This window comes from Blennius ocellaris (assembly GCF_963422515.1).
Source record: "Blennius ocellaris genome assembly, chromosome: 6".
Classification (NCBI taxonomy): domain Eukaryota; kingdom Metazoa; phylum Chordata; class Actinopteri; order Blenniiformes; family Blenniidae; genus Blennius; species Blennius ocellaris.
Window position 1 is genome coordinate 13,854,142 of NC_137655.1, and position 144,179 is coordinate 13,998,320.

Genomic DNA, 144,179 nt, shown 5'->3' on the forward strand with positions numbered 1-144,179 from the left:
TATTTTAATTCCTGAATCCTACCACCCTTCAATACCTTTACTTTTATATAAACCATAAGCCTCCCCTCGCCCTGATCAAATCGTTTATTCCCATTGGACTACTCCTATTTATCCTTTGCAATCTTCCCTGAAATCTCCTTGATACCGTGCTGCTTTATAGTCTTATTCCCTGATCCATTTAATTTAAGAAGTCCTTCTAATACCCACAAGGTGAAATATCTTGTATACCCTTTGACTCCTTAAAACCTAACCCTTGTCCTCCAGCCTGAGGACAGTGGTGACCAGGAGGAAAACACCCAGCCCGACTATGACCCAGTGGCTTCTGCTAAAGAGGGCTGGGGGGATGATGGAGCCCAACCCATCCACTATGACCCCATAGCAGCTGCCACAGAGGGCTGGGGGGATGATGGAACCCAACCAGTTCGCTATGACCCCGTGGCTGCAGCGCAGGAGGAATGGGGAGATGATGGCGACCAGCCGGTCCATGACACCCCAGTGGCTGAAGACCATGAAGGTTGGGGTGATGAGACAAGCCAACCAGGCACAGAAATGCCTGCTGTTACAGATGAGGAAACACGTGCAGACGAGGCTCCGGCCGATGCAGCTGAGGAGGAAGATACTGCAGCTGCTGCAGTGTTGGATAATGAAGAGGGTCAGGTAACATGGCAGAGAAAAAGAAATGGAGAGATGCATCTAGACAAGAATTGGGGGATGCATCAACTCCTGAGGAGGTTTGAGCATGGTGGAATGGACAGAAACAGATAATACAAATTGTGAATAAAGTATGGAAAAGTGAAGAATTCTTGACATGAAGAGATTTAGGATGCATCTGGACCAGAGACGAGGATGCATCAACTGTGATGAAGAGTGCAAGTAAATTGATGAGGGAAAGAAAATAATAGCTACATCTGCTTCTCACTACGCACAGTTAAGCCCTGCCACTGCCCATCATGATTCATGCTGTGCAAAAGATTGGGCAATAGCATTTAATCTTGCTGTCTATTCAACATGCTTATATTAACTAAGAATGGCTCTTTTAACATACAGGTTTGTGTGTTTGTTGCTGTTGTCTTGTCTTCCTGTCTATTGCTGCTTTAATTCTTTGCCCCTTTTCACTTCAGCCTTTGATCCAACCCATTCTTTAACCTGTCTGTGTCATTTTCCGTTTGTCTCTGCTCCCAGGGTGAGTCTGCAGCTGCAGCTGCAGCTGCAGCAGCACCAGAAGCTGAAGAAGAACAAGAAGTTGCAGCAATAGAGGAGGTTAATAAAAAAAAACAAACACCAAAGAGATGTTCTCTCTATCTGTATATATATATATATATATATATATATATATAACCATTTTGTGATCCATGTCTAATCTAATCCTGTCGTCACTTATGTTATTGTCATTTATTTCCACCTAGCCACCTGCAGAAGCAGCAGAATCCACAGAAGTAGTCCCAGAACCTGCAGAAATGCCCCCTGGGTTCCTGTTTAAGGTAAAAGATGAAACTGATGAATTTTAAATAACCTGGACAGTTCTAAATGTAATGTAATCTAAATGTTCTAATGTGTACATCTATATGAACTGTACAGGTTTCCCCAGACATCACTACACACATATAAACAGTGGGTTTTTACATTTAGATTTTAAACTTTTTAACAAACAGGACACAGAGACTCAGATAAACTGTTCTCCTCCACGTGCTCACAACAAAGGTGTGTACTCTCACCAGTGTTTTTTATTCTTTACATTAATATGTGTCAGAGCACCTTTAAAGACCCATTTATTTTAAAATATGCTGATGACTTGGTAATTGTGAGCTTGCTACAGGGAAATGAAAACTTTAAAGAAAACTGTGAGGTAGTGAACAAGCAGGAACTGCGATGGTTGTCCCGTTTCAATGTGGACAAATCCCAGATTACACTTTTTTATCGTGCTTTTATTGAATCCGTTTTATCTTTTTCACTGGTGTCTTGGTTTGGAAACATTAATTTAAAAGAGAGGAACTCACTCAGTCAGTTATATTAAAATGGGCTCGTCAGCTGATTGGAGAGTCACAGCTGAGCTGACAGTCGCTGTACAAGAGGCAGCGACAGCGACTGGCCAGCTCCATTTCTGGAGATGAATCCCATCCCCTGGCCAGAGAGTTCCAACTATTTTCCTTTTAGATCATTCTTGAAAGCACTTTACTCTCGTGTCATGTTATGTAATGAATTTCGACCTGATTTGAATCTATTTATTGTCCCTTCTTTATCAACAAGTTTTCATGGTGGTATTTTAGTGGTTCCTTCTATTTATTCATTATTTATTCACTTTTTGAGCTGTCACTAAGCCTGTGAGTGCCTGTCTATGTCTGTGTCCCTACTGTTTTTTACTGTCCTGCATTTTAATATATCTGTATGTACTGTCAGATGCCCTCTCCTGCTGCACAGAAATCTACCTACGTGTATCAATAACTTCACCTTCGAACCACATTTGAACCTTTGAACCTCAACATTATGTTGCACATTTATTGCTTGCTTGGTATGAACCAGTGAATTATAATCAGGAATTGTTCATTGTCCTTACAAAGTCAACAGGTGTACAATAGAGGAAATATTTTTGGGACATCCCGTATCATAATTGTTTACATTCAGTTCAAGTACCTTGTTATTGTGCAAATGAGCTCATATCTTCTGACAAACTAATCCATAAAACTGCAAAGAATTGTCCTGCTACTCCATTTATTAAAGTAATCATACTTGCATTCATGTGAAATAGGTCCAGGTGATGCATGATTATGCTGCAAATGACACTGATGAACTGGAGATGAAGACTAGTGACGTGGTGCTAGTAATCACCTTTGACAACCCAGATGAACAGGTACACACACACACACACACACACACACACACACACACACACACACACACACACACACACACACACACACACACACACACACACGCACATAAATGAGTCCGTGACTTGCCTGTTGGTGTCTTCAGGATGATGGCTGGCTGATGGGAATGAAGCAGGACGACTGGCAGCAAAACAAAGAGAATGCCGCCAAAGGGGTATTTCCAGAAAACTTCACTCAGAGGCTGTGAAAGAGAAAGACAGGACATCATTCCAGCTTCCTTCTTCATGTCTCTCTTCCTCTTGCCTATATCCTTCTGTCCCCTTTTGCCCCGATACTGTATCTTTACTAGGACTTTGGCCATAGAAGCAGGGCTGCCTCAGCCCGGGGACGAAATCATTCATGCATTTCTGAGGTCTGCTACACTGCTAAAAGTGGATCTTGGTATTTTTTTTGGATTTCTGACAACATTTATAAATTACAGATGTAGCCATTTCATCGGTCTCAATTTTTGCTGTCTTTCTGTGTGACTGTTGGCACTCTTGAGTGTTTTTCATGCAGGATAGACACCAGAATGTTTACCTATGCAATGGTTACATGTGGACTATAATGTTTTATTTGTGATTATGTCTCAGCATATAAGAGAACACGTTGACTGAGATGTGTTCTGCTGGTACTGAGATAATTATGGAAGTTTAGAGATCTGCGGACAAATACCAGGTGTAGCACAGTATCCCTTACACACATGTAAAGCCTGAAGGACGAGATGGTGTACGCCCTGAAACCAGACTCACCAAAAAAAGTAGAAACATACACTGTTTAGTCTTCACTGTAGTAAAATACATATTCACAGCACAGTAAAACACTGATAAATTACAACCAACTCTAAGATTGCAGTTTACATAGTTAAGCTTAATCATCCGAACAGCACATATTCAACTAGTGCTGTTCATCCTTTCATGGCTCAAAGCCTTTTGGACACATCCTATCCTTTATCCCTACTTTCATTGTTTAGGTGTTGAAAATGGGCCCTTGGTTGTTGTATTAGTTCAGAGTCTTTAATGGTAGAATAAATCCGTTAAATTCCAAATAAATCCATGCACATCTGAGTGATCACACAGCAGTCTGTAAAAGTGACAACAGGGGTTTTGAGAATAAATCCTGATCTTAGATTACTGTAGACTAGAAATATGTGTCTGCTTGGAAAATGTCAGACAGTTTTGTCATTGTTTCAATTGGAAATTTTATAGAGCCGTGTGGAATGGTCTTTTCTGACAAGTGACTCCAAATATGCATCAGCCAGGCTTTCGAAAGGACTAGCCAATCAACTACATCAATGAGAAGCTGCTACTGGTAGTATAATAGTTATATTCATAGATATGGTTCCACTCTAATACCAATTCAAATATACGGTAATAACTGAGCCAGCCTCGTTCATTGTTGGAAAAACGTGCCGAAAGCAGTTCCCTCCATTTGCATGGAGACCACTTTACTCCAATGCAGATGATTCAGAATATGCACCAGAGCAACTTCTTTTATTTTTGTATGCTGCCAAGCAATGATTACATATAGCCTAATGTAAGTATGTCAACTTATTGCCAACTGAGGATGTTATGGAGTTTTTTGTACTTCCGTGAGGTTTACTGCTCTCACCATAGCTGTCGGTAGTTGAAACTAACCAACTTTCATTCATTCATTCATTCATTCTAACGCTGACATAAAAATGATTCACCAGTCTAATGATGTTATTAACGTGTAATAAGTGCGAGGGAACGCGCGTGTGTGTGTGTGTGTGTGTGTGTGTGTGTGTGTGTGTGTGTGTGTGTGTGTGTGTGTGTGTGTGTGTGTGTGTGTGTGTGTGTGTGTGTGTGTGTGTGTGTGTGTAAACATAAATCTTTATCTATAGGCTATTGTTATTGGACGACACCACCAACACCAACACCTACCCGGGGATAAGGCCGTCCATTTTACAGGAACTTTTCTGCCTGGACAGAAGCAACTCATACACATTGGGTCTTTTTCCACTGGCTGGTATTATGGTTCCAGGTGTTATTGTGCATTTGTTGTGTATAAGTGTAATTTTGCCAAGCTGTGATGACAGATACATATTCTATAAAGACATTCATATCTGTATGTGAGTTACTGTGAGCATGCTGACTTCCCATGTGTTGTTGTGTGAACACCCTTAATTTATGACAGTGATACTTGGGTTACATTTGAGGCAGATGAATCAAGCAATTTTTTTTATTATTTATGTATTTATTTGTTTGTTTTGTTGATGACAGAAAGAGGGTTGGTGGAGGGCTATTACACTGTGTGCGTGTTTCCACCAGTTTCTCTCCAATCAGTCCTGATTATAATTGCTGGTTGTCCATCAGCCTTGCCTCAAAATGTTTGCTAGGTATCGTGGTCTAAACAAAGTTAATTATATAGAGACAGGAAACATAGAGATACATGAGCCACCAGACTTGGATGAACAAATTAAAAAAAAATAATAATTTTCAGTATTTAAAAAAGCAAAATTCTGCAGTGTGAATGTTTTTGTTTTTGTTTTGTTTTTTTATTGTATTTTGAAAGCCTTTTTATGTGAGAGCAACAGCTTCACGTTTAGATACAACAATCACTCTCACAGTTTATTTGCTGATTTTGCATATGGACAGGTTGGTGTTTTGCCTGGGTCTGGTTCTCGATCTGTCTCTATGGATCAGTCTCCTGTGATGAGAGATGCGATATGACAAAAAGGTTTTTCCTGTACCCAACTGACCAATAATAATAAAGATTACATAGAATCTGCTTTTTGTGCCTTTTCTTTGACGTCAGCTCACACGCTTAAAGTTCTGCATTCTTCACACGTTTCGTCTACTTTTTTTCTAGTGTTTTGATAATCCAGCAGGGTGCGCTGTGTTCAAGGACTAATTCTCAATCACAATGGGCGGCAAAAAAAAATCACTTGGAGACATCAAGAGGAAGAAAGAAGAGCTTTGCTGAATGCTGCTGTCCGTGGTACTGAAACAACCAGCAGCCCACCCTGTAACCACAGCAATTCATGCTCCAGTCATTATGCACCAGCTATAGCGATGCATCACTTTTCCTTACTGCCTATCAATTGGATTGCAGCATGTGAGCAGCAGCACATGTTTGAAACGATTTGGAAGCCCCGCAGTTAATATTCCTGACAAAATGATGTACGTTTCTGTCCGATCCATAAACCATGACGTAAAAACCTGATCTTAAAACGTCAACTTTTGTTGGTAGTTTGTTGCTACAACAAAAGCACAACAAGTTTTTGTTTACAAATGAGAACTTTATGTTTAGAATACAAATTTTATGAACAGAGTTGCCAAAAATAACACATTCACAATATTTTCTAAAAAATAGATCTTTTAAATAGTCTCTCCAACAATAGCTTAATATACATATTTGACAAGTCTTCGAGCAGTCATATAGGACAATGCCGTGGATGTCCTACATTTTAACAGAGTGTGTATCTTCACCAAGCATACTAAACAAGTGCCAGATAGAGGGAATTTAGGTCACATGTGCCAACATTGCTTGTTTATTTCATAAAGTCATATTTGACATGATTGAATTCTCTTACCCTTGTTTTGAAAGCCACAATTACTGATTCTTGAAAAATAGATGGAAAACAACTATGCAAAGGAGAGCTGTGAAATACATGTGTAATATTGAAGAATAAAAATAATTACTGTTATCTGTTATGATGCTGAGCTGTTACTTAATACAGTAGTTTGATACAGCGTCTGGTGTTTGCTTTAACTGGATACTACTGACCTGAAAACACCAAAAACAATGGAAAACACATTTTAATGTTCAATAAACTACCTGAAAAATATGCAAATCAATTATACAAATCAGTTTGAGACAATCGAGTCAAATGAAAGCAGATGCCAGCCAGGGGTGAAAGAGAGAAGGAAGAAAGGTGGCCATCATAGCACCGTACATCTGTCCAGCATCAGTAGGTGAGCAACACGATTATGTAAATCCCATCTTCATTGTTTGCTATAACAAGGTGGAAGTTTCTTTTAAATGTGAAGTCATAATGCAACACCAACATATTCTCACATTGTATTCTGAACAAATACATATTACATACTCATCCACATCTTAAGAACTGTATAATTTGTCCAGTTAAATATTCTAATATACACAATAGCATTTTAAAATACGATTCTGACAGTCAACCTCGTAAAGTTAATTTTCTGCCTCCATTTTCTGATTCATGATTGTATAAATACCTATTTACATATATAGCTTCATTTGTCAGGTACTAATATTAACCTTCATGTTTATGCCAGTATCTTTTATGGGATCTCACAAAAATTTTTTATAATGTGTTTAAAGTGTGTCCATAAGCATTAATGTTGTGAGATTACTGGAAATACTGTACAAAGTAATGATGAAAACTGTTTTCAATATTGCTTTGTTCAACTTCAGAGTTGTGTCAAAGAGACATCTGATTATATTGATGCAAACATTTGTAAATGCTGAGGTCAGTATTTCTTTCATCTCCTTCCATATTTTAGATTTGTTTACAAAATCGTGAAATAATTTTTCTTCGGGATATTTCACCTCCTTCGGGACCAATGAATCTTAAAAAAAATGTAAACAAAAAAAAAAAGGATTATAGGACGTCAGTAATCAGAATGTCTTCTTCCGTCTTTTCTTCTCAGCCTTCTCGCCTCTTCTTTGCCTTTTAGATGCTTCCATAAGAAGAAAGAAAATGTTTGTGGAAAATACAACAAATACAGATGATTGGAATCGGTACAAATATATTTACATTTTAAAAATCGAATGTCTTTGGCAATCCTTCAGTTGCTTTCTTGTGGAGGAAAAGGCAGCTGTCCTCTACGCTGTGGTGCTCCTGAATAAAAGTGACTGAAAGTCTGAAACATGTCTCTGTGGCTCCATGCTATGTCATTGTTCAATACCCCAAGGGTGGAAGTGTGCAGCGTTCAGCAGTATTTTACCCAGCTTCTCGAGAAGCCAGGGGTACCAGTGCAGCCCGTCATTCTGCACCTCTGATGGCCCAGTGAAGCTGTAGAATAGTCTCAGTGGGGCCAGGGCCCAGTGGGACAAATGGTGTCCGTCCACAGCAGCATAGCAGGACGCCAGCACGCCGTTCACCACTACAGACCCGTGCTGCGTGAGTGGAGCGTACAGCCCAGTTCTCCTCTGCTCCTCCACAAAGGTTACGACTGAAAGTCGTGCCTTAGATCGCTTCTTCCCTGCCGATGTGAACACACACTGTCCCGGCCTGACTTCACTGGCAAAGACTGTCCTCAGACCTGCTTCTCTGCGAGGCCTGCCCCTCCGTGCAAGTCGCTCATTAGCTGCTTCTTGCCACACCAGTTGACCGAGCTCACCCATGCAGTCCGTGGCAAAGATCAGGTGAGCAGCTGTGAGAGTGATATTAAGTCCTGCATCGGTCCCAATAGTGTAAAAGACCTTTGTCGCGTTGGGCTGGCGGTCCAGAAAGGATAAGACTGTGCTGTAGAGGAGTGGACCATCTCCATCTGTTGATGAGGAAGCCAAGACGCGGTCGCCAGGGAGAACATCGCGCATTTGTTTGGTGGCCCCGCCTTCGAGGATGACGTGCGCATCACCAGGAAAACAACCACCAGTTTTGGCTGCCACAGAATGCTCTGAGAAAGTGAAGTGGGGGGGAAAAAATCATTAGTTAGATTTTTTTTTCCTTCATTTTATTGGTGAGTTGATGATGACAAACAAAACATAGACATATAGAGTTGTTATTTCTCTCAGGGGTTGAGCAACGGCAGCGGCATTCTTTGGCCTTCGAGGGTCACTGCGTCTGTGTGTTATTCTAGGTCATAGTGATCTATAAAGCAGGTGAGACTTTGACACCGACTCAAGAACAGCTTTATCTCAGTGGATCAGTGGTGGATTGGTAAAGTGTGTTTACATTAATGACTCTGGAGCAAGCTTTGTCCCTTCAGTCTGCCTCTGACTCATTTATAATGCACACACACAAACACAGAGACACACTTCAGAAAGACATTTGTTTTTATCACCATAGAAACAACCCAACCTGTTGACTTGATTATTTCAGTTATGAGTACGGCTCCTGTGAGAAACAACTGCCCCTTGTGAAAAAAAAATGTCTACAGATTTGTGTAGCCTTATAGGCATCTCCAAAGTCAAAGAAGCCACCATTAGATAAAACATGTTGTGTTTAGGCAGTTTAATATGTTTATTCTTAAACGGAAATGTTTTAAGGGTCACATTTCTAAAACTGTCACTTTGACATTAGAGACACTGGTGCCATATTGAATTCCCCTCCAGATTTATAAAGTAAAGTAATCTGTCTGTCTAATGCATTTTGTCTACTTTCTTTGGACATGATAATTATCATGGTCACATAAGCATGACTGAAGTACATAAAAGCATTTGTTCTATTTTAGTTTGTTGCATCATCAATGCCTTTAGACTGCTAAAATTGCCACTGACTGTGCACTTGACCATGTTTGAGTGTGTCTGGACTGGGTGGCCCTTTAAGATGCAGTGAGATGAGGTGGCAAGACGGTGTAGCCAGCAGAAGCTAATGGATAACCAGCTGATTGTATCACCACAGCCAGAGCACGACCCGGGGTCAGAGAGACAGGAAAGTACACAGACTCAGACTAGGTTCTGGATATTGTTTGGATTACTGCAGAGTTTGTGTTTTAAACTGTGTCACAATACACTCTCAAGTGTTTCACAAAGGCTGAGATTTTGCTACGAGCTCGTGTTGCAACAGTGTATCCTACTGTACTTGAAAAGAACTTGCAGAATGAAAACAGCGAGAACATATTAGAATATTTGTTGTGGCTAGTTCGTGCAAAATTGGTTTGCAACAAGAAATTAATCAGTACAAATGTGTGTGTGTGCATGTTTATGTGGGAGGGTTGTCTTGAGGCAGACTTGAAGCAGCCAAATATTTGTGCAAGGTGTGTGTCTGTAAGCCCGAAGGCTGCAGAAAAGGAGGGCTTTGACCAGGAGGTGATAAGACTCAGATAAGAGATCTGAGAGCAACCTACTGAAGGAAAAGGAATAGCAAAACAAAGAGAGAGTTAATCATCGCACAGCCTACTAACCTCAGCAGACTGCTAGAATGTGGTTTGGCATCAAATAACTGGCGGTACCAGACATTGGTAAATGGGTTTCTAAAATGTCTCAAAAAGCAAGAGTAGCTGAAAGTGGAATGCTGTCGGCTCTTGTTTAGCATAAAGAATTTATCTGACAAAATGTGTCGGAGGAATGTGGGTTAATATTAACCATAAAACTGGAAAAACTGTATTCATTCTATGACCAAAATGAAAACAGGAGGGCCAGATGTCACTTTATATATTCTGTGGATGTTTGTATGTTGATTCATATCAGTATTTTATCCATGTGTACATCAGTTCAATTGTCTTTTACCAGGAATCTGTTGATGCATATTTTAGCGACCAGAAGGCAACATAACAATATAAAGCCTTAAATCGTGTGAAAGATTACAGTTTTGATCCGGCTCACCACTACTGTGCACAGGAAAATGTCATATGATCTTGACAACTTCAGGCAGGGGTCTGACCGAGAACAGAGCCTGAACACAGCACAGACCCCAGGTGCACACATTGCTTTGATTGGCTCCCAATAGGCCACTCACACAAACACACAGACCGACTAATGCACTGAAAGGCAAGCTAAACCATTAGCGACTCACCAACAAAAGGTCTAGCGTCAACCTCATTAGTGGTAATCACAGCTGGCCACAAATTAATACAGAGACACATTCAGATATTGTACACAACGTCTGTGGCTGATGTGCTTCTCTTACCTGACTTGACACTGCAGTGAATATGTGCTTTGGACTCGTAGTAGACCCAGTCAAACCCAGCTTCTACAGCCAAACGAGCTAACATGGCATACTTGTTTCTGTCCCTGCAGAAAGCACAAAACATTTGACTCTCCATTGGATTTCAGTCAGAGTTAGAACAAAGCATACTTCTTTTTATTACCATCGACACAGAAAGAAAATAGTTTAATACGCGGTGAGATTGCGTGATGCTCTAAATATATTGTTGTCCCAGCAGGATTTTGGTTTCAGGCTGATTTTTGACATTACTGAAGTTGAGTTTGTCACTGACATCTTGATTCTCATTAAACACAGGATTGCCTTGCCAATATCAAATATAAATTGGTTTACTGTGAACCTACCTGTCTGATGTGGTGATGTCAACAGCACGCCCCTCATAGTGGAGGGAGTCCTCTGAATGATGACCATCCTCATCCCATCCCTCTGTCACTCTCAACTTTACACCTGGCCACATGTTCATCACAGAGATGGCTAAAGAGTTCAACTTGTCTTTACAACGCTGAGAAAGAAAGACACACACACACACACACACACACACACACACACACACACACACACACACACACACACACACACACACACACACACACACACACACACACACACACACACACACACACACACACACACACACACACACACAAAGAAACTGTTAAAAACAGATCAGCAAAAAGAAATGGACAGGTCCTTATGATGAAATATGCTTCGGTAAAGAGTGAAAGCCAATGACTCCAGTTGGATATGATGAGTGAGCATTGTGCATGTGCTGTGAAGCAGTTGGTCAGAGACATCAGTATCATAATCATATTGAGGCAGGACAGTGTCAGTGATTCAAAAACATGGTGTAATTAAGAGAGGAACACAAAACCGTAAGTAGGAGAGGAAGAGAGAGACTAAAAAGGCTGCAGACCTCTCAAGCCCATACATTTTACTATCTCACAAAAACTAAAATAAAAACATACAAAAGCTGTATGCCTTGATTTATAACTGCCAGTTGGATTTTGTTCGGCGAATGGTCAAAGTACACACATTCCGAGCTCTGTCTTTCTGCTACCCTACATAAGGGCTGAAATAAAAAAATAACTCTCAATGCCTATCAATTTACATGAATCTAACAGTCTGGAGTAACACATTGATGATAGTTTAGTTCACGATAATCCACTACGAAGCTTTAAGTCATCTTTACATTTGACTTCTAATATATTTTATAGGTTATCGCCCTGTGGGGGTGACATACTCAAATGATTTGTATTTATTTATTTATTTATTTTGGGGAGGGGGGGGGGGGGGGATTCACGCACCAACCCAAATGAGGACATTGGGACATTGAACGATCCATTATAGGTCAATACGAAAAAGTACAAAGTAATGGTGATTAGGGCCACTTGGTGTGACTTCACGGCAGTGAGTTTGTCTGCGAGCAGAACACAGAGGTGAAACGAAGGGCCAACAGTCAACGAAATCAATCATGTTGGTTTAAACATTCAACTGACGGCAAACATTTAGCAGGCAATTGGATTTTAACAGTGCGGCTAATCTCGTGTGGCGTCATTTATTTGACTCAACCTCGCTGAAATAGTCAGATGACAGCTCCTGGTTGTCAAACACGATCCTGAACGAGCTGGTTTGTGTCACCAGCCAGAGCCGCGCCGGCACTCGGCCGCATTGGAACATTTTTACGCGTCTTCCTCTTGCGCGCCCGCGGGTTACTCATTCACGTTCCCTCTCACCTGGGTCATGAGTCTGTCAGCGCCCGTGTCCTCCTCATCTTTGAAGATTATGTCTGTATTGTAGTTCGGCGTCAGTTCTTTAAAGCGCTCGGAGTTGCGCGTAATTTTGCCCTCCGGTCGCCCGCTGGCTCCCAGGGTCTTCTCGGCCACGTTCGGGCTGAACTGCTTGTAGCCGAGCGGGATGAGCTTCTTCGGGAGCCGCCTCCTGCCGTACCCCCTCCCCGGCCCGCAGCCCTCCGTGGCAGGTGCGAGGAGGAGGACCAAGGCACACAGAGAGGTGGTGAGAAGGAGGAAGATGATCCGCATCGCCCCGGGGGGTGGGAGGACTCTCCCGGGGGGAGAGAGGTGTCTTCAGTGCCTCCCAGGTTTAATTCCCGACTCCATCGTCCGTGACAATTGCGATAGCGCGTCCGAAACGTTCGGATTAAAGACGACCAGCACCTTGGAGGCACAGGTCACCATTAGGATACAAAATGTTTTGAGCGTCTCCAAAAAAAAAAAAAAAAAAAAAAAAAAAAAGATTCAGTCAAAGTGAGAAAGTTCGCTCCCGCCGCCTGACAGATTCAACAGTTAGTGTGCAGGCTGTAAAGTCCGTGTATTTAAACAAACAGGTTCAAAGTCGATTTGGTGGGTGAGAGAGTTAAAGAGAGAGCGCGGTTCCTGATGTCCAAGTTGTAGTGTTGTGGTTTTTCCCTCTCTCTGTCTTTTGCGCTCAGACTCTGTCACAACATCAGCCACTTTCTCCAGCTGCTTGGTGTGTGACTGGAAGCGCTTCCTCTCCTCATGCGGCCGACATGCAACAAGCTGCAGCTTTCCAGTTGAATTGGGAGGATTTGAATGATCCAAAACGATCTGTTGCCACTTCAGACCGCACCCTGCCAGTCCTGCCCTCCTCCCTCTCTCTCTCTCTCTCTCTCCCTCTCTCTCTCTCTCTCTCTCTCTCGCTCTCTCTCTCCCTCTGTCCCTTCACTCTGCCACCCACCCCACCCCGCCCCTCCTGGGCACAGGGCGCACCGAGGAGTCCTGTCCACACGCTGCTGGCAGGCAGGCAACGAACATAATAAGCTTTGTCCTTTATTGCTGCCACTTTGCATTTCCAGTTGTTGTCCATGTCTGTCTGTGTGCCCTTGACAACTCAATATGCTGACAACACCATGTTTCTTTCCTTTTTTTTTTTTTGTTTGTTTCAGAGTGTAAACAAGCAGAATCAATGAGACAAATCAATTTCCCGTATTATGCTCCCACTATGTTGCTTTCAATATCTGGCAAGATCAAGGGTCATGGTTGGGTGACTATTGGGTGGTTGATGAGATAATTACCCGTTGGCTAATTGCCTGTATGTTTGACAGGTGGACTAAATGAAAAAATGCTTGGCAGAAAAGAAAAGAAAACTAACTGGTTGACATACAGATGGGTCCAAATGCATCAAGATGATTAATAGCTTTGGGCAAAATTTTCAAAATGAGCATATTATACATTTAATCCAGTAACTTTTGGCTTGCTGTCTCATTGACTGTGTGTGGCTACACACACACACACACACACACACACACACACACACACACACACACACACACACACACACACACACACACACACACACACACACACACACACACACACACACACACACACACAAACACACACAGAGCAGCAAACCCACTCCCTCCAAATTAGCTCTTCAAATATTTGCCAGCAGAAAATCAGAGCTCTCACCAGTGTTTCTCGGGGCAGGGTCCTTTGAATGAATTGAGCTGTATAAGGCTGAGGGTTTCCACAATTTATGTTTTATTATTTGTGCGTGTAAACACCATAAAGTATTTTTGCTGCACCACAGCTTTTCAAGTCTCCAGGTGGAACAGAGGAAGCCAAAGAGAGAGAGAGATCCACTAGTAAACATCCATCTATAGTTGTATTTACCTTTAAGCTGAAATAGAACCTCTACTGACACTTGTGTAAATTCATTAGGACTTTCTGGGTATGGAGCATAAAGACCAGGTTAGAGAAATCAGTATTTGTCCTCAAGGTATTAGTGTTTTACTGAAAAGTGACCATGGCCTTATAATTTGGAAATGCCTTATTGAGACATTGACTGCAAGGTCATTAGTCACCTTTTATTAAGTGTTAAATTTAACAATCTCTTTGCAGGATTTTTTTTTTTTAACTGGTTAGCAGTTTTTCTGACTTCTCTAAGTATTGAAGCAAAAAGCTCCAGATCCACCCATAAATGTTTGGTCACCATAAGGCCACCACTAATTGAATACAGTCAGGCATCTGACCAAAAGTTACAGAAACCATACAAGTAGCCTGTCTCTTGAAATCAAATTAAATTAAGGTACTGCTTTATACAATCTGAGATAGCTGCCAACAATGGGTGAATGCAGGTTATACCTGGAAACATTGACATTCACACTTGCAGCTTATTTCACCACTTAACCTCACATGCATGTTTTGGGGCTTTTTGTGACTCCACGGCAAAAGGCCTGGCTGGAGCCCATGGCTTTCTCATTATATTAAATGATGGGTCCCTTTTAAATATGTGAGAACTATAGAAATGACCTGAAACCTCTGAAGAGATTGTTGTGGATTTCTGCCACTTCTCCGAAGTCACAAAATATGGCATCAGCAAAAAAAACAAAGTAACTAAGTTATAGTACTAATAGCTGGATTGAACAAAGCAGAAGTCTTCGCAGAGAGCAGTACATTTCTTGGAGCCCCCATTTGCTGCATCAACCTCACACAAAGATATCAGGAAGCCGAGCACGTGAACCAATTCAACCAATATGTTCCAAATGTATTTTGTTACTATGGACAGAGTCAGAATCACAATGTGTTTAGCCAATGTCCTGAGCTCAGTTAACAATATACTGCTGAAGGCTTATTGAAAGAGAACCATCAATTTCAGTTTTATGAGAAAGATGATGATGATGATGATGATGATGATGATGATGATGATGATGATGATGATGATGATGATGATGATGATGATGATGATGGCATGAAAATGAAAGTTTGAAAGTCAGGGATGAAGTCTATTACTTTTATTAGATTCTGTGTTTTTATCCTGTTTTCATTGGTTTAGTTTCCCTTGAGATTGAAACTGAATAAATGAACAAATGTACACAGCTCACATTTGTTTATTTTTTTTGTTTTGTTTTGTTTTTTGACAATTCAGTTTCATATTTCCATCTCGTCAAGATGATCACAGAGAATCTGTGCTCATCATGGGGTCCTTTTTCTTTCTGTCTTTTTATTCAGCAACAGCTATGGTACAGACAAAGACAAAGGGACAGGACGGTGCAAAGTAATATCTATTTATGACCACACTGCTCTGAGGCTAACAGTATGAGTCGCAAGAGTTCTGTGGATGTCAAGATCATTCAGCAGTGTAAGTACTGCATGAATGAAGACAGTTTTTTATTTTTTTAAAAGATTCAGAGTTGTTGTAGAATATCTTTATTTTTTCATTTTAACAACATTGTCTTTTTTGGCAATGGTCAATGCTAGTAATAAAAAAGGTTTTAATCAATGAGGTAGATTTCATGTTGATGTATCACCCAGTAGTCCAATAGTTGGGCAAACAGTGATCCTAAGGCGGAGTACCTCTGAAAGCCTGGGTGTGTTGGCAAAATGAGAATCCATGGGAATAATTGTCAACTCACATTTGTTTCATAATAACCCAAACATTTTGCCTATTGTATGCTTTTGCACTGGAGCTCACTTTTTTAGTTGTCCTTTCTACATGTCTTTTCCATTCATTTCTAACTTCAGTGTTTTAATAATAAGTATTAGCTAGTTGTGGCGAACACCTGTCCTCTGGTTTCTTCCCAAATCACACCCAGCATGTATGGTGCTGCACAGTAAGGAGTAGCTGTTGGGTGAAAAGCCATGTAAGTAAACACATACACTGCATTAGGCTAAAAAACAAAGAATGATCATTTTAATTGTGAATCTCTAATAAGCTACTCTGACCTGTACACGCCATATAAGTGCTGATCATTTTCCCTGCCTCGTACTTTTTCCTGCATGTAAAGCCTGTCTTTAGCATGCACAACTACACATGTCATCTTACAAGTACCCATGTTTGCAGAAGCATGTGTTTTCCGGCAACTATCAGCATTTTGTGGTGTCGCTTGCGTGTGTGTGTGTGTGTGTGCATGTATGCGTGTCATCTTTCCTTTGAAGATCATAAATACAGGCGTGGCTCCGGGCAGGCTCACTGCCTATTCAGTGTGGCTGTCGACAATCCTTCTGAAGTGGTCACATTCTCCAATCCATCCATCCATCCATCCATCCATCCATCCATCCATCCATCCATCCATCCATCCATCCATCCAGCCATCCATCCAGCCATCCATCCATCCAGCCATCCATCCAGCCATCTTTCAGTTGCTCTTGGCCTCAAGAAAGGACACTATGGCCTTTCAAGTGGACAACAATCTAATCGGAACAAACTCAAGTGGAATCTGAGACACCCATCCCCAAATCTTGCTTCTCTATTACTATTAATCTGTCAATTTCTCTATTCCTGTCAGCTCCAAAATGGTTCACATGCTGTAAGGTATGCACTCAAAACAGACTTGCCCATTAGGGTCACAAGTAATAACACACACATATCTAAGTCTGTAAGTGTAGTACACACATGGTCACAGGCACAAACTCACATATGCCAGGCCAGCCAACAAGCCAACCAAGCATCAGGCCCTCGCTCATTGATGTTTGTTAAAGTTATTAATTTTCTCAGTGAAATAAGAGGCCATGGTGGCAGGACAGAAGGAGATGGGTGCCAGCCCCAGAATCTCTTTCAGCTTTCATCTACTGACACTGAGGCTCTGTGAGTCCGCAGCCTTTACGTGGGCATCGGGGTTACCCACGCATACCCAGTGCCCAAACCAACAAAGAGCCTGAATGGGGGTAAAGGAGAAGGGCACAGATGAAAGAAAATGCTCAGAAGAAGATGAAACAGAAGAAATGGGATAGATGTGAAAAATGATTATACAGAAGAGCAGCATTATAATGAGAGCGGTTCAGAAAATTGTGCAAAGAGACAGTGGAGACGATTCGGAAACGAGTATAAAGAAATCAGAAACAAAAGATGAAAGTTTAGAAAAAAGATGTGGGGTTAAAACGGTAAGAAACAGCCAACTGCATGGCACATTAGCGTGTAAACAAGTGAGTTTGGGTTGTTTTTCAGTCAGTGGAAGCTGGCGTGTTTGTGGCTTGTGGTAGATCGCTGTAATATGGGTTGAGGGACGTTATGCTCAAGGTAACAACAGCTGGTGGCTAAAACCACCATCCCTCTTCCTCCTCCTCCTTCTCTTTCTGTCCCTCCACACTCCAGCATCCAACCCCAGACCACAATAAACACCTAACACTATGTCTTTATGCATCCGACTGGTTCTGTCTGCGAGCCTTAAACTTTCAAGACAAAGAGATGAAAAACTTCCTGGATATGCAGCAGTAAACCTTTGTCTTCACACATTTTGCCATATGTTTTTTGCAGCCAGTGTTACTTGGCTTGTGCAGTTCAGAAGCTAAGCCGAAGCTAACATGGCAGCCAGTTAAAACCACAATGACCAAATCTGTCTGTCAATGGTGGAGAATGGCACCAATAGTAGTCCTGCTAAAGGCCAGTTCAGTGCAACATGTTTGGTTAGAGAGCAGACAGAAGGAAAATAAAAGCAGGATGATATAAAAGTGGAGCACAGGCTAAATGTGTCTTGGAGTTAGCGGGCTAGGCTATCCACCGCATGGCTAAAGCAAACAAAGAGCTGCCCAGGGGACTGAAGTGAGCTCTCCTGTGCTCTGACATTAAACATATATGTATAGACATGGAAACATAAACACTCAGTATTACACAGCATGCATACAAGCACCTATATAGAAATCCAGAAAATTATGAATATTAATTGCATTACCAAACTCACAAAATGTTCCCACTTTGTCAAAACACACATACATATAACCTCTCCTATCTAATATTGAATTACTAAAAACTGCAAAAGTTTGATTTGAGCAAGTGAAAAATGAAGTAGTTGAAATCCATTTTGCAAATAAGTTTGGACTGCTGTGCAATGAGATTTGTTTCTAATTCTCAAATGTACACGTGCTTATTTTATTTATTAATTATATGTGAGAACACCAGTCCCCAAAATAAGTTTGAGGGCTGATTGAAGCTCACAGGTTGGAGACTTGCTTTGGGATTGTTGGCCAAGCTTTGAAGCAAATGTGTATGAAGTGTCCTAATAACAAGTCCCATAACTTGGTAATGCCAACAAAAATGTAGTCCAGTGCTCCTGCTGCACTCTCGCCATGTCAAATGAGGCCTTTTTTCCTTCCTCTCTCTATCCATCTCTCTATCCATCTCTCTCTCTCTCTCTCTCTCTCTCTCTCTCTCTCTCTCTCTCTCTCTCTCTCTCTCTCTCTCTCTCTCTCTCTCTCTGCTGACTATGTGCCACATCTGTGGGCTCTGTGGTGATGTTTCTCTGCTCAGAATGGATTCACCAACTCAAAAACGTCCTTATTATATTTATATTTTACTACACCACTAGAAAACCATGCCAGCTGTGCTGCAGAACTTTGGGCAAAAAAAAAAAAAAAATGGAGAGAACCAAAAGGGGAGGAGGGGAAGTGAGAAATACAGGGCCATGAAAGAGACACAAACAATGCAACGTAAAAGAGGAGAAAAAAGATAGAAGATGAAGAGTGAAAAAGAGAGATGTCAACCGGTATCCCTAAAATGGCAGGCACCACTCTGCTTGAAGGTAAACATAAGGCTAACAGATGCATGGATAGATTAAAAACATAAATTGTATTTGTTTCAGTTCACTCTGTTCACACATGAACGTTTTTACAGACTAACCAAAATCAGAGAGAAACACAGTGACCTTTGATGACTGAAGCTGGAAGAAGGACAGAGGGACGTGGCTTTGAGAGACCATAGGGAGGGAAAGTTAATGAGAGATGAGGAAGAGAGAAAGTTCACAGTTGAAGGGAGACGAGGTCAGCAGAGGTAAGGGGGATGAAAGGAAGTATGTTTTGGTTGAGTGGACTGAGAGAAAGGAAACACAATACGAAACACAAGAAGACTGGAGAAAGTGCAGTAAAAAGTTAGCAAGAAAGATGTGGATGACACACAACTTTAAACAAAGCTATACTATCTATCTATCTATCTATCTATCTATCTATCTATCTATCTATCTATCTATCTATCTATCTATCTATCTATATGTATATGTATATGTATATGTATATGTATATGTATATGTATATGTATATGTACGTATATATAACATATATGCATGTTCTCCCTGAGCGTTCAAACAGTTACTCAGAGTGCTCTGACTTCCTTTCCCGTCCAAACACATGGATTTGATCCCAATTCCAATCTATTTCCATTACTTTATTTGTTCCTGAGGGTAAATTCAAGGCACATTGAGCACATAAAATACATGGAACTGATTAATTAGGCCAATTGGTGAATCTAAGATTTCCAGGAGTGAGTGTGTATTGTGGGTCTGCTCATCTCCCTGCAATGAACTGGTAATTTGTCCTGGCTTTCTTCACTCATAGAAGAATCAATCAAATGCTCAATGATGAACCACATTGAGAAACATACTGTTTTAACCAGGTTGATCATAATGCAGTTTGTTGACAACCACATTAGAAGTACCAGCCTCCTTGTTATTGTTATTTATTTAGAATAAGAACAGTGGTGTGTATAAACATGATATCATCATTCATCATTCATCACTATCTTGCTTAAAGTGTGTAGACATTTCACCCTTACATGATGGACGAGAGCAATTTGTGAAATATATGTACAGAACAGAGAGAGTTTCTTTCTTTTTTTTTAATTTGATGTATTACTGCAAGATGGGCGGCCTGAAGCAAGTAACCTGTGTCGACTCTTGCGTGATAAGAACCTTGTAATGTCCAAGGAGCCAAATCCATATTCTGTTTTCCACAATTAGAATAGATCTTTTCACGAGGAAAATGGACAAACAAAAGGAACCAAACACAATGACGATATACTGCTGTTATAAAAGAGGGGTCCACAGTAAAGCTGTTCCTAAATGTGCCACTGCTCTTATCTTTTCAAATAGTGTCCAGCTGATTATTGTACCATCAGTACCACAACATAAGGAATAAGGAATCATGATGATGAGTGGAAGCACATGGACAAAACATTTTCAATCTATTGGCCTTGAGTGTTAAACAATTAATCAATGAGACCTTGTAATTGTAAATCCACCTCTCTTAAAATGTCATGGTCGAAGATCATCTAATGGATAACAGTTACCCAAAAGCCTCAGGACAAATATTCCAACATCTGTTACCATCCACATCAACATGTTATTCTGGAGAGAAAACACATTTGCAGTGGTTTCCTTTGAAGTCGCATTAAAGTTTTGTTCTGGGTTCTATTTTCAGCTTTTAATGCATTGTTGACAAGTTTTTGTTGATCACTTGAAAATATATTGCAAGTCTTAATTCGACCTACCACATGATTGAATAAAAGTGAATGCATTTATTGCTGTGATATCTCAAATCTTGCCAAAATATGTTAATGTGCATTTAAAGTGATGGATGTCTCTGCAGATATTGCACCATCATTTAGAGAGTAAAGCATTTATACAAATCTACATTGATATTGTGTTTCATGATGTGGGACTGGAAGAGACACAACTATGAGAGGAAACTAGGACAGTAAACAACTTAAAATGAAGAAACAACAAAATAATCAAGATTGTAAGTAGAAGGAAATTCTACTCCCACTAAAATGAAGGCCACCATAGCCACAGCGTACTGTGCAATATGTTTGGATTGATCTGACTTATTTGGTAAAAGCTGTCAAAATAAGTAAAAAGGTATATCACGTGTAATTCTTTGTAATTTCTGATTCATTAAGTTGAATCATCTTTGGACTTGTTTGCTTCTGTGCAGTTGTCACAAGATTTCAGCATGAGGCACTGTTTTGAAAAACACTGATTCAGAGGTCCAGAGATTAGTAATGAGGGGAAATCAAATGCAAACAAAAGAATCAAAGAAAAGACATTGGAGGAAAGAGGCTGACATGAGTTTTTAAAAAAAATAGCTAGAAAGAAGAAAGTGGATAAGGAAAGAGAAAGAAGGAGAGCAGAAAAGAGAGGAAGATGGATGGCTATGAAGGCTGGTACTGATCAGTAGCTCTTTTTGTGATGCGGCTTCCAGCTTCCAGCCCACCGATTGGTCAGCTGCATAACTCAGAACATGCGTTCCCACAATCCCTCAGCACCACTTCAATCCCACCACACTGGTTTACCACTCTGCGGCTCAAAACAGTGCCTGCTGGCATGGGCAACATATCAATAAATTCATTACACATTTATACTTAAATATTTATACTGCAGCAGTGTGTTTTGCACAGAGATGGTATTTATAGTATGTGTGTGTATATGTTTATGCGTGTCTATGTGCAGATATATTTATATCATGGTGTCACACCGTAGCTCTGTGCTGCGGTGAGACAGATGTCTGGAGTGAGGGTGTGAGCCTTTGGGAAGGGTCGGGGGATTGAAGACAGAGCTACCAGAGAACAAGTGGAAAGACTGAGTGACAGGCATTTAACAGAGATGTGTAATAGCTGAAGAAAGGGGAAATCAAGTTTATGTGCTGTGGGAAATATGGGGGGGGAAAAGAACAGGAAGGGCTGGCAGACAGCAAGTCACTCGGAAAATTAGTGTAGAGAGATCTCTTTGAACACACAGGCAAAACAGATATCTGATAACAATTCATATACTGCTAACAATGCTGCTAGTTCACATTGTGCAAGTGCATAGAAAGTTCAAAATGAAGATACATGCAAAACTGGAAATCAACTTAAAAATTAAATATTCGCCCCCACAATCCCTCCCAAAGACTCACTTGTACCAGGACAGAGAAATATTTATTCTGTGAACAAAAAACTAGGGAAATTACACGATGCTTTATTGTTCGGGTGTTTATTGAATGAAGACATTCCCATTCAGAAGCTACTCCACTATTGTTGGTGTGGTTACAATGCTTTTTATAAAGTCCATTGAAAACAGCAACATAAGACTACGTGCCATGCAGAACATGGCAAAGAGGGTGAAAAGGCCACAGAGCTAACAATAAGTTAACTAGGACAGACGGAGGTGGTTTGGGTGGCGAATGTCTGCTAAAAAAGAAAATCCACAATAAATTGTTGTTCAGCCATTTAACCCATTTACATAATCTCTCATAAAGTCCTAGTATTGATTGATAAACAGATGCATCTCTTGTGGGATCGGCACCAGATATGGACAAGCTACTAATTCACATATAAATGTAGTTAAGTGGTGTTTTGTTTTACTAATACTTGAGTACAATCCACACCATACCATCTACTTAATCTCAAGTCGCTAGTGAGTACCACTTTATTTTAAATGTGTTAACCTTTGTCTAATTTGATATAACTGACTGTTTACATGTAAAATGTGGTTTGAAATAGATAGTTTGTCCAAATAACTTGGATTGTAATCTTGATGAATATTAAAATTTTACATTTGTTTTGGATTTCAGCTCTTTCAGCTTTTCTAACATGTATTTTTTGGCAGCAGTACTTTAACTTGAGTTTCATCACTGAATGCTTACATGTTAAGATCCAACATTCTCATTTTCGACAGGCTTTGAATTGTCCAATTGTCTTTTTTTTTTGGTTTTCCTTCAGTATGCGCAGTCAATGAGGCAATGAAGCCTTATGTATCTTAGGTGTGCGTTTGGTCTAATCTAATGCATATATTTTTTATTTAGGCTCTGAATTATACAAATGCAACATTGTTTGTTATTGACTTGAGTAAATCAGGACGCTGTTGAAGGATGTGCTCCACCACTACGGTACAAAGAAGGCCAACTTGTGAACGGATCCACTGATGAGCAATTGTTGGATTTAGCTGGCATATGTTGACTTATGGAGTACATAAACACTGCATATTTACTTAGACGGTATTTCAACGTATACAAGCTGTGTGCATGTGTATGTGTGTGTGCAGGTTTTGTTTTTTTTTTTAAGACTTGTGAGTTTGAAACTGTGGGAGTGAGGACATTTGGCCGGTCCTTACTTTCTGACACATCTTTAACCAACCGTATCGTTGGGGTTAAACATTTTACATGGGCTTGTAAAAAGGGATCTGTTATGTTGATTTTAAGTGTTTTTTCCATATTGGTGCCTCATTAGCGCAGATTTTTATGTTTCTCGGTTACAAAACAACAACTTTTTCAAATTTTATACTGGCTTTGAATAAGAGTGGAACATTGGCGCTGTGGTTAACACCGTTCCCTCACAGCATGAACATCCTCGTTCAAATCAGAGCTGTCGCTTCCACTCGTTCAGTTTGCATGTTCTTCCTGCGACTGCATGTCTTTTATCTGGTTACTCTTGTTTTCTTCCACAATTTTAAGACAGGCATGTTGGTTGAGTGTGTTTGAATGTCTGTCTTTCTAAGTTTGACTGTTCTAGATGTCTGTCTTTCAATAGGCAGCATCAAATCATTATGATTTGAAACTCCCTCCATCACCATCACCATCAACTTGCTGTGAGGAATATAAATAAAAAACTGATACGATTTGACATGTTTGTGGAAACCTGGTTCAAACTGTGAGTCCAAAGCAATACAAGCCTTGAACTTTCTTCGTGATGCAGTAATTCAGGAAAAAGAAAATAACATTGGCCATTAACTGACCATTTAATATCAAAACCATGATCACGTCAAGGAATTCACTGAACACACACACACACACACACACACACACACAAAAACTTATTTCGCCCTCCAGGAAAGACGTGACGGCAAAAAGTAAATTATGAAAGGTAGAAGCACAAATTTACCTTTGTGTCTCTGAAGACATGCTTAAATCTGTTTATGATTGTTGCTAATAATGCATCTGTTTTTGAATACACTGTGTTTAATCTTTAATCTCCTGCATTCTATGGTTATAGTGGTCTCTTGCCTAAACTCTTCACATTTTTTTCCAACTGCCAAAATCATCCCGCCTTCTGCTATCACTTACCAGCCTCTGTTTTCTTTCTCGACTCTGTCCAAAAAAACATGTCTGTGTTGCAAACATACAGTCTTCTCTGAAAACAACACCCTAGTCAACAACATCTTCATTTCACTTCATTCACTATCGACAGTATCATTTTACCTTACCATAATTATACCTCAACCAACCTCTATTTCCCAGGAACATCTGCACTTCATTTCCATGTATTTGAGCATGACAATTACACGGCCAATGGACAAAATATACATCTTAGAAATAATTAACACGTCTATGTCACGTAAAAAATGTTTTCTTATGCTGACACCTACACACAACTGAGCAAGTTATGATATAAGAACAGCATCAGTTTAAAAACTTTTGACTTCCTCTGATCAGACAAACTGTCTACAAACTGCTGTAGAGAACTGTTGAGGAAAAGTGTCACATTAGCCATGGTAACAACTTTTAATTTCCATCTGATTAAGCCTGCAGAAATACTTTTTAAAAATTATTTCATCATTGACGTGAGCTATCTTTTTTATTAGGGTTTAAATTTAAAGAATTTTGCTCTTGTTGTCACTGAGCCCATGAACATGTTGTCAAAGAAAAAAGGTCAACCGAATGACTGTTTCCAAAACTAATAACTGGTCCTGAGAAAGGGACACAAGTCGCATTATTTTAAAACACTAATTGTTTTACCACAAATATCTAATTGACATTGAAAAATCACCTTTGTAAGAGAATCATAGCTAAGAATCGTAGCAGCACACACAGTACAAAGTAATACCATCATGAGTAGAAGTTTTAAAGAAACTCCAGAAACTTTACAGAAATCAACCAACTCAGACTGAGAGTTTAGCGAAGCGCTGAACCTGTACTTACAATGGAACACACTAAATGCAAATATGAATGAACAGCTACAGGAAAACCATTTGGGCTAAAAATCAAGGCTTTGTCATGGATGAGACATCAGTAGGTTTTCGATGAGTAAGAGGAAACAGAGTGAGATGATGAGGGAGTGAGAGGAGCTAAAAGAGAGGGACACAAACTGGGAGACAGTAATGGACAGACCGAGAAATTAAGGCCTCTACTGCCCAAAAAGTGCTCTGACTCAGGCAAAGTCAACATCTCTGCTGACATCACTGACCATCAGCTCCATCATTTCTACTTTAGATGCTTTGATGGCCGAAGCAACCTTCATTTGTCTGAAACCACAGGAGTTTTACTACTGCCAGTGAAACAGGGAGAGCAATGGAGCTCTGTCAAAAATTAAAATAAAATAATAATGATGATGTCAAGTAAGTTCATATCACATCCAATAACACTACTTTTTAACTTGATTTGGGCTTTTGTCAGAGTGAAATTCTAGTTTAATTGTGAATATAAGGTAAAGATTGAAGGATGAGTTTAGCATCTCCAAGGTTTTTTTTTCTTTTCTTTTTTTTTTCAGTGACTGCATACTTAAAGAGGGGCGTTCTGAATAAGAGGACTGTGGAGCAAGATGAGAGAGGTAGACAACTGACCACAGGCGTCCTCCAGGCACCAGTCAAATATACATAGACTTAATTAACTCTAGTAAAAAGAAGGGGGGTGGGGGGGGGACACCTTAAACAAGACTCTCTACTTAATCCATATATTTGTTTAATAAACCAAAGTGGTTGCTGGAAGGGAAGTGACAGACTGAAGTGTAAAATATTAGCTGATAAAACAGGCTTCACTTATTTCAAACAACGCACAGATAAGCCATTAAATCAAACAAGTCCATGTGGCGAGTAGAGACTCTGGAAACAGACGTAAAGACAGTGAACAGTTAAAATAATGATAGGTGCCTTATTTGTACAGACTGAAATACCATTCATTAGCCCTTTGATGACCCGATCGGTCAAACTCTTGCATCCACAATATTTGCAGTATAAAGAAGAGCAAAAGGACTTTTAGATTTTAAGTTGCGGTAGTCTGCATGAGGTGGCAGGCAGATGAGGGAAAGGAGGGATGGGGGTGTCGGGGTTTCAAACCAGCAGCCTCTAATCCTGACACACTGCCTCTGCCAATTATAAGGGCTTCAAACACAGCCGGTAGGAGGAAAGAACATGACCAGGGAGACCAGACGAGCACCGGGGCGCATTTAGCAACATCCAGGCAGACTGTAATTACATACATGGCCAACGGAGAGATTTAATGACTTTTTCCTCCTTGTACTGATTGACAAGGCAGAAGGATTGAGGGGTTTGGGTGGATAAGGTAGCGAGAGGGAAAGAGTCTTTGTCTTGTGATATGTTTTGATCTGACTGAAAAAGAAAGCGATGGGAGGGTTAAACCTTCAAATCTGTGTATTTACTGTAAAATGATCGTGTTACAACAGCAAGTGGTCATATTTGATCGAACAATTATCAGCACACTCAGTGGCGGACCTGGCTGGTTTTCCACCCTGGGCAGCCGCCCCACTCGCCCATAGCAAAATCTCCCGCTGATGGTTGTTTTTGTAATAAAAACACACTCCTCTAATACTTCAAGCTCCAACATTTCATATATCAAATGTTGTATTTCTTATAATTAGCAGTGAGGTCTGTCAATACAGAAGGGTATTAGGGCCACTCAAAAAAAGAAAATATAGAAGGTAGAAAAATGCCTTCTTGCTCAAAAAAACACATCTCATCATTGTATTTTCAATTTATTTCTCCAAGCGCACGATGAAAAAAATGTTCCCCCTGATAAGTGGTCCTAATACTCTTCTGTACACTTACATAGAGAATAATTCATTATATTATGACTTGAGGAACAAACCAAACATTTACTTCAAATTTGTTTCATTGTCCTTTTGTGTGTATTCTGTCATTCTGTTGCCTCCACAGGGAATGAACAGTGGATCTTTAGACATATATTTGCAAGAGTTGTACTGAAAGTCTGAAGTTTAATCGGTGCATACCGATGCAGCAGGGTCCAGTTAATTCTGCTGTCACTGAAACTCCACGTCGCTCTTTCTCTTTGTGAAATTCTTGTCGGCAGCGCCTCAAGAATCTGGATCATGAATTCCACCGAGGAGGTGGACATTTTTTTTCTGCAAATGATGTTCAGCTCAAAAAAATCAGAGCCCTCCAGCCAATCCTAAAGCTCAGAACGCAGAGGTATTGGCATAAGTTCACAAGAAAAACACTACTTAACCACACTAATATTCCTGAATACAATGTGTTTAATGATCACAGAAATTCTGTGCTTCATCCACAGAAATTTTGTCTTACGAGTACTTTTAAACGGTATGAAAGTAAAAATATCTTCTTCTAAAAACAAAGATGGATGACTGAAACAGTTCTATAAATGTAGAAATGCTTTGTGCCACACTGCAGAGATCAGCACTCTAAACACCAGTGTGGTGGGATATTCAATATTAAACATTATTTGCTGGTTCGCTTCTTCTCCTAACCTCAACCTCTGTCTGTGGTTCACACTTAAATGTCGCAATGAGAGACGATACGAACAGCACTGTTCGATTCCACGCCAGATTCTTGAGGCGCTGCCGACAAATATTCCACAAAGAGAAAGAGCGACGTGGAGTTTCAGAGACAGCAGAATGAACTGGACCCTGCTGCATCGGTATGCACCGATTAAACTTCAGACTTTCAGTACAACTCTTGCAAATATATGTCTAAACAACTTACCAAGGCTAATATTAATATTTAATTAATATTCAATTTTTTCTCATCTTGTTTTCTTTAGTTAACGGAGCGCCAACGGTTTCAGGAGGAGCTGGATGAAACTTGGGCCGAAGGCCCAGAGGCGCTCAGTTGGAAATATGAAATTCATTGGCGAGTTGTTCAAGCTGCACATGATAGCAGAGAGCATAATGCTGAACTGTTTGGAGAACCTGCTACAGAACAACGGTGAAGAGTCACTGGAGTGTCTCTGCAAACTAATAACTATTGGCAAAGGCACTGACTCCGAGAAAGCCAAGGTGAGACTGAAAAAGACGATTTATGGATTCAGCACAGTTTGCAGAGACATTACTGAGAGTTTCTGTGAGGAATTGTTCATGAAAATGATACATCAGGCATATCAGTGCAGAACATTGCACAAAGTTCTTTGAGTAGTTTGTGTAAATGAATTAACGTCCAATGTACAATGTGATTTACTTGTTTGAAAACACTTGTGTTTATGATTGCATGTGTTTAATGGCGTTTCATGGCTCAGGCTCTAGCAAAGATGCTGCAGTTGTCGCGGGAAACTCTATGATAGTGGTCATCTATTGTCAGACAGATGTTGCTTCACCTCTGGCCACACCAGCAGCATTTATCAAATCCAAAAAGTGGTTTTGTTACCATTTTAAACATTTGGTGGCTGGAGTGGGGGCGGCTGTGGCTCCGCTGGTATAAGAGGTCATCTGCAACTCTGAGATTGGCTATTTCCTCCCTGTGCATGTGCCAAAGTGTTGTTGAGCAAGACTCTGGAGTAAAAGTCGGTCCCGATGGTGTGAGAACATCTTGCATGGCAGCCATTACTGTAGGCCTGTGATTGTGTGAAAATATGGGTGAATTTGACCGTCATGAGAAAAGTGGAAATAAATCTAAATGTTCTTATGGCAATGAAAGGGAATGAAAACATATTAAGTTACATGTGAATAGTCAGCTCTTGAAGCTAACAGTGATAACTGTGATGGCTGCTCTGTCTGATCCAGAGCATCTTTCCAACAGCAGGTTGTGTGTGATTTTCTCAACAGACAGCAGTGTCCTCGAAATGCGGTCCAGGGAAGGATGGTAAGGTGCTGACTGTGTCACTGTATCAGCACAGTTCACTGGAGCATGTGGGGAGCACAGAATGGTGCATGTGATACACTCCCCCATGTAGACATTGCAAAAACGTTTTACACTCTGGCAATAGATGGTCAGACACTTGCCTGTTGTAAAAGCAGAGTGTACATTGATTTATCTATGGGGCACAGCATAATTGGCAGGTAGGATCTCTCAGGTGACACAAATTTGACAGAAAGTTGTATACATCTTGGTGTTTTAAAAACATCTCAGTAATTTCACTGGACATTGTCACGATGAATATAAATCGACAAAATGTTCAAATAGAAAACTTGATTCAGACTTTTATTTATAATGCTCATTAAAACTGTATCAATTATCAAAACACACATATGAAAACATATAAAACAATGGTATAAATTACATTTATGTTATTTAAATGACATATCCCTATCCATGTGTCAGTACAGGGGGCAGTACTGAGTTCAGTCCCATGCAGACTCTGCAGTTTGTACTTTCATGTGTTTTGAGTGTGTTTGACTGTACAAGTGTTTATGCCTCACTTACCACGGACCTCAACACACGTCACTGTTTGACATATACCACCTACACATTAAAGCTAATGGCACATCCTCGAGTAAATTAACTCGGGCTTAACGTAATCCTCCAAGACATTTTGAGACACCCATTTCCTTGAATTTCACTTAAGTAAAAAATGAGTGGTTGTGGGAATAACTGCCTGAAGTGTTAAAGTTGTGAACCATTTTGAGTTTCGGTGTTTCCCTGCCAGTCTTTTTCAATAATTCATATCCCTTAACTTAGTTTTATTAAGCCATGAAAAATGTCACAGAGTGTATAGTGCATTCTTTTTATACTGCAGAATACACTTTAACACAGAGCGACTCAAAGGCATGTGGATATTTCATTTCAACAATAAACATCAAACTTCTTTTTATGAAAATGTATGTATTGGTAAACAGAGCAGAAATGCAATGCACACATATTTATTGATCTACTGATAAAGTATAATTTCAACTTTAACTGTGGATTACAGATTTACTAATCAGCTTAGAGTCATAGAAAAATAATGCTTTCATGTGTTGTTTTTTAAATAGCGTGCTGCTCTTGTTTACTCCTTTGCAAGTATCTTACATCATTACAACCACAGTAACATAATAATAGCGTGCACTGCAGACACACACACACACACACGCACACACACACACACACACACACACACACACACACACACACACACACACACACACACACACACGCACGCACACACACACACCTCATCCCATCCTTTCATCGCACACCACATTCACACTTCCCGTAAAACCCTGGCTTCTTAACGATGGGTCGGAACCCAAGATGGGTCGCAGCCCTTATTTCCGGTGGGTTGCCACATGATAAAGGCTCCTCATATTGTTTAATGAGCTCGCATCACACGCTATATTTCTCATTTTGGTTTAAAAGGCCGAGGATGTGAAAGAAACTGCCAAAAACATACCCTTTTATCGGTGATAGATCTTACCAACCCCCACATCGCTTTCCTATCCATCAAAAAGTTCTGGTCTCTGGCTTTAATTTCCTCCTTTGAATGTCTGTAATCATTCTCTCCCAAGATATGACCACAGCCTCTTTCCATGAAGATGACTGCATCATTGCTGATTACACCAGGTAGGCAGTACTAAGTGTTTCTGTACACAACAAAACTGATTGAAATGTGCTCAAATACATTGAGATATTACCCAGGCCAAGTACAATGTTAAACTAGTAGAAAGCCAAAATTTCCTTTTTCACAGCGCACTTTCTTGGGAGTAAACTAACAGCATTACTTATTTAGCTGACAGAATAACTTCTTAAGATGACTTGGGCCACAACAGTTTTTGTTTGCATTTTCTGATACATCTTTAAACCAGTTGAGTACATCTGAATCCACCATGTTTTATACACTATACACAATAAGACATTGAATGTAAACAAATCGTATTGGTTTTTTTATAAACCAAATTTCCAGAGTTTAAATTCCCTACTTTTCCTTCAATTGTGTAATTCGTCTAAATGTTTGAAGCAAGATGAGTATCAGTATCAGTAACGTAACAGTTTTACAAGATCTCTATGGATTGACTGGTACTTGCCTGGTTGTGCACCGGTTGCCTGGTTCAGTGCCAGCCTTATTCATATCATTTAGGACTTCAAAACAACTGATCTTACTCATATTAGTTGATTAAACTGACACAAGCCTGAGTTATATTCTGTAAATCCAGAGCTATTTGCTCTGGGGACTCAAACTTGAAGAAATGCTATAGTTGTTGTGATGTTTCAGTAGATAGCCAAATACTCAACACTCATACTTCACACCGCACTTGCAGTATAAGGTGTACTGCAAATCTTGGAATTAATTCTCACTATTTTGCTATTGGTTCACAGATTTGTAAACTTGAACAAAATACCAGGGCTGTGTCCCCACATGCACACACTCTCCTACTCTCCACTCTCATACACATACACACTTACATACATTTTGCTCCAAGCAGATGTTTCGTCCACCACTGCCTTCCCAGAAACCCACAAGTGAGCGTATTTTCCCGCCGCAGGGTCGGGGAGCAGAACCACTGAAGAAGACCGCTGCACCCCAACATAAAACAAAACACCAGAGGGAAAAAAAATGTACAGAAAACCTTTCAAAAAGGAAAGGAAGGGAAAAAAGCAAAGGATTTTCTAATCCATCCTTTATTGAGGTGGCTGGTTTTCGGCAGCGCAACCTTTTTTATGTGTGAGAAGGCTGGCCTGTAATTTGGGTAGCCACGACGACCAGAGGGACTTGTAATAAAACTAGACTCTATTCTGGGATGCTCTGTAATAATGGACGCCACGATCCACTCCTCTTGTTGGAGATGGATGGATGGATGGATGGATGGATGGATGGATGGATGGATGGATGGATGGATGGATGGATGGATGGATGGATGGATAAATGGATGGATGGAGATCCACAGATGGACAGACATTGATGGACATGTGTACTGTGAGAAAAACAGAGTAAGATGTGAATCCAAACATGAGATATTGAATTTGTAGCCAAAAGAATTGTTGTTTCTCAACGGCCCGAATAGATAGGCAGATGCATCAAAAGGTCACTCCATGGATGAGCTGCAATGAATTCCAAAGAGAACGGCTAACTCCTGTCACTCATTAAATCATACAGTAGAAGAACTCTCAACTTTTCCCTGCAACTATGTCTGATCAACACCTGGCAGAACTTCTCAGTGGCCATCATGCCCTTCAACATAGTTACAAGTCCATGTGGTTAGATTTCTGCATTCAGACACCTCTCTATAATCTCCACGCCATGTTAACAGTCACCCATTATGCCAAGGCCATGATTAGGAAATCACGTTGGCATATACATCCTGTCATTAGAAGTGTCTATTGCTATTGCATTGTAATTACATTTTAGTAGGTTGTTATTACACCATTTAGAAGCTGTCCGTCTTACCTCAATCTCCTCCTTAATTGGTTATGTTGGTCTGTCCCGCCCCCCAGATCCGCCCACCTCTTTGACGGAACATTCCAGTGGTCTGAGCATTTTAGGCTGGAGAGTGTTACAACGGAGTCTAATATACCACAGAATGAAAGAAATGAAGAAAGAGAAAAAATTGGTAAGCAAGAGGGACAGAAACTGGAAAAAGAAAGAAGTTGGAAAGGGGACTAAAAAAAAAAGGACTGAGAAGACTTGAAAGAGGGGAAATGGGTGAAAAACACAGTTTTCTTGTTGCATGACAGATTCCCTCCCAGCCAACCAAGGCTTGTCCTTTAATACCCAGAAGCCTTCATGTGGTTTCTCAACGATTGCACATGGGGCAATGTTGACCACACTGCTGCCACGCTGCTTATTATACTGCATTGCTCACACTCTGCATGTGTGTTTGCATATGTGTGTGTGAGACATCAACAGCGAGTGCGTACACAAGCATTTGTAGCAGTGGCAGTCATGCAGAGAAGTACCCCATGACACTTGTATGTCTTAATTTGTCAACAGATTGATGAACATTATTTATCTAGTTACTTATTTGTTACTTTTTTTGTTTTTGCTTGCTTTGCTTTGCTCTATTGTGTTTGTTTGTTTGAGTTTTTATTTTATTTTATGCTTTTTATTTTGTTGTTGTTTTCACATGTCTGAAATAAACTTTCAAATGAAATCAAATGATGAATGAGAGAAAGGAAAGGGAATGACTTTAGAGAAGTTAGTTAGTTAGTTTTTAAAGTATAAGTGTTTAAATATTTGCAGAGCATTAGATATTTAAACTAACTTACTGATGGACTAACATGCAAACTTTACATAGTATGATGAATGACCAAAAGATAGTATTTAAAGTGAAAATCAAACTTCTAAACAAACTTCAAACATCAAAGATCCTCATGATCCAAGCTGGACTCAAAGCAGGGGCTTTGAGCTACCACTCCACCACTATTTCACCTCGAACCAAGTCGGTCAAGAAAAATTACAATATTTACACTTTATTGTAGTGATATGGATGCTTTTTTTAGTAATTTGAAGAAAAAGCAAACAATGGCTTTAAACGATCTATCTATTCATCATCAATTCTGGATTATATTAGGCAACACGCAGTGTCTGTCTCTGTGTTTGCCCTGTGTTGGACTGGCGACATCTCCAGGATGCCCAGGCTGTACCCTGCCTGCATGTTCATAGTGAGTCGAATGAAGCAGTATACACTTACATAAAGCTTTATTCAGTTTTAGGGTGCTTTAATGTGCAGTCTGTCATACATTTATTTGGCTTGACATCACATAATTAACAAACCTTTCACGTTTATTTGAAGTTTTTCCATCACCAATGAAATATAAAATCACTACAATGAAACAGAAATTCTTACTACTGCATAATCACTGCTGTCTCAGTATTTAATGGTCCTGGATACTGATTCACAAACTGATCCATCTTGAAGAGCTATTTTTTTGGCTTTTACTACCCTCTGCTGTTCATCGGTTAAAAGTCCACATAACAGAAGTCAGTTTACAAATGAACAGCACTGCATACAAACAGGCTCCATGGTGATGCTGCAGAAGTGCTCAAAACAAGAAGGTTCCTGGTTCACATCAGATAGACAGGATCCGTGAGTGGAGAGCTTGAATGTTCTCCCTGTATCTGTGTTTTCTTCAGCTACATTGCTTCCTGTCACACTCCAAACTCATGATTGGTATGTTAATTTTCAGCTGAGTTATTTATGCCTGTGTGTGATTCTCCTGTGATGGTGGCCCAAGCCCACCCAGCCTTCCCCCATAACTGTGATTGGCTCCAGTTCCCTGTGCCTCTAGGTGGGATGACGATATTGAGGATGAATGGATGTAATATTTAATATGAAATAAGTGGCTGATATCAAGAAGACCTACCAATGACTAGTAAATTCTGGACTGAAAGACAACACGGAGGCAGTAATCATGGTAGCACAGGAACAGGCACTGACCACAAGGGCAGTATAGGCATTAGTCAATGGTCTACCATTATAGATCAGACCCAAGGTGCAGGCAGTGCAATGTTGCTCCAGTGATGGTTCACCACATCATAGAAGGGTGTCAGACACAAGCGGGATCAGCGTATATGGAGAGACAACCAAGTTGCTTGGATAGTGTACAGAATCATCTGTACCCAGTATGGATTCGAATGACTCAAATCCCGGTGTGTTGAGAACAACAGGGCAAAGATCCCGTGGGACATCAGCTTCCAGGCTGACAAACTGCTGCTGGCAAACCCATTGGACACGAAAAGGTTGAGAAGTACCAAGGGGTGATCGAACAGCTGGAACAGGTGTGGAGGATTAAAGCTGATGTCATCCCCGTAGTAACTGGAGCAGTCAGGGCAGTGACCCACGGACAATGAGACTGACCTGCAGCCGATCACAGGAACAACATCTGAAGCCTCAGTCCAGAAGAGCTGAGATACTGAGCAGAACCTTCAGACTCGCGAGGATGATATAGTTAACAATGATAAATATTTATGTATATTCCATAACAATCAATAATAACAAAATAACCAGCTGAACTCTTAAAGGACATAAAGGACTATTCTATTCTATTCTATTCTATTCTATTCTATTCCATTCTATTCTATTCTATTCTATTCTATTCTATTCTATTCTATTCTATTCTATTGTCCTACCGATCAAATTAACATTGCCTGTTTTGATGACTGCTTTTAAAATGAGAAATATTGAATGACAACCCAGTCAAGTTGTCATTCACTTAAACCACTTAACTTACATACATGCAAACTTACATACATAAACAAAACGGATATATCATTTGACTTCCAAAATATGGAACACGCCATGTCATTTTCAGGTCAGATATGATCAAATTAACTGGTAGACAACAGTAGGGTCAATGGACATTTGCATGATTACCATTTCATCTTCACATATAATGACGGCTTGTTGTATATACCAAATATAAACATGCTATAAAACAGAGACATACAATCATACACTGTGTTGATCCTATTTGTAACTTATTGTTCAAGTACACCAGCAAGAGCTCTTGACAGAGTTGTCAAATGGCCAATTATAGTCACCCATATAGGACTGGAGGTGAATGTGTCCATGCATGTCTGAATGTGTGCACATGTGTGCGGACAGGAAGTGGTGGTGGCTGGTTTGAGGTCTGAGGCAGGAAAGAATTGTAACTATGCTGTTGCTGCGACAACGGCTGGTCAGATTGTAAGCTTTGGGTTTCCTGACACGCTGCAGCCTGAAACCACATCCATCCATGGGTCCATCCTTGCCAGGTGCCCCTGTGCTCTTCAATATCTCACAATTATTCACAATCATTGTTGTATGCGTGTGGATGTGTGTGTGAGTGTGTGTGTTTGTCAGATTTCTTCACATTATGGTTCTTCCTCTTTTTGTCCGCCCACATCCCATAACACTCCAACACCCCACTCCATGCCCAGTGGGATCTGTATAAAATGCTTCCTTACTGAATGCTGCTCCACCCTTCCCTTTAAACATTAAACACTGCACAACAGTGTGACCACAGGAACTAAAAGGCCGTGTTTCTGCGCTGTTTACTAGCCTGAGGCATACCGCATCCCTCTCATTTAGATCTGAGCCCACAACCATCTACAAAATAGGAGAAAGACTAAATGATATCACCACATTGAGGAAATTCATCGTGCATGCTATCTAGTTCAAATTTTAGTTGCTGATCCAACTGCTACTACTACCGCCACCACCGCCTCCTCAAATAATAAAGCTATTATTGCAAAAGCCGCCATTCACTCACGTTCCAAATGAACATGTATCATAATGTTTGTTCCTTCCTCTGGGACCATTGTTAAAGCAGTCTGTCAGCTATTGTATTATGCAGTTAATATTCCATTATATACTAATTAGATATCTATGCATAGAGGGAAGCATATTGAAAATTATTATCGTGCACATTTTTATGATCAATATTCCTCCCAAAATGAGCAAAATCAAATCTAAAAGGAAGCATTTGGGGTAAAATAATTGGAAACGTTATGCCTGATCACAATCTCACCAGCAGATGGCAGTCTTGACAAAGAAAAGTGTGTAAGTTCAAACTCGTGCCAGTCCGGGGTAATGAGTTCAATGGAGAGAAGCGTGGCTTCATGGGGATTTTTTTTTTTTTTTTTTTTTTTTTTTTTAACCTTGGGTCGCTGTGCTGCTTTGAATGTGCATCAAATATGACGGACAAGCATATTCATTCTGTGACTTTTGCGTTGTGTCAAGAGTTATTGTTGACCCAGGGACAAACATCAGTCACACTTTATTAAAATACAAGAAAATAAAATCATTGAAAAACAAGAATGATCTGTTTATATCTATCCGCATGGCATGTGAAATAAAAATAGAAGAAGAAAAATTTACAAAACTGATCATTTTGGCTTCCTGTTAAAACAAAAGGCATCTGTTCTACGAAAAAACATGTTTAAAAAACCCACAGATAGGCTACTGTATTTTTTAATTTCTATGACATTTAAGATAGAGCGGTGATGAGGGTTCACACAACATAATGCAAATGGCCCTTTGTTTTGAGTGTGGATTTTCTCCAGGCGTGGGTTGCCTCGAGGTACTCTAGTTTCCTTCCACAGTCCAAAAACATTCGCATGAGGCCAATTGTTCATGTGTTCAAGGTTCATTGTTGACGAGAGCACAGGTGTGAATGTGTATGTATGATTGTCTCTCTGTTTGCTCTGTGACCGGCTGTGACTGGTCCAGGTTGTACACTCTTTGACCCTCATCCAGGTAAAGCAGGATAGACAATGAATTGGGTTTAATAGATGTTCTTCTTTGTCATCCCTTTCCGATCAGGCATCTGTACATGTGTTTAAATATATATACATAACTACTAAATTCAGAAATTTAAAAAACCTATTAGAAAATCCTCTGATAGAATCTTTCTATTTCAAGATTGTATGTTCTCCCTGAACATACAATCTGTGTGTGTGTGTGTGTGTATTGTTTATTTTCTCCAGATATTGTGATTTACCCTCATTATCCACACATAACCTTGACATTAACTGGTGACCCTAAGTTGACAAGGTGTGCAAATTTGAGTCTGTGATTGTTTGTCTCTTTGTGTTTGTGATGTTCTGACACTGGGCTCATAGTGAGACAGCTGTGGAGCCAAGTGCTGTGTGGAGTTTTGTATGTTATCCCTGTGATTGTGTGAGGTTTCTCCAGTCACTCTGTTTTCTTTCCCCACACAGCAAGAATATGCATTTGAGGCTCTATTGGGCATAGGTGTGGGTGTTAGTGTCTGTTTTAATGTGTTTGCACTGTGATGGCTGAGTATACCTTTCTTTGCACATTTTCTGCTGAGATCAGATTAGCAACCAGTGACCTTTAAATGGATAAAGGAACAAGATAGATGGATTTAAGAGCAAACCCTTGCTTTGAGTATTTCAGTTTGTGTGGAATAAATTTGAATCTATAATAGTTCTAAGTATAAAGTGGTGGTTTGAAACTGACTTTGTCGAAAATTAACTTTTCCAATGCATCAAAATTTTTCAAGATACAGCTGTATTTGAATTATACTTCATTAGGTGATGGCAAATATATTTATTTACATTAAAGTATTTATGCTTAGCTTTATGATACACTTCAAGACAGTTATTTTTTTATTGTTTATTATTGAAACAGGAATATCAAAAATGCAAAAAGGGTCACTTACTTTTTCGTAACTACTTCCATCCATCCATCCATCCAAAGAGAGACAACCACACACACTTATATTCACACCTTAGCGGCCATGAGGCAATTTATGGTGAATTAACCTCACATGCATGTTTTTGGACTGTGGGAGGAAACTGGAGTACCTGGGGGAAACCCATACAGGGAGAACATGCAAACTCCACACAGAAAAGCCCTGGCATTTGAACTCAGACTTTCTTCCTGTGTGGCAAGACTGCTAATCACTGCTCTACTGTGCAGCCCATAATGTTATTATATTTTGTTGTATTGTTTGTCATTTTAAATCATTTCATTTTTTTCCTATTTATTTTATTCTATATGTTTACGTTGTGTCACTTGATGTATTTCATTTCATCTAGATTTATTGTGATTGATTTGAAATCATTGCCATTTGATTTACTTTACTTGAATGAAATTTAATATTTTTATTTGATTTAAGTTAATATTTGTTTTTTTTAACTCATTTAATTATGTTTACATACATTGTATGATATTTTGTCTTATATTTAAAATTTTGATTTAAAGTAATATTTTTCTTTTTTTGTGTTTTTTAATTAAAAAATATTCAAATGTATTTTATTTAATCTTTTTTATTCTTTTTTTTTGTCCTATACCTGTTGCCTCGATTTTAATTTTGATTTAAATGGACTTTATTTGATTTAATTTTATACATTTTTTGTTACATTTTTTTATTATCTATTTTATTTTGATTTTAAATCATTTTACATCTGCGTGTGCCGGTTCCAGCTGTTGGCGTCTGCAGCCTGTTTGGCGCATGCGCAGAGTGCCGTCCTCCGCTCAGCTGACATCAGCTCCTCTCGCTGCTCACACACACACGCACATACATACACACACACTGGGAGGAACTATGGCAGACTCTGGAAGTAGCGAAGAAGTGGCAGTGATCGGTAACACCGATCTCACCTCTACGGAATCAGAAAACAACATCATAAACACGGTACATGTCGTTCGGGAGACATGTTTGAGTGTCTCGAGGCTTGTTTCAGTGGTAGAAACCTTCCTAACGTCGGCCTATCGTCAGCGAGGTGGACGTCTGGCCAACAGATAGCAACACGGAGACTTTTAGCTGCTTTACAAAAGCTGTCGCAGTTTTATTATACTTGCTGTGACTTGTTAAATCTACCTGCAGGGGCTGAGGTTTAACGCTGGAACAGAGAAATCACCCAAAGTATTTGTCGCTATTATTGTTGAAACTACTTTGCAAACTTTAGTCCAAACATTAGCCAGCTAATTAGCAAGTCCTGAAGCTAAAGCCAAATGTCGTTTCCTGTAAAGTTTCCTCAATTCTGCCGCTGTTTTGCAAACGATCTGCGTTATGGGTTGTGAGAAGGGACAAAGTACAGACATTGTGGTAATGATTTCTCTGATTTCAGCTGGTACTTGAAGTGTGTCGTGCTCTGCTCTGGTAAAGAACCGCTGTCATACGTTTCCTCAGTGACTAATCAGGCGTCAGTGATCAACTGTAGTCATTCATTCATCTTGTCCCTCAAACTCCAACGTAATCTCTGTTTGCTACCTAACGCTGATTCTTTCTCCTCTAGTTTTGTCTCATCCTTAGTGTTCACTCTGATCTTCTCAGATGATGGAAAAGGGGACGGCTCTGTTGAGAAAAATGGAGATAAATGTGGCAGAGGCGGAGAAGAGAACGGGGAAGAACACGGTTAACATGCAAGAAACGTACACTGTCTACCTCATCGAAACACGGTGAGAAATGGAAATTGAGCACGTGCCTCTCTTTACCCTATTCCACCTCATAGACTACTGAATGTCAAGTCACAATAAAACAACAGGGAAACTAAAAGGTATGAGTCCACCCCCCCTACAGTTCAATTGAATCAGCTTACAGTAATTAGTTCATGTAGTTGCTAAAAAAGAAAAAAAAAAACTGATTCAATTTGAGGTGCAGCGACTGCTGTTTGTTCTAAAAGAAAAGTGCCTTTTTGTATTTATTGTGCTCTAAACCTTGATCTGCAGCCACGTTCTGCATATAGAACATTGAAGGCAGTCAGTCACTTGGCAGACACTTAACAATAATAAAACCTCATTACATGAGGCAAGGTCAAGGAGCAGAATAGCTTGCATTAATCACTGCGTTACATTTTAGACTTCTCAGATGAAGCTGTATTCATTCAGCTGGCACTCGAACAGCATTCTCAGTTCTAGTCTGCCTTTTGCCTGATTGTCTTTTGTAAGACATTCTCTGACATTGTATAATTCAGATTTAAGACGTCACTTGTTGCTGCTCTTTGGCCTCCATCTGCTTTAGATATGAGCACTACTTGCCTGTAAAACCTGTGAAATAATGTCTTGTTTTCACCTTTCTATACGCAGACCAGCTGAAACAGTCCCAGAGGGAGGAACACCAGCGGCACCTGACACTTTGTGGAGACGCTACAGTGAGTTTGAGCTGCTTAGAACATACCTCTTGGTCACCTATCCATACACCATTGTCCCTCCGCTGCCAGAGAAAAGGGTGAGTAATAAATGCTTGAAAACCAATTTATTGATTTAATTATCTTTTCACTGTAGACAAGCATGTCTTCTTTATCGCTGTCTCATTTAGGCTGAGTTTGTGTGGCACAAGCTCTCAGCAGACAACCTGGACCCAGACTTCGTCGAGCGACGGAGAGTCGGCCTGGAAAACTTCCTGCTGCGTGTCGCGTCGCATCCCGTCCTTTCCAACGACAAGATTTTCTTCCTCTTTCTCACAGAGGTGAGCCAACAAAACAAGGGTCACATATGGCCTCTTTGAAGTTTCCTGCTATACACAGCAGCATACATGCACATAAACCGCATGGCAGATTTTACACTCGGTGGAGGATTGCACCACGGAAGAACAAACGAGGCGACCTGTCCCGACAGAATTCAGACAAACAACCTGGAACAATGACACACAGCTTGTTTTTCTTGTCAAATAGAAATTGTTTGTGCAGTCGTTTTCTTTGCATTGATCTTAGCCTTTAGCACATTTCACTGGAGCTCAGCTGCTTTTTGTGTTTTCTAAGTGTCAACTCAATTTATTTATTTTTTTTACACATTTGACTTGTTTGTCCTCAGGAAAAGGGGTGGAGAGAGGCAGTTCTGGAGACGGGTTTTCAAGACAAGGTCGGTGTCTTTACGCAATACACTCGGGCCGCCCACATGAGAAAACCATTTCACGTAAACGCACCGTTTTTGGCCGATCACCCACACTGGGCAACGTTTTATGAGCCCGAAAATTGTTTTTCTTTCAACATTGTTCCCGGAGCGGGGAAGTTCTAAAAGCCCGGCTCTGCTTTGAGATGTGGACGACAAAGACAGCGTGCATCTGCGACTATGCCACAGACGAATGGGAAACTGACAATAAAAATCCTTAAATTGTTTTCTAAAAACGTTAATATTCACTCAGGATATTAATGCTACCGTGCACATCGGACTTGTTTTATGTTATCAGATTGATTGTCAGAAGTACTGCTTCATAAATGTTCCTGTAATATGAATTTTCTTTGCTGTCATATGGAAAATATTGGCCTTTTTGTCCCCCCCAATGCCAGGCTGACTCCAGATTAAAGTCTTTGAGTGCCATGTTCAGAGTGAAAAACCCTGACAAGTAAGTGCAAAACGGATGTTGTTTCGTTCCATCAGAATTCAAGGCGATTAGATATTTTGCTACTGTGTTTACAAGTCACCATCATGAGTGTTTATAAGAAATGCTTTTTGCCTCGACGAAATAAAATATGACGGTAGATTTAAAACTTGAGGATATTTGTAATCACCTAAAATAAATGTACAGCCACACTAAACAGAAAACAAACGCCTAATATGAGTGATGCATGCACATGACTTAAGTAATTGTAAATTATTTGTTGTTGTTGTTGTTTTCTCCAGGCGATTCACAGCATTGAAACAGTACAGTGATGAGCTGAACACTGTCATCTCTCAGTTACTCAGGGTGCGAGCGGTGAGTTTTCCTGTGTGTCCATACACACTTAGATTTTATTCTAAGGATTGATTAGATTGTTTTTGCATAATAAAAGCATCTGTTTCTACAGACACAAAACAGCTTTCTGTTTTTTTTCATTTTTTACTTGCTTTATCAGACATTCTCCATTTTTGCAAGCACCTGCTCACATTTCTATATATATATATTGCACCATCTCAAAATGACAGGGGTAATATCAGAATGCTGTGTAGGTTGATTGTCAGTGTAGATAAAAAGAATTGCACGCTTCTCGCATGAGGCGAAAATTGTTTTGAGGAAACGGTCATATCAGACCTATCACCTGAGGGGCTCTAAACAGCGGTGCATTTAATTTAGAAGCCAGTGTGTGGTGGAAGATTGATTTGTTTGCTCTTTTTTTTTTTTTTCCAGCGAGTGGCAGACAGACTCTACGGCGTTTACAAGGTCCACGGTAACTACGGCAGGGTTTTCAGGTGAGGAAGACTGCGTTCCCTCCACTGAGCTCCCACCTTTCATTCAATCCACAAGAATACATCTTGGTTGAACTTTATGCAGCTCATACAGCTATCGTGCATTAATCGACAGTACTGAGTCACTCTATTTTTTTTAACAAATGGAAAGCATCCATTGTATCCAACTTCAGGCCACAGTTTGCTGGAGCTGATTCCAGTGACTTATGGGTGAAGGCACTGGGCAGGTTGACAAACAGAGACAGACATTAAAACTCTCACATTCATAACTATAGGGGATTTAGGGTTAGTAATTAAATTCACATTCATGTTTTTGGACAGTGGGAGGAAACCACATCACCTTAATTTACCTAAACACATGCAGAACATGCAAATCCCACACAGAAAGGCCAGAAATCAAACTTATGACATTATTCCGATAAGAATGTGCTAACCACTACACTGATACACAGAAGTAAACTCTTTAATACATAATCATCTTATTTCTCCAAAAAGGGATTCCAATGTCCTGAAACTTGTGTTGGGGCTGAAAGGTAGCACCTCTTGAAAATCCACAGGGAGAACATGCAGCCCACACATAAAGTCTGGATTGAAACCACACTGTGAGGATAGAATATGAAGTGCTACCTTGTCCCTTTGGCCTTATTAACATTGTTTTCTTTTATGGGCTTATGGGTTTTTTTTTTTGAAATTGAAGGAATAGTTCATATTGTACTTTTAACAAGCCAACAAGGGAAATAAAACCGTAGTTGCTGCATGTCTTCCATCCTATTAAGCCACCTCGTATTTTGCGTCACTTTAACTTCAGTAAAAAAAAAAAAACGTATTAATACATTGCATCACTTTTGGAGATGGCGTGTTTTGTTCGTTAACCTGCGAAAATCCTGTTTTTGCTCGGATACGGAGTGTATGAGTTTCTCGACTGGAAGTTCTTAATTCCTGTATTTTTATGTTTGCAGTGAGTGGAGTGCGATAGAAAAAGAGATGGGAGATGGATTGCAGAGCGCTGGCCACCACATGGATACGTAGGTTGAGTTTCGTTTTAGTGAAGCGACACTTCAGTCCTACACTCGTACTCATGCTAAAGCATGAGTACGAGTGTAGGACCCTTTAATGTAAAGGACCCTTGTCTCCTGAAGAAATGAGGCAGTTAACGACTGTTTGTCTATAATGTGACTTTCTGTGTGCCTGTCCAGGTATGCCGCTTCAATTGATGACATTTTGGAGGAGGAAGAGCACTATGCAGACCAACTGAAGGAATACCTCTTTTACACTGACGCTGTGAGGTAATCTACTTGTATAATGTTTGAATTAAAGAATCTTACCAAATGTGCCAATTATATCTATTTGTCAAAACACCATACAATTCCCAATAGAAGAGCACATCCCCTGTTCCACAGATGTGAAGCATGAAGAAAGAACAGACTTCAGTAATTGGGGGGCCTCCCATGGAAAAGAAATTAATGGAAAAAAAAAAAAAGAATACTTTAAAAGCTGCATTCTAATGCATTGTGAACTACTAAATTCTACATTGTGACGTGGTAAATTGTAGGACCAGTTGTTTGTTTGTGTGTGTGTGTATGTGTTACAAAATTAAGTTTTACTACAGGTACCACATACAGTCCAGTTTCATCGACTGGCACACCGACTGGTCGCCATAATAACCTTTAAATTTACTCATGAAAGGTTTGCTTTGTTGTGCCCCCAGTGGACATGATGAAATGGTCTATCATTTTGTAAGACGTTCGTACTGAAATTGGCTACAATCTCAAACGTGAAGTCAATTTTAACGAAACGTTCAAAATACAGAGAAACGTCAAAACCAAAAACTCCTATAAATCCTAATAACACCTTGCTTGGTGGTTTGTGGGGCTGGATTGGACACTTTTACCGGCCAGTTTTGGCCCCCGGGCCTTATGTTTAACTCCCTGGTTTAAAGTGATAATGAATCTTAAGAGGCGTCCCGGTGCAACGTGGCACTGCGTGGCAGACTGTCCGCTCATTAACGTGTGTTGACAGTTTAATCCTCTCTGTGCATGACCATTTGTCTTCTCAGTACAGGGTGTCCGCTCTTATCGGGTCCACTCCTCCAAGGTTCTACAGTACATAGATTTTAGATGGCTTTGAGCAAGCTGTGCATAATTTTTTTTTTTTTTTTTTTTTTTTTTTTTTCTGGCTTCTTTTTCGAAAATTGACCGTCCAAATGACGGCCAGATGGCTCACCGCCTAAAACTATGCATGTGTCCTATAGACCCCCGTGGTTTGCACTCACGCACTGCGCGTCTATTGGGAACTATATAGTACATTATATTGTAATGATAAATAAATTCTTATTTTCCTTTGGACAAATATGAACCTTATAGCAATATTGCACATAAGCATTTATATGTCCATCCCATGAGATTTTGTTTGGCAGAAGCGTGGACGTATTCTTATGTAACAGGATGTTTTTTACAGTAAGTCTCAAGCAGTGTGTGTGTGTGTGTGTGAATTCAGGTCGGTTTGCCGGAAACATGACTTGATCCAGTATGAGCTGGAGATGGCAGTTCAGGACCTCGCCCATAAGAAACAACAAAAAGAAGAGATGGAAACTGGGGTAAAACACAATGATGAGCTCTTTCACTCCCTCGCTCTCACAAGGTTGCAGGTTCAGTTATCCTCCTCCTCCTGTCTATATGTCAAAGTGTCTTTAAGCACCATACTGAAGCCCAAAGTGTTCCCAATGGAGGGCTTGAACCAGTGGAAGTGCTTTATAAGTGAAATCCATTTACCATTTAATTGCTGTTTAATGTTCTGCACTTAATTATCCCATTCAGAGTCACATGGCGCTGAAGCCAATCCCAGCAGACATCGGGTAATGCCAGTTGTAATTGAAAGAATAAATAAATAAATGGATTAAAAATATATATAACAGGTCAGCAGTCTGTCACAGGACAAACATGAGTCACTTATTAACCTCAAATGCTTGTTTTGGGACTGTGGGCAAAGACATATTCACATTCACGTGTAGTCTTGAACTGTCCTAACTGCTGTGGTTTTGCTCTAAATGTAATTTACCTTTTTAATTATTTTCTTTTTACACTTCCAGTTCTAAAAATGTGTTTTCACTGAAAACATTTGGCTTTTATCCTCCACCCATTTCTCCTCACAAAATAAAAGGAACAAATCATGCTGGCAAAACACCCCCCCCCTCCCCTCCACTCCTGACCATCTCAGTATTTCCTGCTGCTACGTCCCACCCACACCTCTCTGGCGCCCCCCAGTGGAGGCCCTCCACATGCCGCACAAAAACAGTGAAAGCTCTAAAGTGCATCGCTTTTAAGATGTTTCTTTATGGAAGCAATTTTGAATGAGATAATTGATGTTTTGTTCATATATGGGTGTGTTTTTTGTGTGAATGCAGACGGTGCGGATCTTTTCCCTTAAGGGAATGACCAGTAAGCTCTTTGGCCAGGACAGCCAGGAGCAGAGGGAGAGCAGGTTGGCCGCCCTTGAGCAGAGTATCCAGGAGGGACGGGAAGTGGTCAAAGAGAAGAACACTGAGTGCCAGTGAGACCAACCTTTCTTTTCTTGGTCCCCTGGTCTCTCCTTTTAAAGTTTAAATGCTTTGTTTTCAAGTCAAAACCTGCAAGTTTATGTGGAAATCTTGGAAATCAAAGAAGTCCGTCTCTTTTTTTAAAAGCTCATAAATGATTAAGAAACTAACCAGGCTCTGCATTGTATTAGTTTGTTCCTCTTCTACCTTGAGTTTTTATTTTCCCTTTCACACAAAGTGACCAACAGTATCGTGTTTATGTGATTGTGTCATCAGAGAGTTTGTGCGGACAGCGTGGGATGACATCGAACGCTTTAAGGAGCAGAAGGACAAAGATTTGCGCGAAGCTCTGATCAGCTATGCCATTATGCAAATCAGCATGTGTAAGAAGGTGGGGATTTTTGTGTTTCGCTTCCCGAGTTTGTGTGTGTGTTTGTACACTTGTGTTTACATAAGATCTGGTCCTTTTTACACTGTGAAAGTCACTCCTCTTCTCCACCGTTCATCCACTCTTCCAGGGAATCCAGGTGTGGTCCAACGCCAAAGAGTGTTTCAACAAAATGTGAGCCACTTGCCGAACCGGCTCGCACCACTGCACCCAGACAGTCACTAGGATTTTAAAGACTTGGACCATCGACTGTTTGGTCTACCAAAGCCATGTGGTGGAAGGATGGGAGCCCACCTATGCTGCCTACATCCTGTTTGCTCTGCTAGATTGAAGCTACTGAAAATAATTGTCTCATCCGTCTTTTCCTTTCTCTGTCTCTCTCTTCCTCTCTCTCTCTCTCACACACACACAGAAACACTTAGAAAAAAAGTAGATATACAGAGCTGTCTTTTTGTTTTCAGTTGCCTTAACATTTCCATATCCTTGACATTCTGTGTATGAAAACACCATTCAAGCAGACGACACAAAAACCTTCAGTGTTCATCCTCGCATGTGACAATGCACAACAGCCCCCGCGCTGTGTGATCGTTTCACAATGGGAACAAGTGCAAATTGTTTGCCGCCAATATTTATTCCTTTTCCTCCCCGTATACAGCAGGCGGTTACTGAAGGTTTTTTAGTCGTAACGGGGCAGACATCTTCATCACGGGGTCAATAAACTTAAACAAACTGCTGCTCTGCAAGATTTCTGAGATAATTGTTCTCGCAGGCAGGTTTGTCACGGACTGTAAGGTCTTCACAAACAATACTGATAAAAGACTGGATGGAAGTAATTTTTTTCAAATGATCAGTTTCAGGACCATCTTTAATTTTGAATACTGTCATCATTCCAACGTGTCTCAAATGTTTCAGAAAATATTAAGTTGTTAAAAGAAAAGTACTTAAAAGCCCCATTCAGATAAAAAATGAGCTGTTTTGTGCAAAGAATGCACTTCATAAAGCCACTGCATTTTTTAATTAATTTTTTTACCCTTTTTTCATTTTCATAGTTGGCTACTATACATCATACATCATATGAACGTGAGTCTTTATTGTTAATGACCAGAATCTGACCAAAGTACTGGAACATAAGTGCATTTATGGAACAGCTGACGTGGAGAAATACTGACCTCCTTTATTGGTTTTATGCTCTCAGAGGAGACGAATGTCTAAACTGTAGTCAGTTATGTCCCGCCCCATGTGGATGCATTTTTCTATTCCCTCAGAGACATCCATGGCCCATCATCCGAACTGTACATTTTGAAGGCGATTCAAATCCTGGCGTTTCTTTGCTCTCAGCTTTTCCCGCTTTGACACCGACGTTCATTTTGTTTGCTCTCTGCCTTTCCTGTCAATGTGCCTCTTTCAGTGTCGTGACGTTCGCCAATGTGACTTTAAAACAGCCCTCAGGTCAGTGTCAAAAATAAGAAAATATGTACTAAATTGTGGAAACTCTTGATGGAGCTTCACGGTTCACACAACTGATGCAATGCACTCGTTTTTCTGTCTCTATTGTTTCAATTCTGCTCAAAATGTTTCTGAACCAATCAGACATCGGAATGCTGTGCTGTGATCGGCAAATCCTGTCAAATTGAAGTTTCATGTGTGTTTTTATAATCTGTCAAATATAATCATTTTGTTAAGACACTAATATACTTTTTTTTTAAGTGTTTACTTGCATTTTTATATGCCAAATAAAATGCAGAGGAATGAAAAATGTAGTGATATGGGGTCTTTTTGTTGTGTCTGCTGGTTATATTCCATTTTGTCAGTGTTTGTTGCTAAAAGAAAAGAAAAAAAAAGACTTAAATAAGCAAAGTCTAAAGGTCAGACTGTTGAATTTGGGTGTGTCAAGTTAACACACAGCTTTGCCCCTATGGAAGGGATGTCTTTACGCCATGTGATGGCAGGAAAATCAGATGGATGTGTCTTCTTACGCTCAGGTGATGGCTGACAGCGCTGACATATTAGGTTACTTCCGCTATTTGTCGATATGTCAGTTGTGTGCAATTGTTCTGAAGTGCATGACTGATGTTACGCAAGACAATAGAAATCAAATCTGAAGCAAACTATATTTCTTTAAAATGCAGTGTGATATTAAAGCACTGGAGTAACTGATGGGCTGTCAGAAGAACATCTTGATTTATGAAGAGTAATGTGCAAAACTTTTACGTGTGTTTTTGTAGTAAAAATAGATCTTTATTTAAAAAAAAAATAGATCCTACGCAAGGTCCTTCTACTTTGGCTTATGTGTACAATAAAATTTAACAATGGTAATCTTAAAAACATTTAGATATGCTTCTTGAAAAGCCAAAAATATTAGCTCATATCACCACCATGAAGCTGGTTCAAAACTATTGAACAACATTTAATTTTGAAATCCACCTCCAGAAAAAAGGGCACAGGTGTGCCCTCTAATTCTCGACTGAATGTCGCCGCCTGTCGACTCACCCACGTAAAAACATCTCAGTTTTGAAATCGTTTTTACGAAGAAGTGATCCACCTACTTGGTTTACATGAAGTCATGGGTGGATTTGTCAAATAGAAACCTGACATTAGTTCAAAGAAATTAAAACCAGATCAAATCATTCATCTGAAATTCCGGTGCCACCCCCAGAAACTCAATACCGCAATGAGTCAAGTCTATACAGACTTATTAGGTGTTAAGAAAGTAGTGTAGAAAACGTAAGCCACCACAGTTTTAAATGTGTATTTTATTTGTATGCATGCTTATGGGTAGTTAGATCATGGAGTGTGTTCTTACACTGTTAAAACCCTGAAAGCAGACTGATCTCCGGTCTTGTCAGAGCTGGAACTTTTAATGCGCACAATTAACTTAAATTATAGAAAAAATTCTAACTTGTGACTGAGTGTGACTCACAAAGCGTCTGCTTTAATCCGATGACTCGTCAGGCAAACATAAGTTTCAGCAGGAGTTTCAGAATAATTGATCTCTCCCAAATAAGGATTGAGGAAAACTACTGGAAATGCAAATTCCAGGTAACCGTGATACTGTCGGCATGGTGATGACAAAAATAATGATTAAATCCTAAATAAATAGATGAATAAGACAAACCTCTGTTAAGTGTGGGGAGCGGTGCCTTCCCCAGCAGATCGCACCCAGCCTGCCTGTGTTCGGGGGAAGAGACCCGCCCACCTTAATAAAGACTGGACCTTCTCTCTCCCAATCCGAGACAAAAGAGGAGCGCAGATCCGCGGCGGCGCGCGCTGAGCATCAGAGCACCTTGGAGCACATTGATCCGACGCGCAACAACGCACCGGCACGCAGACGCAGCAACGCCCTCCAGACCCACCTGAAACCCTCCCGGCCGCTTAATTGTCCTTTTTCAAGGGCGAGAGAAGGCAGACTGAGCCCCGATTTTTATTCTCAGCCAGAACACGGTGTTCCCATGATGTCATACCTGTGGATTCTGCTAATAGGAAGCCTGCTGGCCACAAGCGCCAAGGCGCAAGGTAATCGTGTAATTCCAATTTATTCACCCAATCTTCAAATGTATGCAGGTCTTTTTCTGTTCCGTCACTGTGCTGCCATCTATCTATCTATCTATCTATCTATCTATCTATCTATCTATCTATCTATCTATCTATCTATCTATCTATCTATCTATCTATCTATCTTTTTGTCTGTCTCAATGTCTGGTCTGTGCCATCTCACTGTCTCCATTTCACTACCCATTAGCTCTCTCTCTCTCTCTCTCGCTCTCTCGCTCTCTCTCTCTCTCTCTCTCTCTTTCTGTGCTCCTCAGCAATTATTAGTCTTTTGCCAGGCTGTCTGTCTGAATCTCTGTCTCCTTTTAATTCATTTCACCTTTCGCTGCAATCTACCCCTTTTAAATCTGTTCTGGATGATTGAATTAATAAAAAAAAAAAAAAAAAAAAAGCTCACTCTGATTTGCTCATTCTGCCTTCACAACCCAGACATCATCAACAAAAAAGGTGTGTCATGTAACAGGGGCCTTATCTTTTTGGACTTGAGTTTTGGGCTGAAGGGGTGTGTTTGGACCCGTTGCCATTGCGCAAATCCCCATTTCCTTCTATGCTATGCCTCTTTTCTCCTTTGTTTATCTGTCTAATTGATCCCTGACTTTGATTTTTCTTCCCTCTGTCTTTCTCTCTTTTGCCTTATCCCTCGTCAGCTGGCCCAGGGGCCTCTTCCCTTCCCCCGGGGCACATGAAATGATTTTAGATCTTTCAAAAGCACAATAAATCTCACAGGGAAAGATGGGAAGCAGTGAGGAGGATATGTAAAGTGACGATGGAGAGAAAGTGAGTGGAAATGTTTTGAAGGAGATAAAAGAAACATTTTCAAGGCTTACGAGGAGAGGAAGAGAGAGAGAAAGAGAGAGATAGAAGGAAGAGAGGAGGTGAGCTTATCAGCATTATGAAAACCTGTTCAGTGGAAACGTTGCACATGGGATTGATGTGGTATCATGTCACTCTACCGGTTGACTTTTTATGATCGTGAACATGGCACGATGGTGGCACCACCTTCTCTCTCACACACACACACACACACACACACACACACACACACACACACACACACGCACACGCACACGCACACGCACACGCACACGCACACGCACACGCACACGCACACGCACACACACACACACACACACACACACACGAAGAGAAAATGAAAAGGAATATGTTGTTCAGCTTAAATCTTTTGTTCTTGCCTCTTCCCACCAACTCTCTCTCCAACTGATGAACTGTAGCTTCATTGTAAAGCCAGTGGATATCGGTGAGCACAGACTCTGGGAATCTTAGAGTGTGTGTTGCTGAGTTGCGTGAGTGCTCAGTGGTTCTACTGCAGTCCTGCTGAGAAACGGGGGGACGCTCGGCCCGATGCACTGCATATGTGTACATCATTTACTGTAAGTTAAAGAGGTGAAGTGCAGGGAGTGTCAGTAACTAGATCCAGCTCCATCTGTAGGCAACACCCTAAGACACAACTAGTTTCAGCTCTCCCTCAAGACCCTCAGCATCTGTATATGCGGGAGTGTGTGTGTGTGTGTGTGTGTGAGTGTGTGTGTGTGTGTGTGTGTGCGTGTGCGTGTAGGAGGGGATGAGTGGGTGTGTGCTGTATGACTTTAATGCACAGGACATGTGGGAGTATGAAAGTGCTTCATTACTGTGTGTGTGTGTGTGTGTGTGTGTGTGTGTGTGTGTGTGTGTGTGTGTGTGTGTGTGTGTGTGTGTGTGTGTGTGTGTGTGTGTGTGTGTGTGTGTGTGTGTGTGTGTGTGTGTGTGTGTGTGTGTGTGTGTGTGTGTGTGCGTACGCTAAGGCCAGCAAGTGAACATGTGTGTGTCTTAAGGGCAAGTGAAAGAAGAAAAGAGTTTCATGATGTGGGCCAGGTGTGTGTGTACAGTGTGTGTGTGCTGACTTGTCTGTGTTTACACCTGCAACGGCCAACATATAAATCATGCTTTTGGTGGATAAGTGAAAAACACACACACACACACACACACACACACACACACACACACACACACACACACACACACACACACACACACACACACACACACACACACACACACACACACACACACACACACACACACACACACGCATGCTCTTTTGTTCCCATAGGGGCTCTTTAAGATGTACCTGATTGGGGTAAACAGCACTTTCTGTCTCACAAACATACAATAGGCCCATGCCTGGAAGAACAATGTGTTGGGGAGGTGTTGTTGTATCACCTGACGCAAATGCACAAACTTCTGGTGTACAATTACGAGAGAAGTCTTTGGTTACACATATATGCATGGGCACGCATTATTACTCATTCAGTCACCTACACGCAATCTCCCACAACCTCATGGCAGGAACCAGGCGAGCCTGAAAAACATTCCCTTTCATTGTGGCATTGATGACATGGCCCAGACTCCCATTTATGTAATGCCCAGTGGGTCTGTTATGCAACTAATTGTGCCGAAATTACTTTTTTTTTTAAAATCTTTTTTGGAGTCGCCACCTAAAATTTAGATAATGGGAGAAGTTGAATTTTCTTGGTTTGAGGTTGTGAGTGAGAAGTAGGATGAGATGTCAAAGTGAATTAATCCTTCACGTCACTTTTTTGGTTCTCGACAATGACACCTGCATCCACTCACCAGCACAACTTGAAAACGTCCACGAAGCACGTGAAACACGATACACATAGCCGTTTAAGTGCACTCCTCATGTTGTGTTGACCGTTGTCATAGTAGCTAACCAACATGATGGAAAATGCTGAAAGTGGTTGTCTACTCTACTCGCTGTCAGTCTTTTATGTTTTACAGCATGACGATGTAGGAACGAATGTGTAAAAGTGTCGTTACTTTTCATGACAACTGAAGCCACATTTCCTATAAAACAAAGGCACATTGACTCAAATGCTACACCAATATAAATTGAGTCTTTCAAGCGGTATCAAACTACAATGTTGATGATTGAAGATGGTAAATTTTGAGTGGCACTGCAAACATCTGTACTTTATACCTTGGGAAAAACATCCAGTTTAACTTTTTCCAGCTTTCGCTTTGGCAGCGGTCCAAGTACAACTTAAAGATGTTTCCTGTTTGTTACGGACCGCTCCTCATGTCATATTTTAAAAAGTATAATTAAAGCTCAGTAACTATAGGCCTTGCAAAACTGTCTTCAGCGCCTAATACAAAGGTAATGTTAGATATAATCAGAGCTGCATAACAAGCTTGGGCAACAAGAATGAACCTTCTCATTGAGACTTACACTATGTTTTCTTTGTCTGTAACAGAAATTTCTTGAACTGTCGCAATATTATTTAATTAGTTAACTAATGCAGTAACAAAGAACTATCTTTGTGTTGAAAAAAAATCACCTTATTGGTATAAATTGCTTATGGAAATGTCACATAATGGACAGAACTTCTCAGTAACCTCATGATAAGAATGGAAAGATTACTAGATTTAAATGTTTAACATTTTATCACATTTCTCTCCTCTTGTGAACCCAGGTGACTTTTTATTAATTGAATAATGGACAGATTATTTTCTAATACGCATTATCAGTAGCAGTGATGCTCATTTCCAACAGCCTACAGTGATAACGAGACTGAAGTAAGCTGCCACACAGCAACACACTCAGCTGGTTTGTTTTGAGCTTGAGTTTCGAATAAACCCAACAAATAACCTGTTAATTAATGGCATTAGAAGCGCCGGCAGCAAAATTTGTTCACCTTCGGATGCAGCAAGTCGCTGTTTTTTATTCTTTTGTTGGTACAGTGCCTATTAGAGACAAAAGAAAAAGATATCTTTGAATCTATCAGACTTTCTTCACCAGGAAAGTACAGAGTGTATCTGACAGTTTGATACTTTCCCACATGTGTAAACTGGTTCGACTTGAGCATTTCCTTTCGAGGGGGCCTTTCCCAGTTTACCGCTGTCGTGGTGAAGTCCCATACTACAATAGCGTGCAGCCATGTCAGAGCGAGAGAGAGAGAGAGATGACTCACCAGCCTCGAGGGAGAGCAGTGGCAATGAAACAGAGGGAGTTAACAGTTTTGGAGAGAGAGGAGGGGGGGGGGGGGGGGGGCTGATCATTTTAAAGACAGAAGGGAAGAAGGGATAGCTTGAGATGTGCAACGATTGATTTCACTGTTGCACTGACACAAAACAGCACATCTCTCAGTCCGAGTGTGAGAGTGAATGCGAACATGTGTGCGCACATGAATTTCACATGGGTGTGAACATGAGTCTGTATGTTTAGAGCCAAAGAGGAGGGGGCAACTTTTTACGAGTTCGCAGGCATGCATGTGCATGTGCGTGCATGTGTGTGTGTGTGTGTGTGTCTGTGTGTGTGTATGTCCGTGCACTCACATATGCATTGTGTGTGCATGTGTGTGTCTCTGTAAGTGACTGGGGGTATGTTTGTAGGAGAGGTAGTTAAATAAGGAAGTGGCAAACTGATAGACGGGAACAGAATGTTCTATAGGGGAGCAAGAGAAAGAGAGAGTAACCTCATACACACACACACACACACACACACACACACACACACACACACACACACACACACACACACACCACACACACACACACACACACACACACACACACACACACACACACACACACACACACACACACACACACACACACACGCGTATTTGAGCACAATTAAATGAAAAAAATGCGCCCATTGAAAATCAAAACATACAGAAACACTTTGCCAGACATCCTGCCCTGATAAATTCACAATAGGAGTTTGACTGGACGTCAGTGTGAACTCTTGCACTGTTGGAGATCAGATTTTTTTTTTGTTTGTTTGTTACATGATAAGTGTTCTGTGCAAAGGGAGGATGCATCAGTTTTTATCTCACCATAGTTCCACTTCATTACCTTGAAGTGCATTTTACGTCACCAGCCAAAGATTTTCATGGATCTTATGAAGATAGTGAACCAGACACCCTCCACACCCACCCATAACTCTTTGAGTCATTAAGGGTACTAATTAATGTTTATCTTGGACTTTAAGGCGGTGCAGCTACTTTCACTGGGGGAAAAAAAAAAGTGAGTGAGAGAAACAAAGGGATCCTGTTATTACTAACCAGACAGCTGTGCATGAATGTGTGCATGTCTGTTTCTCTACACCTCATGTGTGTTGAGCCATGCTTGTGCGCACTGACATGTGCGTTTTCCGACCATATGTACGTGTGTTCCTGTCCATGATGGGAGCCAGGGTGTCACCAGTACTTCTTGCTGCAAGAGGATTTATGGCGTGATGGAAATACTTCAGATGTGTTCATGCTGCTCTCCCTCAAGGCTTCATTGACTGTGATACAATCTCTTGGCAAGTCCAGGGATCCCTCATTGGAAAACAACAGATTGTACCTGAAATAAAGACGCTGTACTGTTATGTCAGAACATAAAACACAAAAGACCTTTGACCAGTTTCTGATTTTAGTTCGTTTTTAAAATGGATCTGAATTTCTTTGCAAAAGTCTTTGCGACCTGTGTGTTTTCATTTATTTCATGTGATCCAGCAAGTTTCAATTGGCCCAACCACATGACTGCCAGCGCCACTCAGTAGTTGGTATTTATTTGGAAGAAAGCACTTCTCAGATGAACCATCATCAGGGTGCTGCTGAAATCAGCAAGCAAAGAACAATCAAGTCAGACCACAGTTTGCTGTTTCAGCTTCTCACAGGCAAAGATGGAATCTCACAGCACTGCCTCAAACACACACAACACACACTCACACACACACACACACACACACACACACACACACACACACACACACACACACACACACACACACACACACACACACACACACACACACACACACACACACACACACGCATAATGCACATCTCATACACAGAATGACAAAAAGCACATCTTTGTCATTTTCTCATTAGTACTGAGTTGCAATACCGGCTCTGACGTTGAGCCTTCGTATGATGTGGAGGCAGGTCCAGTGTGATTGATGCGCCTGTCGTGGAGTTGAGGCCTGAGCGTTACCGTGAAGCACCGATCTGACCAGGGTGTGGCTCGAATGGCTCGCTTGTATGTATATGTGGGTGTGTGTCATGATAAGGAATGCAAAGGGTTTGCAACATCTGAAGCAGCAGTCACAGTTTTGATGACTGCACAAGACAGCAGATGGATTAAGGCATGCAGTATTTAATTACCAAGAGTTACACAAATTGCTACTAAACTTTATTTCAGGTTAGATATGTCTTTTGGATTTTTTGTTTGCAAAATATCAGTCAGTAGTCAAAACTCCAGGAACTTTGTAATCAATATGTGTTCAAAGGCAGAAAAATCTTCTCCTGAAACACTGATACTGACTTTCTTGTTATGTCTGCCTCCCTCTTATTTGAGGCTTTCATCAGATGTGTCATATTTATCGAGACACAGAGATTGGGCCATTTTCTTCAACACATATTTGAAGTTGATCGATCCCAGTGTGAGCACGTCACTCTGAGATTAGTTATTCTGTTACTGACTTGCTCCACACAATATCGTGCAGATGACTCAGCCCCAGCAGAGGAGGCAGCAGACCCAGCGACACCAGCCCCTGAACCAGACACAGCTCCAGAGGCTAACGCAGAACCTGAGGCAGACATAGAGGTAAGAAATACATACATTTTGTTTGTCGCTTTGATTTATTTTCTCTCCAAATACTATTTAGAATATTGCAGTGGAGGTCTGGTATATTAGAAATAATTTACTTCTGATGTATCACAGAAGCCCATCGACAGCTGCATTTGTTATTGTGTCATGACTGTTGAGTGTAAAAAGTGTGGCATTGACATAAGTATGAGTGTGAAACAAGGGGAAGACCTCAAAGATACCAGCTGTTTTCAAAATTTTGGCTGATGTTTTGTTGGAGACATTGGCATTTTTCCTCATGGCAAGCAAGCGATTAGAACTCAAAAGTGCAGCTACATCATGATGCTTTCAGAGCCTCTATCAATCCCTGGGTCTCATCCAAAAATCTTGTTCCCATTACAGGTAGTATCACCGGCAGATCCTGAGCCTGATGCTGCCCCTGAAGCCAACGCAGGAGACCCAGCGGCTCCTGTTGAGGCCGATGCAGCACCAGACACTCCTACAGATGACGGTGCTCCTGCAGCTGCTCCTACGGAACAAGATGCGGCACCGGAGGCTGCTGATGGTGCCGACGCAGCAGACACACCTGCAGCTGAAGAGTCGGACCCACCTGTAGCTAAAGAGGCAGATACTCCTGCAGCTGAAGAGGCAGATGCTGCTGCAGCTGAAGAGATTGACACTCCCGCAGCTGAAGCAACAGATACAGATACTACTGCTGCTACTGATGGAGACCAAGCAGCAGAGACTTCGACTGCAGACACCAAAGTCGAACCAGGTGAATAAAAGCAGCTCGACTCCAGACAATAAAACAAAATCATTTGGAGTGCACATTTCAGATGAATACCTATCAATTTAATGAATTCCACATGTCCAGAAAACATTGCTCAAATCAGTGTAAAATGTTTATTGAAACCCAAAGCAATGATCTCCACATCATTTATTTACTTGAACAAAGCACATATGCAAGATATCAAATGGAAAAAAATGTTTCATTTTGAATTTAATAGCAGCCAAATATTTTATAAATGCTACAACATGTTCAACAAATGAGTAGTTGATGCTAAAAGATAAGAGAATGAAAATCCACGACTTACCATGTGTATTGGGAATCAGTCAATGGTTTTGTTGGTATGAGCATGCAAGCCAGAGAGGTGAGGTCTTTCAGAATGACCTGTGTGAGAAAACAGTAATCAGTGATGTAATAATTTCCCTCTTCTCAATTTTGCCTTGCTGAGCAGCTCCTGCATCGGAGCCTGGCAGTCCAGGGACCGAACACCCAACATCAGATGCACCCAAAGTGGAGGTCAGTAGCAGTTTGGGAAAGTCTACAACAAAACCTAACCTCACTATACTTTTCAGGAGCTACTACAGTATGTAATTGAGTCGGTGTGCTCTCTCTCTCTCTGTCTCCTTTTCTATATTTTTCATTTTATTAGAGTGAAGCTGATGATCAGGTCCCACCAGCAATAGATAACTCCAAACCAAATAAAGAGGAAGAGCCTACTGATCCAGCTGCAAATGAAGATACGTGGGAACCAGCAGTTGAGGGAAAAGCAGAAACCGAGGCCAAAACAGATGATGTGGTTGATGTCCCTATAAGTAAGTACATACATCATCTACAGACTTTGCTACGGGCCTTCATCATAATAATAATTCCATAATACTTTTAGAGAGTGACGTCTGTGTTATCTCTGAATTGTTTTGCATTGTGTCAATGCTTGTCTCTGTTTACTTGCACCTCATTTAAAATGTGGATAAACAACACAACCCTCTTCATATAGTCTCCTTCTGGTGTGGCAACTGGTGTTTGCCCAGAGGTTAAGATTTACAACTGAAAAAAAAAAGAGTGGTCTGTAAAGCTGAGCACATGTTTTCTGCAGATGATCTCACTTCTGTAGCATGTGTGTCTTTTACAAGGGGAGAAACTGTACAAGCTTGTTTGTAATTGTCATGCTCTCCCCTTTGTTGCTGGTTCTTGTCAGGCTACAGTTATTCAAAGAATATTGGTTTAATAAGGATCTGGATATCATTAAGTGTTTTCATTATAATTTATAATGACTGAACATTAAATAACAATAGTGAGACCTTAACATGGGTGTTATCTTGGGTGTTTGAAATGTTTCCCCCTTGTCTCATCCTACACACCTGATTTATTCAGGATGGTATTGGACACCAGCAGAATTTTAGGACATATAGGGTACTTTGTATTTTGTGGAGTCCAATCATTTCACAAAACAAACCAAAAAAAAATAAAAAATCAGAAATATGGGAAGATAACCACCTTTCAGGTAGATATAAAAGATCCAGCTAACAAAGGAGCCCACCACAGCCTCTCTTGACTGAATAATGTTTACTGTACACCGTGCCATAATTTGTCCTTCCTTCTCTTTTCTTGCAGTCAAAGAAGCTGCTGCTCCTGAAGTCAAACAAGGTAAAAATATTTTTTAATGTGAATATACAGTCTGCTGTTTTATGACCTCCATCCATTTTCTGTACGCATTTATTCAACCTCGGTTCTTGGTTTTGCTGAAGGCAATGGATGAAGGCAGGTTTGTTTTAGTTTTTCAGTTTCCTTCCTACTATTTAATGCAGATAGTTATTGGATAGTGAATAATATGTGTTCTGTATGTGGTTGGCTCCCTGTGTGTTTGCTCTTTCATAGACTTGACCGATCCAAAGTGTATACAAAACAAGTAAAACCATAAGCAGCTTCACTTGTTTTGTTTAATGTTTCATTACCAGATCAGTCCGAAAAGCAGAATTTGCATATACTAAAGTGTGATGTTGACTATTTACATCACCACTGAGAAACGTGTGAAGGTGCCAGTCCATGAAGAGGATTATTTACTGTGAACAGGATTTGAGGATTTATTCTATTTGAGATCACCTGTAAAAATAATTTGACCACTTGTGTCATAGTTTTCTCATGAAGTGAATCCAGTGCATCACTGCCTGTCTCCGAGCTGAAACATGATTAACACTGTGATTCATGCTGCTTTGTTTTCATAAAAGGCCAAGTGGAGTTTATCACCTGACAGTTCTGACCATACTGAATCTTTACTGTCCTCCTTTAACCCCACAAATCACAATGAATATTACATATCATCAGTCACTGTAAAAAATGTGTATGTTGTGCTTTTCTAAGGTGTCACGTATCATTGTCCTGCCACTCCCTTCGGTCTGATCAAGCTAATGGAGTACAGATGTGTCTCCATCACAAAAATCCTAATCCCTGAGAAGGGATCGATTTGATTTATGTTAGAAAGCCTCCCAGATGACCTCACTGAGATTGTTATCACAGATGAAGTGTTACTCTATAGGTTTCCATACTTCATTATATACTGTACCTTAACCCCTTATGGGGCCCTCATTGTAATCTTTTCGAATTGAGTGGTTTCACCCTTGATCTGACTATTCTAGAAATTGTGTAAGTTTAAAAAAAAAAAAGTGATGCAGTATGAATCACTTCAGAACTTAATCAAATGGCTAAACAACATTTATTATTTGCTGGATGTATTCAAAATCCCATAAAAATGCAGTATGGCGCACTAGTGTTGTCCACAAAATGTGTTATTTAATGTGTTTGGTAATTTTCATTAAAAATTAAGTCATTTTCCGGATATGTATGTTAAAACTGCTCTTCCCTCTTAAATGGCATGTACATATCATTTTGATATTTCCTCTTCCCAGTATTCTTCTTGTTTGTCTTTACCGTCTTCACAGCCGGATATCCTTTTCTCCGTAAACTTAAAAATAGTGCTTTCATGTTGTGCCTATCCCCTTGCATCTCGAGACGGAAGGATACGTTCAATGTGTCGGAAATGCTCGCCATGGAAGATTTCCTCCATGTGCCAGCTGGCGAAAAAAGCTTTGTCTCACTTCGAGACAGCGCAGACAAAATGATGAGAGTTGAGCTCATTCAGAGGAGGAGCTGAGCAGACGTGTAACGACTAAAGAAAAGAGATGTGGGTGCAGACTTGAGGAGAGGTTAATGGAAATGTCAGTAGAGAGTGAGGGCTGAAAGAAAAAGCTGGACTGCAGATGGAAAACATCTCAGGAGAATGAGGGGTAGCATAAAATCTGGCTCTGTTACATCTGTTTTATCTGTCTGTCATAAATACTGCTTATATGATTCTCATACTTTGAATGGATGGCAAAAACTAGGTTTTTTTTAGAAGAGTAGGTCACTTGTGCCTTTAAGGTTTCATCAGCGATAAATTACATCCCTCATCACACGAGGCCCCACCCTGCACCCAAGTTTCATACTGTGAGTCACACATGTTGTATAAGTCACTTGGGTTTTCCCCCCCCCAATGAATATCGAGACGGAGATTGTATTGTTACTGTGGATATAGACTAGGATGAGGTATTGTTACTGACAGATAATATCCTTTAATCTAAGTCAACACTGTCTCATAAGATCTCTGTTACACCCATGGAGCTGGTTGTGTTTCAGAGACCTAATTGAGGACATCTCTGCAGGGCATTCACGAGGGGCCATTAGGGACAGGGCTGCGGATTGCCCTCGGGGTGACTGATATTATCATTAAACAGCTCAACATTGAGACAGTGCAGTATACTGTATTAGAGACACAGCATGCTTTTGGCTGAACATCTGGAGGATCTTCCCCGAGGGAGGGGAAATTCTCCTACATGAATTCTTCTGGCATTTATTTGTCACCCGTGATTTTTAATTCCTTTTTTTTTTTTTTTTTTTTTCAGATGGCGGTTTTGACTTGGCAGATGCCCTCGGTGATGGAGATGCTGCTGTTGTCGACCCACCACAGCCAGGAAAGAGCCGCAGTTTTGAATCAGATGGTGAGTTCATACTCAGTATAAAGAGTCGACCGTGCTGCAGTCACCGATAACGCAGCAAGACTGGTAGAGATCCATATTTGGACGTTTGGTGTCTTATCTAGTCAGTATAAACATAGAAAATCTTGTTTTATCACGCTGCATCAGAAGTACTTTATCTGTATTTCGTTCTGCTTGCATTTTTCAAAATGAGTTGCTTGTATTTTAAATCCCTATATAGAGAATTCAGAGCGACAGTGAAAGGATCATTAAATTGAATTCCTTGTGTTTTATATAAACATCCAACAGAATCATTTTTACATTTCTTTGAAATATTCTGTTTCTAATTCACAACTATATAAGTTGATTGATGACTAGTGTCACAGCCTGTAATTCAGCTGGTGGCCAATAGTAATAACAATAGTTTTAGGTGCAGGTGACCCCTTCCACGATTCATGATCTCCTTAAAAAAAACATTTCTTTTGCTGGAGTATATTTCTGAATCTGAACTTTCTCACTTTTACGTTCACCTTTATTCAAGTTTTCTTTCAAGCACAGGTATCTTTATTTACACTTAAGCATAGAATGTAAGTCTTTTTGAAACTGTTCAGTCTGATGAGATTAGCCTTGTTGTGACAGATACTCTTTAGGATTACCATTAGCTCCACTCGCAGAGATGACACTTTCACCACGCTTCAGCTAACATGGAAGACTAAATATTTGGGCCTTTATTTTAAATTAAAACTGTCAGTGTTTCCAACCATCATGATGGGCTACAATCACGCATAGAAAATGGAGGTTATTCAGTGTGTTTATTATCAAATTTCTTTGTAAGTTTCAAAATTGGAATCCTAATAAGTATGCACATTTCAGCACATCACTCGGTTAAACCAATCACCAACCTTTTGAGGGGATTATATTTGCATTCCTTTTGTCTCATTGAGCAGAGCAGCTCACTGAACCCATTGAGATTTGTGCTTTAAAGTCCTTCTACAACCACGTTGGTTCCCTCTCTGTTGTAATCCTCATTGACTCTTATTACACAAACCATGCCGTCAATGCGGTGGCCATCTTTCCATACTTCATGTTCTCACAATGGTTTGACTTGAAAAGTGCAAAGGTGTCCCCTTCACCATGTAGTTTGTAGGACCTGACAGCTAAAAATCTGCCCTACTAACAGTGTTTTGAGACTTCTTTTCTGGTGTCTTTGTTCTGCAAGAATGCTGTTCTCATTCACCAAGCTCCCATGACAAGAAACTGAATTGAATCGTTTTACGCAACTTTAATCTTTTGCCACAAGGCAATTTGACAGAAATGCTGGAACAAGAGATTTTCCTGAGGCAGCTTCTCCCACTGTTTTAGCCTTTATTCCCTGCCTGAAAGCTGAGTCATCTGGAGCGCTATAATCATTATATTCTAGTGCAAAGTACTTTTCCTCAACCCTCTGCTATTAGCGGCTTTATCAAGCCGAAGCAGGTAGAGGGCAGCCATGATGTCACAGACGTATACAGACAGGTCGAGAGATAACGGGGTTGTTTGAATGTGGATCAAATGAAAGCCCTGAGAAAGACGGCGGCATAGAGTGCTTGTCTTTCGTCCAGATATTTTATCACTCTGATGTTATAAAAGCATCTCACTGAGCACACAGTGGAGACGCTTCATGCTGAGATATGTGCTTGCGTGCGTGAGCGCCCCCGTTGTTTTACTTTCTTTGCAGGCTTCAAAACTTCAAAGCTCTCTATGGGTTCAATCCACCGTGTGTCCACCAAAATGCAATATTTACATATATTTATGGTTTTGAGGTTGAATTTAGATTCGGGTTTGGACACTTGAGGTGTTCAGAATACGAGCTTCAGAAGTATGTGAATGAGTGAAAGCAGCGTGTAAACGTGTGCGTGTGTGCATGTTTCGAGACCGGTTTGGACAGAAACTCTAGAAGCCTTAATGCCCCTGAGGTGTAAAGCTACTACAAAGAGAATAATCTCGCCTTTCCTTTCTTCTCCTCTGCCATGCTGTCACAATGGTTTACATGCATCATTAGCACATTAAAACAATGTCCCTTCTCTTCATTTTTCTCTAAAAATGACATTTCTCACATTCTGTCTCCTTCCAGGAGTTGCTGCTGGCGCCTCGGGCAGTGGTAAGAATTTATTTATATATTTTTTTAAACATAGTATGGCCAAAGTGCGCCAAAGAGACTATATAATAATAATATCACACTGGGTGCATATGGGCGCAATACCAGGAGAGATGTGGCTGACAGTTGGTGAAACACGCAGGATATTGCTGGCGTGCCTCTGACAAGGCAAACAGGATACAAGGAGCGGGAAAGGCTTCTTCCCTATTTTTTTGAACAGTTCCTCCTTAAAATGAGTTGACTGTGAATTCAGTGGGAAGTAACATCTGTTCCTGAATATCAATCTGGGAAACAGATGGAAGCGAATTCCGTTTTTTATTTTTCCGTGGCTGTTAAAGTAAATCCTAGCATTTACTGTGTGTGACTTCAGTGCTGCTCATATGCAAATCAGACGTCATTGGTAACCGCACTCACCGTTTGTTTTTGTGACGTGTGGGACTTTAATTGTAACTGTTTTTTTTCCTTTTCTCAATAGCAGACAATTCTCAACCCAAAGGTAATTCAGCTGTCTTTTATTCCCATTTCAACATATCAATACAAACATCACCCATACATTTTCTGTAATCAGAGGAACCAAGTAACCACGTTTTTGTACTTGAGTAGGTTTTTCAAGTACCAGGACTTTTGCCATGACTCCTTTTTATTTACACTCCTTAAACAAACAGTTTCTTTGTTCTACTTACGTTCTTCAAATTGGCCCATTACTTGATAATAATAATAATAATAATAATAATAATAATAATAATAATAATATCTTGGATTTATATAGCGCTTTTTTTCATGCTGACTCAAAGTGCATACAGAAACTATTATTCATTCACACCAGTCCCACCGGTGGTAGTAAGCTACATTGTAGCCACAGCTGCCCTGGGCCATGCTGACTCGTTTTAGCCTCTTTAAAGAAGATCCGGAGTTACGATAACAGCATTTCATTTAAGATAAGTTACATCAATACTTGTTGAAGTTCAAAAACAGTTACATTTCTGAATGGAATTCATCGTGATTTACATAAAGTCCAGTTATTACTATTTTGAAATAAAGTTTCTGACTCAAAACATCATCATCTGTGTAGCTATTCTGCCACAGAAACAATGTATTACAATATGTACAGTATGTGTGCATGTTCTCAACACCACCTAAAATATTTCAAGATGGTTTAAAAGAGGCACCATATGAACTTTGACTCTTTTACTTTCACTGGAGTAAAGTAGCTTGTATTTCCACTTTTCCACACTTCAGTAAGGCATGTAAATACTTCTGCCACCTCTGATTGCACCAAACAAACATGCAATAAAAACATTCTCCCAATGTTTTTCTTCTTTTCTGAGGCCGGGGCAGGTATGTGCTTTTAAAAGGAAAAACGTTCTTTTGAACTCAAGTGAGTCTCATTTCATAGTTTCACGAATGACTGCAGGCAAAACTGAAGCGAAGTAAATTACTGAAAGGCTTCTGTCACTAGACTTGAAATATGGAAAGGGCAATAACAAAAAAGACTTGTATGTAAAATATTTATATATTTACATTTGTGCGGAAAAAACAGGTGTTGCATGAAGAAATAGAAATTGCATGATAACTGTTCAGTTATTGAATTTCATATTTGCACATCTTTTTAGGTATGACAAATCACCTGCTGTGAAATTTGCATTTGTGCACATGCATGCTCATGCCTGTCTATTTCCTGCTCACACAACCCCACGCATTCAGTGACTCAACACAGGCGCTTTCTTTTATTTTCTTAGAATTTCTCTGACTCATGCTTTTTAATTCATCTCACTTCAGTGACTCACCCTACTTCCTTGTTTTAGCTCACCTGATCCAACGTCATAACGCTAATAGTACTTACAGTGCTTTATAGTTCTTTCTTTTTAGTAAGTTCCTGCCACAGTCTTTTATACTCCCGTCACCTTTTCCCTGAATCTTATCTTTCTTGTCATGTTAACAAATCTTGCAAGTATTACTCACTATTGACTAAAGCCAACAAAAAATAACCTTTTATATTGCAATCTTGGTGAAAACATGTGTCCTGTTTGTGGTAGTTTGGTATGAATAATCATTGTTTTAGAAATATTAATGTAGGGGATGTGCAGGTTAATTAGACCTTTTTTTGACAAAGCAAATGGGTGATCATGTTGGGGAAAAGCGTTTAACTACATTTCCCTACAAACAGTGTTGAACTTGCACCGGTGCCTTTACTTGCTTGCGTGCTCACACACTGCATGGATACTGAACAAATTGGTGTTGTCATAGTAACGAGGTTACAGGTGCAGTGAATGCTTTCCAAAGTCTAAGTCACAGGCTGGATGAATGGAAACAGAGCAGAAAATGCTGGAATGAGATGATGCATCTCTCTCTCTTTCTCTCTCTCTCTCTTGCTCTGAGCCACTGTCTGTCTTTTTTTTCTGTCACGCATTCATCCACACACACGGCTTCTCAATGAGTTTCATTATTCCGGCTACACCCGCACGCTCAGTGCCGACAGAAGATCATCGGTTGCATTAATGCTATAAAAGATCCAATGAAGTTTTAATGTGATATCACTGGAGCTGACTGTGTATCTATTTGTGCTGATCCACTTTCATTCTCTTCTATACAGAGGGAAATTCTGGCTCTTTAGCAGGAATCCTGTCTGCAGTTGTTTTGTCTGCTGTGGGTGCAGTCAGCGGATACGTCGCCTACCAGAAGAAGAAACTGTGCTTCAAAAACAGACAGGGTAATCATTTCTACTGCAGTGTTATAGATGTTATCTTTTCTATTAATAATATTAAGTGAAATGAAAGTCAAAATAACACTCCAGCGAGAGGAATTGCTGATATTTGCTTGCTATTTGATTGGACTACAGAAAAGCACAGGGAGTTCCTTGAGAGACTAGTTTTTAATAATGCATAAGCTTCAACCCATATTTCTCAGTGATTTGATTCCAACATTAGCAAAAGTTTTGGGCTTGTCTGTCTCGATAAAAATGAGTGTCAGTCCCCACCAGACTTCAGCCTTCAAGGTATTACTTAAAGAAAACGAATGCATTAAGTACCTGGTTTTACTTTCAGTCTTTAATTAAGCTCTTTCGTCTAACCAGTTCTAAGTGCATGTATTGATATCATAGTCCCAAAAAAAAATTCAGGTCTTGAAGGTCATCAGTTACCGTTTGTCTGAGAACAGACTCAGCTTTACGTCGGCGGATGTGTTTTTTGATTACATGTCAACTCACACACATCCTGCATCCCGAAAATGCCACTTCAGCAAAGTTTTCATTTACAGTCAACATGAACAATAGGACGTTCAGCTTCGGCTGAACGTCCTATTGCTGCCTCAGAGTCAACTGTTCTCATTCTGATTGTAACTCAATACGTTTCATTAGATAATTGCTTGGTTTAAAAAAACAAAAAAACTATCTTGCTTGCAAATAAAGTTGGAGTAAGGTGGTAACATCACCAACATGTACAGCTTCTCTGTTTACAAATAATATATACACATTTTGTGGTGGTGATAATAGGCAATTAGTGCTGAGAAATATTAATAGTCTGCGAACTCCTCTGGGCACCTAATTTATAGCCAATGGAGCTCTGAGGTTTCACAATTATAGAAGAGGGACAAAGCCCCCACCTCCCCTTCTTTTTGCCAGAGGAGACACCACAGAGTGATTTATACTAATTAGCAGTAAAAGGATTTGTTTTGTTAACTGCTGGAAAAATTGAACCGGGCAATGTGCTGCACTGTCCGCTTTAATTTATCTTTTTCTGGTTTTTCTGACCATGTCTATCTGTGTGATTAGAAGCGGATCCTGAGGCTGCACACAAAGCCGACGCAGCAGAGGCCCAGTCAGATCCCCAGGGTATGAGACACACACACACACACACACACACACACACACACACACACACACACACACACACACACACACACACACACACACACACACACACACACACACACCCACACACACACGCACAATGTATACTTTATACCATTTTTCACATCCTGTGTGTTTGTGTTTAAACCTCTGGACTGTTTTTTTTTTTTTTTTTTTCCCACCAGTCCTCAGCAACTTGTTGAACTCCTCCTAGACCAGCAATGATCATCTGACTGCCTGGACCAACTACAGTCAAGCAAAGTGGCAATCTCACTGTTAGTCTCTACTTTCTGTAGGGCTAAATTACTGTGAGGCCCCAGAGTAGGGCTGTGTTTCTCTTGTGTGTGTGTGTGCGTGTGTGTGCGTGTGTGTGTGTGTGTGTGTGTGTGTGGGGGGGGGGGGGGGGGGGGGGGGGGGGTTACACACAGATCAAGTAAATATATGTGAACTGTAGGGGTTTTATGATTGTTTCAACATAGGGATTTATAAAATCAAACCATCAAACTTTTTTCAACCAAAACCAACATTGTTTTTTTTCCCAGAATGGCCATTGGTGAGATAAAATCTCAAATAAATGTAACCATAAAATGGCTTAATTATACCTCCTACTTTTAATTTTTTTGTATGGCTACTATTCTCCTCAAAATATTGAATGTGAATATAAAGCAGTTGTAGATGTTGATGTTGTCGGTGTTTAACTCGTAGTGGAGTGGATTTTCTTTCTTGCAATTTCTGCCATTCCTGGATTCACCAGTGTGATTTGGACAAGTCCGCTCACAAGCAGTCATTAATGAAACATGTTTTTTTCTTTTTCCTTTTCAACACAATGTCCTGCAATGAAAATGCAGGTAAAAAGGATAACAGGGGGCTTCAGTAACTACCACTGTATTTTGTGAATTCTGACTAGAAACAGTAGAGTAGGATTAGGATCCTAGTGTTCTGGGGATGCTGTTTTACGGTCCAGTCTGTGTTTAGAGGGCCAATGATGTCACTGTATGCATGTTTGTTTGTTTGTTTGTTTGTTTGTTTGTTTGTTTGTTTTAAACTGGTTAAGGGGCTTAGTTTTAAAACCTGTTACCTAACTTCTCCTCAGTCAGTGGAACAAAATACATTTCGATCAAATCTCTTACTCATCTCACCGGTAAAGTTGCTCAAATTGATTCCATTTGAATTGATTCAAGACACACCAGATTGTATTAATTATTATTTTGGCAAAAATGAATAACGTATTTTCTAAATACGCTGCAGTGAGTTGAAGTGAGGTCTGATCCAAGCACGACCCTGTAAATGGATGAATGGTCACCGGACAGGGACAACTTCAAAAGAGGTCATGTAGTAACGTGTTGGCATTGTTCTGATGTAGTGTGTGTCAGTCTAGTTGTGATGCAGTAATTTCTTCTCTATAGTGCCTTTCACTGACACAGCCTGGCTTGACCAATCCACAGACACACAGGGAAGGCAGTTGTGATGTGAAAACAAGCAAAACAATATCTAAAATATAGTAGAGTGAATATGAGGAATGTGTGTTTTTTTAAATTTTTATTATTTGATGAGCAATCGCTTTGGTGGTGGAAAATCACTTTTACACTGCAAATACAAAAAAAAAGAAGCATTTTATGTGAATGTAACAGTGTGCTCACAGTGGGCCAGTCATGAATGTTGGACTTTTTTAATGAACCAATCCTGCGCTCCAAACTCTTGATTTCAGCTGTAAATCTCTCCTCATTGTGTGTCTCTTCATTTGAGCAAGCCAGTTGCTGTCGCGGTGGGTTTTTTTTGTATCAGTCATATTTCCACAAACAATTCACCTGTGACTTTTATATGAATCCTTTACATTTAGCGGTGGTGCCTCAGAGCCGACACAGATAGTCTTTAGTCAACTTGTTTGCTGTGGTATTTTGTGATTATTATTGTGAAATGCCTCAGAAGCAGCGCTACTGCTTTGTTTTGCCACTGTAGCACAAAAATATATAAACTTCTGAATGTCTTTTTGTTGCCTTGGAAGTTTTTGTACTTTCCGGGCTCCCTTTAAACTTTTGAATATGGTAATAGAGGTTGCATAGTGCTGCAGTTCATGTAAATTGTGTTACTTGTAAAGCACCATATAGCTGCAATACAGGACAGAGACTGTTGCGAACAGCCTAGCCTCAAGCTGAGATATATGAATAGTCTGTGATGTCACATATGGATTGATTCTACACTACAAACTGTGGGCTGGACACAGGGTCAAAACTCTGCTGGAAAATGCCTTCTTATCCGGTAATCTGTGATTGACGATAGATGACTTTCTCTTGAGATACTGAATCACGGGGATTGTGTGTCTGGCATGGAGTGACAATGCACAAAATACCCACGAAGTAAAAAGTACAAGCTTTCAGAAGTAGCCACTGATGCCTTCAAAACTGAAAATCCTCCTTTGAATGCAGTACCCACGCCCCTTTGTACGCTCGTGTAAGTGCAGTGGGAATCAACAAAAGCACTCTGATGTCCTGCGGCGCACAGTCAGAAAACCTGCTGGGACTGATTTGATGTAAAAGGAACCACAAGTAAATGAAAACCCTGTGAAATGGAGCACAGCCAGCTTGTGTTGTTGGCGTCATGGTTCACACTGAATATTGTCCCATGCAGTCAGATTCCTTGTAAACACAAACTATTGGAGCAGAGCATCCAAACCAGAATGTAAACCTTGAGAATTGTAGACTTATTGGGCCCCAAAGTGCACTTCCCCGATAATGCTAGGGCATCCATCATAGCCCATCCAGTCCTGCCTTATACCTTAATACCCTCTTGAATAATCCTGAGAGGATAACCAAGAACGACGGAATCATCTGACAGAAACCGCCAAGCCAGCAGAGATGTTTTGTATCTGACACTCTGAAAGGGAGAAGCACTTTCCTATCCTGTACCTGTATACATCTTGATTTATCAAACATATTTAGACAATTCATTTTTGATTTAGACGAGTGCAAGACCTTTCCTGTTAATTTAAGTACTGTGTTTTTGATTTCTGTAGGAACTGTCCTGTTCATTTTTGTCATCTGGCACTTGTGTTCTTCTGGAGTTGTGTAAATAATGTTTGAGGAGTCAATAAAAATGTTTTCGTGGGAGTTGATTGTGTAAGTTTGTGTGTTTTCTTTTATCTGTTTAGTGCCATATTAGTTTCCAAAAGTATAGTTTCCTATACAAGCTTTTTTTTTTCTTCAATTGCTCTCCATTGAAGGTTAAGCTGGATGGTTTGAAACATGTTTCCTGTTTTGTGGCTTTTGCAGTGCTTCAAGCACTTGTAAATACCAAAAAAACAAAGCTAAAACAAAACAGTCACCATGAGACACAACTTGAAATGCTTGATATGTCAGGTATTCATAGGAAGAAACTCATATAGGGCAAGTTCAAGAGTCATCATTTCCAAATGATTGATGGTGACAGGTCCATAAAGATAGTCATCAGGACTTTCATGAGGCCAAACAAACACACCTGAAACCTGTGCATGTGATCATTCATTCTGTATTTTGCCAGCTGTAACACCCACGCCAAGGATTATCCATTTGATTAAACCCAATGCTTTTGTGTACCTTCAGTTACTTGACTCTGGCTAACAATTAAACAAGCTATTCAAGTTAGTGATGTTTCATAACTGGTACAATAAAACTCACCTATAGGTGCAGGATAAACAGACTCATAAAACTCCCAGAGCTGATGTGAATTCACTTCATGTCAACTACTTTTCTCAATGTGATATTTGATATTTTTATTTATATTTATTTTTGATTTATTCTGCCCAACCTGCCCTTTATGCTGATGATGTTTCTTTGCTTCAACGCAATGCAATTATATAAATAAATGAGGTGTCATGGATTCCTGCAAAGATGTGACAACACCTCAGTCATTTGCGTCAGAAGTGTAGGAGCAGGGAAACATCTTGTCCTCACAAAGCAGGATTACTCAGGCCAGGACCAGGACTGAAAACATATCGATGCTGATGCAGTTAAATCACACAGCTTTGTCGCGACTGATCTCCGGTGTCGCCGCTACTTTACACATCTCGGTAAATATTGAGGTGCGCTCATAGTCCAGAGAGGACGGTAATGGGTCAGAGGGAGGAGCGTCCGAAAATCAATAAGGAAGACTTGAGTTTGTTTGAATAAGTGTTACAAAATGAGGTGAGTTACCAAGGCAAAGGTTATTACTGTGTGAAGTCGACGTGCATCCTTTGGCTGCAATAATACGTGACGGGAGAGATCAAACTACACTAGTTAAGAAAAGAGTCCACGTTTGTGACACGCTGTTTGCAGCTCCGTGTGAGAACGATTCTGACTGCAAACTCACATTATTCATAGTCGTGCCAGATGTTATTGTTGCACAAACCGGAGAGCTTCTTACATGTTCTTGGTTCTTTCTATTATTTGCAAAAATGATACCCTAAATATGCCTGTCAAGAAGGCTTGTATATGATAGACACAGTGTTTCTGTCCAAGCCTGCTTTTCCTCTCTAAATGTGTACATCTCCGGTGCTCAAATTCTATAATGGGCGCCTTTGAAATCTTGGCCCAAACAAGAAGACATTTGGATAACCCTAACCCTAACTTGCTCAAGGCTTAAGCATGGATTATTACAATAATTGCATTCATTTTTGATTAGACTGCAACCAAAATTCGTCTGCACTCTAATTAATTGTTTATTATGATTAAAATGATTGTTAAAATGAGCAACTATCTTATCTTCCAATTGAGTCACTCATAAATTGTTTTTTTTTTTTTTTAAATCTGTCATAGGTTTGTCCTGGTAGTACAGCTTCTCTTCTGGCTGCATTTGGCAGCAGAAAGCTTCGTTACAGGAGAGGAGATCCACAGGAAGCCCAACATTGTCCTTATGATGGTGGACGACTTGGGCATCGGTGACATAGGCTGCTATGGTAATGATACCATCAGGTGAGTCCTGCCTGTGGTCATTGGTCAAAGTCATGCTATCCTTCCTTGTACTATTTGATCCAGCTTGTAAATGAACATTGGACATTTGACATCTGTTTGTCAGTCATTTATGTGCCCGCAGGACATGTAAAAATTTAAGAAGAAACTGGGTGAGTGCTGTGTGCAAGTCCAAATCACATTCTATATTCAAGTGTCTTTCAAATATAGATTTATTAATCACAGCTCAGCTCAGCTCAGCTCAGCTCAGCTTGCAGTCAGTGTGACAGACAGCAACCCCTGTTAAACCAAGTTTTGGTTGAGGAGCCACGTACAGCCCAGTTTGATCTCAATATAGCTGAACTTGAAGAAACACCTCACCTATGTATAATAAAAACTCAGAAAATAAAAGCCTGCTTTTAGTCTAAAGAAAAAGATTTATATTGTGACAAATGTCACAATTTTAATGCATCCCATGTTGTTTTTTAAAACTGCAATCTGAGTTTGAGGCAAAAGCTTGTTTGTTATTCTACATGATTTCTGTAGCATTTATTCTGCATGTTTTGATAAACTCAGTCTCACAGCTCAGTTTTTTTTTCCCACTAGAGATAAAGAAAAGAAAATCCTTCGCTGTGTCGTATGTCTGTTTATCTCACTACAACGGTGTGACGCTGTGACGTAGGGTCATTCCACATGTGAAATCAACAATTTGGTGAGATATTGTAACAGTGTTGCAGATTGTTACAAAAAGGCACATGAGCCATGTTGGAAACGGTGATAATGTGGGCTGAGTATTCTCGCAATACATTCTTTAAAAGAAGTACGTTTGTAATACACAAACAGAGCCATGCAGGCCTTATCATAATGGTGAGAATAACTCGCGGCTTTATTATGCTGCAGGGGAACGTTTGCTGGTACGGTTTGAGCCCATTTGCCTCCTCAGAGGAGGGCTGCTGCTACAAATCAATACAAAGTAGAGGACATTACCTGCCTCTGCAGGGCGCTGAGTTGTCTGATGAGCTGCATGTGGTGGCTTAACAGTTCATTATATCAGCTTCCATTGGTTTTTTTTTTTTAAAACCTTTAATTGTCTCCGATATGTTTTTTTTTTTTTACTGTTTGCAGGACCCCTAACATAGACAGGCTGGCCTCTGAAGGGGTGAAGCTGACTCAACATATTGCAGCTGCTCCTCTGTGCACGCCGAGCAGAACTGCTTTTGTAACGGGCCGCTACGCAGTTCGTTCAGGTAACGAATATTTTTACTTTTATTTAGCCAGTAACAAGTAATCATGGCTTCAATCTGGTGTTTGAGTTCGTCAGACATACTGTGTTTGGTCATTTATTTCTTGCATATTTGTATGTCTGTTACCAAGGGATGACGAGCACAGGGCGCGTCCAGGTGCTGCTGTTTCTTGGAGGTTCTGGGGGGCTTCCACCCGACGAGACCACCTTTGCTAAAAGGCTACAGCAGCAAGGATATACCACCGGCCTAGTGGGTGAGAGAACATGTTGTGGGCATTTATTTTTTTGATCCTGCTTCTGGAATTTTCTCCAAAACTGTATTCAGGCCACTTGGAGAAAAGAACAATGTGATTCTCCAGTGTATCTGCCATCATGTAAGACTTGAAGTTGGGCAAATAGTTCAGACTGACACACTCAATGTTTACAGAATGTAATATGTAGAATTTTCACCGTAGATCAATCCGTGGTCGACGTCTCCTTGTTTCTTACTTGTCTGTGTGGTTGAGAGTAATAAGAAAACCTTGTTGTGCATAAGGAGGCAATTTGCCATCAACAGTTTCACACTTTTACAAGCATTGGCAGCACGTAAACCATATGGTTCTGCATACGGCTGGCACTGCTTTGTGAAAGTGATTCAACGACAGGATAAATGTGCCCACGATTACAGAGAAGAATGTGGGCTGCTTGGTGATCCAGTGAGAACGTCGGGTCCGAGTTTGGCTTTTAGGGTGGACTTCATGCAAGGGTTTTGTTAGGGTACTCCAATCACAGGCCCAAAATTTGCATTTGACATTAATAGGTCACTGTGCAATCGCTTATAGGTGTGAATAGGAGTGTGTGTGTGTGTGTGTGGTTGTCTGACTCTGCTTTTGTCCTGTAATGAACTGCTGTACCCAACCTTTTTCTGTACTACTGCGACCCGGCACTGAACAAAGCAGTATTGAAGATGGTTCGATAGATAAGAGTGGAGTGTGGATACATCAAATGTTGATTTATGCTCAGTTTATTGTTTCTGATTCGCTGTAAATCTGCAGGTAAATGGCATTTGGGTGTGAGCTGTGAGCACAGAGGGGATCACTGTCATCACCCGAACCAGCATGGCTTCAGCTACTTCTACGGTCTGCCGTTTACCCTGTTCAATGACTGCGTGCCCGGGGAAGGCAGTGATGTGCTGGCAGACTTCCAGGAAACACTCCAAAATCTGATGATGCTTTTTGGATTCACTCTGGTGAGTGTGTCCTTGTTTCTATTTCATGGACAGAGTTACACCAGACTAAAAAAATCATATTTTTCAAATATTCTGAACTCAAAAAAGGGGGGAATGCATTTGTCTTATGAGATGATGAGGAAGAATTTTAGAAAACAAAGACTTGTTTTGCCGTTCTGCCCAAAGCAAACTGACTGATGTGTAATCACTGAGAAATGTGCCAAAGGGCTGGAAAAAGAGTGAAAACAGAAGTTGCAATTGTGAAACTGAGTCTTACCAGCCAGAAACTTGCTTTGTGGGGAGCGCAATGTCGAATGCAAAATTTGGCAATAGTGGGTACCTGTGGGGTGGATGGGGTGGATTGGAAGCAGCTGTGTCACAAACAGAGCAAACAAAAACAAGTTTGAAACAAACAATTGGCTCTAGCAAGGTAGAAATACAAGATATAGAATAATAACTAAGCATAGTGGCACTCCCCGAGGAAAAGTAGCTTTTAAGTTTAACCAAATAACCCTGTTTTCAGAAGTAAGTGCAAATATACTCAAGAGGACATGATGTACCGTTTTCACCCATAGAACCTGACTGCTCTGGCCTGCTCTGGCATCTAGTGGCAGCATCACGAAACTGCACACAGATCTGCCTCTGATTCACAAAAAGGCAACAAGCAGTGTTAAAGATTAAAAGCAACGCAGTCCTTCTCACATGGAAAATATAGTTGTACAGTCGGACTGACACATAATCAGAATGGATTTGAATCATACATCAACGTTTTCAAACTTTTAATTTGTAGCAGTTGAGTGCTACGATGCACTTTAAGTTGATTTGGTTCACTTGTTTGAATCTATAAAGTTTTTGCAGAACATCACGATGCAGTCCAAGGCAATTATCCGCCAACTTTAGCTTCACGTGTTATTTGTGTATTTCTGTGAATTGGTGAGCTGAAATGAGTGTGTAAATCTGTCAGAAGAAGCCTTGTTACTGAGAGGAAAGTATCTCTAAACCCAATGTTTGACTGTCTGTATTTTTAGGTGTGTGTCCATGTATGTGGCCTATTTGAAGCCAGGCTACGGCTCGTGGTGCCGCTTTTTTTTCTCACCATCCTAGCAACCGCAGTGTGGTATGTGCCCTTTAAGCTCCTGCCAATCTGGAACTGCATCATCATGAGGAACCAAGAAGTAATTGAACAGCCAATGACAGTGGAGACAGTGCCCCAGAGATTGCTGGGAGAAGCACAAAATTTTATAAGGAGGTAGGAATGCATGAGTTGTTTAGTTAAAAAAAAAAAAAAAAGTATTCTTAGTAAAGAAAAATGGCCGAAGGCTATTGATCCGTAGAGTTGTGGTTTATTGCAAACACAAGATCAATACGATATGTAATCCTTCTTGAGCTTTCTGTAAATGTTGAAAGTTAAAATAATATCAATTTTATTTGCATAGCAATACAGAGCAGGAGCAGCACACACAACAGACCATCACTATGTTGCTAAAGTCGTGCATATGTGGAGACGGCAATGTTTATATGTTTTAGTTGCAACAAAATGATCTTCAAACATATAGATTTAGGACTGAACTTGTTCTTCACTGAGGTAATTTGCATAAGGAGAAGAGTTCATAGCATCAACCTCATCAAGACACACAGGTCAAATACACACATTTCTACAAAGGCCATAAAAGTTTGACAGATACTGTTTGATAACTCCCAGCTTAGTAGATGCACGTCGTATTGCTGCCGCTATGACCCAGACACAGAAAGTTTCACATTTAACATGGTTCCGGTCATGATTTTTTTTGTCCTTTCCAAATTTTTAACGTCATTATGTGTATTGTATTTAACAAATCCTCCATTAAATCAATGAAATCCATATCCTTCTTCAGTTCAATAATTAATTTTAATATCTAGCAAATTATTTTGCCACATAAAGGCACAGTGCGTTTCATTGCACAATTTATTACGGATGTATTTTAACAAAAGTTCTTCCTGTCTCAGGAATGCCGATCGTCCCTTCCTTCTCTTTTTCTCGTTGGTTCACGTTCACATTCCGCTGTTCAAAACTCCTGCCTTTGCTGGTAAAAGTCGCCACGGTCCCTATGGTGACAATCTCGAGGAGATGGACTGGATGATCGGTAAGTTGAGGATCTTTTGTGGCAATATTTCCCGATGAAGCGTGAAACATCAAACGGTTCTTATCGGTGAATAACCCAGAGCAATACTTTTAGAGTGATGCAGGATAGTTGGTTCTCTTTTACGGATTCAAGTCAAATCTCAATATCTAACTGGCTGTCCGATTTATAGGTGAAATAACAGAGACAGTGGACTCCCTTGGACTAGCCAGCAATACTCTGATGTACTTCGCATCAGACCACGGTGGACACCTGGAGGACTCTGATCTGACCACTGGACAGAAAGGAGGCTGGAACAGTATCTACAAGGGTCAACCATGTTTGACATTATTTCACTGATAGATACTGAACTCCAGTCTTTTGATGGTCGTCTATTTTTCATTTACTTCAAAACCTTTTTTTTTTATACTGAATTAAGCGTTGTCCTGTTTCCCGTTGTCGTCCCTTTAGGTGGAAAGGCGATGGGGGGCTGGGAAGGAGGGATCAGGGTACCGGGGATTTTCCGTTGGCCGGGCAGACTGGCAGCAGGAAGAGTTGTGGATGAACCGACCAGCCTCATGGATCTGTACCCCACTTTGAAATATTTAGCTGAGGATACAGACCCTGACAGGTGTGGAGTGTTTCTATTATGCTGTTTGCAGTTACATTAATAAAAAGGTCATTTTCTTTTCCCAGGTTTTTTTTTTTTTTCCTGGTAAATGTTTGCAAAAGTTGAAATTATGAATAGTTACAAAACAGAAATGAGCCACCACAAGCTGGTTACTCTTAACTTGATCAGTTGCCTCTGAAATCACTCTCCTTTTCAGGAAAAAAACAGCAATTTGATTAGACATGATGCAAAGATTTCTTATATCTTGTATAATTTTATATAAGATGCAGGTGATAACTATTTACAACCTCTCTCCTTGCTCACTCAGACTGCTCGACGGCCATAACCTCATGCCGCTTTTGGAGGGGAAAGTTGGGCGATCAGACCATGAATTCATGTTTCACTACTGTGGCATCTACCTGAATGCAGTACGTTGGCATCCACCTGGAAGTAAGTTTACATACAGACACGCAAAGTTAGTAGTTGGTCATACAAACGCATACATTTGAAATTCTCGACAGTTTGAAGCAACATCTTTTGAGATAAACATGTGCTACAGTTTGAAATCTTACATGCTGTGTGTATGGATTAATGCTTTTCCAAGTCATATGAAAAGAAATGCAATTATTTATTGATTGTATATAATGACCTAAAAAAAAAGTGAGTCCTTCAAAATCATGTTGTTTTCCACATCGGTCATGAGTCTTTGTATGATTTTCCTCTAAGCCAAACAGTGTGCCGAGTGCAACAGCAAACACTTCGATATACCATCATATCTTCTCTATGAACAATACGAGTCTTTAGATTTGATAACTGTCAGACTGTTGATCGCAATACCCTCCAAATGCTTCAGGTCAGGATTCAGAAAGGTTTTGATTAGTTTCTGAACTAAAAACCAAAGTCATGTTTAAATTGATGGACTAATACTTTTTTCAGCTCAAGCAGTTTGAACAAAAACACAATTAGGTTTCCTTGGAATTGCAATTTGAATACAGCTCTGACTACTTCTTAAACGTAACTTGTTCATAACACCGCCAGTTTTCTTGGCTTTATATAGCATGAACATGCTTTCACCGACATGTCATCCTACAGGTGACTCCATCTTTAAGATACACTTTTTCACTCCCAACTTCTCACCCCCGGGGGCCGTTGGATGTTACGACACAAAGGTCTGCATGTGTCATGGAGAACACGTGACACGCCACAACCCACCACTGCTGTTTGACCTATTTCACGACCCCTCGGAGTCCCGACCTCTGAGCCCAGAGACTGAACCGCGATATGCAGAGATTCTCGAACAGACCGCCAAAGCGGTGGCCAGACACGAGAGCACCTTCACAAGCAGACAGACATCGGATGACACTCATTCACACACCAGCGCAGCGACACACGGTGTTGAAGTTCAGATGAGTTGGAGCAAGATTTTGTGGAGACCGTGGCTTCAGCCCTGCTGTGGGACGTTTCCATTCTGCTGGTGCAAAGAGAACATGACTCATGTTTTAGAGCAAAATGTCCAAGAATTAAAAAATAAATAAATAAAAAATTGCTGGTATGGGTTTGGTGAAACTGTTCTCAAAGATATGGTTGAAAACAAATCGAACACTGTAAGCTGGGATGAAGTTCCCATGAGGGAGGAAGCAATCGGGTTGTTTCTTTTTTCTTTCATTCTTTCTTTCTTTAAGCTATATTAGAGGTTAGATGGATTTGGGCCTTTACAAGGGCAATTTATCAGATGTGAGGCCAAAGTTGCAATTTGTATTGTTTTGCTTTGATTTGGAATAAATGCAAGAATAATCAGCAGAACGGTCATTTAGGACTTGCATTAATCTTGCACTATTGCAATTTGTTCACACACTACAGTGTTTCTGGAGTGACTCCATTATTAACATTAAGTAAATGCTATTGAGCCAGTAAAGATGAGATTTGTCCAGTTAGAGTTTTATAAGTTAAGTGTTAAAGTTGCTGTTAACTTGCATTAAGTAAAATGCAATTTATGTTGCCATTTTTGTTCGGGTTAGTATAAAAAAAAAAAAAAAAAAAAAGATAAACTCTTTCTACTCCATTTCAAGTATGTACAGTCTGATTGCCACATTCAATAAAATGGAGTGTGTTGTCCCTCATATTTCTGGTTTGCTCATTTGGATGTTTTTACGCCAGCCAAGGACAAAATAGTTGTCTGCATGTCTGTTAGCAAGATTACGTCAAAACTATTGCCTAGATTTTGTCGAAATCTTCACCACAGATAGATATTAAGCAATGGAAGATCCCATTGAATATTGGAGGTGATCCGCAAACTTTTTTTTGTGTGCGTTTGGGGAGTCCAGGTCAAACTTTGGCGGACATCAGAAATCTCTTATTGCTCTTGTTTCTTTTATTCTCTGACAAGGAGGTTATGAAATCATCCACTTTTATTTGTCTGTTTGTATGTCTGTTAACACGATATCTCGAAAATTAATGAGCGGATCTTCATAGAAATTGGTACACATGTGCATTTTGATCAAAGGAACCACTTATTAAATTTTGGTGGTGATCCGGATCAAAATATTTGTTTCAATAGAATATTAAAATTTTTCAATAAATTGTCTTATCATCTGTTCTTTCTAATTATGAAAGAAAAATCATGTGATCACAAAACTAACTAACTGAATGAATAAAGGCAGTTGATCTGGGTGTTGAATATGTGTCATTTCCCTGTGTCCATGGCTACCGTTGGCCGAGGTCCGAATTCTCTGTTTGCACTTGTTTCAGTAAGTCGAGGTGAACCCAGAATTATTTACAGAAGATGGTAGTTAAAACTGTCTGCCACTAGGGGGCAAAGTCTGACTGCGTTTGAGACATCTTGGGAGTTGATCTGTGTATGTTTGAGAGTCTTAATACACTCCTATTTTGTCCTTACCATCTGAGCTCTGAGTCCTTTGTTGCCATTTACCACCGTCTTGTAGTTCAAGTAATGAAAACCAGAAATGAAAGTGATTTACAAAAAGTTCATATGGCATGTGTGTATAGTTTGTTGACGCTTTTTGGGGACAATCATTTGATTCCATCACTGGCATTTCATTCATTGGTCGCTTTGTTTTGTAGAGTAAGAAATGTAAAGATTTCTATTAAGAAATATATATGCTATATAAGCCAGACTTAATGACTAGTTGTTCTGGATTACATCACAATATATAGATACACAACCCCCACATGAGCAGTGGAATTGGTCTTGCCCTAATAGAGTAGAACATTACTGATCTCTAATCAGCACTCGGCAATAAATTCCAGCCTATCTTTGTTTATCTGACACCCTTCTTCCCCTCCCATCCTCTATTATCCTTAGAAATCATCTGATTTTATTTCATCCATTCTTATTGAACGGTGTAACTAAGGTGAGTTTCCAAATACAATTTTCTTTTCCGTTACATCCCTTCATGAATATAAGGGCACCGAGTCAGCTTCTGAGCGGCACACCCGGGCCGGGCGCATGGCTGACCTACTTTGACACCCTGTGGCTCCACAGATCTTTGGTCCTAAAAGACTTTAAAGACTTTGTGAACTTCTCCATCATCAGTGTCATCACCATTCATTATCATCATCAACACTGTCTCCCTCCAGCAGTGGCTGCCTGTCAAAACATCAAAGTTTGCTTCAGCCGCAGCCTGTAATTGCTCTCCTTCCTTCCCTCCTCTCCGTTTCCTCTTCGTGAAATGGTTTTCTTTGTCGACTCCTCCTTTTTTGTCCTTTCTTCACCTCCTCCAGAAATTTCACTTGCATCCATAAGTGAGGAGAGAAATTTCATCATCACAATAATCATTGCCATCGTGGCCACAGTCATCACATCTCTCCCTCCAGCAAAGACCAGTACATCAAACACTCAGCAAGTTCATTTCTGTAGCCACTCCATTATGTCTGTAACAGTAAATCATGCAGTCGACCATACATAACAACATTTGGCTGTGCATCAGACTTAATGATGGTTGGTGGGAGAGAATGTAACTGGCAGAGTGTCGTGTCACTCACGCGCGTCATCGTGCACACACACACAACCACATACAGACATGGCTGTGTGCGTGGGCTGTAATGGGCACACACACAAACACACACATGTCCCTGCACACACATGTGCACATAGATCATGTTGTTTTGAACACATCAGTGGTTTTCTGTAAAGGTCAATGTTTCACGAGATGCCATAAAGCATTTTTACAACACTGTTTGACACACAGACACACACACAGCTTGAAAAGGCAGGAATACGGCGCGGCAGCTTAAATAAGCTGGAGCCAGATCTGCTGTATCACACACTAATAGCTATAGGGGTGTTTTTGTAATGTTCAGTTCGTCTTTCGATATGCGTCTGCGTTAGTGCCTATGGTTTGATTGTTGCTAATAATAGATTGTGTGACAGACCAGGGTGTCTTTTACAATCAACAGTGTCAACTCGCTGGCGGGAAATCTGTTTCTCATCTTGTTGATTAGTTTCTGTTTAAATTCAATGACAAGGTCCAGCCAAAGAGATTTTTGCACTCTTTAACATTTGGAGTTCAATTTATGAAATCACTGACATACTGACCATTTAAATACCAAATAAATCCACACACAGACACAACAGCTGCTAAATTATGGCCTTCCTTTGACAGACAGTAAGCATGCATAATAACTTCCAGACCAGTAGCTTTTTTTTCTTGTTCACTTTATTCAAAATACCTTTTTAAAATGCTGCATTACTTTTGAACGTTGCTACTGTTTCTGCACCTCCTGAAAAATAAGCCGACGAACCATTTAATGATGCGGTAAACACACTTATTTGAGGAATCTGTTTCCACAGTTGGACATCACTGACTGCATGCTAATTTGTTTGAGTTAAAATAAATTACTGTGCAGTTACTGTTCAGAGTTGAGGCTGTAAAATGGTTAAATAAGATGGGGAAAACGCAAAACCCACTAAACTTTTTCAGATATAACTACACTATTCGCCAAACCTGTGTGAGCTTGTTATACCGGGTTTTCATCGTGTCTTTACGAGTTAAGGTTCCCGCAAACGATTTATGGCCGTCTGGGGTCGTCAAAGCCTTAACACTGTTCACGACTGTATGAGACAAATTTAAAATAATAATAATCTGTAGACTGTACAAGCTGAATCTGCTCCGACTTCACGTAAATAGGCAATCACATTGATATAACGTCGTAATTGCGCACCATCCATTCAAGAAAAATAAAGATGCTGAACAGGGACAGAACTCTCACTCTTATGTTTGGAAAAAAAAACCAAAGAGGGGCAACCTGAGGATGAGGATTTTGCAAAGAGAGCTTGAAATAAGTCCTTGTAACCATGTACTACAATTTTGCATTGGCATTCCTTTGGCGCGTGGAAAACTAGGTTATGTCGTACTGCATTGTTATGCGTTTGTTTAAGTGGATGTGATCACAGCTGCTGCTATGACTCCCAATATATCAGACACAATCCGACATAGGTTGCAGGCTTATGACCGATACTTTGGCCATCCTAGAACTGTCCACAAAGCCTGACTGATTTGAGCAGTGACCGTGGATTTTACGAACGATTCTCCCAGGATCTGATCTTTCGTCTCAGACAGCCGAAAATCGCGCTGCTCTGCGGGAGCCTTTGAAGATGCAATATGGGGTTTTCATAATCGCCATAACCTCAAATAACAGGCGCAATGAAACAAAATGACAGTAGTGAAATCTTCTTGAGGACAGCTTTTACATTGGCCCAGTTTTAGTGTTGTGATGCAGATTTTCACCACAAGGTGGTGTCGTGAGTGAAAGAAGCAACAGTGAGAATAGATAGCCCAACAATGGCAGCAACATCCAACAAAACTCTGGTAGACAGATTGGTGCTGAAGTGACTCACCACTTCCTTCCAATGTGCAACAGAGGCATGACTTCAGTATCATGAAACCAGAGTATCCAGAGAAAAACCTTAAGCACACAATGAGAGAACAAGCAAACAGCTCTCAACCAAACTATTCACAAAAAAAACCTAAAAACAACTTCAGATATACGCATTTTATCTCAGATTCACAAGCATTGCCGACAGTCATTGTGACCGTTTCTTAGCTTCAGGAGACGAAAAATTAAAATATATTTCTGTGTGAATGGAGGCAGAGCCACACGGGAGTTGTATCACCGTTCTTTTGGGCGGAGGTTTTGTTAAAACCGCAGCTGAACTCTGTGGTAAGGCCGTCAGACAGCATTACAATCTACAAACTATGCCAACACATCATGCACTCTTTGCCCTTTTATCTCAGCTCATGCCTTTTAATATTTCCTTAAAACTGTCTGTGGTGACTGGGGGAATTAAATAAAACATGCTCTGTATAAACTGTAAAAGACGAGGAGAAAATATAGATTTAACAGATGCAAAGTTTCTGGGAGAATAAATTCACCCATAATCCATACACACTAAAATGTAAAAATGTTCAAAAGTTCAAAGTAAGAATTGGCGCTGCTCCGTCAGAGTATTTTGCTTTCTGATGATTTTTCTCTTTTAAATAACTAAAAAGCAGAAGAAACGGCATAAAAAACCGCAGCCTGCTGCTCTGCTCCATTTTTAGATCTGATCATTCACAACAATAGATTGCTGTGGCACAGCAGCAATTACACACCATTACAACACTATTACATTAGGAGGCACAAAAAGTGAGATGGAGAGAGACACGGATAAAAAGAGCCATATTTGTCAATGAATGAGGCTTTTAGATGGTAGCGCAGAGGTGCTCTGCTCACTCTCCTAATAGCGTTGATTGTATTTGAATGTGCTCGACAGATAATACATTTGAATGCATGGCTGTTTGCTTGACTAAACAATGCATGCTTTGCTCGTGCAGCAGAGGCAGATATTTGTGCATGTACAGCACATATTATACAGTTTTCAGCAGTACTGGGCTGAATTGTTACCATGTGAGATCGGCTCCAGGGGACGAAATGTTGCCTCTGCTGGGGAACTCTCAATACACATGCATGCAGAGAGCCAGAGAAGATGGAAGAAGCACACAATCTGTGACTGACTCTAAGCCTGTTTCTATCACTGCACGTCTGCCCTTGTATCTAAATGTAGATCGTCTGATCCCAGAGACCTGCAGCGGGGGAAACAACTGGTAGTACACCGAGCCATGTTAGATTTTTGTGTACATGTGTGTTTAGTGTGGTACACTGCAGTTTAAGTGTGTGCCATGTTGTGTACCATATGTTCAAAATTACCTCTCACAGGGGACTAGGCTGCAGGCAGGGAGCAGGACATGTGGAGTGGCATGTCAACACGCACACACATACATACACAGACACACATACCCTCCTGTACACAAATAAACTGCAAAGATTCTAACAGCACAAGTGCGCACACACTCACACCGAATTACTCCCAAATGTAGATATACCTTTGAATTATTGGTACAGCCTTGTAGTCTCAACACACAGCATTGTCAAAAGCACAAATCAAAACAGTTGAGTGCAGCAAAATTCAACATTATTCCCCTTCAGTGACAGGAAGTGTTTGGGTAGGTGGGGTTTCATGGGGTGCAGATTACTAAATTACCAAGCTAATGAGACAATTGTGGACACACACACACACACAAACACACACACACACATACACACACACACACACACACACACACACACACACACACACACACACACACACACACACACACACACACACACACACACACACACACACACCATACTTAACGTCTCTTCCTGTGTTTATGCCTCTTAAAGTGACAGAATTTGGCTCCATCACACTCATCTGTTTTTCAGCTTTGCACTGGAGAGCAGCAGCTCTCTAGCTTTTTGTTGCAGAGACAAAAAAAAAAATAGTCCAGAGAAATGTTAAATTACTCCCAGTTAGCAGGACGTGTCAGAGCGGTGTGTGTAATTTAGGCGAATTACAGGTTTTCAGAGAGCAACTCAATTACACATCTGACACCAAAATACATACACACATGTGCACACCCGTTTTTACAACAATACTTGTGGGGCCCCGGACCTTCACCATCACAACTGAATGCCTTCCCCCAGCCCTGTCTCGAAGCCCTATTTTGACCTTACTGGAACCTTAGCCCTAAAATCACATTTTAACAGTCAAACATGTGCCCACCTCCAGTGTGGTATGTGGAGTGCTCTTCTGCTGCAAGATTAATCCTGGTTTGAGTCCGGGCTGTGGGCATGCCCTCCCATTGCCCATTGCTGGGATTGACTCTGGAATTATATGAAGCAGCTTAGAGGATGGAAGGATGATGTGGTGTCCAACAATTTGGGCCTCACAAAGTACGTGCGTGCACAAACGCACACACTCACACATAAACAGGCCATGCATCTGTGTGGTTTTTTGGCCAAACGGCAGATGCCAGTCATGTTTTATGAAAATGTATGGTGAGCATATGTGTATGACGCCACAGTTTTTAACGTTAGAATTTGCCTCCCCTTTGTTGTGACAGTTCATTCAGTTTAGTCTGACATAAATTAGATCAAAAAGCACCACATGGCTGGTGGATTGCTGGATAGCGGACTGTGATCATAGTGACATTTTTTTAAGCACTTGAGGCATATGTTTGTACGTAAACCCCCCCCCCCCCCAAAAAAAAAAATCTTTTTTTTTTCTTCCGCGAACTAGCTATGATCAACAAGAGACCTCGTCTATTTTGTGAGCTGAATAGAAACAAATTCCAGGTGGCTTCTTTGTGAACAAATGATGCTGTCAGTAGAGTTCATGACCAGCTCCATTTTGCACGCAGCAAATATTTAAAGAACATATGAGAAATCAAGTTGATTTGATATTCAGTAGCCAGTTATATACAGTCTTGAAAGTGAAGAGGACAAAATTTATTTTAATCATAGAAAATAAACAAAGTACTGGAAAATGCTGCAAGGGGACACAAATAACTATTTCAAATTAAACCAGGCACAAACAAATAATTCAAATGATTTAAAAGAAGCAAAAACAATCTAATACAATTTTTATTTTTTTTTTAAAGATCCCCACAGCAAAATTAAATAACTACACACAGAAAAAGATTTAGACATAGATACAGCCCAAATGCATTTTGAAGCATTCATTACCTGGGTGACCAGGTCTCCCCTCCATAATTCATCATGACAGGGTCCAGTCTATTGAGGAGCAGAGGCATTAGGCGAGAGAGCTGGAATGAATAATGGAAAAATGGAGTGATGGTCAGTGAGAAAGAGAAGGTAGACGTGTGATGAAATGAATATTTGTGGTAGCACTGAGAAGAGCTTGAGGTGTGACCAATAAGATACAGACTGGCCTGACAGATTCAACAAAAACTGTCTTTTGTTACCCGTGGGATGGTGAGGAATAAAGAAAGAGCAGCAGGGAGGATGAGCGATGGCAAAATTATTTTGAAGAATGACACCAGCCTTTGTTATGCTACTTCATATGAGAGACAGATGAGCAGGAATGACGAACGAGAAAAATACTCATACGGTAATGATTGTGGAACAAATAAAAGATTGAAGGAGACGAGCTACAATGAGGTTGACAGGCAGAAAATAATTTTGAGATTGACTAAAACCTTCAGGTCTCAATCTGAGGGGAGAGAAGAAATATTAATTTGAGAAAGTTATTTGTGAGCAGGTATACGTTCACTACCAGACACTGTAAGTAAGTGAATATATTTTTATTTGTATAGTGCTTTTCGCAGACATACAGACAAAGTGCAGTAAGAGTTGTTCATTGGCGTTGCCACTGGTGGCTGTTGTCCAATACCAGGCTCCGGTATGGAAGGTACAACTTGATTTTCCTCTTTATCCCCTTCAGAAGACTCATTATCACTCACTAGTCCTTCTGCTTGGGAAATTAAATCAGGACACAAAACATTTGAATGGATTGTAAGATTCTCCATATACATTAATGATACATTCAAGTGATTGCTCACACACAAATGTGCAGGAGCACATGATGGCATACACGTGTTTGTCACACATACCTTTGACCTCTGACTATCACCTGACATTCTAACTGGATCTCTAACTGGATTCTGGCTTTCACTCGTCACCACTGTCATCCTCAATTCATTGTCTGGTGGAATGCAGTTAAAAATGCATAGTTAGGATTCTGTGACTGTCACATGTAGTCAAATCCATTTCCTATAATTGATAGTATGTGTGTTGGTCTTTGTAGTGTCTAGCTTATCTTCAAACATCAGCATTATTGCATCTACATGATGAAAAAACAAATGAAACAACAAATGAAAAAAATAACCTTTTTAGTATATACATTTTAAAAAAGATACCTTTTTCTTTACATGTTTTGCATCTCGACATATTTTTTCTTTCCTCAAGTTATTTCTATTTAACAACCTGTAAAAGTAGTTTTGATCTCACCTTTTGCCGCCACATGCAGCTTTGCTCCCTGAAACGTCCAAACCGCCAACAAAACATCGTACCCAATGCAAACCCTGATATTCTTGTACAGAAACTAATCCCACACCATTTTAAAAATATAGAATGGGACAATGTCGGGGCCAGAAATGTGGTTTGTTGCTGAAGGACGACTTTAGAGGATTAAAAGCATTAATTAAATTTTTTCCATCTTAACCAAGCACAATAAACATTCCATAATTTAGTTTTGTTTTAAAGTCTGAATTATTAATTCCTATCAACCAATTATTAAATGAAGGAGTCAGCATGGGAAACAAATGTATCTTGCGCACTCTGAGATTATTTTGATACCAACATTTAACATGGGGTATCAAACTGCTTTTTTTTAACATTCGTATTTAATCTAAATTTCAGAGTAATTGATCATTTGCTGGTTTTTGATAGGAGACCTGAATGATATGTTAAAATGGGCATACTACAACACTGTGAACACAGATTTTGAGCTTGTGTAATAAACTAAACCCCCTTGAACAAAACCATTCTCCTTTGGTATTAATTGAAGCACCAACTTCTTGGATTTTCAATTCGTCTCTTGAAGAGCGCAAGCTTTTAAATCAGTGAGATATTCAACAAGCATAGCTACTTGTGGCCACGTGCTTTAGATGAGCGGATCATTCTGTGTGTTGGAAGAAAGGACTGAGAGAGAGGGTAGCTTTTTGCACGGAGGAATGTCATCTTGGAGTGGAAAGAGAGAGGACATGACAGATTGAAGGAGTAAGAAGGAGCGGCAGCCTTCTTGAAAGATGGCCGAGAAGCGATAGAAGTATTTGTCATCGCTGGCGAGATGATAGGAGGAGGCGAGCAAAATGAACTGAGGGATGAACGAGAGGGGGACAGAGTGAGGGAGTGAGCGGAAGGGACATAAGGAGAGATGGAGAGGAGTTCAGAGGGCATAATAATGACAAAATGACAAGAAGATGATCGAAGCATGGGTCATGTTTACCCACAGGAGGGAGAGGGAGAGGGAGGGAGGGAGAGAGGGAGAGAGGGAGGGAGAGAGGGAGAGAGTGAGAGAGTGAGAGAGTGAGAGAGAGAGAGAGAGAGAGAGAGGCTGAGGAGTCTGGAGGCAGAGAGGCGACAGCACACTGAAGGGTCACTCTGTTTACGGGGAGAAGGAGAGATTGAGGGATATTGATGTGAGAAGGGAGGAGAGAGATGAAGAGAGGCAGTTGGCAATGGAGAGAGAGCCTCTGGCTCTGAAAAGAGAGAAGGGGGTGATGAAGCAGAGGAATGATGAGAGCATGAGACGGGGGGAGCAGTCACTGAAGGGAACGAAAAAGGGGGTGACAGAAGGACTAGTTAAAAGGGAAGGCAAGAAAGAAAGAAAGAGATGCCGAAATCCAATGAGAATTATGTAGTTCATTGTGCAACGGCAGACTTTGATGTTTGCGAAAGCTGCGTGGAACATTAGGGAGTCGGTCTCGAGCAAACATACTGTTTTTTGTTTTTTTGTTTAAATCCAGAGGAGACGAGAAAGAGACTGAGAAACAGAGTGATTTTGAAAGATTCAGGAACCAAGAGGGAGATGAGGACAAAGCGAGAAAAGGGCTCTCCTCTGAGTTGAGAAAGAGAGAGATGAGTATCTGTAAAACATTTGTTGGAGCGAGAGAGGACCTCTGCGCTCTCCAGAAAACCCCCAAGTATTTAACAAATTTACAAAAGTGTGACCCCCTACATCAAATAGACAGAATCCTGTACCTGTACTAAACTGGATTTTTATATATATTTAAACTCACTATTTAACCGGGGAGATGACATTGAAGTCAGAAATAAAGAGTAGTAAGTCTATGGCGATGTAAGTATTTCATGTTTTACATCTTAAAAAAAAAATCCTTTGAATAGTTTTTATTTACTTTACTCTTCTTAAAGATCTGTGCAGGTTTTGTATTTCATTTTGCACATTTATCAGCTCGCTGAGTGCTGGTGTCCTACAGTCGTTATTTGCGAAACTGCGGCCTATATATGATATGCTGTCAGTTGTTTTATATTCACAGTACATGCCAGATAATATACAGTCAAAAGACGAAAACACTCTGTTGTTAATGTTACGTGTGAAGCACAAATGTTAATGATTGTCATAATTCAGACAACTTCTGGAAATCCTGTGCAAATTGTATGTCACCCAATGTCAATTTGATTCATTTATTGTTAAGTTTAAGATTGAGGGAAGGAATGTTGACACACTTATAAAGCCACTTTCAAACTTGAAATGTTGTGTATTGTGAAAAGAGATTGCCCTGATTTACCCCCCTTCTATGTCAAAAGATTTGATTGTTTCACATTTGAATCAACATTGTCTTACTTGGCAGATACAGAACAGCAACAGTGCATTGCAACATACTGCTTTTAATAAGATATTCCCCAGTTGAAACGTATTGCTCGGCCCTTCACTGTCCTAGATTTTCCTTTTTTGATTTTTTTATGTGGCCTTCTTGAACTGAATACAGGCAGAAATAATTGATCAGTTCCTACAAAATCTCCCTCAATATGACATTACTTACTCTTTATTCATCTGTCTTTCCCAATATAATCACATTAGTTCTAACTCAGTCTCACATTATAAGAATGTTTTTGGGTTGATTTTTTTTTTGGGGGGGGGGGCTTTCAATTTTTGAACTCTGTACAAGTTCACCTGATTCGGTTTGACGAGGCAGATCTGAATGAGGGGGGAGAGAGTCTGCCAGAGTGGACTTTTTCTGTGCTGACACAGGGTGAGTGACTGCCTGAGAGAAAAACAGATGAGACAAGAATGGAGGAACTGCTGAGTCACATTGATGGGAGGAAAATGTGGTAATGAGGGAGGTTAAAGAAGCCAGGGGTGGGTTAGAGGAGATAAATGGGACAAAGAGTAGGGTGGGACAAAAGCGAATAAGAGGCGAAAGGGGGAATTGAAAGGTGCACCGGGGGGAGGAAAGAGGAAACGAGAAATGCAGGATGAAGCAGTGGCAAGCATGAGGTCATGCTTTGCTGTCATTAACAGAGTATGTAGGTCATTCCTTCATTCTCTCCTGGTGATTTAGGCTTGAAGCACACCTGTTTGTCGCAAAATGCTGCACTATCAAATATAAATAAACACGGCTTTGTGGATTAGAGCAACACAGAAAGAAAGAAGATGTGTGGTTTATAGTATTCCGAATAAATACAAATGAGACATTAAGAGATATGTTTTAAGATAAACATCAAATACGAACGATAACGTCATGAAAAGTGGGATTGAGGAACACAGAAGCACAAGATCAACAGATCCTGGTTTTATAGGAGGTAGGTCGTCTGTTGAAGGTGTATGAGTGGAAGTAATTTGGAGTTTTATGTACAAATGTATTGAAATGAAGTCCAAACTGATGGAAAGCAAGTGAAAAGGATTTAACGATGTGTGATGAGCTTGTGTTGGTGTTGTTCCAGCTTTTTTAAGCAGTCGAAGTTCAGAATGTCCAGCAAGTGAAATGGAACTTAAAATGAGCTCAAATCATTTTCAAAAATTTTTTGTTTTTGTGACATAATCCTTAAAGTGACCCTTTAAGGGAGATTCTGTTTTTTTACAAAGTGGCATGATGGCCACATGTTTGATAACAGAAATAATTGAATTGTTTATCACATTCAGTTTTAACCGCGACTCAGGACTGTCCTTTACTATTACTGAAGCCAATTCAATCCAACACTTTGGGAGGCACGGTCAAAACAAGACGTGTAAGGGTTTGTTCTAATACAGTAGTCATTTAACAAGTAAAAAAGTTAAAGACGGAGGGAAAAAAAGAGCATAATTGCTCAATACAGAAATCCCCAACTGCTGTGTCTTCTAATTATATCTCATTAACGAGACAAAATGGTTGTGCTTTTGATGTGTTATTAATTTTATTGGTGTTATTTGTTGGATACTTTTTTCTTTCTTGCATTGTTTTCCTTTCGTGTAGGATTTTATTGCATTATTGGTTTTCTTTCCTTTATGATGTATTTATGATGTTATGCATTATGAAGTAATGCTAACTGTAGATCCAAGGAAGAATAGTGAGTTTCATAATGACCAACAGGGATTCGGTTTAATGATGTGGCCGACTGATGGGTTTAATTATAGTATTCTGTTGTGCATTGAGAGACGAGACAACAGTGAAGGTACATGGCAAGGAGAAAGTTGTTCTACCAGCCTTTGCCAGCACTGCTGATACTTCAATCAAATTGTTAAGTTTTTCTTTTCATGACAAAATACAGACCTTTTTTTTTTTTTTAAGACGAACAGTGGGAACGGTGGCTCAGTGTTACAAATGCTTGGTACTGTAGAAAGTATGTTTCTAGTTTTGCCTGAAGAGGCTTTTCTATGGGATTTGCATTGTTTTTCGTGGGTGCGTCTTGTGCTTGACTGGCAATCTAGTCTGGATAAAGCAGGTATAGATGATTGATGACAATTGATTAGGAGGAGAACTGTTTGGGAAAGACTTACTTGTATATGCAGCGTTTTACTGCATGTTGTTTACTCTGTACACACACACACACACACACACACACACACACACACACACCTGCCACAACTGCCATCGCTCTTATGCTTTTACTGAATTGACCATTTAGCTGTAATTTTCACGGACCTGAAAAGAGTTGTAATTTAAAAATCAAAGGCAGTTTGAAATAATGGCAGTGTAGTTTGGGTCAAAGGCAGTTACACAAAGCAGTGGATTTAAAATAAACAAAAGAAATGGAATGTGTGTGTTTTCTGTCTCTCTCACACACACACATACACACACACACACGGGAAGAAAAGTCTGCAGAGCTTGTTGTGAAGTTGTTTATGAGCAGTGAGATTCACTGAGCAGCGACAGGAAATCTGCAGTCGCTGTTCTGTTCGATGGCACTTGGTAAAGAAACACGTCACTGCTTTTACTGTACTTCCCCTGTGACCCCCTTTTCTTAACCATACAAACTGCAATTTTCTGAAATCGCCCATAGATTTCTGGCTATGTTGAATCAAATGAGCTCATTGTTCAAAAAGCTTTTTCAAAAATTGTTAATCACAAAATCTGGTTCACTCACCTCTTGTCAAAGATATAACGCATGCTGACGGCAACATAGAGAGATTTAAACTAAATTTTTGAATTGGAAAAGAGAGGATGACAGCACTCTGATCTGTTATCATCGTTTCAACCTGCTAATCATGAACTGGGCGGAGTGTGACAAAGCCACTCACTCATTTAGCCGCTGTCACAGTAGCTGGTGGACGTCTACCATGGAAAACAACAGTCAACACTGAGCATACTTTAAACACACAAAACTTTTGCATCGCATCTCAGTTCCATGACATTAAAAGCCTCAATCTTTATCGTTTTTTAATAATCTTGATGAAAGGAGGAGGAAACACGTCATGTAGATTCCTCAGTTATTAGAGTCTGTGTCCCTCTGCAAGAGGTAATGGTCGGTCACTTACAAAAAAAAAAAAAAACACCATCAATTATGGCATGAAATTATTTCAGCTGTAACTACAAGTTAGCATTTTCGGCATAATGCTCACAGGTGTTGATTTATCTTCCTCATTACTTTTGACGTACTCAGATCTGGCTGTTGCGGTCTCAGTGGACTCAGACTTACAGACATCATGTCACACTGCAGTGAATGTGGTGACGTCAACACAGGTGTTGCTGTTATTGACAGCCAAATATAAACGTACCCCATCACTGGTGTTGCTCGCTGACGTAACACCAAAGTGACAAATCTCTCCCATGTCCCAGGCAGCATTTAATAAAAACTTTATTACGGTAATCAAGTGGCAACATACAGGGACCTGCAGTGAATGCTGCAATCAAACCAAATAATAAAGTCAGTATGTAGCTTGTCCTCAAAGATGGAGTCACAGTCACAGTATATATTAGGCACATGTGTTTGTTCACCCTTACTCTGATGACTTTCTCCGGTTCGTCATTTCTTTCTTCGTTTTCATACAAATTGGTAAACTTTCAGAGTATTCTAACAATCTGAGCGCACACATCCCACCTCGCAAATAAATGTGACAAACATGCACAAATTCATTTATTTCTTTTACTTTTCATGCTTCAGGTGACAGCTATTGACTTTCTGCAATGACTATAAAACAGGAGGAGCGGAGGAATCGCTTCATTTTGTTTGCCCACTTTCTGTTGCCATGACAACAAAGTTCAAAAAAACAGCCCAGAGACTATTTTGAACGGTACAACTCGTTTCTGTTGTTTTCCAACTACAACGTCTTCCATAATTTAGAAGAAGGAGCTTTTCCACCCTGTCTGCATTTAATTTTAGATTCAATCTGCTTATGTTCTGCATCTAAACATTCTTCACAGTTTTAATTTTCCTATAGCGAGCCTGTATTTTCGTTTTATTTCTAGACTAAAAGAGTTTTGCTTCAAGCACATGTCGGTCAAAGGTTAAAGGGTGTATTGTGCTCATCCTTCAGATGACAAGGCTACTGTATCAAAGTAGATCCTCAGGCTGTGGTATACGTTTTGAATTTCCCCAACTTTAAATGTTTAGGAACAGTTGATCTGTGCAGCATATTGAAGTCGGCAACAGCCAGTGAATCTGAATCAACCCAGTAAGTAGACTTGGCAGGCAGACTCCTCTGTTTGTCTGTCTGTCTAAAATATGAGGGGCGATTGCTTCAGGGGACACTTCCTTTCCTCTCTCCATCCTCTGCTTTGTCTTTTTGTGTTTCACTATTCTTTTACACATATTGATCTGTTAGCTCTTTGTTTATTGTTTTTTTTTAATGGTCCTTTCTCAAGTCAATTCTGCATTTTGTTCCATACTTATTTCTGTGACCCTTTGTCATCTGTCCCGAATCTGTCTTCCTTAAATATTTATGTATGCTGGATTTTCCAACACAGGCAGGTTTCCTCTATAAAATATCTATATGATGATATTTTAAATGCAGCTTCACAAGACATTAACATAAGAATGTTCTGTGGATCGGATGGCATCTTATTTTGTCTTTATGGAAAAGTTTACTTCATAATTATGACCTGCTGCCAAACTATAATCATGAGCCTAATCTTTGTGAAACATATGGCTCTTATTAGATGTGCATAAAGTCATTAAATAAAGTTGTTGTTTTTTTTATTTTATGTAAATATGAGTAAGGGTTACAACATTGAGTGTGGTGTGTTTGAAGTGAGGAAAATTGTAAATGTTCATGGTTGTTTGAGACGTTATCAGCGTCATCCCTTTGCCATTTCACATTTTTGTGTGTGTTGTACACAAATATTGGCTCTTGAACACACATCACTCAGATTATACACACAAGTATGAACAACACACACACACACACACACCACCCACCACCCACCAGTCATGTGTTGAGTCATAACCCCTCAGGTATGCTCACTCTCTTGTTAAATCACTAATGGCATTGGTTGCACACGCTGCAGCCCACCATGCACACACATACACGCGATCAGTCCCCACATTTCCATATACACACAATAAAGAAACCTGCAAGCACACAAGTGATAATAGCCATGCTCCAATGTACTATTTGCATTTGCAGAAACGTCAATGCATGGGCAAGAACAAATATGACCCTGTGCACTGACACATTGATATAATTGTCTGAGGTTAATGTGGATGATCTTGTAAAACATTTAGGCTGCAAAAGCATTACTTCAGTGAACTGAAACAGGCTCTGGGTTAGTGATGTGCAGATACCCAAAAAATTGGTGCTACCAAGACATTATGTCTGTCTTTTGATTGTTTTGCACAGTGAAGTTTTTATATTTACTTTTGATCTATTATTTTTAGATTCATGTGTTATTTTCAAAGTTAAATGTTCATCGACGTTAAACGTGTAATCACACAATAGGTGGTCGTATTTCCTGCTGGTTGGTATCGAAAGTGTGATTAGTGACACAGCTGCACGCTCCACACAGCATCGACTTAAGCTCAGGATCGTCACGTCAGAGTCAAGGATGTGTTCGCATGACGCGTGACTACTAATGCTGTCATGTTTGGAGCAGGGACAAAGAGTAAGGAACACTATAGCTTTTGTGCATTCAATCCCTTCAAGACTTTCTTGTCTCTTATCTCATAACTGTAACCCACACATGAAGCTTTTGTATGAGGTATTTTGCATCACATTTGTATCTGTGATACCAAATGTGACTTTACTTGGTATGGGATCAGAAAAGAAATCAGTGGCATCGCACAACGCAACTCTGGGCTTACCTTTTCTGGCAAATTGGCCTGAAAAAAAACAACACAATTTAAACTGGATTCGTAAAATAATTTTGACCCGACTTTTGGCATTACGAGATTAGGTGCCGTGAGATGAGTGTTGTGATTAACAAAAAAGAAAAAAGAAAAAATTGAACTGCATTGAACTGGGCTCAACAGTAATGTTGATCTTAGCACTCTCGCTTCACAGCGAGAAAATCTCTGGTTTGAGTGGCCTTTCTCATCCTCCGCGTGTCCTCCCACAGTACAGCTGAACCAGTGGTTCGCACCGTGTCCACACAGTGATAATATCATCATTGGTTCACTGCTAACATAGAAGTCAATATATTTGTGCCTCTGATTCAAGTGAGATAGAAGTCTGTGTAGACATTTCAAGTAGTTAAGACAGAAGCATATTTGCTCCGTCGCAAATCTTTGAGGGTGATGACTGAAAAGCCAAAAGCTTCTTGTGTAAACATGATGGCTCACAGAGCCACCAGCTGTAGCCTTTCAGTCTAATTACTGTCTTTCCAGGGTGTCCTAACTAAAGCGAGGTGACATTTACATGCGTGATTATCAAGCCTAAAGTGAGATTCCTGTTCAATTTGCATCACCTTTTATAGTAACACAATTCAGTCCTTATGGATGCACAACTCTGCAGACGCTCGGGCTGACAAAAAACTTTCAGGAAAAGGTTGTGTACATTTATTGCTTTAGTTCAATAGTTTGTGCAACATGATTACTTTTTACTTGATCTTATTAACTCTGTTTCTGCTTTGAAAGGTCCTCTGGTTCTTTTTGGCAAAATCACTGGTAATCCAATGCGACTCAAATTTATTGTGGCGCCTCTGAATGCTGGAGTCTGAATCAATATGTCACACCTCACACATGGGGACATGGAGCTGTGCAGCGTGAAGTGGGAGCCGCGGCACTTGGTGAGCAGCAATCTGGGCTTCACTCAAAGTGTTTCTCCATGACATCAGCTCAAATGTGCTTTGCCTCAGTTGCATGTGGTTTGTTGTTATGGGAAGTGTGTGTGTGTGTGTGTGTGTGTGTGTGTGTGTGTGTGTGTGTGTGTGTGTGTGTGTGTGTGTGTGTGTGTGTGTGTGTGTGTGTGTGTGTGTGTGTGTGTGTGTGTGTGTGTGTGTGTGTGTGTGTGTGTGTGTGTGTGTGTGTGTGTGTGTCAAAGATCAAATGGATTTACTTACACATAAGAACAAAATGATTTTAAATGGAAATATAGTGCATTGGTTTAATATAGTAACTTGTATACTACAAAAGGCTGTGGGGCTGTGTACTATAAGTGTAGTGCAGGCTATCTAAACCGCACAGCATATGGTCAGGTTAATTACTTTTATGCTTACAAAAATGATATGCGTACAAATGATTTACCTTGAATTAGTTACTTGAACTCATAACTTCTGCATTAGGAAGCTGATGAACAGTTCACAGCTGTATTGTTGCAGTGTGCTGTGTCTCAACAGCTCAAGGTAGTAAGGAGTTACTCATCATATTCACTCAAATTTAAACTGATCAATTGAAGGAAGACACTCTGGGAAAAAAATTAAGTAATGACAATGAAAACAAGCAGTAACTAAAATTGCTGATTGTAACTGTAATACTCATTTTCACATACTGGGTACACAGTAATCTAGTGGATCGAGTAGCTTGTCGATGTGAGCGTAGAGAAACACACCTGCGTTTGTCCTGTAATGGACTGGTAAATAGTTGAATAAACGGTTACTTGTTTGTTACTACCTAATAGTACTAATGATACTATAGTGTGGTACTTTGTAAGACATTGTTTCCATAAAGCAGTGCACCTTCTGTCATGTGCATCTTGATTTATGATCATTGATCACATCAAATAAAAATAAAAAAAAAATTGGCAAAGATTATCTACCTTGTACTTTTCAGAACTATGCAAACGAAGCAGGGAGGCAGTGCTCTGCAAATCATTCTCCAGCTTCTGCTGCAAACAGTTACAAACAGCCTTCGGTAGATTATATGGCGCCATACAATTCATAAGTCACAGTTATTCTGCAGGTCAGTGCAGAACACCCTGTCAAGTCAGTGCCAATGTAGAAGTATTGCAACCTTTAACTGGGAACAGACACAAGGGAATGGTGGTATATTTAGTATATCTGGCACTCTGTGTGGAAAGCAGACTCAAGTCAGTGATTTTATTATGAATGTGGACTGTGACAAAGGCTAGGGAATAAAAAGACATCACCTTAACAGGGGATTGATATTATCCAGCCTTTATTGTAAGTGTGAAATGGCCCTCCCTGTCTTTCCATTTCCTCCTGTCGATGCATTTCTCTGTCTCTTATATTTTTCTCTTTTATTCCTTCTCCCACTTTGACTCACATCTCAAAAGAAAGAATTATATTAGCAAGGCCTCCTTTCTCAGAGGAGAAGTGTATAATTACTGTGTCTGGGCTTTCGCCAGAGTTGCTCGGTCCTCATTGTGCTTTAAGAAACCTCATTTTCACAGCAGCGCCACCCCACTTATGTTTAGAAATGAAAATGGCTCAGTTGAGTTTTCACTGATTCTTGTAAAGGTAATTTAGTGAGGGCATTGTACTAAACATGTTTCAGGTATTTTGCAATGGAGTTATACAAAAAAAACACATTTTATTACAAAATGAGCACAGCTCTCTGAAGTGTACAACAGAGAACCAAAGGGTTTTCTATCCCTTTTTGAAAACAAACTTTTCAAGACACTTGGAAATTTCCCATCACCTCAAGATATTTTTTTTTTTTTCCAGTTTCCCACAGTCGGGTGTTTGTCTTTGTGTAGAGAAAGTGCAAAAGACAAGAGTGGGGATGGGAAGTTTGTACAAGGCACCAGGGAAATGGAACAGTAAAACCAGCTCTGATACAAGCCTCCTGCTCCCTCTGTGTTATTACGACTTCCTGATACTAGCCAGCTCCCTCTCTGTCCTGGTGTCATTTATTGCTCCCACACAGAGATTTCTCTTTCATCTTGTATTATGATTTCTTCTCCTCATATATATTCTTTTTTTTTTCAGCCTTTCTCTTATCTGTCGGGTTTTATCTCTGATTCTGTCTGTCTCTTTCTCTTCCCCTCTTTCTCTTTCACACACGCACATATGCACACACAGGGTTGCAGAAATACTCTCTAATGAGATACAATATTCAGGTCTGCATAGTATAAATGCAGCTCACCGTTCACAGACAGCGCGCGCACACACACACACACAGAATGAGATACCACTCACAGTTCTGGAGCTTATGATAATGTCTGTCTCATCCAATTAGACACTTCTCCCTCTCTGCAATGTTTTCCAAACACTTGCACATTTTCCCCTCTTTTGTCTGTCCTGTTTTTTTCCCCTCCATAATTGTCTCTCTCCATTTTCCCTCATCCATTCTCTCTCTAAAGCCCGCTATCAGCCTGTAACCTGCGTCTGACACGAAACAGATGTTTCTGCATCCACCCATTCCTCCATGTATCTCTTCCTGCACCTCCAGCTTTCGCTCCTTTCATTTTATCTTCACTCACCTTCAGTTTTTCGTGCTATATTTTTTTTTGTCACTGACCTTTTCCTCCCCGTCTCCCCGTCTGATTTTGTGTCTCGTGCAGTGTTGTTTTCACAGTGCCTCCGTCTCTCTGTGTTCGAATGGACATCAACACTTTAATAATTTCCAGAAGACTGAGGTCTTAGACAAGGCATGTTTGAATGTCTTCGTCAGCAGAGTCTTTGATGAACAAATACTCATAAATCTGTGCAGTTATTTGGCCCCTTAAAGCTTCGAGAGATTAAGTTGATAAGAAAACCACTTGTGGGGAGATAGGGTGCGATTTGCTGTGGGAGATGGGGAATCTACCCACACTCTGATCGATGTGTCCCCCGTTCTGCTGAATCATAGCTGTCACACTGGAAAATTCTCTTTACCACAGCGATTAGTACTTCTTCACCAGTACACAAAGCATATCAAATAGATGTATTTTAAAATCCACTTTATGAAGAGCTGCCTACTGCCGTGCATTAACGATGATTTTGAGAGGATATCAAATTTCTGAAAGAGACCAAGTGTTCCATTCAGGTCAAAATGGGACTTTTGTGATTATAGATATTAATTTTAAATTCCACTTTACTTTACACACCAACAACAGTATGGTTTTCGTGTTAATTTTGAATTAAGGGTATCCATCCCATCTCCACGCAACACACACACCGATTCAAGTCTCAATTTTTCATGAGAAAATTTACAATGAATGTGTCTTTTGTAATTTTCACTCATCTATGAGGTCATTCTTATGGACCTGTTTTTGGACTCTCATGAATTTGCAGTTGTTGTCTCTATACTGAACATGCATCCATCTATATTTGTTGCCTTAATCCTCCTCATAGTTGTCTCCTTATCCATGCATTTCCTCATACCCCCCTTTTTAATTTTTTAAACAGTTATCCCCTACTAATCTTTTCCATCCCAGATCAGCGAAGGCGAGCTCACCTGCTGCCGAGTACATGATCTCATTATCTCTGCCACCTGACGAGCATGTGCTTGTGTTTGAAAGCAGCTGTGAGTCTATTTGCTGGTTTAGGTGGGGAGTGCTGTGGGACTTCCATTCATCATCCCGCAAAAAGTGGTTGTTTCACACCTGCTCTGTAATTCATGTATATAATTAAAGTATATATGTGGAGTAAAATGTTGCTCTAAACAAGAGGACTATCTGTGTGAAAGTGCATGCCTGAATTACAAGACAGATGTTTTTCAAACCTCAAGTGTCGGTTTTCAAGAAACAACATTTTGAATTTCCAAATCAGCAATTTTCCAAACATGAATCAACCCAAAAATTTGTTGTTTCTTTGGGCTGTCCCAAAACACAATTGCATCACTTGCATCACTCTAGTCCCAGTGCGACATCCAATTTATTCAATCCGCTAAGAATTTCTCTTCTAAATCATTGAGTTATAATGACAAGAAAAAGACTCCCTTTTGCAATAATGCACGACAGCCTCGCCTCCATAAATCCAAAAGTTCCCATCCACTTCAGTCTTTCTCGTTTATTGCAGGGAAACTTTGTTGCGGTCCTCCATTCAGTTGGGAGTGCTCAAATGCTCTTCAGCACATGCGACTCAGAACAAACACTGTAACTGTCTGAGAAATACATGATGGAAATATTATTTTGAATTATTAACAGTGAAGTCATCTGAATGTTTGTATTAGTTCTTGTATAATGCAAGTACAAAATATCGATTTATCCATCTTCTCTGCAGCTTTTTTTTTCCAATTTAGGTTTGCAGGACAATGAAGTCGAGCCCAGCTGGCTGACTAAGAGCAAAAACAGTGTACACCCTGTACAGGTCAGAACACAGACCCTGTACAGGGTCTGTGTTCTGACAGGTCCATCACAGGGAATGCAAACTCTGCATAAAAAGGCCTTAAGTCTTAAGCTACCACTTGAACCACTGTGATGTTCAAATATCTGTTCATATTTAGCGCTTTTAGAGTTCGGCCCAAGCCAAGAATATCCTCATAAAAGTAACATATTTATTTAGAATGTATGAATTCTCAATCTGACATTAATTAATGAAGGCTGGGGGTTTGTGGGGTTTTTTTTTGTTAGTTTTTTTTCTCCAAAGTTTTTTTTTCTTAACTCTTGTTTCCAGAGGAAAACATCTGTTATCACACAGGAATGCTCTGTTTTACATTATACATGAACACTTAACACCTGAATGTCAGATTTGTTTTCCCCTGAACCCCCGTGTTCCTTGAATTTGATGCACACATTAAGAAATCTCATGTACAATATTTCTTTTAAACAAACTCATGTTAGGAAGTCTGCATAATGTTCTCTGAAAATCGCAGGAGCACACTAAGCATACAGACTGTGCTGCATGTAATTTTATTATTGTTTTTCACTCAGTATATTTCAGTTTCTTCTCTCATGGCCACATTAAAAAAAACTGCTTTCCCCAAATGTTTCAAATTTAATCAGGTTAAATTAAGCACATTAACAGTTTTAGTACATTAAGTTACCTATACACGTCTTGTTCCTTGTGTATGAGAATATTTTTGCCTTATTGCTCTGTTCGAGACTGTATTACAAGTAGATAAAATGAATAATGTAGGAGAGTCTGAACTGCTCTTCAGGGCCACACCATAACATCGATGATCATTGAACAGATTTACATTTGAGGTCTGAGAATGGTTCATGGCCCTCTTTTGAGCAGATGCCTCATTATCTGATTTCTAAGCCCTTTTACTCAGTTTTGTTTTTATCCAAAAGCCTTCTGGGAGTCTGGTTTCAACTGCACACACAGTGTAATAAAGCAATAATCTATTCAGAGAACAAATTAAGCAAGTTATTTCAGGTTTAGTGTATAAGTGAATCCAGCTGTAGTTTTTGTTGCAACATTTTGGTCAAATAAAATACTATTGTGCTGACAGTACGTACAAGTCATCTAAATCTTAATAGATATCACTCTAAGCCGATCATATTTTAAATGTCTTATTGCAAAGTACTACAAAGTACGTCCTTGTATGTGCTTGTATGATTATACAGTATGTCGTGCGGCGGTCCACTTTCCATTCCCTGTAAAAGTAGGCCGGCAAGTTAACCCATGAGTCAGCCTTTTCTCCTGAGAACGGAGACTCCCTGACAATGACAGCATCACCAACAGCTGACCAACACACCCAGCCAGTGAGACACAATCACCGCTCTATCAGCTTACACATGAGAATAGTATCACACATACAGTATGAAACTGTTAGTGTACACACACACACACACACACACACACACACACACACACACACACACACAGCTGACCTGTTGTATGTGCTGTAACACACCCAAACTCTGGCCTCAGCATTATTTCGTGATGGATACTGTAACCGTTTGTCTCCCCTTGTGTAAAAATGTGATGCTGAGGTCACTGACTCTCAGTTGGATTCTCCCATGAAACGTTTTGAACTCTGTGATACTTTACTGCTTTTATTTGTCCATTCATTTTTCAAAAATTAACTACATTTCTATATTTGCATGAATTGTATTTCTCACCTTTCACTATAAAATGCAGCTATTGCCTAATTGAGTTTCGTTTCATTTGAAGGATTGCAAAAGGAGTGCTGGGGTTGCAACCAATCGATGACCATTCCCTGTTGCAAAACTCATAAAACACATAAAAGGACTTTTATACCATTCATTCTGGATTATTAGAGAAATGTGATCAACATGTTAATCTTCATGGGAGAAGACCCAATCTTGCCGAAGGTTCTCATTGTATTGCAATAAAAAGACAATCAATTTTAGCTTAAGGTAGTAATAAAAACCTAATCATGAATATTACATTTGTCTAATGTGATTATAATTATGTAATCCAACTGCATTGGCAAGCTTGTCTTTTCTGCCTATCAAATGGGGCTCTATTTGTCAGAACATGCCTTTGTAGAATGGACAGTAAAGCAAAGTATGTGAGCAATTTTTCACCACATGCTCACCTCTGCCGCAAAACCTATAAATGCATGTAGCATTTAAAAAGGAAATGACAAGCTTTCAAATTGTATCAAATTCATTACCAAAGAAGCATTGTTACAACACAGAAATCACCTACGAAACACAAATGTCCTTACTTTTATGCACAGTTTATATTATTAAAGAGTAAAGAGTAAACATTAAATGCCAAAAAGATGTAAATGCTCATAAAACAGAGCTTTATAACAACAACAAGATTCTGCAACATTGTATGTTTATGTGCGTGTTTGAAACTGTATTCAAATCTGTACTCACGTGTGTATTACAGGCAATTCAGCTGAATAACACAGAAAAGATGTGACCTCGGTTTTCGGAGAGCTGTTGATTCGGCCAAACTGCATGAATTATTCTTCAGCTATTTATTCATCTCAATGGATACCAACCTTGTCGATGTGCAACAGTTTTCTCTTTTAAATTCACGCTATTAGATACAGTGATTTTCCTTCGGAAAACAGTGTCGGAAGTTTTAAACATTCAAAGGACTATGAGAAGATATTTTAAATAAGGATTTTCAGCTTAATTTTCAGTGATTTCCACAATTAAAGGCTAAAATCAAAGTCAAAAGTTAAAGTGGGATACATTTGAAATGCAATGAAGACATAACCTATTATTTTCCAATGAGTCTGAATGAACTATTGTACAGTTGATGGATCTAAGTGAAACATAAATGGTCCACAAGTCAAAAGAGGCTCAACAGAAGGTCCAGTTTCCTATGTAATATGTGATGCGATGGGCTTTGTGTTTATTCTTGACAGAAATTATTTGTGCAGTATTCTTTTTTCCTGATGTGTTAGTTAAAACAAATTCTACAACAGCTTGTATTTTTGTCTCTGCTATATCCAAGTGTATACTGTCGTTAGCCAGTGAACATGTTTACTTGCCTCTTATAGTTCTGATCACCATCTGTGTTCCCATCCACACCATTCTGTAAAGTCTACATGACAGCTGACTGAAGCAGGGGTTATGAAACGAGAGTCAAGAAACAAATAATTGCTGTGGCACACTTCCTTCCCCACACTCGAGCTCTTTTCTTTATTCAGTCAGCTCATGACTGCACAGGTGGTTCTTTACTGAGGTACATTTTCTGCTTCCTTCATTAACTAAGGAGGAACAGAATCGTACCTGAGGGAAAATTTATTTAAGTGTAAGATTACAGGTACTCTGATTCACGCGTCACATAATAGATGATAGGATAGAGTGAGTTATGATTGTCCTATCTGCCCTCCTTAACATCAGATTGCACACAATTTGCCTAATAGACCTGAAGGAATGTGAAAAATAAAGCATTCACATATTTGAACATATCTGAAGCCACAGGGTGAAGTTATGTTTTCCAGCTACAGGAATAATTTTCCAATTATTTCCAGTTATATAAGCATTACTGTTATGAAATGACAGAACTCAGACCATTTTTATGCATTCGAATCATTAATGTTTCTTTAGAGCAGCAGAAAAAAGAAAACATTGGGAAAACACATTCATGATGGGCGGCCTAATGAGGCGTCAAGATGAACCGTCTCTTTCAATCCAAAGTACATTGTTGTGCTAAAGCAACATCAAATAGATCAAAGAAACAACGGTGTGTGAGGCCTCACAATGTTTTGGTGGAATACATTCAAATGATGTGTGACCTCACTGAACTTGAGTAATGCAACGGTGTCATTGCTAATTTTGGGGGGCAAGCTGCAGCAAATAGAAGTCCGATTAGGGACATTTTTGTGTGGCGTTTGCAAGTTCGCCCCTTGTGTGTATGAGTCGTCTTGCACAATCTAAACACATGTAGTTGAAGTTAACTCATCACTGTGAATTTCCCACCCATAGCCAGCTGGGACCTGCTCCAGCTTGACTTGACCCTGAGTTGGATAGAGCGATAAATGGAGGATCCTGTGGACGAGTACATCTTGGAGTAAGTATTCCACCTCAGTGCATGCGGGTTCGCTGTGCAGTTTAACTGAGGTCTCCACTGAGCAAGGAAAAAAAGTTTCACTCATAAAATGAAATGTTCCACTGTTTTCTTCTTCAGCACACACTCACACACACTCACACAAGAAGAGATCATTACAGGAAAAAAAAAAAAAAGAGACGACGAGCTGCCGTCTGTCTCTCTCCTGTGACTGAAACATGAAAGCTGGGTGGACCGTGACATGTGATATGTTGATATGCCAGATTCGCCTGGCATGATTAATCAGTCATGACATCATGTGGAAATGTGAAATGTGAGCAGATTTAGCAGTGGTGTGTTTTGCATGACACATTGTTGAGTGTCAGTTTCCAGGTAGAGTAGGAGTAAAATAAAAGGGATTTGTTAAAAATGTCTCTGACGCATGTGGCGAAAGTATTTTATATGAATTACTTTCTTTTCCATGCTGCGCTGAGTCATAGCGCAATTGATTGGTTCCCAATGACATTTCCCCTGGCAGAGTTGATGCACTATTTTTGTGCTGTTGAAGGGCTCGGAGAGCTTCCATCTGTCAAAGTGTATGTAATACACTTGTTTTATCAGGTTTGAATGACAAGAGAGCAGTGTTGGGAATAATGCATTATTGGGGCAGCAGTGACCAAGAGGCTAGAGAAGTACACTTGAATTGGGAGCTTGCAGGTTCAGTTTCCACTGCAGATACCTAAGCTACCTGAGCAAGACCTTTGACCCCCCCCTCAGCAAAGACGTCAAATGTGGCTTTAACATTTAACTTTTTCTTCACAGTCTCTGCTGTTTTGTTGCTGTCTTCCTGGTCAGAAATCAGGAAGTAGTGTTGTGCTACATTTTGTATGACTGCCAAAACACGCACCTTGTTCTGGAAAGCAGGTGGACTTGAGCTCCTGCATATAAAAATTCAAGACCACTAAATATTAATAATTGAAGCAGGCCTACATAACCTGTGTGCACCAGTCGACCTCCGACTCGCTGATGTAACCTCAGCTAAACTTCATGAATGAATGAGACGATGGACTGACAGATGCAGCGGACAGCCCAGCTGATGTATCACTGCAGAGGCAACGGTGTACAAGACAGTCATGCACACATCACATTCCAAGTATTTAGTTTTTCTTTTTGTTGTCATTGTTTTGTTTTCTAATTTGCTCCTCTACATTCTAAGTCACTGTAATCAAATTTAAAGCCAAAACATTTGAAGTCAAAAGAAGAAGATATTGCAATATAGCTATGAAATACATTTTTATCGCCCTTTTCATACAGAAAATGTATGTCAAAGTACTTCACAGTTTGAAAATGAAAGGGAAAAAAAGCATTACATTTTTTATAACATCAGCTCAATATTAGAAGAGTGGAAACTTTAAAAGGAGCCTCAAAAAATTAGATTCTAAAACAGAAGAAGAAGAAAAGAATAATACTGTGGCTTCATCAAAAGGTTCTCCTCACTAATAATACTTCATGTTTACAACCTCTTCAATTTGTCTTAAAAAAAAACCCACTGAACTCATTCAGTGCGTGAGGTCAAATGTGAAATCGATGCTAAATAAAAGGCCTTTGTGATGCTTTATTAGTTAGTTCGGAGCTTGTAAGCTCACAGTTGCACGAAGAAGAGATTAGGGATCATTTACATGCGAAGAGGGATCACAAACGTGGAACCGTAAACCAACTTGCCACAATGGATGGAGACTCTCCAATACTGTAAAGAAGCTAATTCAAAACATGAGAAGTATTCACAGAAAACAACTGATGTCATCTACAGAAGAACACAAAGTACAGTCCTAATGTTATTTCCCCACACTATATTTCCCTGTAGATAGAAAGCTCAAACCAGCCAGACCAAATGACTGGGCGGGGCGTGACTGTGATGTAGATTATGAGTCCTTTGATCAGCGAGCGGTTTCACATTAATGAACCTCAGTGCTGCACCACATATAATCCATTCGTCTCTTTTTCTCATGTTTGACAAATATCTGCTTTTTCATTGAGACAAAGTTTCTCCATTTGGAGTATTCTGATTGACGAGTATTTGGTCTGACCCTGAAAACATTTGGACGTTTTCAAAGATTGGGGGAAAAAAAAAACTCTTACCAAGTAAACCTGGCTCTGATTTCAGGTCAGAAGTAATGGCGATTTAACAAGTTTGTGTCAGGAACAATAAGACATTAAGAATTAGCCCTGGGCCAGCTAATAGACCATGCACCAGTGTTAAATTGGTCTGAACCTCAGGGGGCTGTGGACAGAGCTGGACAGCGTCCTTGTTATATGTTTGTAATCAAAATCCCTTTGTGCTGTGACAACCCAGTACCGAAGGTTTATTCCATGAAAGGCAAATCATTTTAAATCATCAACATGTTGATGAAAGATGTCTCTGTGTTTTAGTGTGGTGTTGACTGACATGTTTGCCTCACAGTGTGATGTGAAGCAGAAATGTAGAAGTACTTCACTGCTGGAAAAAGAGAAAAACAGTCTCAATGTTTTGATTTCCAGTATATATGGTGTCAGCGCCACTGACAGCCGAGTAAACAAAACATTAAATAATAATGATTCGTTCGTATTTCAGTTTTTGTTGGTTTTTTTTGTAGTTTTGGGAGTATCACTACTTTTTTTTTTTTTTAACGCTAATGACCAAAATAGTGCATCATCCCTGCACAGAGGCTGTACAATTCCTCAGCGTTATTCATTTTTAGTATAAGCACTCACTCTGTGTAAACACCAGGTGTGAGCTCACGCAGGGCGGAGCGTGGACTCGCTCTGCAGCCTGCTGTGAATTTTATGGCATTTCCCAAGGAGTGGTATATGAAGTCATCAACATGTGTCTCATCTACAGTTAAGACCCCATTTCCTGGTTTGACAGCTGAGTTAGGGATAAGGAGTTTTAGCTCTCATAATATACTTCTCAAGAAAAACTTTCCCTCTTCGCTGTCGCCCTCACAGAAGTTGTTTCAATCCTTTCTGAATCCACACACAAGCATCCATTCTTTATCCGCACCACCAAAATGTAAGCAACTACTACTTAATGGAATAAACCTTTTTTTTCCTCCACTTTTATTCATAAGTTGAAGCTGTTGACATTATAACAAGCAGACTTCATTGGCTAATGATACATCAAACATATAATATTATTATTTATTATTCCTCCCATTATGGCAAAAACAAGATTGACACTGTACAGAAGAGTCTTTAAAAGACAAATAACTTAGAGATAATGACAACATTAGGAGTTTAGGAAAACCTATGTGAACTATTAACTCTGTGCATAAGCTAAGGACAGACCCTAAAAGCACACAGGAACACATTTATACAATCTTTATTATTAAAACTCACCCTTTGGTGAATTGGCAACCGAGGTGTTACCATAAACGCTTTGTACCTTATGTCAATGTGCCTTATTTATGTGCAGAGAATGTGATATACAGTCAGTGGTACACTATATCTCAATATCAAAAAACAAACATAAAAAGGAACACAAAATGAGTCCAGAGAAAAGCTTATGTTAGGACAGATTGTTATGCGGAAGTCTTCATCAAATGACAAAATAATTATATCAGGTTAAGGTTCAATATTAGCAATATTTGCACCACAATAACAAATCCAATATGTCATTATTAATGCAAAAGTAAATTAGATACCTGTCAAAATGAACAAATTTTATGCAAGCATACTTTGTACCAATTTGCGTCACCTGAAAATTAATCAAAAATAATACATTTTATGAATAAACACATCACGGAGCTAGAATTATGTTATATGACATTAGATTGTATTTGACTGCAGGCTATGAATGACAAACAGCCTTGCAGTAGGGTATGTGCAGTATGAAGTAAGATACAAAAATGCATATATTCCGGGTGCAATTTGCCAGAGGGGGTTTGTTGAGCTAAAATCAATCTCCATCACATGATGATGAGCCTGGTTCACCAACAGACCAGACAAAATATATGAAATCAAGTAAAAAAATCAAGGGTGAAAGATAAGATGTAATATTGTCTCATGCCCAGTGGACGATTTTGGCTGATGTCAATTCCCCAGAGGAACTTCATATTAAAAGATCTTGTCAGTAACAGCTGACAGCTTTGGGTTTTTTTTTTGACATACTCATTCCAAGCTTTTAAAAGTGATTGTTAGTGTTATATATACATGCAGGCCTGCAACTGTTATCCCTGCTACCAGAAAGGTGGTAAAATAAATAAATGATTGAAGCTTTCCATGTATATAGATATGCACATCTCTAACTTCACCACAGCCTTTTAAATCCATTTGTTATCCTTTTATAAAGTTACAGTGAGTGCTGGAAACATTTGCCCACTGGTTTCCTTACAAATTGCACCCTGTATATATACTTCATAATTACCAGACTTCAGTGTTGCTATTCAAATGTTTAGTACAGGGATACATAAAGATGAAACACCATTGTTGAGGTTTTGGATTACTTAGTTAAAAATTGCATAGTTTGAAATCGTGCAAATAAATAGACTGATCAATGAATCCTTCACATAAGGGATAAAATCTTACATCTTTTTACACATAAATACAAAAGGTCTGGATTGTTGGAATTAATCACTATTTGGCTTGTATTCGCGAGTTCAGCACAAGCACAGTCCTCAAAAATTCTAAAATGACCAGGCCATGAGGAAATGCCCCAGTGCCCCCAATGGCCAGTCTGCCCCTGGCTGAGATCTTATTGAGTTCTTAATTGCCTGGTCCTGGAAACAAATGCTGTTTTGCATTAAAAACAAACATTCAGCTGTAGATTCAGCCTTGAAAAAAACGACACATGTACATGGGCATCAGTGCCACACTCATGTAATGCACATCAGTTCAAAAAAGATTTCACGAGACTAAGGCACACCAAGGGAAGCAGCGTGTTCCTCCAGCTGCATAAGAAAACATCCTGTTTAACACAAGTTAATTCTTTATGCAAAGGAAAACACGCACCGCTGTTTCAACAAAAAAAACAAAACCTTTTGATTCCTGACATGAAAAAATACAGTATTAACAACAAAGTCATATAAAAATATACATGAGAAATATACTGTAGATTAGTAATGTCCTTTCTGAGATGAAGCAGTATCTGCTGCACAGAGATTTGCAGTTCCTTTGGGCATGAGGGGGACATGGTGGTAAGTGAAGGAGAGGTCGTTCAAAAGTTCAAAGACTGGAGGAGTCTCTTGTGTGTGTGTGTGTGTGTGTGTGTGTGTGTGTGTGTGTGTGTGTGTGTGTGTGTGTGTGTGTGTGTGTGTGTGTGTGTGTGTGTGTGTGTGTGTGTGTGTGTGTGTGTGTGTGTGTGTGTGTGTGTGTGTGTGTGTGTGTGTGTGTGATTATATAACGTGCAGGTAGGTTGCCTTGGTGTCCACTCCTATCACATTTTTGGCGGTGCATCTGTAAAATCCTGTGTCTCTACCTGTCGGGTTCTGTATCACCAGGGAGCCCTGAGGACGAAGGTAGCGGTTGCCGTAAATCCGAGGCTGACCCATCACCCTGAGCTGTGTTAGGTCTGGTGTTTCCCATGTAACCGTTGCCCTTGGTGTTGCTATTGTCAGACAGGGCAACTCCACAGCGACACCAGGGCGGGTGTAGGTCACAGGGGCGGGGCCTGTTGTGATGCGTGGAGGGTAGGCAATAACGATGACAGGAACTGTGACGACTGAAGCTGAGGAGGAGTCAGAAGAGGAGGATCTGCAGGTGTAGCTGCCCCGGTCAAACACCGAGGCCTGTTGTACTGTTAATGTTCCGTCTTCTTGGACTGAGTAACGGCCTGAGTCGCTACTCTCACCCCTAGACAGCACCTTGCCACTGGGCATGGTCCAAACGAGAGAGCCCTGGCTGTATCCAGGGGTTTGAGAAGCAGGACAAGGCAAGCGAAGGTTCTCTCCATTAATGATGCTCACCAAAGGGGCTGTTCGGGTGCTGACTGCTGGTTCAGAGTTTGGGCCTTTAAAGGGTGGAAGTACTACCAGGTGAGGAGCTGCTGGAAAACTTGAGCCTCTCTGCAGGGGTTTTTGAGTGACAGGATATCTTGGCTGAAGCACTACAGGTGACAATGGCCTTGAGTTTAGGGACAGCGTTGAATCTGATAAACCTCCTGTCTGAGGTATTGCTGTTAAACCAGATGTTTTCACCACAGGTTTTTCCACGTTTAGTCCCCTGTGTGGTGATCTCGCCTCCACCTTCGGCTCTGACACCTCCAGCTCTACCCGTATTGTCTTCTCTTCTCTCTCTGTTTTCACAACACAAACCAAGGTCCCTGCATCACTCCCCCTCACACCTCTGAGCTCCAAGGAGCCGTTTCTGTGCACAGTGAGTCTACTGCCATAGTAAGGAGCCGGCAACATGCCATTACCAGGGAGTAGCCAGGCCAGTCGAGGTGGAGGGGAGCCTTGGGAGGGGCATGGCAAAAGAACCGTCTGGCCTTTAACAGCCTGCAGCTTCACCACACCCACAACTGTGTTGGTGAAGTTTTGTGTATTACTGATTGAACCACCCCTGTTTCTTGTGTTTTCATCAGTCCCTCCTAGATTATTACTCCCACTAAAACCATTTCCTCTGTGAGTGCTTGTGCCACCTCTGCTGTTCGACACACTGCTACTAGAGCCTCCACTATTTCTTGAAATGCCACTTAACCAAGCCTGGGCTGTGTTGGTGTTTACATCAGTTTTGCCTCTCCCTGCAATGACTTCATTATTATAGGTCCCAGGATTCCTTTCAACACCATCTCCTCTAACTATGCTGGGACTGTTTGCCACACTGTCACTACTACTTGTGATGCCAGCTCCATTTCTTGTTGCTCCAATATTATCTGTTTTTATGCCAACATTTCCTCCTCTGCTCACCCCAACACTGACTATGCTATGACTTGGTTGTGTCATGATTCTACTGACAGGCCTGTTAAATCCGTTTTGACCATTATTCCTGAGATCAGGATTAGAGCTGCTGATAACTGATGTAGCACCAGTGTTTGGTACAGAGTTTATTATCCTGCTATCAATATTACTGTTGCTGCCATGCCCGTTGTTAATTCTCCGACCTTGTTCTCCTTCTTGGCCACTCATTCCATAGGTAGGACCCTCCACCTCCAGGCTAACTATCATGCTTCTTCCTCCTACCGTGTTGCTTGCTCGGCATGTGTAGTTTCCTGTGTCAATCTTTTGGGCCTGACGGACCTCCAGAGTTCCACCTGAAACTACCACAACCCGTTCAGAATAATAACCAGATCCCAAACTTTGTGGGATAATACGGTGTGCCGGAGAAAACCACGTCACTGTTGGGGGAGGATCTCCAGTGGCCTGGCAGGTGATTTTGGCCGTGGTTCCCTGATGTACTTTGAGGACATGATAGGCTCTGTTGTCAGTGAAGGTTGGTGGAGACGTCCTCATGACCTTTACTTTGACCTTGAATTAATTGATAAAAGATTCATCTTTACTGACATGTCTGAAAAACATTCATATTGAAAAGTTGAAAAGAGTCATATCAAAGGCTGACATAAAATCTAAATAAAGCAGGAAACTGCACAGCATTTTTGATCAGTGAAAAAAAATTTAATCTGTTTTTCTTACCTTCATGCTGTCTTGACCGCCTTGATTCTCAGCATAGCATGTATACTCGCCTTCTTCTCTCAACCCCACAGCTGGAACCAGTAAAGTCCCATTGTCAAACACAGTTAGTCGTCGTGCTCGCCCTCCTCTGTCTTCCCCATGCAGCACACTGTTCACCATGGTCCCATCTGGTAAGCTCCAACGAACAGCTGGGTCCGGCAGTCCCGATGCCTGGCAGTCCACCTGCAGACAATCATGGGTCAAAAAATGCAAACATTTAGACGTCTATTTTCCTGAGTTGGAACTGAGGTCATAAAACCTAAAGAAAACAACTTCCTATTTCTTTACGTACTCCACTTTATATTTAGGCTTCATTTATTTTAAAACTTCCAAGAAAAGATTGCTTAAACCTCATAAATGCTTAAATGAAATTTAAAATGTGGGCCAACACATTCCCAGAGTAATACAGTTTATTATTTCTTGGGTTTCATTCCACTTGACTTTGTTTTTATTGAGTCTTTAAATATTGATGTGTGCAGAGTTCTCCCCTGAGGCATTTGTTGATGATTCATAGCAGCCGACTGTGTGACCTGACAGGGTTTTTGTTTCTTTTTGAGTAAAAAAAAAAGAGGCACTTTTCAATCAAACAATGAATAAATAAAGAGCTCAGGACCCAACATACATCACTGCCCTAAAAAATAATAAACTAAAAACCCATATTTGAGGGGAAGACGACACACCGTTAAATTACACCAACTTCCTGCTATGCTATATTTCACACAATGATTCTTTGGTGTGACATTAAATGAACAGTAGTTTTTTTAAGGTTTGAGCGGGCCTCCTCTACAGGCTTCACAGAGCTTAAGGGGGCACACAGCAGCAGGGGTCAGGTGAAGGCAAAAGCTTTTTTTTCCCCCACATCATTTGTTATATTTCAAAAATACATAAGCAGAATGCAAAACAAGCAACTGTTGTATTGAAACACGCAATTTTAAATAGCCCAAATTTCTTGAAAATATGAATCTATGTAAAGCTAAGTGGGAACAAATGGGCAGGTATTACAGTGAGTATTGTACACTCCGCTTATTGAATGATATTCCTTACAGGAAATAGAGAAGACATATAGTTCAATCCAGCTTACCTTAAGCGGTTTACCAAATGACACCATCTGATCGAGAGGTTGTTTTGTCTCAATCTTTGCAGGCTTGGTGGCCACTGAGACACGGAGGAGGCGATAATCATCGGAGACCTTGTTGCGAGCAATACAAAGGTAATCTCCTGCATCCTTGTCGGTTACTGACTGGACTGAGAGTGTACCGTTTGGATGCACCTTCATTCGTCGATCAAAACTTTAAAAACAGAGCATAAACACATAATTATTACATACAAATTTGACACAGATGAACTATTAAAACAATTACTAAGATGTTTACTGATAAATCTGTGTCCCCTTTACCTCAAGTGAACGTCCACAAGCTTCCTATTAGGCGTCCTCCAGATAATTATGGGGGCAGGGTTGCCATTTACAGAGCAGTGAAGCTGTAAAGTCCCCCCATAGTGGACAGGAGAAATGGAGGGTGATGGTGAGACAATACGGGCTTTGGTGAAAGGGGAAACAGGCAATGGATGCAAAACAGCTGTGACTCTTCTGTCTGCTGAGAAAGACGTAGTCACTCCTGTGTTGTTTGTACTGGGCAACACTCTAGTGTTGTTTGTTGGCACAGGGGAGGATGGGAAAGAAGAAGAAGGGTTTGTTTTCTTGATGTTGGTAAAGAGTGTGGGGGAGAAAGTGGAGGCTTTGTTGATTTTAGATGGGTTGGAGGAACTGGGCTGGTGAGGATGAAAAGAAGAGTCAGACGTGCTGGGGATGAAGGTCCTAGATCTATCACGAACAGATGGTGGGGAGAATTTGGTGGAGCGGAATGGATCTGAGTGGTGTGTCAGAAGATTCAGATTTGTGTCTTTATTGGGTGACCATGAAGATGGCTTTTCAGTTGCTGCAGTTTTTGCCACCTCTGTTTTTACTTCTCCATCTTCTTTAATTTCAATCTTTACTGTTCTCTTATCAGCCCCAACAGCATTGCTTGCTGAGCACTCATAGCGTCCGATGTCCTTTGGCCCAACTTTTCGAATATGTAATGTCCCATTGGGCAAGACAAAGAGGTTGCCATGAAGAAATTGTGATGGGCGAACAAGGGTCCCATCTGGGATTCTCCATCGTAGAGTTGGTGGTGGGGCACCTCTCGCAGAGCAGTGTGCATAAACATGCCTCCCTGGAGGCAAAAGCAGATGCTCCTCTCTGGGTTGCTGTATCACTGGAGGCAATGAGGAAACATGGACTCGCACGGATGCACTGGCAGCACCTGCTGAGTTTGACGCCACACAGCGGTACACTCCTCGGTCACTCGGTAAGGTCACTGAGATATGGAGGGTCCCATTCGTGTCCATGCTGATTCGACTGGTGGAAGGCTCAGAGGATGTTATGACAGAACGATCAGGCAAAACCCATGAGAGCAGAGGTGTGGGGACACCCTCGGCTTGGCACTCCAAGTTCACTTCTCCCCCCTGATGGATGGTAGACTCTCTGTTACTGGGTAGCTTCATGCGAGGGGGGCGTGTCCAAACTTCAAGGGTAGTTAGCAATCTGTGGTAAAGAAACAAAGAACACTGGTCAGCCACCAGAACAACAACCAGCGTTGTGATCTGTAATTTCGATGTCTGCAGCCAAAACTGCCTGATCTGCTGATGCATGGGCATTTTAGAAATTATAAAGGTGCTCTGTGGCACCAATATATTAACAGCTTAGTGTGAGGTACTCCTCCTGTGACACAAGATTTGGCCACCGGTCACCAGTGCCCAGCTTTTTCTTCCTTGGGCTACTTTTTGATAGATATTGACCATTAAAGGCAGGGAACACTCAACAAGACAATTTTGGAGATTGTCTGACTCACTGGAATATTGAATCAAGGTGGACTTACTTCAATGCGTACCCTATTTTATTATGCCCAATTTTCTTGCTTGTAACTAACAGTTTTGAAGAGAAAATATTCCACTGCTGCCTAATGTATCTCACCCAATCCCAATCATTGTTCACTTCATCTCTCAGTGCTGTTGCTGTTTTTGATTATCAGTGTTAATACTCAATATATAAACATATTAGCATTTTAAATGTAAGTTTAAAACAAAGACTGACCATGATTTCCAAACGATACATTTCAGAAATAGTCATCAGATTTAATTACAGTATTCTGATTATAAAAAAAGAGCTCCCTCGTTGGTTAAACCTGTTAAATGAAATCAATTTCCAATTTCTTTTTCTGCAACAAGTAGATGTAACTATAAACTAAGCCACATAAAATGGTTATAAAGTGCAAAGGAGTGGTGGCTTAGTGACAAAACAAATTGGGGAAAATATTGTCAGTATAAGTGAATTTTTTATTGTGTAGTGCATTAACATGCATATCTGGTGTTGGGGATTCTCACCTGTCACGACCCAGGAAATTTTGTGCACTGCAGATGTATGTGCCCCTGTCCTGCTGCTGAACATTCTGGATAACAAACGTGCCATTTGGCAAGACCTCAAAACGCTGAGCCCTGGAGTGGATTGACATCACCGCTCCTGAGAGAAAGACAGGGAGCCAGGCAGTAGGACAGAGGGAGGGAGGAGAGCAGCAAGAAGTGAGGCAAACAGAAACAAATTGGAAAAGAAAGTTAGAAAGTGAGTAAGCAACAGAGAGGAAAGGAGGAACAGCGACTCACTGAATGGCACAGCGTGCAGTAGAGTCAGTGATGCAGCTTGCAAAATATTCCATTACTTGCTTACAATGTCTTTCCCACATGGTAAGCCACAGAAAAGCCTATTGTGTGCCTGCCAGTGTGTAATATTGGGCGCAAATCGTTTTTCCTCTCTCAACAGCAATTGCACTCTTTGTCATTCACTCAATGTACACACTAGACTGCATTTCCTTAACAGTTCTTTTATTCATTGTCTTTAAAAGACCGTGAATATGAAAAATAAACACCAATGTAGTAGATTGGTATGACTAATAAATAAGCTTTTCTTAACATTGACACAATTGTACATGTGGAGCGTATTCAAACAGATCATTTGGTGAATGGTGAGTCAAAGTGCTTGAGTCCCTCAGTGGATCTGACATATAAATGTAATGCCAAGATAAAGCACTGTGCAGAATTTTACACTAATAAGATTACGGATTTTTCATGTAGCATTTATGTGTATGCTGGAGGAAAAGTCAGTCGCACTGTGTGTACCTGTTGTAACCTTGGTCCATGTGATGGATGGTTTTGGCTCCCCTTGAGCTTCACAAGATAGCTTGGCTGTACCCTCTGCCGGGAACGACACAGTCCTGATGTGGGGATCTGAAATCTTTGGCCTCGATCTTGCAACAGAAGCCTGTGTCAAAAGTTTCAAACACATGTTTATGGTAAATGACATGACTTGCAGACCTACAGAATTGTGTTTGTCTTTGGTCTTTTCATTTTTCAGCTAAATACCATGTGACCCTTGGGCTTGCAATAATTATAAATAATTAAAGAAACAAATTATCAAATTGTCAAAAAGCAACAAAAGTACAACCACAATATCAATTCAATACAATGTAATCAACAGGTCATGTTTTGAATGCTATTTTTGCAGACATTCTATAGAAACAAGCAATCAAATTCCACATTAAACTATGAAAAAGACAAAACAACATGTAGTTATGGAGATAAGCTTTAATACCACAATACATCTGAAAACCTTTAATCAAAAGTTGAATACCATTTTTTGGGCACCACTAATTGAGTCAATTGATCAGCCAGACGTTCTCTCAGAAGTATTTAATTGGTTGTATTTCTATTTCTACTTAAATATCAGAATTAAGGAATTCAACTTTAAATTGAATAAGCCATTATTGTCATCCTCAAATGACAATTAATCACTGGGGACAGACCCAGAGGTTTGCTCCATAAAGACTTCCATGAGCTTTTGGAAATAAATTAAAAATTGATTATTTGAAATACCCTGGGATTGGGCTTTTCTGATTGTGCTCCATGTGTTTTTCATCTTTACTTTAGATCATCGACAGTGTTCTGAAAAACCCATGAAATTGGAGGATTGTCATAAACATCCCTCAGTTTTATTGTTTCAATTGCAGACTATACAGATCAGATTGTTTTCAGATGTATTGCAGAAATCTCAATCCAAATGGCAAAATGGGAATGTAATGTGAATTCCTTTGGACTCACCACAGGAGTGACAGGGAGTGATGAGGAAGGCGACCAGTGAGACCTGCTGCGGTGTGAATCTGGAATAGAGTTAGCTCCAGGGTTTTTCCAGTCAGTGGGGGGTCGACTCTGGCTTGGACCCCCAGAATCTGTCTTCTCTTTGGTGTCAGCGAGGCCAACTCTCACCCTCTCTGAGGACACTGCTTTTGTATTTATTGTTGTTGATGTCCCTGTACTAGATGTACTTGGCATAGCTGTGGTTGTAGTAGCTGGAATGGTTTTGTCCGAAATAGTAGCTGTTGTAGTTGTTGATGCTGTAATAAAAGGAATGTTGGGGATTCCTGGTACATCACTCCATGCAGTTGTCATTCTTGTGGTAGTACTATCATCAGCACTGTTTCTAAGAGTATGAGTGGTGGTGGAGGTCTCATTAGTATTAGTATTAGTATTAGTATTAGTAGTAGTAGTAGTATTAGTAGTAGTAGTAGTAGTAGTAGTGGGAATAGTAGATTTAAGAACAGAAGTGGTGGTTTTGTGAGTGGTTGCAGTAATGGGAGTTGTGGTAGTATGTCCAGTTGTACTAGATATTGGAATAATGTTAGCAGGTGCAGCAAACGTGGGATTTGAAATGTTGATAACAGACATTGTTTTGAGATGTATGTCCTCACTACTAATACCCGGATATGTAGTGCTGTCAGTATACCTTGTAGAAGTTGTAACTACGTTTGAAGTAGAGGTGGATGATGAGAAACCAATGAAAGCATGACTAGTTGAAGAGTGGGACTCATGTGGCACATCTGAGAAATTCTTCCCTCGGTCTCCACTGTGTTTGTCTTGGGGACTATTACGATGTTTGCCTGAGGCTGTTTGTGTTTCTAAATGTGTCTGGATGCCATGTGTAAATGTCCCAGGATGTGTGTCTGGCACATGTGTTTTGGAAATTACATTATGTGAGTGAGTGGGTGCTGATGTGTTGAAAAGTGTCGACACTTCAGTATCGGATATCTTGCCTGAGTGAGTCACCATGTCTGTGTGTGTCTTTGTCCGAGAGAGAGAGGAAGCTGGAGAGGATGCGGATGATTCTGAAGTGGACACATGAGGACTGTTAGAAACAGAGGGAGATTCAGGACCGAGAGCCGCTCGGTTTAAAGAAATCCCACTATGGTCACTGGATGTCAACAAAATAGCTGGTGATGTGGCTGTTGACAACATATTCATTTGACTTGTTGTGGTGTCAGGGGTCACAGCTTGTGACCGTGGGTTCACGGGGTCAAGTGGCGGTTGAGGTGTGGTCAAAGGTCTACCCCTGGGCCTGTTGATGATTCGTCTTCGCTGTCCAATCTTCCTGCGTGAGTTCCATGGACTTTGAGGTCGGGGGTTTGGAACCAAATTTGGAAGTCCCTGTTGAGGGGTTTGAGGCCTGCTACTTGATGAGTTAGAATTTGTGGTTTGTGCCTCTTCTTCAGGAGATTCAATTTCATTTGCTCCTGACTGTGGATTAGATAAGATTGCTTTTGTCTGTGTCGCTGAATTTGTTGGCACTTCTGTTTGCAAACCTGTTATCGTTGTCCCTGTGGGGGTCTCTGTCTCATTTTCCTTATCTATTTGTATTACTGTTGACTCCTCTGTACTTTCCTCCATCGCTGCGTCTGTTTCACTGTCTGTTTGTGGCTCTGTTGTTGGCTGTATCTGTGCATGGACAGGCTGAACCGGCTGCAAGCCTTCCTCTTGTAGAACAGTGTCATCCACAGATGACTCTTCACTTTCTGTTCCCACACCCTGAGTTCTGTCTCCATCTGTATCATTATCTTCATCATGTCCTATTGTAGCTTTGTCTTCACTTCCTTGAACTGGTTCAACTGTGGATGCTGGAGTTGTGATGGGTTGGGTGTAATTAGTCTTTTGACGAATCTTCGCCAGGAGGTCGGCCCATTTTTTCGGGTCTATCCTTTGCCTGTTTTCAAAACGGTTTCTTCTCTGGTCAGTTGATGAAACGGGCTGTCCACCTCCTCTTGTAGGGCTTCCTCTCAAGGGACCACGTCTTTGTGGGTTTCCAACTGGATAACGTCTGTTTGAGCTTGGCTGAAGCAATACTGGGTGTTTTCTATTAATAAAAGTGGTCTCGTCTTCTTGTTCTCCATCTCCTGATCCTTCATCCAAATCACGAAATAAAGGGGCTCGAATTTTTGTTGACCTGCCAGCAGCTGACTGTGGTCCTGTGGGAAATGAAGACCTAAGAGTGGGAATATGTCCTGAACTTAATATCAGCTGCATGGACAGAGAGTCACTCCCATACTGGTTGACTGCAGTGCAACGATAATGACCAGCATCTTTTAGCAAAGGGCGAGACAGGACCAGACTCCCATTCAAGTCTATTGAAAGTCCACCTGATACAGCTAATCCCCGTCGTATCACATTTCCATCTGGCAAAATCCAACTCAGATCAGGTTCTGGTGAGCCAGATGCCTTGCATGACAGCTTTACAAGTTCCCCTGAAGTTCCCATGATAGGGGGTCCCACTTGTTCCCCTGAAGGTGGGACGGAGGACTCTTCCACTGCCAGGCGCAGTGGCAGAACGTCTACATCCCTCACAGCCAAGGCAACACAGTAGTAAATCCCGGCATCGGAGAGAAGTACTTTTTTCAGAAGTAAAGCAGAGGCCAAGGCCTGAAGCCTGCTATCCTGGCTGCTAGAAGGGGTATTGAGCCTTGATCCATCTGGAAGTATCCACTGTACTTTACGGTGGCCAGAACTGACAAGGGGGCAAGTGAGCTTTACGTTGCTGCCTGCTATAGCTGTGAGTGAAGTGGTTGTATGGTTAGTTAAAATCATTACCCATGGATGAGAATCAGGAGACGGTGTTGATAGCTGAGAGGCAGGGTCAGGATGAGTGGAAACTCTTGTTGAGTATATGAGGTGAACCTTATGTGCATTTGACTCTGCTCTGTTTAGCTGAATGCTAATGGCAGGCTGGAGTAACCAGTGTGGTCTGGCTTTTACAGAAGCTTTAACTCCAGTGTGATAATATCCATCTGTCTCTGTTGTCTGCCCATAGCGGTAAGCCAACCCTGGGGCTTTGCTCAGCATGATCTCCCTCTCGAGACGGACTGCAGTCTCACTGTAATAAGCCAGAATCCTCCAGAGTTTCTCATAGCTTTGTCTCTCCACGGGACACTCCAGAGAGAGTGATAGGGCTAAGGGAAGAGGGAGTGTAGAGGGCTGGGAAAGATCTGGAGGTGGTGCAATATCCTGAGAGCTGGAGGATTGAGTGATGTTGCAACTCAAATCAACATTGTTCCCATGTTCATCAGAAAGGCCCAGAGTGGCACTTCCTAAAGGCTCTCTGAAACTCTCACTTGATTGGATTTCGCTGAGGTCTGTCTCCACAATTGTCTCTTTTCCAGGGAGGATATTACTAGGTGAGGTGCACAGAAGGGAAGTCCGGTCAAGCAAGCCCTTTTCTTGAAGTGAACTGGGTGTTGCACAGAGGGGACACTGAGGGCCAGCAGGACACTTCATTAACCCTATTTGAAAGAGAGAGACAGACATGTCATGAAAGGTTGTCTGACTATGTCTAACATGTCCACTAACGTCTTGGCAACTATACAAATAAATTAGGACACCCTTCAACTACCTGTAAATACAAGTAGATATTAAGTCATTAATTAGCCATGCTACGTTATTTTAAGAATTCTTTACACTATATATCTCAAACTCATCATGAATGGGTAATTAACCTACTCATAAATCAAAAATATGTATCTCTTCATTATAACACAATCATTAGCCTATATTTTGGCTGCCACACATCAGTGCTGTCATCATAGATTAGTCATGCCAGGTTAAGTCTGGCATATCAATGAGGCAAATTTCACGGTCCAGCCTTCTTTGACATCTCAATAACAACCACAACACATATTGTAAAATATGAAGGAATGGGGTCGAAACAATTAAGATTGTAAGTATCAAGGCAGCTTTAGTGTAATGATCAAATATAGTACCTGTGCTTTGTTTGTAGACCTAAATACGCAATAATGAGTGTCCTGTTATTTCGCTCTTGTTTGCTTATTTATTTTAATCGCCTAAATTTCTTTGTATAATCCCCCCATGGCATCAACGTGCTTGCATCACTGCCTGAATGCACCCACTAACTGAAGTTAATAAAATACATGTCTGGAGTAAACCCAACAATGAATTGTTCGTTGAACGTTTGCGTCACCTGGATGAGCAAGGCTCCAATCGAGAAGCCAGTTCATTTGACAGTCACAACTCCAAGGGTTAGACTGCAGAGCGAGGGTTTCGAGCAGAGGCGCTGCTGCTAAAGTGTCTTTGGGTAGAGTGGTGAGACTGTTGTTGGAAAGGTCCAGGTGTCTGGAGGAGAGAAAGTCAAGATTTATACGACGAGGTCAAGTGAGAGCACAGAGGTTGAATCCAAGACATTGAGGGAAGAGTGAGAGTTTACAGGTCAAATAACGGAAAATCAATCATAAACTCAAATATTTTTCTCAAGTCTTTTTCGAGTAAAACCCAAGTTGTATATGTTTACGCTCCATCTTGTAGTACAAGACAAAAGTGAATTGACACTGTTGTGGCTTTAGAGAATGACATCTGTTTATCTAAATACAAATCAGCATGGAAAAGTTCCCACTTTAACGAGGCTATTATTTTCTTTGAAGAGTCAATCATGTGCAAAATATTACCAGATCTGCCGGGTCATTGCAATGGTATACAAAATGATGTGCTTTTATTCATATTTCAGCTCTTATTCTTTGTTAGTCAAGGCCTCACTGATCAAATTATTTAGGATGAAATAAAATATGAAATATATGAAATATGATCAGTTTAAAACGTAAACCTGTTCTCAACACGGAATATGACATTGTGTGCTTTCGATTAAAAAGCTCACCTGAGTGTTGAGAAGTAATACGTATTCAGGAGGGACAGCGTGCACAAAGTGTGAGGGTGCAGCTGATGCAGTCTGTTCCCCTGCAGACGTAGCAGCCTGAGGCTGGGCAGCTGGAGTAAAGCCCGGGGGTGGATATATTGAAGGAGGTTGTGATCCAAGTACAGGCGCAGCAGTGAGGTCAGGCCAGTGAAGGTCAGAGATGAAGAGATCTCCCTCAGCTTGTTATAGCTCAGCTTTAGTATCTGTGGGGGTGGAGGAAATAAAGTGAGCAGAAAAAAAAAAGAAGGATTACAAGAACCGACATCATTGCTGATTAAAAACCAAGTCTGTGCTACGATCATAAGTCTGCCTCTGGACACCACATGCTTGTAGATTAAATATATAACAAATAATGTGTGGAGGACTGGAATGAGGATGAGGATTGGAGTGAAAAGTCTTTCTAAGCAGAAGTGACTGACAGCATACGGTGTAAATTTAAAAGACTATGAGGACTTTTCTCTCTGGCAGCTCACCATCTTATGTGTCAAAATTGGAATAATAGCCCACAGCCTATAATCACACAATATATTCATGCTGTGAGCTGGACCAAAGCAGTGAAAACTAAAAGGATATTGTAGCGCAGGGGGTCGACAGCTTTCCAAATATGAAATTTAGCCTTTTATCCCAAACAGAAGACTTAAAGGAATCGATTGCTATTCCAGTCATGTGTGAAAGAACCCACCAAAACCTTAAGAGGGTGCACCATGAAAATCAGGTTGTGGAATTTTGTTTCTGTGAGGCTTAAGATAAATCTGCCCTCCAGGAGGCTACTAAGCTGGCAGAGCTCCAATGACCGACAGATTTTGCATGTGAAGATGTCGGCACATGGAAATATGGATTCTATTATCACAAAGTGGCAAATATATCAGCATCTGCATGGAAGATGAGGGGAGCAATTGCTTGTTGAGTAATATCGTTTCCTCATGGGCTGCTAATTCTGCCCTTAGGTTGCTGCTAAGATGTCCAATATGTTTCCTGTCACTGAACAGTGATGAACATAAATCATGCATTAGTTATACAGAAATTACAAAAAACATGCTTAAGAAAATTGAGCAATGTTTTGTTGACTGTTCTATTCATTTCAAACCATTACAAATCAAGCTTTAAATGTGTTCTATTAGTGTGACCAAGGGATTCAGTCACATTCAATTATGTACTGTATCTTAATAATCCTTGTATGCTTTTAATAGAGAACATACTTTCTTACAAACATGGTGTATGTATCTGCATCTTGAAGTTAAATCAATCTATATACTATTAACTACAATTACATAAATGTAGGGAGCTGATCCTACTACAGCAGAGATTTTGAAATAAAGCCGAAGCCCTTGTGTGGTCCACTGCAGGCTGTAGAATGATGAAACTGAGTTTTGCTGACTATTATCATGTTTGAAACACCTTTATCTCTGAAAAGTCAGTCCGGAGCATTGGGAGTTAGTTTAGTAAAGGACAGCTCAAAACACTTCCGATAAAGTTCCTTGTTTCTCCCTCAGAGACAGATCTATTGTGATAGAAGAGCTCTTAAACTCAAAGTGGTGCCTTCCTTAGAGACACTTGTCATGTTTAGCCACAGAATGGTGTTCATGCATCATGCCATTAACTGCCCTGTCTAATAAGCATTTTGTTTGCCTCTTTGTTTACGTCCATTGTGGACTGATTTCTCTGTCTCCTCTATCAGACTGTGTAGCATACATGAAGAAGTTCTTCTTCCACTTTACCTGAAGGGATTTCATGTCTCTGAAAACTCCATCCGGAAGATGATGGAGGTCATTGCTGTGGAGCATCAGAAGCTCCGCCCTTTTCAGTCCAGCTAGAGAGTTGTCATGGAGCCTGTTAATGCTGTTGAACCTGTGGGAGCAATTAAACTATATATTGACAACACTCTAGAATAAATAAATAATGTGAAATGATCATGTATGATTATTAATCCCAGGCTTTCTGTGTGTGTTAACAAATCAAATTCCATACATGTATTGCAGTATGTGCAGATGCATACTTTCATGTGTTGCAAACCTGAAGGTTTTCATACCCTAAATTTATGCGACGTGTGTGTGCAGGCAGCCCAGGAGGTATATTGAGTAGAGATCGGAAGGTACAGTGGACTTCATTGGCCTGGTAGCAGTTACAGCTCCTGGGGCAGGACTGGCCCCTGGGCACCCAACATGTCAGCACGAAGAGAGCTGTCAATGCTGCTGGCACACACACACTCTGGTGCATCTTCACTCAGAAGTGGAGCGACTGCACGGAGACTGTCACTGCCAAAGAGAAGAAAAGAAATAAAGACTTTAGAGAGAAAAAAAGAAGCTCCAATGTCTGCCATGAAATCCAGATGAGGGTCTCTGCCTCCATCTCTCTCTCTCTCTCTCGCTCTCTCTCTCTCGCTCTCTCTCTCTCTCGCTCTCTCTCTTTCAGACACAGACACACACGTTAGGTTTTTTTTTCATACTCTTACACCTAGACTACAGTCATGCTTGCATATTGCACCTGTCTCAAATATAACATTTTTATTCAAGCGCAAGACACCAGGGCGCATGCGCGTGCCCAAGGGTGCTCGTTAAGTGTCTCGAATAGAAGTTGGCATTAAAAAGCGCAACAGGCTTCAATGCTATAAAGGAAATTCAAGAATGGGCATAAAATTACACTTTGTGGAAATATACCCGGTCTCTCGTTCTCTAACCATCTCCCTCGCTCTTATCTAATCTTCCACAGGCGCGGAAATGCACTTAAACCATTTAATTTCACCAAAGCAACTGTCGCTCCGAGAGGCTTTTCAGCCTGAAGTTGAAATTAAAGTAAATTACGCTCCCTGGCGAGGAGCTTTCAAGATGAATAGATTAATCTGCTGCATTGCGCGCTCGTGATTGGTGAGTGCTTACCTTGAAATCCTTTCGTCCGCAGGAGTAAATTATTTTACAGAATAGCTCATTTCGCCCATTAAATGTCGACTTAAATCCAGTTGCACGGGACGGAAAATTTGTCGTGCAATTAAGCAGTTTATTCATCCATAAGTTCCAATTCTAAGCAGAAAACCTCCGAAAGGTTGTCACCTTAGAAGTCACTGGAGGGAACAGAGGAAACCCTGGAAAGTATGAATATGTTTGTCAACTTCACAAAACAAAACTTGGAGAGAAGGGGTGAAAAAAAAAGAAAATATATCCAAAGGCTCTTTTGGTGCGTCTGAGTTGAAGAAAAGTGGCGCTCGGAGCGACAGGCGGAGGATTTGCAAATGCGTCTGGCGCGTTGCGGCTCTGTGTGTTTTGTGTGTGTGTGCACTTTAAGTGTGCAGGCCACTGAATGTGTATTCGAGTTTGGAAAAGAGGACTGGACTAGAGTGACGCTCAGGCAGAGGGGTCTTACCCAAGGAGGGGCTTTCTGGTAAAGCCAGAGGTAAGAATCAGTCCACTGCGCCTGAGGCTGGTGCGCAATGCGCTGCGCTCTTCCACTGAGCACGAGGCCAAAGAAACCAATATGTTCTTAATTAGTTGCAGCTCGTTTATAGCCTACAATCTTTATCAAAACCCAATTTATTACTCTCCCTAAAGCTGTATATCCATTTGTTTAGTGACTTTCTGTAGGGACGAGAGAGGCATTTACTGAAATAGTTACTGCTTACATCCAAGGAGTGATTTTCTGCAGGATGGGGGACTCTCCCCCCTCCCCAAATCGACTACCCCTCTTCTGCTGATTCATTTGATTGCAGGGGGTAACTCTATCTCCTCGTCGCTTTAATTAAAACTACCTCACCAACACAGACCGACCTGTAAAACCCATCAAAAATGCAGCTCTCTTCACTCTTTGCTCCCTTAATTTAAATTTTAAATGCAGTCCTTGTGTTTGTGGTTGTTGTTGCTTTGTGCTGCGTTATTTGGTATGAAACGCGCTTTAGAAATACGAATGAAATGCATTGAAATCCAAAGAAAAGCAGCCAACTCTCACAATAGGTCGCGGAGTTAAGGTGATGTATTGAATTTGCATACATATGATGTTTTGATGTTGAGATAAAAATGAGTTTTTTTGGAAGCGCTCAACTTTGAAAATCCAGTGACGTTTTACATCGCAACCTGTTACTCTTGGGTTTGCACTAAAACTCATTGTATACTTTATTAAAAATCACATTGCGTGCAGTTCTAAAATCTTTGTTTTACTGATCAGCTGTAAACTTCTATTTCATTTGTGCCATGATTTCTTGTCAAAAATTATAAAGTCATCTGAACTTCTGTCGAGATGCCGAACAAATCACAGCATTCTTACATCCTATCAATATACTACTTCTCACAATTTGACAGTCTAATTGTTTAAAACTGCAGCTGTGCCTTTCAAATGATTTATATATATTTTTTAAAAACACCCCATATCCCAAATCTCATTTTCCTTTGATCTGGCACCAAAAATAATTAATGGTATAAGGAGGGGCCACAGAAAACTAATTAAACTGTGATGCAAGGAGACATCAATCATGTCTCTCATGTTACTATTATCTAAATTATATCTTGTAAATTTAATGTCCTTACATATTGCTGGACCATGTTTTTTTCACTCTGCAGAAAAATAAATTTGTGCTGAAAAAAAAGCTCCATTAATCTGAAATTGCTGATATATTTTTCAAACAACCTTTGGTCAAAATCACCACACTTCGCCTTACTTACCCTCCTGAGGTCATTAAAACCTCATAGACTACCAAAATAACACACGACATGACCTCTGTGCCTTTACTGGTAACTATGAGGTCTTAGGGTGACTCTTGTAGGGATAAGACAACCATCCCAGCTGTTTCCATGCACATGCATTGATTGATATTAGATGTGCCTCGGGGTTGTCTTAAAAAATAATCTTCGAAGCCTCATCCATACTAATGCGTGTCTGAAATTATTTATATGAATTCTGTGAACAATAAAGATCAAACTTCACTTTAGCGAGTCAAATTAGTTGATTCTTACTTCTCGTATCCAATAGTTTGAGAGACATGCTTGATCTCATATATCGATCACATCTCTTTCCAACAGGTTTGAATGAGGGGAGTACAAAAATAGACAGATCCTCCACAGCTGTTCTCTCACGTAAGTAAAAACCCATCAGCCCACCCCCTCCCTTGTCTGTATGTATGCGGCCCAGTGACAGATAAGGGTTTGTTCTCTCTGGTTCTTATCACTGGATTAGGTATTCCAACATTAACCTTATTTGGCCTGAACAGAAAAAGCCTGCATGGTCCCCACTCTCAATATTTCACCCCAGCAGAAGGTTTCTTATAAACACTACAGGGGGCAGCAGTGCGAGAAAGCAGCAGCAGATGTGAGAATAAGGTCACCACTGAAGAGTTGAGAATTTTCACATCAGCTGCCTCAATAATGGATTGCAACATTAATACTCAATGACTGCTTATCCCCTGCAGCTTGACGGTCGACAAGTGAACATCCGTACACATCTTGGCGCATGAGATTTGATGCTTTACAGTCACCAGCCCAGTTCTCCCTGATGTTCTTCAACAGATGATCCAATCTTTACCACCTTATAACCCTTGTTTCTGCAGGATGTGAGTGCTTAACAGTTCTTGTGCTGCACAGGTTCCCTGTCGCTGAAATATGGCTGCAAAAGGCATTAGGCTCTATCCCAACTAATTTCATCACAATACTATTTACAGTTATTGGAAGGCAAAGTGCTACAGTAAATAAATCAGAGTCTATTTGACTGGAAACAAGCAAGGCAAGATGTTATATCAATGGGTCTTTGGATGATTTTAATGAATGAATGAAGAGAGGCTGAGAAATAAGAGATTGATGAGGAAAGACATTGACTGTAGGAGAACAATGACCAGGTCTAAATGTATTACTTCTGTAAACATACTTCCGCTTATAATTCCAATTCTCTTGAATAAGGTCCTCAGCTACTCCCAGCAGATTATTCATTTGAAGTGTAGTTTTGTTAATTAGAATCTTTTACATCTGCATTTTTGATGAGCACACCAGACTTTCAGGGTTTTTTCATTCTCAGGTGAAGAGATATCTTTTTTTATTGTGTGTACCTTTAATTACGACCTAGCCTATTAAAAAAATAATCATGGCCATGGAAGACTTCACTATAGTTTTACAGTTATTTATTCACACACAAACAAGCTGTGTATTTCTGAGTATTGAGTATTTCTTGATTTCAATTTGCATAGTTAAAGTATATATCTTTAAACAGGAAAAAAAAAAGATATCAACATATTTGAAAGGCATGTAAAGTGTGATAAAATTAATGCAATATGAGTCTTTGAGTCAGGCTCAATGCACAGTGCCCTGCCTTGAAAGTTCATTGACATCCTCCACAAGGAGAGCGAGGCGCAGACAATGACTGCGGGAAGGACGGGCTGTTCACAGAGTGATGGATCAAAGCCGATTCATGGAAGGGTGAAATGTGGGAGGAAAAGATGAACTGGGACCTGCAGCCATGAGGCAATTGGAAAGCAGAATGGTGCAACAGGAAGCTATCACAGAGAGACTCCAGCTAGAGTCAATGCATCAAAAGCCAATACATTATTTTTGTAGAGTCAACTCATTCCTGTACCAGTTAGCAGCATCACACTCACCTACAAGAAGAAATTGAGGACTGCAATCTGATCCAAAACCTTTTATTTTTATTTAATAAAAAAAAAAAATTCTATTTGAAAGTTAATGCTACACTTCATTTGTAAACCCATGCCAAAGAGTGTGAATGAGGAGTGTAGAGGCTCAAAATGAAATTGTGAAGTGTTCACTGTCAGTGATGCATTGCTGTCATCTGCTCTCAGTCCCCCATGTGTTTTCAGGTCCACTGTCATGAACATGCTGGTTTGGATTTACTCGGGGTGGCTGTGTCTCAGTTGATAGAACAAGTTGCTTTTCAACTGCAAGGTTGCAGTTCAAGCTTCTATCTGCGCCTGTCCATATGTCCGAGTGTCCTTGAGCAGCACCCTGAACCCCAAATTGGTCCCAGTGGATGGTTTGAGCGCCTTGCATGGCAGCTGCCGGTATTGGTATGTGAGTCTGTGTTCGAATGGGTGAATGTGCCGAACAATATATTACTAACAGTGCTTTGGGGCTGCTGAAGAAAAGTGCCAAATAAATTAAATCAATTTACCATTTCCTTCAGGACATGGTGCCTGCCTATAGTACACAAAACACACAGAGCTGGTTTGCTGACATAGTTATTACAAAGTTTGTTTGGCTGCCCAACTCACCTGAGTTGAACCACATTGAAAATCTATCATGGACTGTTGTCAAGAAAAGAGTGATGCTGCATCTGCAATACAGATGAGCTGCTAAAGAAAGTCCAGCTATGTTAGGTAAGACTGATCTTCTGAAATATGCCATTAAGGTGTATTAAATACATATGGCAAAACAATTAGGTGAGAAACATTTGCATTTTTGTAAGTCACAGTGTCTTAAAAGTCCCAGTTTCAATGTAATTGTGCTTTCTAGATGACCCAACCCCTGGAAATATCCAGCCTTGTATGTAGCATAGCACAGTGTGGATTGAGAAGAGATTGAAATGAAAAGAGATTATTCCATTTTTGCTTTGAGATCAATTTTGAAGCTTTTCAACATCAGATTGACAGAATGGTATACTGAGTGTACTTTTTTTTTTTTTTTTTTTTTTTTGCAATCCCCAGTACATGCACTGAATACTGTGTTGAAACAGCTGCACTGTCCACAGTCAGTTAATCTGTATTTTTGTGTTTGCATGCCAGCTTCTCCTGCTGAGACTTTAAAAATTACACTGGTCATCAGGGCTCGCTATCTTTTTTTACTCGGGGGTTTGGTGCTATTTAGGTCAACTAGTGGAGCGCTGACTCATGGATCCAAGAAGTAAACAACTCCACCGAGATGAAACCAGCTTGCTGATACATAATTTTAAATTGTGTGCATTATGTATTCTTTTTCATCTGGCTTTGATGTCTGAGGAGCTCTTTGAAAATTTCTGGCAAGAAAAAATATTGGATCCATTAACTCAGTTCTGGTCTTTGCATTATTCAGCTTTCTTATTTGGGTGAGGTTTTTTTTTTTTTTTTTCAATTCAAGTTTTACCTGTTATTGTCAGTAAATCTGAAGAGATTCAACAAAAAAAATGAGAAGGGATAGAACTGCGGTACGACACATTTTGGGTGTCTGCCTCCATTACTGTCAACAAAACATCACGTCTTTGCTTCTTCACTGATTGACCTTGTTTGTTTACCTCAAACTTAAGAGTGTGCACTGTTGAAAACACACGAGAGGAAAAAATATATGACCACTACAAATGTACCCACAGAAGGGGCCAGCCCCCCACCCCCCTCCTCCTCCCTGACTTCAAGGTCTTTTCTGAAAGCGAAAGTGAAAATAGAGAGATCAGGGGGGTGTATACAGCCGAGAGCTATCCTTAGGAAAAAAAACCTTCAATTACATTCTTCATGGCCTTGCAGCTCTGAGTGGACTCAGGCCAGGATCATCAAGTGCTGATTAAAAGCGGGGACAGTTGTCCTGCACAGAAACTGGGAGCACACATACTGAAAATCAGCTTTCTTTAAGGGTTAATCAATTTCTACTACAAGAGGTTTATGGAAATCAATTATCATTGTGATTTCTTGAATAGTACAAGTAGCAGTAACATGGTTGAAGTATTCACTGTTGGATTGGCAGTTGACTTTCCTGTAGTCTAACTTTGGAGATGAGTCGTTCAGTTTGAGCCAGAAGGCAAGCCACAACACCAGGACCCTGTGGTCTATTATTGATTTGAGGCTCCAGCACTTTATGGGGTCAAGTCATGTCTGGCCAAGTGAGCGCCTGGAGTCCCGCAGCCAAGTTGACAGCCGTGGTGGAGCTCCAGTTCTGTGATAGTTTGTTGCATTAACAAACAAACAAACAAAAAAATACCTTTACTAGCTCATCACACATAAATATTCACTGTAAAGTTGTCGTGACCTTGGAGTCTGACATACTGTATGTTCTGACTTTAGAGGGAAGACGAGTCAGTGGCTATAATGAAAGAGAACAAAATGGAGTTAGTAATGAAGAAGATGCTAATAAAGGAGGAATGATAAGTCAGTTAAGAAAGTAGAAAGAAATGAGGGAGTGGTTTAGTAGATCACGGTCTGATCAGGGTGAAACAGAGTCGATTAAGACCAAGATCAGAGCAGTAAAGAGGTAAAGGGGGCAAGAGCTGCTTTGAGGTAATCCTGGAGGCACGTCGTCTGGTGGCCTTATGAGGCTTTAAAATCAGCGGGAACCACCAACATACAAAGCGTCATACAGAAAATATCTGGAGCAAAGGCCCGAGAAGGAAATTTCTTTGTGTTTCTCATATCAAGCCTCTTTTTTCTTCCTGAGGATCGCTGTCTGTTTCTCCTCCGTTTCCACGAGGACAGCTCATTAGCAGCATTTCACATGATTTCATTACACCATGTAACAGACCAAAACAACATAAATAACTCAATACTTTGTTAACCTGCTCTAATTAGGGTCATACATTAGTAATGGCCACCTTATGAAAGATTATTTATTTCCCACATCTTAGTTTTCATGTTTCTAAACAAAAACAGGAGTTGAGGGCTTTGTTGTAAGATTCGAGTCTCAATCTTACTCACGGACAGTTTCTGTGCCCGAAATTGGTGGCTGCATTTCTGTTTACCCCAAAGATTGTTTAGTATGTATTCAATTTATATCTGATACAATCCTGTCCAATACAGTCCTTAACACAGCATCCATTGAATTACCACACCCAGAGTGTATTCGTGGATAATTTAATACTTTAGTGCAAAACACCATTATGTGGCATTTACACATTAGAAAGCATTTCAAAAATCATAATGAGCTACTGACTGGCACAAGAATTACATTAAAAAAGACTTACTAAAAACAATGAGTATGTGTGATAATTACTCTTATTCAGAAATTATTTAGCAATGTATTTTTTTGTAGCAAGGTTACAGTATTTTCAAATGATTATAATATTATTATTATGATTATTATTATTATGAAAGAATACATGAAACGGCTCAATTTTTTCAAAGATTAGAAGCTAATCTCAAAAGAGGATTTTCAGTGTGTCATTGTTCTGTTTTGTGCTTTGTGCTGTCCAAATGTCTTTGATGTTTCCGGATGTCTGTTGTGCATCTCTGCTTTTGTTCAGCATTCAGTGTTTTGTATTTTTGCTCCACCCCTCTTGTCCTCCCTGCGCTCCCTCTTCCCTGTATCAACGCTCTTTGTCAGTGTCGAGTTTTCAAGGTGTTGAGGTCATTGGTGTCACAAAGTGATTTGGAGAGTTAGGACCTGAATGTGCGGGCAGCAACCGACAGGCTCTGTCCCTGCAGGTTCTGTACTTGGTCCTGAGAGGGGTCGAGAGGTTATAGCTGGGGAAGTTCAGTGAGATCGGCTGGAGAAGGCTTTTATTTTGGATCGGGACGGATGGGAAGTCGGTGGAGACTCTTGAAGAAGAGAGCGATGAAGTCACGGGAACGGTTTCAGCTGCTCATGCTGAATCTTATTTCAGGCTGTGGAAGTAGAACCTAAAAGAAAGCTGTAGTCAAGAGGAGATGTAACAAAGGCAGTAAATGGATGATTGGAGATGAGCAATGTTAAAGAGGTGAAAGAAATCCGTTGTGGTTACTTTTTGGTCACTTCGTCAATCAGGTGAACTGAGTTGGAGAAAAACATGTGCCAGAGCAAGGGCACAAAACAGATCAGTATTTCTAGCAATCTTTGATGTAACCGTATAATATGTGATGAGTCAGCAAGAATCAGACGAAATGCAGAGGTTCCCAAATATGATCATTTGTCTGATAAAGGTGTTGTCGGGGCCAATATGAAATTACATTTTTATGTATATGCAGAATGGATGGAGAAAAAGAATGATTTGGTTTGATAACCATTTCCCTGTCACTGCCTCTCTTTGTGTCTGAGCTGCTGTCTGCATTCATCTCAGGCACGATGAAAGACACCTGGGAAGAAGACTTGTCACAGGGGGAAGCACAACACTTTCTGACTGCAAAGGGCAGGTCGTTGAATGACAGTTTTCTTTTTTATTTAATTTACCATCAGCAGTTTTTGGTTTCTTTAAGTCAACATATAGTTTGAGGTTGCCTTTCTTCTGGAGCTCTAGAAATATTCCCTCAAAAGTATTAAAATGAGGTGCCAATATGTGTGTTTGCGTACGTTACTCTGAAAGAAAAGCACCTCCATCTCAAGCTTCCCTCTGAATTTCTAAGATTAAATCATATTGATTACATTAACACAGGGTAGATTTAATATTCATTTTCATTAGAATCTACTGTTTTGCGACAGAGCGAAAAGCTGTTCAACGTGAGGATAACCACCAAGTAAATCATTACATTTTAAATGACTTTTCTCGGTTGTTATAAGGAGGTGACGACACATTTTTGGAATATACAACTATGTTGGCTTCTCAGTAAAACACAGCAATGTAGTTTTAGCACAGATGTCTGAGCCTGTTTTTATCTTTCCACCTTGGCTCTTCATAGACACAGCATTGCTTTTTATTGACTCTGGTTCCAAGACTGACGACTCAAAATTAACATTTTCTTAGCTTCAAACTGCCGAGGAGCCTCAGCGAAGAAGAAGAAGAAGAAAGTTTAAAACAAAGAATCTGCCTATATATTACCTTTGACTTCGTCGCGACTTTGCCTTCGCTCTGCTATTTGCAAAGTCTATTGCTTCAATTGGTGCCGTTCACTATTCACATCCATAAAGTACATTCATATGGAGTTGTGAGTAAGCTGTGTTGCTAACTGGCTCCGACACTTTAAGCTTTTTTTTTTTACTGGGTTTCCCAGCTTTCGTTGGTCCTCTGGGCCTCGTTTCCTACTCTTGACCGGAGGCTGAAAATGAACTGCAAAATTCTGTGAGCTAATTTAGTTTTGTGTTGGTACTTTTTAGAATCCAAGACAGGAAACTGAAGAAAAAAAAACTATTAGGCAGAAACACCACTTCGACTATAATTGGTACAGGCATTGTATAATGAGGAATAAATCGGACGGCAATAAAAAAAACAACTGTGGTACACACTTAATCTTGTCTGTTTTGCTGTTCAAAACACAATTATATCTCTTCTATAAATTCAACAAGTCTCATTTTTAATTGCTGTTGAAGGAGAAATCGTAAACTTTGTCGATGCTTGAAGCCAAAAGTCCTTTCTGTGTGACTGTCCGCCGGATCACTGCTCAGCTGGATATGACAACCAGGATGAATATTTGCAGGCATGGGGTGTGAACACAGGTCATCTGGTTTGAGGACAATGCTCTTAAATAATGACTTGCTCGAGAAATGTTTACCTGACAGGTCAGAATGAGCTGTGATGACAGGGAATAGGTAATAGCACACTTTAGGGTCTTCAAGAGGGGAAGCGCATTTTAAAGGTCTGTGAAGTGTTAGCTCATAGCGTGTCCTATAAACACAACTTGCATTGAAAAACAAACACAATTTAAAGTTTTAGTGTCAACCACTTACCTTTAATATGAAAGAAATGGCCTTTTACAGCCCAACACAGTAATTTAGCCAGTTTACCGAGAAGTGTGAAAAATGGCAGCCAACCAGGCAGTGGAGTGAGTGGATCAGCCAGCATCAGCTGAAATACGATATATGCAAGACCAACACAAACAGCTGGAATAGAGAGAAAACATCATGAATAATAATGACTGAATACTACATTAATCAGATCCTCCAGGGACATTGCTGTCAGACTGCATGCTGTAAGAACTCGTCCTCAGATAAATGACTGGGACTCTAATTTAGATAGACATGACTTGAAGGAAAGTATATTCACAGTGTCAGAAAGTTTAAGAATGGATAAAGCTCTTACCACCACCAACAAAAACATCTATGAAACTATTTCAAACAGTGTTTGTTGTAATGCCTTAAAAGTATGACGTTGTTTTAATACCACTATTTTTGAACTGATTATAGTATTTTCAGTACTTATAAGTCTCAGTTTCTTCAGCTTTTTTGTTAGTCCTGTGATTTATATTAAGAAGCGATGTATCTGTCGAAATGTATGGGTAGATACCATCTGGGACCACTAGATGTCACTGTATCACCACAGTAGTGCTACATTACTGCCAAAAAGTCTCCATTTTCGAGTTTGACTGGCAGCACCAGCTAAATGTCACCAAAAAGAAAAAAAACTGCACAGTGGGACTTAGACTAAAAATTATATAAAGCAAACCACTTTTAAAGTTCATCCCATTATGCAAGAACAGAAATATAACCAATGTTATATAATGTAGTTTTTTTCCGGATAACCCACAAATGGATTTGTGCGTAAAGAGAGCACTGCTAAGACGGAAATGGTAAATAGATTTCACCTATATAGCGGTTCTGCAATACTTGATCAGCCCACAATGCACTTTATACTGTTCATCACATTCACTCAGAGAGATGGGCAATCAAACCTGCAACGTCAGTACATGTGTATTTTTTTGTGAGATGTGAGTTTATAGTCCAGATAATATAGTACTAATCTATAATAATAACCCTCAACTACTAAAGTTTCTTTTTGTTACTTTTGTCGTACATGAAAACAGTTGAGCTTCTATCTGTATGTTGGTAGTTTATCTCAGCTGTTATGTTGTGACTTATTCTCATTGTCATTCTTTAATCCATTTCTTTTGAGAAGCAGTGTCATGCCAACTTCTGCATTTTGCTGAAGGTTGTATCCCCCTTGTGCATGCAGTGGAGTGCTTGCCATTATAAATATTATCACAGGTTGACTCAACCTGACAAAAATAAAATGTACTCTCTCATTTGTCTTCCACTTATCTGATGTAAAGTTGAGTGAATGGGACATTACATGGACCCACACAGTAATGAAAGCTCAAGCTGATGAATGAAGGAGACAATTTAAAGTAATTTAACTTTTCACAAGCCTAACTGGAGAACTCTATTACTTTTTGAAGAAGTGACCTGTAAATGAAATCAATTACTAATTTTCTTGTAACTTTACCAACACTGGAAGCATTTGCAGGCTCTTTCTCACGTCTTTATCTTTTCATCTCCTCCTATTTTTCCTCTTTGACACATAGCCCCGGAAATTCACGCCCTTGCAGATTAGCCTCTGAGGACATGCATAAATGCACCAGGGCAGAGGAATTAGCTGCTCTGAAGGTCAGACACTAAATCTGCAATTATTTCAGCCGAACATTCTGAACTTTTGCATTGAACTTTCACACCATTATGTAGACATTCTTATGCAGCAGATATTGTTAGTCAGAAGCATTTAAAAACACTATGTGTATTTTCTGAACGTCCCATAATTGTTGCTCATTCAATCCAGGGACAAATTGTTATTTTCAGTATGATGGTGTATTTCAGAAACTATTGTTGACATAGTTCATACAAACTCGCAACACCGTGACTCCAGCTCTTGAGCTGCTGTTTTGGTCCTCATGTTATTGAAGGAAAAACTTGGGGTTTCAGTTCAATAATCCTCGAGTATGTTCTTCATTGAAGTTTCTCACAATAAGAAAGGAAGGGGGGGTCTAAAAACATCTGGTTTTAAAGAAAATCTTTGACTTAAACTCTGTTTTCATCATAATTAAGCACTTTCAGTTTAATTCAGATTCGTTTCTTGTATCTCAGACGACATCATGCTTTTTAACTGTAAAAGTTAAAAGATTCCATTTTGGCTTTGGTGGGTCGTATTAGTTCCCTGACTAGTTCTCCATCATACACACACTTAACATCATCCTCACACACTTCTATAATCAAGAGCAGAGATTGTGGTCTTTGTCCCGCCGTGCGTGCAGTCTGACGGTCCAACTCCTCTTCTCCCACATAGAGCCTTGTTTATTACAGCTGTGGTTAACATTCACCGACATCACTTTCTTAACAGCCTTTCAAAGATAAATTATGTCTACTGTTATTTATATTTACACTTTTGGTTTCCATGGTAACAACGATGAAATCATGTGCATGAGAACACCTAAAATTATATAATCCAGGGATATCTAAAGTACTGCTGAGATGCTAAGGGTTAGATTATATTTAATTAATCGCAATAATTGTTACTAACATGCAGGTTTACTGTTACGAAGCCTGGAAATTCACTACTCTGACATGATATTCTCACTGCACGCATGGATTGGGCTTTGAGTATGTGTTTATTTTGCATATTGATGAATTATGATCAGGTTTTCAAGACCAGTTGCATTTATCTTCAGCTTTAAGAGATACGTAAACATGTCCTTGAAACTGATGGGGAATCCCAGCCAGGGTCAGTCATGAGGATGAGGATTTATTTTTCTTGCATTATTGTTTGAGTTGAGAGTCATTCCATGGACTGATTAGATGAAGCCCCTAAAAACACAAAATAAGTGAGCTACCATGAAGTTTAATGTGTTAACATATTAGTGCAGTAGAGCAAATGGATTTGAAGGTTGCAGATAATGGTGGAAAAGGCAATATGAGAAAGGATCCGCCAAAAGGTCAAAGCTACAGGAGAGGAATGGAAGAGACTCTGAAAATATTGCAAGGCCTTATGAAGGGGTACAAAACTGGAAATATCTCACAAAAAACTCCCAAATCAGCTGAATAAATGCCTCTCAGCATAATAACAGCTGAAGGCTGAGCGATTTGCACCTCAAACATCTTACAAAAATACACATCATTTTAAAATCCAAACATTCACTGACTTTGTAAATCAAAATAATCTACATTAATGTATTTGCATAAATTCCTTCCAACATACTGTACGATCAGAAACACTTAATATTCCATAATCAGGAGGGAAAACCCTCCATTGATCAGTTTCCACATGTGTGCATGTAATATCAGGTGTGCTTTTTTTTTTTATACATGTTCAAAACTTTAATAGATCAGGCTTGATATTCGCTATATTTCCATAAGAGCATGCTTGCAAATCAAACAAGAGCAATCAGAGATTTCTGATGTCTGCCAAAATATTTACAAATCACTTTCAAAATGTATTGGTATCTTCAGTGGCCTAATTTTTTATCTGTGGTGACATTTTTCTTCAAAATCCGTGCAGTAGTTTTTACGTAATCTTGCCAACAGACAGTCAAATATAAGCTGATGCTTTTATTACGTCCTTGGCAGACATACTTATCAATCAATTCAACATTACATTACATCAGTCTATTTTTACATTTTTACATGGATAAATTGATTAATTACTGAAATTATGAATCACCAAAGATTTGATCATTTACCTTTGTTTGTATTGAAGTCAACTTTAATAGCATTTCATGTGGGGATTTTCCTGCTGAGACGTTTCCAATGTGGACCTCATGACACTCAGCATTTCTCGATGATGTGTTTGCACACTGATGGTTCACATTAAACCAAGTTTAGATAAGATGCAACAGTGTGATTTCACTTTAAGTTCTTTGAGGGTTTGTAAACAATTAATTTGTTTGATCTGCTGTTGTAGGGCGTTCGTGTCATTAGTGAGGGTGAAGAAGCCTGCTTCATTTGGTTGCCGTAGAAATATGATCCTTCATCTCCAACAAGTGCTTGTCCTTTGAATTAGCACTAAGTATGACTGAGATGAAGGAAGCTGATTAAACTCACTCTGGTGGAAATACTATCCTTCATACACTTCAAGATCTTGTATTTCTAATTAGTTCAGACGATGAGTTCGCCATCTATCATTGTGGCGGCCGCTGCTCTTGGGCTACGTTCAAAGCTGCAGTGTGATTTCACTCCATCTAAAAGTCGACCCTGAAAAGTTTGCAGCATATTCTTATATTGGATTAAACTGTATGACGATGCCAATGAATGAAATAGGAAATATATAAAGTGGTGAGCCAAAATACTGTTGCCAGCTTCTGGTTTGCTGCTTCTCCTCTATTTTTTTTTTTTTTTCAAAACAAGAAATGAGCTTTGTCAGACGTCTAAAGGTACCATGTGGTATGCGTCACCAGGACGCTAGCAGCACATCCTGTCAGACCTTTCGGTTGTGAGTCGGGGCCGCCATAGTACAGAGTTGTTCCTGCACATTTCCCAGCACCCTGTTTAACCTCTTAATGGTTTGACCCTCCTTGGTCCTCCGTCAATTGGTCCCCGCCATTGTTGACCCAGACTTCCCCACAAGCCTTGCTATTTTAGAGATGCTTGGACCTCATGGTCAAGCCGCCTTATGATTCATCAACATTGTGAAGATGATTTATAGCAGGCCTTGGTGTGTGACACTGCTGTGAGGCTAACATTATATGTTAGCCTCTATAGTCTGTGCCGTACTTCTTTGGTTTATCTGAACAGATGTTTATATTTTGTGATAAAGTTGTGCATATTTGGGGTTTAGTCGAATATAGAAAATTTAAAGGGACTATATTATATAATATAGTCCCTTTAAATTTTCTATAGGGACTATATTATATAATATTTTGTATTATAATAACACATTATTCTTTGTACAGGTGATGGTTATGAGAAAAATAAGGATTCGGTTGATGAACCTCATGATTATCATCCAAATGGGTTATGCCAATAAAATTTATGGATCGTCATCTTTCCGCCCCTTCCATGGCTCTGATTTTCTTGCCCAACACTTTACGGTTTTATTTCTTTAAAGGCCCCTACAGATTGTTTTTATTAGTCATATAAGTAAATTAGCTGCCACGCTGTGCTTTTCAGGCTTAATGAACTCAGATACACTGTACAACAGTAAGTTAGACTGTGGATTTTCACTGAATTTGAAGTAACAGTAGCAATATTATACTGTACATCTACTTATACCACCTATACCTTCAGAGAATAACTAAACTAAGAGAACCAATAATCCAGTGCTTCTTATAGTACAGAGGTGTCAAACATGGAGAATCCATCTTAACCCTAAGGTTGTGGAAGGTAAAATAGACTCCAGAAAGGAGGACTGCTGTTTCTCATTTATACACCAGGATGGCACGGTTTTAATATGAGTAGGAAATATAATACAACACTGAGACCCAAACTGAAGGATCAGCAATGCAGCATTAGCATAGAATTCCTATTGTAAGGGTGAATTTATGAAAATATTCATGCTGAAGTCTGCAAACGACAAAGGAAGGACAGGCTTTTGGGACCATGGAACTTGGCAAATGAAAAAAATTTCTTAATCTTGAAATTATTTTCATCATTCGTTAAACTATTTAACTTTGTTCTAAAAATGTAGACTTTTTAAAATGTACTCAATCCTATTTGCACTGACACAAAAAGGGTGGAATTTGTATTCAGGAGTCATTCAGCTTCTCAAATTATAAGTGGGCAGTATGAGGCCCCTGAGCTAAACTAGTTTTTGTGTAGAGAGAAGCTTAATAATGACGTAGATTAAGCAGGTCAGACATGCTCACTCTTGTAGGGATGCAGTGTCACTTGATTATCAGGTCATTGTTTGTAGATAAACAAAAATGAGCATTTAACAGCTCTAGCATCAGTTCTTCTAATTCTTATGAAAATTAAACCTGAGACTGACGATTTAAGCTTTATTCATCAGCTGGCCGACACACATATAGATACTGTTGCTCTGTTGTTTTCACTTTACCTTCAATTGGCCACTTCATTACTTAAATCACTTTAGATTTGCAATTATTTTGTGTGATAAAGCAGAAAATGCTTCATGAACTCTGACTAAGAATATCAGTGTTAAACAATCTTAGGGGCACACATGTCAACGTGTAGTTCTAGAAGTAGTTCTAGAAGTTTTTAACACAAGTAGTAAGAAGAAAGAAGAGGGAGGCTTCACACTTTGCCCCCTTTTTTTAAACCTCATTATATTTCAACATTTGAAAGAACAGTACAGATTTCTTTGTTACATTTCCACTGGGAAATTAAGTTATTGCCGCAGTAAAGAACCAAGTTTTAATCAGGAAAAAGTCAGTGCTTTTAAATCTTTTATCTCTGTAACATCATTAGCATATTGTTTTTAATTCAGCACTGAACCAATAAAGGTTGCTTCATGGAAGATGCAGGATTTAATCATAAAATCAGGAATAAATAATAGGGCGATGTCTGCGCCAGATATATAGGTGGTTCTGTAGGTGACAACCTGAGGAGAGTCCTCATTAATAAAGCCCCCACTAGTATCCCATAATAACTCACATCACTGCCTACCTGAGGAGAATGAAATCTGTTCTGAATAATGACAGTGCAACAGTAGCGTGATGTGTTACTGCCATTAGGCCTCGTACATTTCGCTGAGCTCCTCTCTGCTCGCTCTTTCTGTCCTTCTCCTTCACCCTATACTTCATCCCTGTCTGTCCTCTCTGCTCCAACACTTTCACTGCCGTAATGACTCTGTGTGTGTGTGTGTGTGTGTGTGTGTGTGTGTGTGTGTGTGTGTGTGCGTGTGCGTGTGCGTGTGCGTGTGTGTGTGTGTGTGTGCGCGCGTGCGCGCACGCACGCTTGTCATTGTATCTCAGCCAATCTCCAGATGTCAGGGGGCAGGAGGGCTGCAGATGGTCGTCATTCCCTTCTGACAGCGACAGGAAAAGCTCGATAGAGAGAGAAGGAGAGACAGAAAAGGAAAGGACAACTGGGGCATGTGAGGGAATGGAGGGAGGCTGAGGGGAATGGAGGGAGACAGAACGATAAAAGACAGTAAAGACGCTTCTCTTGTCACAACAGTTGCAATATTGCTAACACTTAAACTCCACTCTGCTTGAGGGGATGTTCTGGACTGGGAACTGATGGAGTGAAAAATGCATGAGAAATGTGTTCCTCCACTTATATCCATTCTTTTTATAGAGTTAACATTATTTTCCCCACAGCTAAATGGTCGGGTATGCTATGCAACATAATCCAGCCCCATTCGCAACTTGTTGCAGATCATTTCAGTGATGTTCTTTGTGTTTTTGTATTTCTTTTCAGGTTCAGTCAAAAAAAACAAAAAACAAAAAAAACATTACTTTCCTTCAGCACAGGTGAAGTTTAGATTTACACAATCATCATCTAACAAAGCAAAATCTTTAATTATCCAGAAGCTCCTGACTGAGAAAACTTTTTGATCTGAGTGTTTACATTCAGAGAGGAGGGATAGGAGGCGGTACAGACGAATGTGGGGCAGGGGAGAGAGAGAGGAGAGAGAGGAATGGTGAAGTGAAGGTTAATGAGGAGTCTGACGCTCCAGGGAACCTTCCCCTGGCTCCAGACATACGTACAAATGCACGCAGACACCGAAACCCCGTGTTAAAACCCCAATAAAAGCCGTTAACCTGTCGTTTAGCTTATCAACTGGCCAATAACACAGGAAGGCAGCCTCATTAACAGACTTAAATATGTTCAGAAGACAACAGGAACGTTTGTGAGAACAAGTTCACCCCCTCCAAAAAACAACAACTAAATGCAGCGGTGCTCTGGCAGTCTGTGACATCAAAAGTAATCATGCACTTATTAATAACAGCTCCCAAAGCTCACCGCCTGGATGAAACATCACAAACAAGAAGGAGGTTACATTCAAAGTGCTGTTGTTTTGGCTTTAAGCACTTATTTAGCACACTTTATTATGCTGAGGAACTCTTTACCTCTTTTACTTACTTAAAAACTAAAGATGGAGTGTTGTTTGTAACAATATATTCTCAGAGTTTAACAGTTCTGATTTGACCCAAGTGAGGACAAGAAGGAAAGAGTGAGTAGGTAACAGGTTGAGACGAGTGGATATTAAATATTTTTCTGATGTTCTCTTTCTGTAAAAAGCTTAATGCATCCCCTGCTGTAAAGTGCATGTGCCGTCAAATTGA

General features: G+C 40.3%; 6 protein-coding genes across 7 annotated transcripts in view; 4 read left to right on the top strand and 2 right to left on the bottom strand.

The window, feature by feature from the left end:
- Window positions 1-3,285, top strand: part of bin1a (bridging integrator 1a) — a 14,208-nt gene extending 10,923 nt beyond the window's left edge. Inside the window, exons 16-20 of the mRNA XM_080497891.1 lie at window positions 265-657; window positions 1,183-1,260; window positions 1,407-1,481; window positions 2,747-2,848; window positions 2,974-3,285. Of these exons, the coding sequence (XP_080354017.1) occupies window positions 265-657; window positions 1,183-1,260; window positions 1,407-1,481; window positions 2,747-2,848; window positions 2,974-3,075 (750 nt within the window). The 3' untranslated portion in view covers window positions 3,076-3,285. The remainder of the gene's footprint in view (window positions 1-264; window positions 658-1,182; window positions 1,261-1,406; window positions 1,482-2,746; window positions 2,849-2,973) is intronic.
- Window positions 3,286-6,226: 2,941 nt separating this feature from the next.
- On the bottom strand, window positions 6,227-12,856 carry LOC308131766 (indian hedgehog B protein-like). The gene is made up of 4 exons (XM_080498599.1): window positions 12,432-12,856; window positions 11,043-11,200; window positions 10,663-10,766; window positions 6,227-8,488 (listed from the first exon to the last, which is right to left on the bottom strand). Exons 1-4 carry the CDS (start codon window positions 12,735-12,737, stop codon window positions 7,761-7,763), a joined length of 1,296 nt encoding a protein of 431 aa, XP_080354725.1. The 5' UTR covers window positions 12,738-12,856; the 3' UTR covers window positions 6,227-7,760.
- A 26,420-nt stretch (window positions 12,857-39,276) lies between these two features.
- LOC308131040 (sorting nexin-4-like) lies at window positions 39,277-48,536 on the top strand. 2 transcript variants are annotated; one of them, XM_080497598.1, is made up of 14 exons: window positions 39,277-39,397; window positions 40,002-40,164; window positions 40,792-40,933; window positions 41,024-41,173; window positions 41,518-41,565; window positions 41,994-42,049; window positions 42,328-42,400; window positions 42,812-42,873; window positions 43,830-43,895; window positions 44,067-44,156; window positions 45,367-45,466; window positions 46,274-46,419; window positions 46,682-46,796; window positions 46,924-48,536. In XM_080497598.1, the coding sequence occupies exons 2-14, from the start codon at window positions 40,040-40,042 to the stop codon at window positions 46,969-46,971; spliced, it is 1,221 nt and encodes a 406-aa protein (XP_080353724.1). In that variant the 5' UTR covers window positions 39,277-39,397; window positions 40,002-40,039; the 3' UTR covers window positions 46,972-48,536. The 2 variants fall into 2 exon arrangements, with proteins under 2 accessions (XP_080353724.1, XP_080353723.1); XM_080497597.1 differs by having other exon boundaries at window positions 39,292-39,397; window positions 40,040-40,164.
- Window positions 48,537-49,733: 1,197 nt separating this feature from the next.
- LOC308131449 (uncharacterized protein) lies at window positions 49,734-68,102 on the top strand (the record flags this gene model as incomplete). Its single annotated transcript, XM_080498177.1, has 13 exons — window positions 49,734-49,832; window positions 49,946-50,306; window positions 56,857-56,957; window positions 57,342-57,714; window positions 58,178-58,242; window positions 58,376-58,538; window positions 59,338-59,370; window positions 61,662-61,757; window positions 63,847-63,873; window positions 64,346-64,366; window positions 66,464-66,580; window positions 67,640-67,699; window positions 67,903-68,102. 13 exons carry the CDS (start codon window positions 49,734-49,736, stop codon window positions 67,929-67,931), a joined length of 1,545 nt encoding a protein of 514 aa, XP_080354303.1. The 3' UTR covers window positions 67,932-68,102.
- A 3,770-nt stretch (window positions 68,103-71,872) lies between these two features.
- Window positions 71,873-80,413, top strand: arsh (arylsulfatase H; the record flags this gene model as incomplete). The annotated part of the gene is made up of 11 exons (XM_080498178.1): window positions 71,873-71,877; window positions 72,490-72,645; window positions 73,747-73,868; window positions 73,996-74,118; window positions 74,899-75,092; window positions 76,100-76,320; window positions 77,058-77,194; window positions 77,364-77,501; window positions 77,642-77,801; window positions 78,109-78,230; window positions 78,873-80,413. The coding sequence occupies 11 exons, from the start codon at window positions 71,873-71,875 to the stop codon at window positions 79,313-79,315; spliced, it is 1,821 nt and encodes a 606-aa protein (XP_080354304.1). The 3' UTR covers window positions 79,316-80,413.
- A 28,495-nt stretch (window positions 80,414-108,908) lies between these two features.
- On the bottom strand, window positions 108,909-126,840 carry mxra5b (matrix-remodelling associated 5b). Its single transcript, XM_080498259.1, has 12 exons — window positions 126,379-126,840; window positions 125,532-125,757; window positions 125,221-125,350; window positions 123,464-123,705; window positions 122,777-122,928; window positions 118,579-122,081; window positions 117,601-117,742; window positions 116,812-116,947; window positions 114,785-115,972; window positions 114,470-114,677; window positions 113,350-113,571; window positions 108,909-113,184 (listed from the first exon to the last, which is right to left on the bottom strand). The coding sequence occupies exons 2-12, from the start codon at window positions 125,717-125,719 to the stop codon at window positions 111,115-111,117; spliced, it is 8,181 nt and encodes a 2,726-aa protein (XP_080354385.1). The 5' UTR covers window positions 125,720-125,757; window positions 126,379-126,840; the 3' UTR covers window positions 108,909-111,114.
- Between the last annotated feature and the right edge of the window lie 17,339 nt (window positions 126,841-144,179).

What these genes read in the sequence shown, in the direction of transcription:
- LOC308131766 (XM_080498599.1), bottom strand. Translation starts at nt 12,737, where the DNA reads ATGCGGATCATCTTCCTCCTTCTCACCACCTCTCTGTGTGCCTTGGTC. An exon ending in CTGACAGACTCATGACCCAG is followed by an intron (nt 11,201 to 12,431) that starts GTGAGAGGGAAC and finishes TTTCTTTCTCAG; the next exon opens with CGTTGTAAAGACAAGTTGAA. An exon ending in GACATCACCACATCAGACAG is followed by an intron (nt 10,767 to 11,042) that starts GTAGGTTCACAG and finishes TGCTTTCTGCAG; the next exon opens with GGACAGAAACAAGTATGCCA.
- LOC308131040 (XM_080497597.1), top strand. Translation starts at nt 39,308, where the DNA reads ATGGCAGACTCTGGAAGTAGCGAAGAAGTGGCAGTGATCGGTAACACC. An exon ending in TTTTACACTGACGCTGTGAG is followed by an intron (nt 44,157 to 45,366) that starts GTAATCTACTTG and finishes GTGTGAATTCAG; the next exon opens with GTCGGTTTGCCGGAAACATG. An exon ending in AAGAAGAGATGGAAACTGGG is followed by an intron (nt 45,467 to 46,273) that starts GTAAAACACAAT and finishes GTGTGAATGCAG; the next exon opens with ACGGTGCGGATCTTTTCCCT.
- mxra5b (XM_080498259.1), bottom strand. Translation starts at nt 125,719, where the DNA reads ATGCACCAGAGTGTGTGTGTGCCAGCAGCATTGACAGCTCTCTTCGTG. An exon ending in ATGGACCAAGGTTACAACAG is followed by an intron (nt 116,948 to 117,600) that starts GTACACACAGTG and finishes TCTTTCTCTCAG; the next exon opens with GAGCGGTGATGTCAATCCAC. An exon ending in CTTGTGGACGTTCACTTGAG is followed by an intron (nt 114,678 to 114,784) that starts GTAAAGGGGACA and finishes CTGTTTTTAAAG; the next exon opens with TTTTGATCGACGAATGAAGG.